The sequence below is a fragment of the Macaca nemestrina genome, chromosome 7 (genome assembly GCF_043159975.1).
Source record: "Macaca nemestrina isolate mMacNem1 chromosome 7, mMacNem.hap1, whole genome shotgun sequence".
Classification (NCBI taxonomy): Eukaryota; Metazoa; Chordata; class Mammalia; order Primates; family Cercopithecidae; genus Macaca; species Macaca nemestrina.
The window spans coordinates 51,374,231-51,518,409 of NC_092131.1; the positions used below are offsets into that span (position 1 = coordinate 51,374,231).

General features: G+C 39.3%; 1 protein-coding gene and 1 long non-coding RNA gene across 3 annotated transcripts; one reads left to right on the forward strand and one right to left on the reverse strand.

The window, feature by feature from the left end:
• Positions 1-10,184: 10,184 nt before the first annotated feature.
• LOC105473599 (transmembrane protein 260) lies at positions 10,185-77,543 on the reverse strand. 2 transcript variants are annotated; one of them, XR_982344.3, is made up of 17 exons: positions 77,070-77,543; positions 72,174-72,205; positions 71,291-71,442; positions 52,917-53,094; positions 51,237-51,350; positions 47,632-47,811; positions 44,280-44,320; positions 40,558-40,641; positions 39,278-39,392; positions 37,802-37,971; positions 34,823-34,994; positions 31,000-31,148; positions 23,098-23,274; positions 20,750-20,803; positions 19,215-19,305; positions 13,963-14,853; positions 10,185-12,498 (listed from the first exon to the last, which is right to left on the reverse strand). XR_982344.3 is itself a non-coding variant. In XM_011727454.3 (16 exons), exons 1-16 carry the CDS (start codon positions 77,227-77,229, stop codon positions 14,599-14,601), a joined length of 2,124 nt encoding a protein of 707 aa, XP_011725756.2. In that variant the 5' UTR covers positions 77,230-77,543; the 3' UTR covers positions 12,577-14,598. The 2 variants fall into 2 exon arrangements, 1 of the variants encoding a protein (XP_011725756.2); XM_011727454.3 differs by lacking the exon at positions 10,185-12,498 and having other exon boundaries at positions 12,577-14,853.
• A 19,412-nt stretch (positions 77,544-96,955) lies between these two features.
• LOC105473597 (uncharacterized) lies at positions 96,956-109,397 on the forward strand. The gene is made up of 3 exons (XR_982342.2): positions 96,956-97,080; positions 97,565-97,690; positions 109,347-109,397. It is a non-coding gene; the product is annotated as an uncharacterized lncRNA (long non-coding RNA).
• Positions 109,398-144,179: the final 34,782 nt, after the last annotated feature.

The window sequence follows — 144,179 nt, forward strand, 5'->3', positions numbered from 1 at the left end:
ATTCCAGATGAGAGGTGGAGTCTAGGAGGAGGAGGAGTGGTGACCACCAAGATTCCAGATCCACTAGGCTAGTGCCCTGCCCACGGTTGGATACTCCAGCGTGGACAGGACAGTCTGTGGTTGCTCCCTGCAGCCACCTGACAACTGGGCAGTAGTGGGAGGGAGGCTGGTGCCTTTTTCTTTAGCACGGTTGTCTGTTTGGTTTTATTATGTTGTGTCCCCACTCCCGCCTCCAACTTTTCCTTCAGCTGCAAATCAGAGTGCCTATGGATGAATGTTTGTTTACATATGTCATGCTGCTGTCCCTTCAGAACAAATGTGTGTATTTGAGGCAGGAGACTGTTTGGTTTTTAAACTAAGTGGAACTGCCAAACGCCCTCCACCCAGCTTGTGGACAGGTGCACTATTAGGAGTTTACATAAGAAAAATCTGTGCCAATTGTAACAGGTAGAGAAAGAGAGAGAGAGAGAGAGAGAGAGAGAGAGAGAGAGAGAGAGAAAACCTGAATAATCCTTTGGCAATTCTTAGTGTGACATAAGATTCACTTCCTTCTTAGCAATTCTGTGCCTCAAGCCTCATTCCTGATAATTTTAGGGTCTGCTATGTCTTTTGCTATGAGAATTAGCATCAGCAGCTTTCAAAATGACTTACCAGTTAGCCCCTCCAGAAATCTTAGGACATTATTCTTTTCTTCTCCAAATTTCCCATCTCTAAGCCTTCTAATTCTCCTTCAAATTTCCATCTGTAAAGTTAATACAATCCAATAAGAAAATAATGTGCTCTTGAGACGTTGACATGCTCAGAGCCATTTTATCCTGCCCTTAAGCCTGGAAAGTTTGAATTTTCCTTGGGATAAAAAAGTAAGAAATAATAGAATAATTCACTGTACTGTAACAATTAAATCCAGCAATTTAACATTGCGCATTGGTAAATATAATGCTTGCAACAACCAAAAGTCTCCCACGTATTGACAGAAAAAACCAAAGTTATAAATCTAAACCTCCTATTCCGAACCACATTCCTAAATGTAAATAAGCATCCAAGCATGCTGCTACATATCTTTACAGAAGCAATTACAAACAAGTCTTATCAGTTGCTGCTAAGTCACCAACGCATACAATGCTTATCTGCTATGCCCTCTACTGGATAGAGTACACAAGGCAAGTCACATTATTTCCAATTAATTTTTGGCATCATCACTCTGCATCTGCTTTAGGAATGCAAGGCGTGAAATTTATAGTAGCAGGTTTAATATTCCATCCAGCCAAAATCATTTCGCTACAAGGACTTACCTTTGGTAAAATATTTTGGTTGTTTTTTTTTTTAAGTACATAGATTGCTTCTCCTCTTCTTGCAACCCACTGTCCAAACTCTCAAGCTGTCACAAAACTAAATACGTGGCAGGAATAATTTCATGCTGAGTAAAATGTGTTTAATTTCACATCTTGTAAGAATAATTACTTAGCATAATACCACTTAAAATGTATTTTTATCTGCAAATGCTAATGAAGCTACAAAAACCTGACTCATCTTTTGAAAGAATAAGGGTATTAAGGGTGCTTCGCCTCTACTCCCTCTTCTCCGTAGTGGCTGCCTGAAGAGAGAAACCCTGACTGGAGAAATAATCCCCAACTAGATCCGCTGTCTTCAAGCTGGGTGTGAGCCCAGTGACTTTGAGGGGAATTTAATCCCACCGGTCTCTCAGGAGCCTCCCAAGGTACTGAAAACAGCTTCAGGCTCCCTGGGGCTGCCCAGTTCTCACCCAGGTCCACCTAGACAGCCACTAGGAGAAGGCTCAGACCCAGGGCCGAGAGCTACCTACCCTAACGACTGGGCTGGTGGCAGGCCTGTGGCCTTTGGCCTTAGGGCTTGTGTCTTTGATCATTGGTGCACCCAAGTCAGAAAGACCACTGTCCTATCTATTGTTTGTCTTGAGGCCTAAAGCAGTAGTTAACAAAGAATGACAAGGAGTAAGGGGGAAAAGGAGTGCCTTGCTTTAAAAACTAAAAAGAAGAAAAAAAGAAAAAACCCCAAAAACGAAAAACAAAAACCCTCTTTTATTCCTAGTTTTAGAATTACAGAAAAGTTGCAAATAGTTCAGAAAGTTCTTATCTACCCTTCATCCAAATTCACTCACCTTAACATCTTACATAATGATCAAAACCAAGAAACTGGCACATTAGTGCAATACTATTAACCACACTATAGATTTAAATTCAGATTTCACCACTATTTCTAATAGTATTTTTCGTTGGGTGTGGTGGCTCATGCCTGTAATCCCAGCACTTTGGGAGGCTGAGGCAGGCGGATCAACTGAGGTCGAGAGTTCAAGACCAGCCTGGCCAACATGGAGAAACCCTGTCTCTACTAAAAATACAAAATCAGCTGGGTGTGTTGGCACATGCCTGTAATCCCAGCTACTCAGGAGGCTGAGGCAGGAGAATCGCTTGAACTCGGGAGGCGGAGGTTGTGGTGAGCTGAGATCACACCATTACACTCCAGCCTGGGCAACAGAGTGAGACTTTGTTTAAAAATAATAATAATAATGATAATAATAATAGTATTTTTCTGTCGTAGGATTGAATCCAGGATCCCATATTGCACATAGCTGTCATGTTTCTTTAGTTTCCTTAAATTCAGGACACTCTCTTGTCTTTCCTTGTTTTTCATAACCTTAACCTTAACATATTTGAAGAGTACTGGTCAGGTATTGTGTAGATGGTCTGTCAATTTGAATTTGTGAGATGTTTTCTCATGATTAAATTAAGGCCGGGTGTGGTGGCTCATGCCTGTAATCCTAGCACTTTAGGAGGCTGAGGCGAGTGGTCAGGAGTTCGAGACCAGCCTGGCTAACATGGTGAACCCCATCTCTATAAAAAATACAAAAATAGCTGGGCATGGTTGTGGGCACCTGTACTCCCAGTTACTCCGGAGGCTGAGGTACAAGAATCACTTGAACCTGGGAGGCGGAGTTTGCAGTGAGACGAGATTGCCCCATTGCACTCCGGTATGGGGGACAGAGTAAGACTCCGTCTCAAAAACGAACAACAGAAAAACTAAATTGAGATTATATATTTTTGGCAAGAACACTACAGAAGCAATGATTCCCTTCATTGTTTTGTGGAAGCAGGGCCTGCTTTCTTAGCAGTGAAGCTAAGCAGGGGCATGGGATAAGAGCCTGAATGAGATCAACATCCCTCTAGAAATTTGAGTGGTGGCTTTAAGGAGAGTTAGGCACCAAGCTTAAGAGCAGGTGACACACTTTTATTACCTCTCGCCTCCTTTCTCTGTTACTATGAGTGGCAGTGGGAGAGGTGGGAATATTTCTTCGCCACAGATAGACAGCATGAATTTTTTTTAGTCCAATGTTGCTGTGACCAGCAGAAGGATAAAGGTAGCCAACGAAAGCCGAGAATTACTCATGTTGGTGTGAGAAAGAAGGTGGGGAGAGATGTGCCAAAATAAAAGTGTGGTCTAACGACCATTTTGGGGCCCGGTGAAGCCCTTTGTGGATTCAGCAGGGCTCCAGATAGCCCAAGAATGAGATGCAGACTTCTCAACAGGTGGGAAACTTGTTAACCTGGGTTGAGGGGGTAGTGGTAAATATTCGTAAGCAACACTTCTAACAGTGAGAAAGCAAGTTTGATTCCTTAGTTGGGTAGAATGTAGTAGTGGTGAACAAAGATCCTTGGGCAGATTTTTAGACTTGCATTTTGACTTTCTCCCCTTCTGGAATGGAAGCTCTGTCGGGGACAGGGCCCTTGGCTGGTTCCCCTCTGGAAACCTCGTATTCAGACCTGGTACATTGTAGCAGCTCAAAAAATGTTTATTGATTAAATTTTTTTTTTTTTTTTTTTTTTTTGGAGATGAAGTCTCGCTCTGTCACCCAGGGTGGAGTGCAGTAGCCCGATCTCAGCTCACTGCAAGCTCCGCCTCCCGGGTTTACGCCATTCTCCTGCCTCAGCCTCTCAAGTAGCTGGGACTACAGGCGCCTGCCACCACGCCTGGCTAGTTTTTTGTATTTTTTAGTAGAGATGGGGTTTCACCGTGTTAGCTAGGATGGTCTCGATCTCCTGACCTCGTGATCCGCCCGCCTCGGCCTCCCAAAGTGCTGGGATTATAGGCATGAGCCACTGCGCCCGGCCTGATTAAATGTATTAAACATAAGTGAATGGGCTGGGCATGGTGGCTCATGCTTGTAATCCCAGCACTTTTAGGAGGCTGAGGTGACAGGTTTGCTTGAGTCCAGGAGTTCATGACCAGCCTGGGCAACATAGCAATACCTCACCTCTATTTTTAAAAAAGTAATAAAAAAAGAAGTGAATAAATCGGGTGCTCATTTACAAGACATACTCTTGGACGCTCCACTCATCCAAGCTCAGCGATCTATGACCCTATCCCCCAGGATGGTTTTGGAGGTCCAGCAGGGCCCCCACGCTCCGGACTGCAAGCTTTCTGCCCCGTGCCAGTCCTCGAAGCGCCTGCAGAAGCTGTGCTGGTAGGAGACTGTTCTTGGAGAAGTCCCTGGGGGTAGAATGCAGGGGAAGATAGACTAAGATCAAATATATAGATGGTAAAATCTAAGTTTGGGAAGAAGAGGAGATAATGTAGATGCCTGCTTCCAGATGGGCCATGGTTTGGGGAAACCAGTAGAAAGAGGGAAGAACGGTCATGGTAATGGGGCCTTATGAAAATGAATTGTGAACACATGATTTTTACTTGTGTGTGTGCATGCGTGTGCACAGATTGAGATGTGTTTTCCTTATTAATGGGACTGATTTCATTTCTTCAACTGCTTAGTGCTTTTTGGTTACTCTCTTCTGATTCCCAGATGCTCATATAATGTAAATAATGTATTTATATTTATAATTATCATTGTAATTTAAATTGAATTATTTAAATTTTCCAGATGCATATTTAGTAAAGACGTTTTTAAACATACTAGAGAGACAAGCAAAGTACCAGGAGGCTTCGAACATTTATTTTACTGAGTAGAAAGTAGAGAAGAACTGTTTTTACTGACATACTGATGAAAACAGCTAACATTACTTGCGGTTGGTCCATACCAGGCACTGTTCAATGCACTTTATAAATATTAACCTTTTTCATTCTTATAGCTGCATCATGAGGTAGTCTATTATATTTCTATTCTACAGAAAGGAAATTAAGGCAGCCAGAGCTTTATCACTATTTTTTATTGTTTTGAGATAAGGTCTCACTATATTGCCCAGGCTAGAGTGCAGTGGCACAAACACAGCTCACTGCAGCCTCAACCTCCCAGGCTCAAGCGATCCTCTCACCTCAGCCTTCTGAGTAGCTGGGACCACAGGCACACACCACCATGCTTGGCAATTTTAAAAAATTTTTTGTAGAGATGAAGTCTCAACTATGTTGCCCAGGCTGGTCTCAAACTCCTGGTCTCAAGTGATCCTCCCATCTCGGCCTCCCAAAGTGGTGGGATTACAGGCATCAGTCACTGCGCTTGTCTTACATAGAACTTTAAAAAGTTACTCCAAGTCACAGGGCTAGGAAGTGGCAGAGCTGGGAGTGTGATCACTCTATACTATAGTGCTTCCGGTGCAATCCAGAAAAAGCCTCTGTTCCGGAAAGAACTTGGTTTCTGCTCTTTGCTCTTTTAGGGGCAAAATGAACACTCCAGACCCACATCCTTCCAAGTGCTTCTTCGAGCAAGCAATATGAACTAGAGTTGTCCCCTCTTTCTGGGAGGGAAGTCACAGTGACTTCCCACAGGAGATACACATGGCTATGGGAGCTTTAAGAGATGAGATGAAGGTGTTAAGGTGTTGACTTCATCCAGGTGCATTATAATAAAGAAGGAAAATAGAATCTCTATTGTATCCAAATTATAAGCAGGTCACATGTTTCACATGACAATATAAGCACAATTATTAAGGGATTTCATGGGATACCATAAAATAAAGTTCTAGTCTTGTACAGGTTCACACATTTTCTTGGTACAAATGAGCTCATGTACTTACCAGGTTTAGGCTCTTTAAATCAACTATTTATTTGTTCTGCAAGGGACAAGTGAAAGAGGAAAAGTTTTGTCCTAGTAAAAGCGAACCCTGTGAAATAGGTAATCTATATATCTTTATCAAATGCACAAAGTGCATGCAGCATGGTTTATGTAGTCACATCAGAAGGGGATTTTGGTTTCTTGAGGGGTACCAAACTTATTTGCCTCCAAACATGAAGGGCCAAATTACTTCTTTTTTTTTATATTGTTGTGAGACAGAGTCTTGCTCTGTCGCCCAGGCTAGAGTGCAGTGGCGCGATCTCAGCTCACTGCAGCCTCCGCCTCCCGGGTTTAAGCAATTCTTCTGCCTCAGCCTTCCTAGTAGCTGGGATTACAGGCATCCACCATCTTGCCTGGCTAATTTTTGTATTTTTAGTTGAGACGAGGTTTCATCTTGGCCAGGCTGGTCTCTAACTCCTGATCTCGTCATCCACCCGCCTCAGCCTCCCAAAGTGCTGGGATTACAGGAGTGAGCTACCACGCCCAGCAGGGCCAAATTACTTCTAATTCTGAGAGTAAATGAAGGAAATTTAGGTGAAGCAATTCAGTGGATAACAAATCTCACCAAGATCGTTATAATAACAGCTATTATTACTATTTTTACTATGGTATATATTTTCACAAATCATACATATAAACCAAGAGTCAAATTTGGGAGAAATCATTGTCACTTACACATTGAATACAGTAAGATTCATATATAGGATATCAGACACTTAGGTCTTCAAAGAGGTTTCTGCGTTGTGGACATTTAACTTTTTTTTTTTTTTTTTTTTTTTTTTGAGATGGAGTTTTGCTCTTGTTGCCCAGGCTGGAGTGCAATGGTGCGATCTCGGCTCACTGCAACCTCTGCCTCCCGGGTTCAAGCGATTCTCCTGCCTCAGTCTCCCAAGTAGCTGAGATTACAGGTGTGTGCCACAACACCTGGCTAATTTTGTATTTTTAGTAGAGATGGGGTTTCACCACATTAGCCAGGCTGGTCTTGAACTCCTGACCTCAGGTGATCCGCCTGCCTCGGCCTACCAAAGTGCTGGGATTACAGGTGTGAGCCACCACACCCGACCTGACATTTAACATTTTTTAAAAAGTGGCTGAACCAAATAGAAGAATCATGAATACCAGTGGTAGGTGGGGTCCGCTTCTGGGAGGTAAAGTCTAATTTCAGTGGAGCTGGGACATATTTCTTTCTCCAAAATATAGAAATATGATTGTGTTTTGATGTCTACTTAAGAGGGGTAACAAATATATAAACTAGTGCAACATTTTTCAAATTGAGCTTCTAGCTGCTGATTCAGCTGGAATATAATTTATGCTAATAAATTCCTGGATTTCAAAGTGACTTTTTTCTTGTCACACTAAAACCTTTTAATTTGGGTATATATTCCTAAGCCCAGAAAGGGCAGGGAAATTTTCAGTCAAAAGCCAGGGATATAACTATCCCCGTCTAAAAGGAAAGGGGAAAAAATTTACATTCTGGAGAGTTGAAGGAGAGAGGGATAGTTCAATGTATAGCTTTTCATTTCCTGCAGCATAGTTGATTTCATACACCATTTACCCCTAGACAAGTTTATGCTAATTTTAAAATGGCTGCATTGAGGACTTTAATGTGCCAGAGAGTTGATGGTGGAATATCGCTGGTTTCATGTAATTGGAACTGGAATAGGGAAATTGTACCAGGTTGAGCCAAGAAGCTGTGTCCTAGTCTCACTGCTGTTAGTACCTAGCCGTGTGACATTAATCAAGTCATTTGTTTAGTATAGATGTCAGTTTCTTCATTTACTAAACTAGATTAGTTGTGATAGTTAACACTGGATGATCCTTTACTAACCCTTTTGATGTTCTCTGTTTTTTTTTTTTTTTTTTTTTTTGGAGACAGAGTCTTGCTCTGCCCAGGCTGGAGTGCAGTGGGTGCGATCTTGGCTCACTTGCAACCTCTGCTTCCCAGGTTCAAGCAAAACTTCAGCCTCAGCCTCCTGAGTGTGCCTCAGGTTCAGATTAAAGGTGTGCACCACTACGCCCAGCTAATTTTTGGTTTTAGTAGAGATGGAGTTTTGCCATGTTGCCCAGACTGGTCTCAAACTCTTGACCTCAAGTGATCCACCTGCCGCAGCCTCTCAAAGTGCTGGGATTATAGGTGTGAGCCACGGCGCCTAGTCTGGTGTTAAGTTCTTCTAAGCCAGTGACTTTCAAATTTATTTTTTACTATGACCTACAATGAGTATATTTTATATTGACTCAGTACGCACATTTATCAATTTCTTTACATACACACATACATAAGTATGACATATATGTTATATTCACATGCATATGTGCATACACATATGAAACTGAAGGTTCCATGAAACAATACTTAAACCTTTGTTACCTCAAATGCAGTGTGGCATTTTTATTTATTTATTTTTTTGAGATAGAGTCTTGCTCTGTTGCCCAGGCTGGAGTGCAGTGGCACAATCTTGGCTCACTGCAACCTCCGCCTCTGGGTTCAAGCAATTCTCCCTGCCTCAGCCTCCTGAGTAGCTGGGATTACAGGCTTTCGCCACCATGCCCGGCTAAATTTTGTATTTTTAGTAGAGATGGGGGTTTTGCCATGTTGGCCAGGCTGGTCTTGAACTCCTGATCTCAGGTGATCCACCTGCCTCGGCCTCCCAAAGTGCTAGGATTACAGGTGTGAGCCACTGCACCCAGCCCATTGTGGTATTTTTAATTCTACTTCATTAAGAAAAAGATGGTCAGTTCCCATTCAATTGACTTCATGACCCACAGTTTGACAATCAGTTTAAATAAGCACAATCCTGCAACTGGAGGAACTGCCTCCAGGTGGATACACGTGACTGCATAGGTTAAGGGCTAAAATTCTAATCACTGAAAGAGAAACTTAACTGTGTAGACACAATCCACAAATTGAGTGAATATGCTATAATTTTAGTGGAAAATTATGACTCTCTAAGTAAAAACAAACACTAAGTACGAGTATTCTCTATCGGTGAAGTTGCTTGTTTTAAGCTCTGCATGATTGAACTCTAGTTTTTTATGCTTCTAAGAATGAACTTTTTTGAAAACTTCCTTTCACCTGTTACACTAAGGAACCCTAGTTTTTTTGATAAATAGATCATTTTCCATATATAAACAATCCTCTTTAAAGTTTTTGTAGCTTTTGCAAGAGTAATTTTTAAAAGCTCTTGAATTTTTATAATAACTTTTTTTTTTTTTTTTTTTTTGAGACAGTGTCACCAAGGCTGGAGGGCAGTGGTGCAATCACAGCCCACTTCAACCTCCACCTCCCAGGCTCAAGGGACCCTCCTGCCCTCAGCCTCTCGTGTAGCTGGAACTACAGGTGCATGCCACCTTGCCCTGCTAATTTTTGTATTTCTTTTGTAGAGACAAGGTTTCACCATGTTGCCCAGGATGGTCTCAAACTCTTGGACTCAAGCGATCCACCTGCCTCAGCCTCCGAGAGTTCTGGGATTACAGGCATAAGCCACCATTCCTGGCCCTGAATTCTTGTGTCTTAGCTGATACTCAAGGATCCAGGGTAATGGGTGATTCATTTAGGTCCATAATCCAAGGATGAGAAAACTGGGTATGATTTTCCAAGCAGTGTTCCCCTTTCAGTTTTCCTCTTTCAGTTTTAATCACACACGCTTTTATATGTGAACAACCACCACTGGTATTAAAGATACCTTCAACAGTTCAACTATCTAAGGGAATATTTCATTTAGCTGAGAGAAATATCAAGTATCTTCTTCAAAAGGTTACATTTCAAAAAATGCCCTTTCAGATAACACTTCTAAATAGAAGATGATCATGGTTTGTTATTTTGAAAACAGGACATGGTCGGGCGCAGGGGCTCACTCCTGTAATCCCAGCACTCTGGGAGGCCGAGGCAGGTGGATCACGAGGTCAGGAGATCGAGACCATCCTGGCTAACACGGTGAAACTCCGTCTCTACTAAAAATACAAAAAATTAGCCGGGTGTGGTGGCAGGCGCCTGCAGTCCCAGCTACTCGGGAGGCTGAGGCAGAAGAATGGCGTGAACCTGGGAGGCGGAGCTTACAGTGAGCCAAGATTGCGCCACTGCTCTCCAGCCTGGGCGATACAGCGAGACTCTATCTCAAAAAAAATTTTTAAAAAGGACATAATCTCCATTTATTAGCTTGCAATGTTTATTATACAATGAACTTAATGATAAAAAGATTTTATGCCATTTCCATATATTGTACTTCACCCCATACTTCTTATACGAGAATTACAACAAATCCTAAAGTTAAAGTTTTGAAATGGTTAAACCTTAGATTTGGCTTATTTCTATTTATCTTTTATTATACTTATCCTCATCTAATGGCAACTATGTACCAGAAGACTTGCAACTCTGCAGCTGCTCTGTGAGGCTGGATCACTGGGATAGGAGTAGGGTCTAATAATTGTGTCTTTGTGTCTTGACCTTTATCTTGTAACTTTCTCAACCTTGTCAACTCAACTTTTTAATATCATAGCAATGTCTGTATTGAAAATTAACCCTCACCCCTAACTTTGGATCTGCAGCAAAGAGCCAGAGAACTCCACTTTCAGGCTAATAATTGTTGGCTTCACATGTACAGTGTTGGAACTGCTACTTGTCCTTCTCATGTGGCATCACCACCCTTTTTTTTTTTTTTCCAATATGGCATGAGCTAATCTTTCTAGTACACATAATATCCATCAAATGTATGTTACATTATTGAAGAGCAATCAGAATTTTTTTTCCTGAAAAACCCCCTTTTCAGGATATCTTCCTGTTTAATTTTCTATAGCTGAGTAAGCATACTGTACTATTCCTGGGGCTATTTAAAAAATACTGTCTGTGCTGATCCAAATCAAACAGACCTTTAGAGGGTACTGACAATGATGTCTTCATTGAATATGATCACTGCTAAAGCTTTAGCTCCTTGTTTGCTCTGTAATGCTGTGCCAAGATCCTAGCCTTTAGATGTTCCCAGAATCCCTGGAAACATTAGTTATTTGTTTGTGAGTATCAGCATTAGAATGGTTTGCAATCACAACAAAATGTGAATCTCTTACTGGGCTGAAGTTGTTTTCTTTACCTAACCATAAGACTTGAAGCCAGTCAGAACAGAATTTTAAGTAATATCCTGTGATGATGCATTTATAAAACATACCAGAAGTCAGAGTAACAGGATTCTTTTTTCTTTTTTTTCAACCTTTGGTATAAAATTTTTCCCTAAATATTAAAGCATTAACATTTAAACATTCTGAGGGATATTGATGAGAACTATGATTAAAGATTCACAATATTTCACTTTTAAAACAAACTTAAAAAACTACTCTTCATATCCTAGCCTGATGACTTAAAATTACCAGCAGGGTATCATAAAAACAACCCTAACACTCAAAATGGGTTTTAAATATCATAAAGGCTAAACATTATGGTTCTACCAAGAGAAAACACTAAGAATATGAGCAGAAATAACATTTCACAATTTCTGTTTTAAGCTTTCAAAATAATACACTAGTAATTGATTCCCTTCTATTTTGGCTACATTTTGAGTAATAGAACAGAAGCATTTAACAAAATGGGTTCTTTTAAAAAAACAAAAAAAGGCAAGTCAATACCAAGAACCAAGCATACTCCCATCAGAAGGAACAGGGGGGCACAGGGAGTGCAGCCCACCCAGTGGTTAGATAACTTGAGAGCCACCATCCACTTCTCCACTTGCCCTCTGGTGCGTGCCAGCCTTGGTGCCAGGGCGGCAGGGCCCTGATGCATGTGGAGAGGCAGACAGTTTCATTGGCACCTCAGGCCGAAGTCCAGGCAGAATTTGGCCTTGTGGAGTTCCTGTCGTCTTGCCAACCCATGGCACTCCCAGGACACTGCTAGGAGAACGCTGGCCAAATCCTGCATGAGAAGTCACCTCCATCACAGTCCCCTCAGTGTTGGGGGTCAGACTACAGGAAACCGCTTTTATCAGATTTTGTGGTGTCTGTACACTAGCCAAGGAAAGTAAGAGAAAGAAAAAGAAAGCAACTTGTTTAACCTCGTCTAACAGAAAGGAAAGGATTCTCCAAAGTAGTTGATCTGGGAATGAAGCCCAACATCCCTAAATCTCAGCTCAGTTTACTAGTTTTTCATTCACCAGTGGTTTTTAGAAACTTATTATGATCCCATCTACTCTGGGCTATTATATCATTGGTTTCTCAAAGACAGAGTGGCCCAAAGCCGTTGTTGCACACACACAAAATAATCTATGTACCGTTTGACAATAATCTATACATAAAGCACATTCAGCCATACACATATCTCCATAGTACAGACACATATTTTAAAAATATTTAAAAGCAGAGATTCTCAAAAAGAGGTCTTCATTTGCCATTCTTAAGGCGACTAATAGGAAATATCACTTTCAATGAGGTTCCTCAAACACCACATGTGTATGCAGATGCAGAGATGGATATTCACATACCTGTGTATAGATGTTCAGAAACAAACATGACCATCACACATGTGTGCAATCTCTTTTCCGAACCAATAAAGACAATGCTTTCCTAAGAAATGTTTGAATTTTATTGTACTTTCTTTTTTAAAAGAAAAGAGAATATCATAATCTTACACAATTTCTTTCGAATGGATAAACTTAGACAATTTATCAACGCTTCCTTACATTTTTACACCACACTGAACTCCAACAGGTTTTTGTTTTAAGGTAAACCAGGTTTTTGGTCCTTCCCTGTGGAGAAGTTACTTTCAAGTCAGTGAAAGTTCTTGGCCCATGATTAAAAGTCTTTGCCAATTAGTACTCAACAACTTCAATTCATTTTTTTCTGGTTCAAGATGAGTAGGAGCCTAATAAGGCTGTGATAAAAGGGCAAAAGGCACTGAGAGCCAAAAGCGGATTAATGAGCTCCTCCATTTATTTGTCTTCCTAACAGCTGAACTGTTACAACTATTGACACTCTTCAAAAGGTTCCGCTCTGAACCCTGTCCAGGCACTGCAGGCTCCAATGGACATCTTCAAATCCAGAGAATGGAGGGGCAAGAGCTTCCCCTGTGTGATGCCAAAACCAACAAAGCCCCATGGATCAGGTAATGAAACTTCAGCTTTTCCCCCTTTGAGATTTATTTACTGGCAGCTGACAAGGGGCAAATTCAGCTCGAATTGTGCAGTCAAGGCCCTGTCAAGCTTTTAGAGGCACCCTTGTCTTGAAGCACCTTCATGACTGGCATTTCACTCAAAAGCCCTCGGCACTGGTCCTTAACAGCTTATGACATCACAAAGGACACTCCAGACAGATGCCTACATGGCATCCTGCAGCATTTTAAAAGAGAATTAGTGGTTTTAATTATGGTCGTAGTATGAAAGGGAACCATGCAAGCTCCACAGGAGACCTTTGATCAGACCCTTTTGCTAGTACAATGCCACGGAACTGTGACTATTCCTGGTAAGGGGCCTTTTCTTGCTGAATGACTCACCAGTGATCTTTGAATGCAGACAAGCTTCTAGCCCTCCCTCTTCATTAGTGAGCATTTCTATACAGGGGCCTATATAGTGCTTGGAGTCTAGGAGCTATACAATTGGGGGGAAAAGAAGCCCTACAGATTCTGGCCTCTACTTAGGAAGTGCTGAAGGACTCTGAGTGACTTTATTCATTAAAACAGGTTGCTATTAATTAACTGTCATAATAAAATAAAGAACTATTATTTGCATTTCTTACTATGTTCTCTTTAGTAATATGTATAAAAGATGCTTGTAACAGAAATGAATTTATTGAGCCACTTCCCCCATCCCCCCCAATCCCTGCCTTTTTTTTCCCCTTTGCATTTTGGCAGCAAGAGCCTACTAATTATTGGGCCTAGATCTCTGAGTCCAAATAGAAATAAAACATAAATATAAAATTAATTAAGAAAATGCAAAATCCTTTTTACTCACCAGTTTCTGCAGCTGAAATAAGCAAACATCAAATTAGCTTTTTTTTTTTTCAGTGATTTCCGAGAACGATCTAAGACAGTAAAATGCAAACTTTTTTCAAAATATCACCCACTTGGTGCTTAGCTTGAAGTGTAAGACTATGTAACAACTATAGCTACTTTGTAAAAAATGTACTCTCACCTAAAGCCTAACATGATTCATTCTTTTTGTTCAGGAAACAGAAAATGTCTTTGGTCTGGTATTAATATCAAAAGAATTTAACTTTAAAACTGATTCCAATAAGCATGGCCCTTAAACAGTTCATGGTCAATATTTAGTTATATGAAAATGGTTCATTCTCTTCTAGAATCTAATCCAGCGCAGTCATCTGGTAAAAGACTGCAAGTCAGAAGACTTTTCATAAAGCTTCTCACTGAAATGGTAATTTGGTAACATGGGATAAACAGAATTTTGCATAAATAGTAGATCTTAGTCACTGAACACCCCATTAAACAGTACTGCTGGACCATGTTACTTATATCTGGGAGATGACTTAGTTTTAAATTTTTTATGCAGCTTCTTTTCTTGAAGAAAAAACTTCCGGACTTCAGAATTTTGGAAGCTGAATGATGAGCAGGTTTTTCATATTTTGCTGTGTCAGACATTTTTCCTGTTTCTCAGACTTTGCAGTTCTTTTCTTAGGTGCTTTAGAGCACCTAAAATATCAGCTTGCTGTGGATCATTCCGTGCTTTCTGAGAGTACAGATGGAAATGTCTGATGGTTTCAGATAACAGCACTTCAGGGTCTGCATCTCTTGCCTGAAGACGCAGCATCCGCTCACAGGCAATGGCATAGTTCTTGTGCCAATTCACTGGGTGCTCCTTTTGCAAATAGACAATCTCCTTATAAAGCTAGAAAACAGCAGAAATGTTGGTATTCCATTGTTATTCTTTGACTTTTTTTTCAAAAACAAAAAAACCACAGAGGAATTAATAACAAGAAACAAAAAATTCAAGCAGTCTCCAGTAAAAATCTAATCATTGCTAGGCCATGCAGAAAATGCAAGAATGTTACTGTAATTATTACAGTAGCAGGAGGCAAATATGCTGCATCTAAAACTGCTTCTGAGGTTTTCGGATGTTGCAGGGGAAACCTGAGACACACTGTGTTAGGACAAAATACTCTTCCTCCAGAAAGATGTTCTGGGGAAGGGATTTAGTTTTAATCCATGGAAAGCTATTTACTCAACAGGCAGAAGAGTTGAAACTCTAAATTTAGCTGTTGGAGGAAAAAGAAACAGCTTTCTTTAGAAGACTGCCTGGAAAAAGAACTTGAAGGAATTTAAATTTTTGTCCCACATTTTTGACAGAAATTTCTCTCTACATTAAAAATAACACTAATAACAATAGCAACGATAAAACAATCCAGACAAATTCATTATCAGAGGCTGAGTGTGACAGAATTTAAGAGATATCCTTAAAGTGAGATACTGAAAAGCTTCACAGTATCCTGTAATTTACAATTTTGATAGTTAAAACTTTGCCCATAGGAATTTAGAATTTTGCTTTTCAACATCAGAGAGAGTATTAATTGTATAGAGTTAGATTTTTTGATATTGAGTTTTCTAGAGGAAAGACATCAAAAATTTAACAAATAAAACACATAAATCTGCAAAATGGAATATTACAGTTGCTTATTTGGGAATCTCACAGCTTTCTTGGAGATTGTCAAGTTAGAGCTGTATTCACAGGCGTTTAACCTGTAGACTTTCTGAGACCACAGGAAAGCAATAGTGCTTTCTCCAAGGGACAAGTGCTTTTTGAATTAGACATGACATCGTTTAGTTAAAAGAAACCCAATCATATTATCTATTTTTCCAATTCCTACTCCAGGGCAGACAAATGCATACCTATTTTAAAATACCACCCTCACGAAAAATTCCATAATCCATGTTTGATATATTGTTTCAATAGTCAATAACCCTCAGTCATCCAGCTGCCTTTTAAAGCAAATTTCCCCTTAGTTCCCTTGATTTTATACAATAGGGAAGAGGCTGGGCATGGTGGCCCATGCCTGCAATCCCTGCACTTTGGGAGGCCGAGGCCAGAGGATTGCTGGAGACCAGGAGTGGGAGACCAGCCTGGCCCACAAAGCAAGACCCCCATCTCTAATTATAAAAAATAAATAAATAGAAAAGAAAGAAAAAATGGGAAAGAATCACTATGAGTTTTCATATACATCAAGATTACTGTGAGCCTCCTACCCTTTTATCCTCTTGGTAAAATATCCAAAGTTGCTTTACCCTTTTCCTCATCATTTTTTGTCCAGTGGTTTCTCTTCCTGAGGCCTCCTCTGATAAGACACGGATATAAAGGCTGTAGCATGCTGCCCTACACAAAGTAGGCATTCAGGAGCTGTCCAGTTTTCAAAATCCTACTAAGTTTTTTTTGTTGTTGTTGTTGCTTTACACATACCAATTTTATTTTGTAAATTAAGTATAATACATATTTCTATAGAAATATAAACCTGTTAGATTCATGTTTGCTACTTTTTTATTTTTAATTTTTGCAGGTACACAGTTGGTGTATATATTTATAAGGTACATGAGATATTTTGATACAGGCCTGCCATGCATAATAATCACATCAGAGTAAATGGGGTATCCATCACCTCAAGCATTTATCCCTTCTTTGTGTTACAATCCAATTATACTCTTCTAGTTATTTTTAAATGTATCATAATGTTGTTGGCTGTAGTTACCCTGTTGTGCTATCAAATACTAGATTGTATTCATTCTGTCTAACTATATTTTTGTACCCATTAACCATCCCCACCCCACCAACCCACACTAAGGTGCTGAAGTCCAAAATAGATGCCAATACTTCTAGGAGCATTTCCCCAACTGCTCCAGAGAATGGAGGCTCATTCATGACCCACCTACTAGTCTTCAGGCAGCAGGACACCTTCAAATGATGCAATTTATTCCTATAGGAATAAATTGGCTACTCCCTGCCCTGCTCCCCCACCATGCCTAAGTTATTAAGTCACCTGAACTTAATATTCTGTATGAGCTATTGAGTAGGATAATGTAAACAGCAACAAAAATATATTCTTTACACCTAACAAGAACATTCTTGAAAAACTAGCACTAGGGGTGGTAATTAAGTAATTACCATGAAGTAATTGGCCTCATTTGTCTTGTAAACATTGTCACACATCTGGAGACTATGCAAAGGAGATACCAATAATCTGTATTCACTGAAAAAAAATAGAGCTTGCTGACCCAAAGGGACAACAAATCCACAAGCGAGCTTTAGTAGTAGCCTAACAACGCACCATGGAAGCGGTCACTGATGAGAATATAAAGTATCAGTAAGTCTCAGCTTTCTCTCAACTAAATATTACTTGTTTTTCAAAGAATTACAAGGTATTAGAGATAAACAGGATTATTATATGAACAGGATATGAAAGACGATCTTTTCAAGTTTAAAGCCCATTTTCTTTTTTAGAAAAAAAAAAAAAATAAAGGCCTGGAAAGGTTCATTGACTCACAGTTGACAATTAACGGCAGAGTGGGCCTAGAAGCTGGGCCTCCCTACTGCCAGACAGAACTCCAGCATGCTGCCTTCTATAATCGGGTATCTTGCTGTCCTCAAGTGGGGTGCCTCAGAGGGTTCCGCCTTTGCCCCCATGGCTCGCTCCTTATGGACTGCTCTCCCCTCCCTCTCTCGCCTCCTTGCCCTACCATCTGTCTGGTTAGCTCCTTCTGATCTTTCAAGATGACACTCCAATGACATCCCCTCTGGAAGCCTTCCCTTCCTTCCTCCCTCACCAGCCTACTCCCCAGCTTGCTCCGGTCCAGTGCTCTGGGTTTCCGTAGCACCTCTGCGTGCCTCTCACAGCACTCTCAAGTCTGAACTGTGACTGAGGACTTGATCTTCTGTCTCTCTCTCTAGCCTGCCACCTTTTTGACAGCAGGGATAAGACTTAACTGTCTGCAGCACACTATTTGCTATGGAGTGGGTGCTCAAGAAATGCCTTGTGAGTGAATATAAGTGAATAAACAAGGAACCAGAGATCACAATTGAGGAGTAAACGTAGTCATACTGATTGGACACCATGCTATTTTGTCTTAGCACCAAACACTTGTCCTGGCTAAGTAGAACCACAGCAGTCTAGAGATGGCAGAAATATCTCAGCTGCTCATATATACAGGTCCTACCCTCTATTTTCATTGGCCCTTGTCAGGATATTAGTTTCCTATAGAGCAGACTCTGCAAGTGTCTGAAGTGCCCAGTGCCATAAGTCACAGCAAAGCAGAGACTTGGTTACAATAGTGCCACAGCAAGCCTCCTGTATCTGCTCCCACTTCCCATCAGAGAGGACCGATGTGTGCAAGATCTTCAGTGTGGCTGTGTCTTCCGAAGGTTCATTTGGCTTCCTGGGGCCAGTTAGAAGACAGAGCCACCCTCCATGACTCTCTCTCTTCTCATGAAATCTCAACAAGCCACGGCCCTATCATTTCAAGTGGAGCCAGGGTCATGACTTTTGCAGAGAGAGTAACCAGCTAGAACTTGTTTTATATTAAGCTGTTATATTAGTTTCCTATTGCCACTATAACCAATTACCACAAACATAGTGGCTTAAAACAACATACAATCATCACCTCGCACTTCTGGAGGCGAGAAGTCATAAAACCAGCATGACTGTGCTCCTTCAGGAGGCTCTAGAGGAGAATCTGTTTCCTTACCCTTTCCTACTTCCTCCAGAGGTGGCCTGAACTCTTTTACTCCTGGCCCCTTCCTCCATCTGCAAAGTCAGCATGTAGAATCTTCAAGTCTCTCTCTCTGCCCTCTGCGTCTGCATCAGGTCTACTACTCTGACTCTGACCTGCCTGCTTCCCTTTCATGAGGACCTTTATTATTATGTTGGGCCCACCTGGATAATCTGGGATAACCCCTGTCTCAAGACCCCTAACTTAATCCTCCCACCCCTGCTTTGTTACATAGGTAACATATTCATAGGTTGTGGAGATTAGGACATAGACATCTTTTTTTGGGTGGGAGGTATTATTCTGCTTACCAGAGCCATTTGCTTTGGATATTGTGATACAATTGAGGATTTGTTCATATGTGCTGCTTTATAACGCCCAAATTAAAAGGGAAATAAAAGAATAAAAATTATAATGTGATATACCCTCTATCCATCCCGAACAATCACCATCACCTTCCCACCAAATATATCTATATCTATATATAAAAGTATAACATACGTCATATGCATGAGCGTAGAGTTGAGCTTTCACTTTTGAAGGCATGTGAGCAGTTTCTGCCAGGTTAAAGATGAAGAATGGTGTTTTCATCCTGGGGGTGGGGATAGGAACCTTCATTAAAATCATACAGTCAATTGCACATTCAGGGCTAAATCTTCCAGGCTTCTCCACTGATAAGGGATGTACAAAATTCTTTATTGTATTATTTTCAGTTCTCTCATATTCATGGACATTTGCTCTGAACCAACAACAATCCCTCCACCAACCCGCCAAGATGCTGCATTCACACTAATGACTAAATCTTCTAGGAAAAAAGCCTACACTCGTCATCACTATTATACACTGTTCATCCTCCAAATGTACATTATTGTTATGCAAGAGAAGCCAGGAAAAGGGAAACCTGCTGAGTTAGCCAACACATCCCTTAAGGTACCCATCATGAAGCTCATGCCATGTGTGCCCAGTTCTTCCAAGGTGACTAGACCCTTAGACCCCATGAACTCATCCAGGTTGTATTCAGAACACCAATTAAATCAATACCTGTGTAAATAATGACCTGCTTTCTTCTTTTATGTGATTTCTTCCCAGCTTTCCCACATTCAATCACAGTAAATTGTGCAAACATACGGTATATCCTTGATCTATATTTACAATCATTATTTTGCAGCTGTATTTCTTGACCACTATTTAAAAACCTCTTCGAACTTATGTAAGCTGTTTGTATCATAACTGTTCTCCGTGTACAGTCCCTGGCTCAGACTGGACATCAATACATTTTTGCTGAAGGAAGCACTCCCTATGTACAAGATACTCCGTCTGCATTACTTAGGACTTTTACATTAATACTTAGGCCAAAGTTTGTTAGTGTTATTATGATTAAAAAAAAAAAAATGACAGGAACCAAAAGAAGTTGCATCACTATGAAATGTTCCATATAGGACAGGATGACCTCTCTCTTCTCTGAACTACAGGAAAGTATAGGCTCCATCAGATTAATATTCTAATCTCCTTTAACATGTCTGTCTGCTCATTAGACTATGCACTTCATGAGGGTAGGAAGTGTGTCATATTCATATGTGTAGCTTCAATGCCTAGCACGGTGCCTGGCCTCCAGTAAGTATTAAATAAGTGCTTAACTAATTAACAGGCACATTACAAATGGAGGCAAGGTTGTAATGATTAATTTCTACTCAATCAATTACACTCAATTAAGGCAAGAAAGCATAGGAGAGATGAGTGTTCCAGAGGCAGACAGATGTGAACTTTGGACTCCATCAATAGCAGCAGTGTGCCCTTGGACAAGTAGCCTTTCCACATCCAGTCTGTTCTTTTATAAAACAATAACCTCAGAGGTTATTGTGGGGATGAACTGAAATATTCACGTATGATTAGCACAGTGCCTCAAAAACATAATTGCTCATAAATGTTATTTTCATTATCACTACTCACCCCTACTCTTGAAATTAAAACTGCCATAGGCTACTTCCCTGTCATATTAAAAATAGACTGCACACACAAAAATGTAGATTAGTCACCTCGCTTGCCACATTTCTTCATTGGCCACAGATTCCCAAGAAGATGGATCAAACCTGTAGTTACAAGAAAACAGTAATATTTTTCTGTCATCCACATTTTTTTTTTTTTTTGAGAAAGAATTTTGCTCTTGTTGCCCAGGCTGGAATGCAATGGTGTGATCTCGGCTCACTGCAACCTCCGCCTCCTGGGTTCAAGTGATTCTCCAGCCCTGGCCTCCCAAGTAGCTGGGATTACAGGCACCCGCCACCACATCCAGCTAATTTTTGTATTTTTAGTAGAAATAGAGTTTCACCATGTTGCCTAGGCTGGTTTCGAACTCCTGACCTTAAGTGATCACCTGCTTTGGCCTCCCAAAGTACTGGGATTACAGGCGTGAGCCACTATGCCCAGCCATCATCCACATCTTTGCAAAGGATACATCATGACTGTTTTATCATCTGACAAGGCCAATAAGATGAATCTTGAAATACTGATAGTGATCAAATTAATAAACTTGTTCTCCTAAAAAAGTTGAATTATAAGGAAGTTTGGGTTTTGGTAAATATCTTTTTAAAAATTTTTAAAAATTATACTTTAAGTTCTAGGGTACATGTGCACAATGTGCAGGTTTGCTACATATGTATACAAGTGCCATGTTGGTGTGCTGCACCCATTAACTCATCATTTACATTAAGTATATCTCCTAATGGTATCCCTCCCCCCTCCCATCACCCCACCACAGGACCCAGTGTGTGATGTTCCCCTTCCTGTGTCCAAGTGTTCTCATTGTTCAATTCCCATCTATGAGTGAAAACGTGGTGTTTGGTTTTCTGTCCTTGTGATAGCTTGCTAAGAATGATGGTTTCCAGCTTCATCCATGTCCCTACAAAGGACATGAACTTATCCTTTTTTATGGCTGCATAGTATTCCATGGTGTATATGTGCCACATTTTCTTAATCCAGTCTATCACTGATGGACATTTGGGTTGGTTCCAAGTCTCTGCTATTGTGAATAGTGCTGCAATAAACATACGTGTGCATGTCTTTATAGTAGCATGATTTAGAATCCTTTGGGTATATACCCAGTAATGGGATGGCTGGGTCAAATGGTAGTTCTAGTTCTATCTTCTTAATCTGCATAATGAGCTCCCATGCCTCAAGAGAGCAAACAGAAGATCAATGGGAAGACATTGGAAGTATCTGGGGAGCCAGCCGTTCATAAGAACTGTATGTTAGATGGCAACAGGGCAGAGGTGAAGTGTAGGTCACTCTATGGACAGAAGTAAGAGCCAAAGAGCTGTGAGACAAGGGGATCAGCCTGAAGAGAAGGGACTCCTGGCTTGGGAAATCACTGCTGGAGCTTTGATGCTGCTCAAAGAACAATGGCCAAGCCATTTGATTTTTCTTTCTCTTAATTAAAAATTTTCTTACTATGTATATATTTGATAGAATGGGGATAGTGAGCAATGTTATGTACCGGTACTAGTTGTTCAGCTGTTCTTTTTCTTATGATGGCCGTAGAGTGCTTTGATCATCCATCTCTGGCTGTTATACAACAATGTGGTCTGTATTTGTGCATACTGACTTTTCAAAAAACCTTTACAGTATTTTAAAATATAATCTTGTCTGTTGCTCTTAACCTATAAGCAATAGGTTATATAATCTTTAAATAATTCATAATTTCAAAAGTAAGTATTGGAGGCACATTTCTTTAGATAGTGACTCTGTGTATGTGTGAAAGCAAGTAAAAGAATCGCTACTCCATAGGTAGAGCAGCCTAGATAGTGACTCATTTTCTGTATAGGAAAGAGTAAACTCTATGTAGAAATGCTTAAAGGAAGGCTAGTAATGCCTCTAAAACATAACCAGGTTGATGCCAAGAAACTCTGAAAACAAAGTTACTTAAAGCTGAGTCTTCCCTCACAGAGAAGTTATCTGCCATTCCTAAAGAAAAAAAAAGTGACAAGTTTGCGCAAATGGAAACTATCATAAGCAACAGAATGCCTTTTAAAGTTCACCTGCAGTTAATGAACCTCTTCCGCTTTTAGGGCAATGCGCTATCGGATGGTGGACGATGTAGCATTCAAAGACTTGGAAGTAGAAGGTGCCATCATCTATCCTCCATCATGGTATCCACACAACCAGCACCCTCTTCCCTCCGCTCTCCCCAGTTTTGTAAATAGGAGAACGAGAAAGACACGTTCTCCTTCTGTTGTATTATGGTATTTTGTGGGTAGCAAGTAACAATATTAACAATTAATAAAAAGTAAAACAAAAAAAATTAAAAGGCATCTCAAAATGTAGTAGTTTTTTTGGGTACTCAAAACTGCTATGTTTATATGCATCAAAATGCAACTGCTGTTCATACCTTCCATATTCTTCAGTCCAGTTGTAGATATTTTTTGTAAGTTTAATCCATTCCTCAGGGTTGAATACAATCTCCAAAGGAACTAATTTGTCACAAGACCCCCATGGCCAAAGTGAGTAGTTCTTTTTCCAGGTTGGGTCGCCTTCATGAATTCCTATGCAAACAAATGTTTCTTTTCTGTTGGAAACAGAAAAATACATGATGTACTTAAAATTTAAAGTTCTAAATGTTAAGTAAATATAATTCATGAAAGATCATTTTTAGATTTTTTTCCCAATATTTATTACCTATATGATTTTGGAAAAATTACTGAACTATCTGGGTCTAGTCTTCTCATTTGTGAAACAGGTACAACAACTATCTTTCAGAGCTGTTTAAGATTAATGAGACACCTGATATAATTAAGTGTCAAAACATAATAGAGGCTGGACGTGGTGGTTCACACTTGTAATCCCAACACTTTGGGGCTGAGGTGAGGCCAGGGGTTTGAGACCAGCCTGGGCAACACAGTGAGATCCCCATCTCTATTTATTTAAAAAAATAATAATAAAGTTCTAGTTCTGGAGAAGAAGGAATAACTATAGTCTACCTTGTCTCTCCCATTGTACACAACTTTAATTCCTGGACACAGAATATGTGGAGCAGCTATCTGAGGACTCTGAAAAGTAAATGGTAGAAAGAAGATTGAGAAAAAAGACCAGAATTAGACGTTCTACCACATTAGTGATAAGTTTACCATTTTTCTCCCACCCCCCTGGGGGAAAAAAGGAAGCTCAAAACTCAGAAGTATGTTTCAAATAAGGACCAAAAAAGCTCCAAGAAAAGTCCCCACATTTTTTTGTAGCCCAAGAAGTAGAAAAGGGGACTAAGGTTTGGAGACAGTGGAGGAAATCCCCCAGGTCTTTTTCCTTCTCTCCTTTCCCAGGTGCCAGGCAACACTGTGGCATTAGTGGAGGCAGCAGCATAGTGAGAGTAGCGGTGGGTTGGCAGGCACCCAAAACTTCTCTCTAAGCAGAGACATTGTGGTTCCAAGAGTGTGGGGCAAATCTCCATTGCTTTTTGTCTCTCTCTGTCCTTCAGCCTGGCTCCAGATGCAGACACAGTAACGGGAAGGGCATAGCAGAAGAAAGAAATTAAAGCCCCAGCTTTCTGGCCAGAGAACCAAAAAGGAAGGCCCCAGCAAGTTGGAAAGTAATGGGGTGACCACAGAAAGGAGAGAGATGAAGAGAGTAATCCCATAAAGTTGTATATAAGCTCCTTGCTTATCTCTGAGCTGAGCATGCACAGGTCTGACCCTAAACAGAGTTTGTAAAATTAACCACAGGGCAGACCACCACCCAGGTTCCAGACTGGGTACCCGGTAGTGTTACCATAGGTAGCTAGTCAGGATGAGCAGGGCAGGAGACGGCTCCCCTCCGTCCCACCCCAACCCCACCAGGAATTTCAGAAAACCATCAGGTGATGGTCAGACAGTTGTCACACTGCTTCTCTAAAATAGTAACTGGTCACAGCCAGCACCAGGAAAAGGCAGTTTCCCAATAGATAGAAACACCTGAAACTGGTGATCAGCAACTTCCTGAAAAGATCTCAGGAACTGAACAAGTGGGCTCAAGCATGTGCACTAAGAGGCAAAATAGCAGAGTTTAATGGGTATATGATCTCCTAGGGCCATTCCACCAGTGAGGGAAGAACGCAAGTGAGCATGCATACAACTCCAGTAAACACACTGCACAGTCTCTCTCTCTCTCTCTTTTTTTTTTTTTTTTTTTTTTTGAGACAGAGTCTTGCTTTGTAGCCCAGGATGGAGTGTAGTGGCACGATCTTGGCTCACTGCAGCTTCCACCTCCCAGGCTCAAGCAATCATCCTGCCTCAGCCTCCAGAGTAGCTGGGATTACAGGCATGCACCACCATGCCTGGCTAATTTTTGTATTTTTAGTAAAGCCAGGGTTTTTCCATGTTGGCCAGGCTAGTCTTGAACTCCTGATCTCAGGTGATCCACTGGCCTCAGCTTCCCAAAGTGCTGGGATTGTGGGCGTGAGTCACTGTGCCTGGTCCACAGTGCACATTCTCACCTCCCAAGTGCTAGCAGGCTACTGCACAACCAGGCAGTTCAACCCCAGGGAAGAATCAGGGCAGAAGGGACGCAAGACCTTAGAAGTATGCCAACATAGTAACCCTGAGTCAAAGGTCAAATGGGGCAACTTGTCTTTCAAGTCACCTGCTTGGCCTTCTTCCAAGTGTAGTTTCCTTCCTTTCACTTCTGCTTTAGAGCTTTTAATAAATTTTACTCCTGCTCTAAAACTTGCCCTGATCTCTCCTTCTGTCTTATGCCCCTCAGTTGAATTATTTCTTCTGAGGAGGCAAGAATTGAAGTTGCTGCAGACCTCTATGGGTTTGCTGCCAGTAACTCAGACACTCGCCACCGGTAACAGTAGCAGACCCATGGGATTGATCCAAATAGCACTACAAATGCTTTGGAAACAGAACTGGTATTGGAACCACAGTTCACAGAAGGCAGGCCAGAATTTGAAAGCTGAGATTAACCTGGCCAAGGGCTTGCTAAACAAACAAACCAAAAAGTCATCATTCTCCTTGGGATTTAAATAAGACCCAAATATGAAAAAATTTTTTTACAATTCAAAATTACTCAGCATATGAAGAACCAGAAAAACCTCAACTGATAAAGGAAAAGACAATCAATAGATGTCAATTCTAAGATGACACAAATGCTAGAATTGTCAGTCAAAGACTTTAAAACAATGATTATAACCATGCAAAGAAGGGCAAATACTCTAGAAACAAAAGGAAAGATGGAGAAGCTCAATAAAAAAGTAAAATATATAAAAAGGAACCAAATAGCTTAATATAAGTTTGGTGAGATAGTATGTCAGGGAATTTGAAGAGAGAGAGAGAGAGAGAGAGAGAGAGAGAGAGAGAGAGAGAGATACAATTTAAACAAAAAAAGAAAAACATTGAAAAAATGTACAGAGTTCAGGCATCTGTGGGACAGTACCAAAAGGTCTAAATTCATTTCATCGGAGTCTCAGAAGGAGAAAAGAAAGACTGTGAAACAGGAAAAATTATTTAAAGACATAATATATGGAAAGTTCCCAAATGTTTTGAAAGATACAATCTTACAGGTTGAAGAAACTTGGTGAACTCCAAACAAGTTAACTCAAAGAAATCCATGCTAAAATATATTATAATCAAACTACTGAAAACTAAAGACAAATAAAAAGTCTTGAAAATGGCCAGAGAAAATACATTTCACCTAGGGGAACAATTATTTGAATTACCATAGATTTCTACTTAGAAGCTACTACACAGGCCAAAGAAATGTAACTTACATTTTTTTTTTTTTTTTTTGAGATAGGGTTTTGTTCTGTTGCCTAGGCTGGAGTACAGTGGCACAATCATAGCTCACTGCAGCCTCAAACTCCTGGATTCAAACAATCTTCCCACCTCAGCTGCCCAAGTAGTTGGGATCACAGGTGTGCACCACCACGGCCAGCTAATTTTTTTTTTTTTTTTTTCTTTTTTTGTAGCAACAGGGTTTCCCTATGTAGTAAAGGTTGGTCTTGAACTCCTGGGCTCAAGCAATCCTCCTGCCTCAGCCTCCCAAAGTGCTGGAATTACAGGCATGAGCCATTGTGCCCAGCCTAAAGTATTATTTTTAAAATGCTGAAGAAAATAGTATTATCAACCCAGAATTCTATTTCCACAAATATTCTTCAAAAAAGAAGGTTAAATAAAGACATTTTTAGATAAAGGAAAACTAAGAGAATTCACTGTTAATAGTCTTGGTTTAAAAGAAATGCTTAAGGAATATCCTCAGAATGAAGGGAAATCATACAAGAGGAAAATGTGGAATATCAGGATTGAAGAAAGAACAACAGATCTGGTAAGTATCTGAATAAATATTGTAGACTATTTTTTTCTCTTAAGTTCTTTAATATCTGTATGACTACTGAAATAAAAATGACCCTATCTGACATAACATATAACACAAAAAGTAAAAGACTTATATGGCAGTAAGGTTTCCACATTCTGCTTGAAGTGGTAAATTATTACTCCTACGTAGACCATGAAAAGTTAAGTGTGGATGCTGCAATCTCAACAGCAACCAACTTCAAAAAAAACTAAACAACAAAAACTTTACCAAGCAATACAGTAAAAAATCTCAATACACATTTTAAAAAGAAATACAAAAAGTCAGCCAGGCACAGTGGCTCACGCCTGTAATCCTAGCACTTTGGGAGGCCAGGGCAGGTGGATCACTTGAGGTCAGGAGTTTGAGACCAGCCTGGCCAAAATGGTGAAACCTCCGTCTCTACCAAAAATACAAAAATTACAGGCACATGCCTGTAATCCCAGCTACTTAAGAGGCTGAGGCAGGAGAATCGCTAGAACCTGGGAGGCAGAGGTTGCAGTGAGCCAAGATTGTGCCACTGTACTCCTGCCTGGGTGACAGAGTGAGACTTCGTCTCAAAAGAAAAAAAAAAAAAAAAGAAATACAAAAAGTCAATTAATCTAAAAAAATACAATAAAATAGTAGACATACATGTAAGCATATCAATATTTATATTAAATGCAAATGGTCTAAACACAGCAATTAAAGATAGAGATATCTGAGATAGTAAAACAAGACTCAAATATATACTGTCTATAAAACACCCATTTTAAATATGATATAGGTTGGTTAGAAACAAAAGGATGAAAAAGATAAACCACAAAAACATGAATTAAGTTAAAACCAATAAAAAACCCCAGAAGATTTTTTTCCTTTGGTATAGACAGAGAAAAGTGCAAATATAATGCAATGAAGAAAGGATAATCTTTGTAGCAAAGAGTATGAGGACAATTTCATATCCAAACACAAAAACAAAACTACAGAACTCATAGAACAAAACATGAGAAAATCTTTGTGACCTGGCATTAGGCAAAGAGTTCTTAGATATGATACCAAAAATATAATTCATAGAAGAAAAAAATTGGATTTGAATTTCAAAGAAATAAAAAAGTTTTGCTCTGCAAAAGACACTTGTAAAAGACAAGCAACTAACTGCGAGACAATATTTACAAACTGCATATTTGACAGAGGTTGTGTACCTAGAACATATACAGATCTTTCAAAACTCAACAATAAGAAAACAAACAACTCAATCCCAACCCTATGCAGAAAAACATACTCACACACAAATGTAGATGAACGTTTATAGCAGCTCTACGTATAAACGCCCCAAACTGGAAACAACCCAACTGTCCTTCAATGAGTAAAAGGATAAACAAACCACAGTACATCCATACAATGAAACATTACTTAGAAACAAAAAGAATGAACTATCGATACACACAGCAACTAGGATGGTTCTCAAAGGCATTACACTAAGTGAAATATACCAATATCAATAGGTTACATACATACTTTGATTCTATTTATATGACATTCAGGAAAAGGTAAAGCTATAATGATGAAGAACAGATCAGTGGTTGCCAAGGTTAGGCCTGAGGGGACAGTATGACTATACGGGAGCAGCACAAGAAAGTTCATGGAATCACGGACTGCTCTGTGTCCTGACTGCTGTGGTGGTTACACAAATGTACACATGTGTTAAAATTCATAGAACTGTATACCACACCCCCTAAAAAGTAAATACTACTGCTTGTTAAAAATAAAATAATAGGTGCTCACTAAACATTAGCTAGCTTCCTTTCAGAGGTACACATTTAGATAACTTTCATGTGATGATGGTCCATCCCTTTGAGGGGAAAAAAAATCTCTATCACATGCCTTTAAATAATGCATGTCCTTTGACTTAGTAATTTTACTTCTGATAATCGATGCTAATAATTTAAAATTCTGCCCCTCCACAAAAAAAACCTACATATACAAAGCAGTTGTTGTAGGTATAAATTTATTATAGTTAAAATTAGATACCATGTTAAATATCTCCTAATAGTTTTATTCACTTATTATTTTTAAATTACAGTACATGTATTTACAAATAGTTTGTAAAAACATAAGGAAATTGTTTTATGATAGTAAGTATAAAAAACAGGACACTTATGCTTTTACCTTTGTAAGACATATGCATTTTTTATATGTGTGTTGTTTCTGAGTGACTAGGACAATGTTTTCTTCTAGTTTTAAAAAAAAATTCTCATTCTGTAACAAACACATGCAACTTTTACAATTAAAAACTATTTAAAGAACTGATATTAATAAGTCATATTTATGCAGTGATCTTTGTTAGTCAAAAATATTAACAATAAAACTTTATGGGGCAGAATGTTCATCATCATTGTATATTATAATAGCAAAAGTCTAGAAACAGAATATCACAAAAAATCGAATATTTGTTACATTATTATGCATCTTATGAGAATATTAGCCAAAAATGACAATAATATACATGGGGAAATGCTCATGATATAATGGTAGGTTAAAAAAAATTGGACAGATAATGATATCTCAGCTATCTATAATACAGTATGTATGAGTATGTGTATTTTAAAAATAAGTCATTCATGTTAAAGATGAGTGGAATCCAACAATATTTATCAAAATACTAACAGCATCTGTCCTTGGGAGACAGATGATACTGATCATCTTTACACTTTTCTGTGTTGTTTAAGTTTCCTCAAAGAACATACGACATTTCCATCATATTGTTCTTGGAACATTTTGGACATGCAGTTTTTATTTTAAAAATGCTGAATGAATGTCCCCAAACAGAATTAATGGCTTCCTTATCCATGCTGCCAGAATACTTTGCATATGTTGTCAGTTAAATTATCTATCTGTTCAGTAAACACCTACTGAGCATTTACTATGTCTGACACTTTACAAGGCATTGATAGTATAGAACTTATCCCACCAAATTATGGCTAGTCGTATTCACATCTATGTATGTACACAACTAGATTGTGTTCTACTTGGATTTGTAACTGAACCTCATTCATCTTTCTACTGCCGGAGCCTAATACAAGTTGTAACGCAGTAGACATTCAGTAAATGCTTGTGGGATTGAATTCTTGAAAATTCACAAAAATGCCAATTTGGGGATGTTAATGGTTCCTAATATTTTATCTAGAATAGAATAATTAAATGTTACCCTCACAGCACATTTATACCCATTACTTTCGTTTACTCCCTGAGCCACATAAACTTCAGGCTCTAAACACCCAAAATACCACATTATTATGTTCTTAGCAAGGGATAATTTAACTTTGGGATTTACAAAGACATTCTGAAGTCTTCTTTATAAGAAAAAAGAAATCATGAAATAAGTGTTTCTTCTTCAAGCTCTGGACAATCTTAAGCGCTTCATGGCAGAAGAAATGTTCAACACTATACCATTGGGGGAATTATTTATTCTTGACCTAACTACAAATAATTTTATGTTCTCAAGTATAGAATTCACAATTCTCATATTTTATCTCAGCTAGCATAAACTACGTGTTTTTCTTATTTATAAAAATGTCTTATCCTTTATAAAAATCTTTAAGCTATTTTTATACAGTGATTATTTCTGAAAACATTTGCTTTACACTTAAAAGGGGGACCATAGTGTTGATCGGGGGAACTATAATTGCTTGCCATCCACCTGCAATGATTTCAAGTAGGCAGGCACATCTCCAATTTCTGTGAATTGTACTCAGATCTTATTTGCTGTTCTTGCTAATCTGTCTTTATTTTTCCTTTACCCAAAACAATAACATTTATTTCTGCCTGGCCTTATTTATGCACAGATATTCAATTTAATTACAAAGATAATCTCACCAGTGACAGGGAAATAGGTATAGAAAATTGGTCTTTTGGATGAGGCACAGCTGCTACAGAAACAATTTCAGAAAAGCTTAAGATTTTAGAAAAGCTATTACATAAAAAGAATGCTTACTGTTTATTTACTTCAAGAAAATGATAAAGATTAAATGTGATCATTCCACTAGGTAATATTCCTTCCACAGGATTCCACCGGTTCCCAGGAAAGTTGACACCTGGCAAGTGCTTTGCCATCTTGGGTAAATACCACTCATAAGTCATCATCTGCCAGAAAAGTCACACATGATGTCAGACTTTTAATATATTTCTTAAAAAGAATCAAGTTTATCAAGTAATGGCAAAAACCTAAATTACTTTTGCACCAATCTAATACATATATAATTGAAAAATATAAGCACAACTGAGAATGTGGTAATGATTACTTTTTTAGTGATGTAAACCTTGGATTTTATTATGACTATCATCAGTCACATCAGTACCTTCTTCCAATTTACCTCCCACATTTGATTCCCCAGAAGGATCTTCCCCCATTCTAATACCTAGAGCAGGAACCCCCAAACTGGGCTGCACAGCAGGGGCCAGCATTACTGCTGTGCTCTGCCTCCTGTCAGATCAGTTGCAGCATTAGATTTTTCACAGGAGCGTCAACCTATTGTGAACTGCACATGTGAGGGATCTAAGCTACACGCTCCTTATGAGAATCTAATGCCTGATGATCTGAGGTGGAACAGTTTCATCCCAAGACCATTCCCCACCCCCACCCCCAACCCCCAGTCTGTGGAAATACTGTCCTTCATGAAACCGGTCCCTGGTGTAAAAAAGGTTGGGGACCACTGACCTAGAGAACATGCATTCAACTTTAAGAACCAGTGTAAATATCACTTCCTTTGATGCCCTCCTCTGTCTCCACAGCCAGAATGGCATGCTCCTCTAGTACTTTGTACTCACTTCTATTAGAGCCTGCTCCTCACCAGACTGTGAGCTCCTAGAGAAAAGGCACTGTATTTTTTCATCTCTGTGTCTCTGCACCTAGCACATTGGCTGGCATAGAATAGTTCTCACATTTATTATTATTTTGAGACAGTCTTACTCTGTCACCAAGGCTGGAGTACAGTGATACGACCTCGGCTCACTGTAAGCTCTGCCTCCTGGGTTCAAGCGATTCTCCTACCTCAGTCTCCCGTGTAGCTGAGATTACAGGCACGTGCGACTATGCCCAACTAATTTTTGTGTTTTTGGTAGACACGGGGTTTCACCATGTTGGCCAGGCTGGTATCGAACTCCTGGCCTCAAGTGATACACCCGCGTTGGCCTCCCAAAGTTCTGGGATTACAGGCATGAGCCACCACGCCTGGCCAGTTCTCAAATTGTGTTTGCTGAAGTTGAAATGCCTTTGATGGCCAGACTAGACAACCTAGACAAAATAGCCATTATTTTATTCATTCAAAAAAACAAGTATGCTCATCTATAATGAATAAGATATAACCCCTGCCCTGGAGAAGCTCAATCATGTAATAATCTAGGCCTCAAAGTTAAAAACTCTTTTGGCATTTCAAATTATCTGAATTTATTAGCAGCCCTATATTAATTACATATCCTTACACGTTTACACATTCTTTTGATTTAAATAATTTACTTATATTAGAAAAAAATCATTTTACTTAATTCTATACTTAATACATACTTAACTCTATACTTTGATATGTATCCATTCCCTCTTTTTAAAGAAGAGACTCCCATTTATACCACCAAAGCTTTGTTATGTTTGGATATCATCATTTGAGAAATTGTGCTTATGTTTTACTTGTCTTATATATTTAACTAGCAAATGACAAAGTAATTTTAATCTAAGTCTAAACTGTAAATACTCAGAAAAATACTTACTGAATTAGGCTTTATTGCCCAATAGTTCCAGTTCTGGAGGATATTAACATTAATTACATACCCACTGTGTGCTATGGACTTTATTGTTCCTCATTTAATTCTCATAATAACCTTGCTATGTGAGAATAACTGTATCAGACACTGTTGATTGCCCACTCCACAGTGAATACCTTCTTCTTTTTCACTAATGCAATCTTGATTTTGATCAGGTAGCTCAGGCTGCAATGTTTTCAGTCTAGTCGTTCTCTTTTGCTAATGAGCAGTTTAGGTGTGAGTATATGACTCAGTATGGGTCAGTGGGGCCTGAGTGGAGGTCTGCTGAGGGACTTCTGGGGCACATGTTATTCCCAGTAAATAGAAAGAGAGAGGGAGACACCCAGAAGAAGCACCGTGCTTTGTTTTAGGTAGTGATGTTTGGAACTGGGCATCCATCCTGTGACTGGGAGGGAAAAGTCAAGAGAATGGCAGAAAAGCGGCCTCAGAAACTGACGTCCCTGAACTGCTCATATTATGTTAGACAGGTGATCCTAACATCACCTATCTCCAGACTGCTCGTCATGTGAGGCTAAAAACTCAGTAATTTCAGTCAGATATTCTGTTTCTTGCATTCAAATGCATCCTAACTTATATAATGATGACTTACATTTCATAAATAAGGAAACAGAAGCTCTGAGAGGAAAAATCATTAGCCCCAAGTCACACATCCAGGAAGTGACACAATGAGGACTTGAGTTTAGGTCTAATTCACTTCCTAATCCATGCTTCTCAACTACAGTAGCTGACATCCTAAACAGTGTTTAAAATCATAGTGTGGAACCACGTTATTAACAAATAACCTAGCTTTTGTCAGAAACTAGACTGAAGATCAAATTAATCAATCGGCATCCATGATATAAATGCAACTGCTTCTTAAAATGTAAAACTGTATATTTACGAACCTGTTCAAAGTTTTCTCCAAAAATTATAATTATTCATTAATTCAATAAAATGCATTCAGTACTATGCCTAATAATTTGTTCAACTGAATTCATCATATTATTCTTTTAAGATTAAGAATTTCTCTTTTCCTAATGACTGCTCTAAAAACACCAGAGACAGGCTTCTTCCCTTTTACGAATCTATGGCTCAAATAATAAATCTTACAGTTTAAATAGTTCTTCAATGAAAAAAAAAATGTTTTCATAGCCCTCAAAATTTTCACAAGTCCTCTTTTAATGTATTTTTGTCATAGCATTAACAAAGTTTATATAACAATTCTATAGCGTAATTATAGTTAAAAATTTCTATTTTGAGTAAAATGTTTACTTACCTACAGTATGATTTATTTCATATTCAATATAATTTATTTTAATCCCTGGACCAATGGGCAAGGTAAATTCGAATGGTTGAGTTAGCTGAACATAAAATAACAATTTCTTTTTTTGAGACTGAGTCTCGCTCTGTCACCTAGGCTGGAGTACAGTGGTGCAATCTTGGCTCACTGCAAGCTCCGCCTCCCAGGTTCACACCATTCTCCTGCCTCAGCCTCCGGAGTAGCTGGGACTACAGGCGTGTGCCACCATGCCCGGCTAATTTTTAGTATTTTTAGTAGAGATGGGGTTTCACCGCGTTAGCCAGCATGGTCTTGATCTCCTGACCTCATGATCTGTCTGCCTCGGCCTCCCAAAGTGCTGGGATTACAGGCGTGAGCCACTGCGCCCGGCCTGAATGTAAAATAACAATTGAAAAATAGATTTACAATACAACGAACACTTTTATGGTTTGTCACATGAACGAGAGACCTAAAATATTATGAATCTAACATGAAACACATTAATTCTTAAAACATTCAGTTTAAATGTTTTTAAATGAGAAGCAACTAGTGTGACTTACGCTATTAGTTAAAATAAAAAAACAAGTATGCTCATATATATTCTACCTAACATGTAAAATGTCATATATATTCTACCTAACAGTGATCATGAAAATGGTACCCACCATTTTAAAAAAGATGTTTTTTCCAAAACATGTTTTTAAATCATTGCTATGTTCAAGTATATGTTTCATATACTTACTTCCTGATCCACTAATGAAATGTCAGGCCTCAACCCCTCACAGTAATGCATGTAACGAAGAGAATTTCCTGGCAAATCTCCTCTCAGTAAGATAATTGCATCATGAGGCATAGAGGTGAGAAGGTTCTTTGCGAATTTATCGATCACATAGTTGGTCCTTTGGTCACAAATGCTAAATAAAAGGGTCCAAAAAAATTAAAATAGCAACACTTTGCTACAGTTTTAACAAGACTAGGCTTATTTTCAATGCCATTCTTTTCCCATCATACAATAAACATTCAGTGTTTCAATATATTCTAAAATAATACATATATCTGAAGAAAGAATATTATCGTCTGATAAGCAGCAGCTAATTGTGCAACTGAAAAAAAAATCAGTCTACTGCTTACTTCTGGAGTTTATAATCACCCCCACAAAGAGGGAATCAGTACACAAGAACAGGTCCTTTTTCCCCCTAAGTGCAATCCAATTTTATTTTTAGAAATTAAGATTTCTGATTCCACTTGGAATTTAAGGCAATTTTATGTTAACTCCATTTACTCAAAGGAACTTTCAGAAATGCAAAAGGAAATCTGCCCATTTCTGACTTGAATTTGTATGACATTTGTATGATTTTCTTGCATGCAGAGGTTGATCCTTTCCACTTCTCCCCTCCTGTGTTCCTCTCTGCCTTTGGAGATCAAGAAATTGCTAGGGGATGAGACCAATGAGAAGCAAGGGGAGGAAGAGTTTCCTGAGTTGTTTACTTCTCTCCAGGCATTATTTGCTATTGCCAATAACTTCATCCTTTTCAAGAATGAAGTGAACTTTCTAACTTCAAAGAAAAACTGCCATGAGTTCTAAGAGCGTTCTATGAAAAAAGAAAAAGATGACAAAACAGTAATTAGTATTAAAAAATGAGATAAGCAATGTCCTTTCTGTTGTTATCAGGTCCATTACATTTGACGGAGCTGAGAAACACAGCCTAAAGTTGAATACCTGGGTTAGTATCACAAAGCAAAGGAACACCTCTAGGAACAGAATACTATCCCTGCCTTTGTAATCGATGTAAAAATTACTGTTTCCTACCTGCTTCCCTATGTTGCAGAGTGATGAGGCACATTTTGCCATCTAGCAAAGGTGCTACGTATTCCATTCCCCTGGGGCAAATGAAAAAAATCAAAACAAGATAAAAACACCTAGCCTGTGCAAACACGTCTGGGGTCGAACCTGGACTGCCCAAATGGCCTGAGCCAGGAGATGACTGGGATAAGAAAAGGCTGGGAAACACACTGTGAGTTTGGTGCACCTGCTTGAGCTAGCGATGATGCTGTGTCCAGGACATGCAGCCCCTTCTCTCAAGGCCTCCTGCTGGCCTTCCTAACACCAGCTCTACCCCAGTATTATAAAGAACAATGTTGTGTGTTTTTCTTTAACTTTTATTTTAGGTTCAGGGGTACATGTGTGGGTGTTATTTGTTATACAGGTAAATTCGTGTCACAGGGTTTGTTGTACAGATTATTTCGTCACCCAGGTTACTAAGCCTGGTACACAATAGTTACTTTTTTCTGATCCTCTTCCTCCTCCAAGCCTCCACTCTCAAGTAGGCCCCAGAAGTAGGCCCCAGTGTCTGTTGTTCCCCATCTTTGTATCCATGAGTTCTCATCGTTTAGCTCCCACTTGTAAGTGAGAAGATGCAGTATTAGGTTTTCTGTTCCTGTGTTAATTTGCCAAGGATAATGGCCTCCAGCTCCATCCATGTTCCTAAAAAGGACATGATCTCATTCTTTTTATTGCTGCATAGTATTCCATGGTATACATGGACCACTTTTTCTTTTTCCAATCTGCCACTGATGGGCATTTAGGTTGATTCCATGTCTTTGTTACTGTGAATAGCACTGCAATAAACATTTGCATGCATGTGTCTTTATGGTAGAATGATTTCTATTCCTTTGGGTATATACCCAGTAATAAGATTGCAGGGTTGAATGGTAAGAACATTGGTTTTTAAAGTTAAGTTAAAAGAGAAAATTTAATCCTTTAAAATAATACCAGTTAAATCTCACTATAGCAAAATTCTAAGGGACTCTCTCTTCCAGTTCCATAATGTGTACTTGATATTGCTAGAAATAAACGAACTATAATCTAAGACTTAGACATCTTTATGTTAGACTGAGATTCTTATTATAATGGTTATTAAACAGATTTGGAAAAATATATGTAATAGTAATAATATATGAGTTAAGAAACTTTGGAACTTAATTTTAAAATAATTAAGGCTGGTGTAGTGGCTCACACCTGTAATTCCAGCACTTTGGGAGGCTGAAGAGGGAGGCTTGCTTGAGACCAGCCTAGGCAACATAGTGAGACCTTGTCTCTACAAAAAAAAAAAAAAAGAAGAAAGAAAAAAGGCATGCCAATGGTGGCATGTGTTCATAGTCCCAGCTACTGAGGAGGCTGAGGCAGAGGACTGCTTGAGCCCAGGAGTTCAAGGCTGTAGTAAGCTACAATCATGCCACTGTACTCCAGCCTAGGGGACAGAATAAGACCTTGTCTCAAAAAAAAAAAAAGTTAATATTTACTACTACAGAGTAAACTGGACATAAAGGGAAGCATAAAGTGAATTATTTTAGGGTATACAAAAAACCCTAAATCATTTTACTCTCCATCTAAGTGGTATTTTAGGTCATGGAATTTTACCTATACTAGGGATTCTAAAAGTATCTCTTGAGTTCTTTAGAGAAAAAGATACAAATAGTCTACATGCACCACCTAAACCCTTGCTTGCAATGGCCTGAAACCATACGTCGCCCATACTAAGATTCTGGTTCAGGAGGTTTAACAACCCTAAAAGCTAAAGAACTACTGCATTCAACCAAGCTGTCTCACTTTCAGTCCTGAAAACCAGTAGAAGTTAAAAATGAAATAAAGTGTTAGAATCTAAATATTCAGGTATCTCTGGCTTGACAGCTACTTTTCATAAAAATAATCATGTGTTACCTGTAATTAGAATATATTTGGTAAACTACAAAAAGAGTTGCAGAAAGCCATTCCAGACACTGAAGCCCATTGCTATTCAGCACTCTGTTAGTCTCAGACACAACTGCAGCCAAACCAATGCCAGCGAGGACGGCCACTACCGCATTGCTCTGCATCCAGAATCGTTCCACCTGTGAAAGAGACAAGCAATCAGTAGGTCCAGTTGACTAGTTTATGCTATCAGTCAGCTACTTATATATTTTTAAAATATACTGCCTGCATTTAGTTGTGTGTACGTATTGTCATTCAGGTTTTGTTAACTGATTTCCCCAATCCAAGCCCAGGTCATTTCATTTTTCTATTTTCAAACATTCTTCCTTCCCAGTTTGACAAGTGCATCTCCCTTTTTAGATCCACACATTCACTTCAATACTGTGGCCTTCATCTTGAACTCCAGTAATACACAGGCTGAAGGAGTTAGAGAATGCTTTTGCTTTCCTCCTGATATTTCCTTCCACAGGGAGAAGCTCCACTGTCCTGGCCTCTCTCTGACCCCTCACGTATTTCCTCCTATAGGATGTAAGGACTTATCCAACTGGGGAGTTTGGGAGCTGGGACTGGACCTGCAGCACCCTTTCTTTTCCTCTCACTTTCTCCTGGAAGTGAGCTACCCATAGCAAGCACCTGTCCAGGTCCAGAGTCTATCTCTATGGCACGAGTTGGGTGGGGGAGACATGGGAAGAGGCTAGACCTCCACAGTACTGCCTATGACTAGTGGGTAAATCTGCCTATTCTGGGATGCTGGAAGAGGAAGCCCCCTTGGCTACAGATATAAGCCACATTTTCCAATCTCAGTATTACCAGATTAAAAGTGATTCTCCCACCCGTTGTACTGTGTTACGTTGTTTCTCAATTGATTCAGAACTCAGGTGATCAAGTAGAGTATTATTTATTAGGCTTCCTAAACACACACACACACAGACCACTCAGTTTCAGCTGTCAAAAAAGAGCTATTGACATTTACAGAGATTCTATTATAAGTAGAAGAAATACTCTAATCTCAGAGACTGCTGCCACAGAAAACAGAAACACGGTTGCTCTTTTGCCTAGGCCTCGGACTTGGTAGGTAAGAAATAAGGATATATGTTGTTAAGTGCCCTCAATTATAATTCATATTTCTTTTGCTATTAAAAAAATTCCAGGAGAAATGCAGTTGTACCTATATTTGTAAGCACACACACATACAATGACTGACTTAAATCTACTTTACATTCATTTTTCTATTTAACAACTGTGTTAATGAAACAATGCATTCTTTTTATCCTAAAAAGAGGCCTTAGCTGTATTGGCTCAATAATTTAACTTTGATTTATAAAAATGTATATAAAATTTTAACTATTCCTTAAGTAATTTGCTCTTCTACAAGATTTATGAAATGCAAATTTGTACATTCTTCACAAACTTTCTGGTCAAAGGATATATCTAAGTAAAACTTACCACACCCATGAAAAGTGGTTTTGAAATATCTAAATTTGCTCTCCAAGCAAAGAACAATGAATAAATGCAAAACATCCCAGTAAAAAGCCATACTAGTGACGGATTCTGTCGGTCCCTACAAAAAATAATTAAAATGTCTAAAATATTTATATACACGAATGTCAAATATAATATCACAGGACTTTAAACTATTAGATCTATAAAAACTTTCCATTTTTAACTAGAAGCAAAGAGAGATCTCGGTTTTTAAAATCTGAGTGGAAACAACCAAAATATAGTAATAAACTCGAACTACAACTTGGGACTACACAGTAAAGGATATAAAGCTAACATTCACAGAAGAAATGCAAACTACTAATTTTGTTAAATTTCAGAAGTGATCAAATATAGGCAAAATACAAATATTTTCATGCTTGAAATAATAAAGATTTAAGAACAATAAATCTCAATGTTGGTGTGAATGCAGTCGTATGACAATAAATGTTAGTATAATCCTTCAGAAAAGTTAATTTGATAATATTTTTATTAGAAGCCTTAAAATATTAATAATCATTGACTCAGTTATTTGTCATGCAGGCATAAATCTTTAAGCAATAACCAGAAATGTAAATAAAGATTAATCCATAAAAATGTTTTGGTATTACTTATAATAGTGGAAAAAGTGGAAGCAATCTAAAGAGTTCTCAATAGAAGAACAGTTAAATTAATTCTCCTATGGTCATAGGATGTTCTATTACATAGACATTTAAATGATTTTAAGTATTTTTATAGTATGAAAAAATGTTCACAATAAAATGTTTAAGTGTCAAGTAAACAAAACTATAGATACATGTACAAATATATATTTACATACAAATACATACATTCAACAGACTAGATCATAAATGAATAAATTAATGGAGATTTACAGTGCTGCATTTTCCAGGGTTTCTTTTGTCATCAGGGATTACTTTTATCATCAGAGGAATTTAAATAATAGCTTCTTTTTAAAATCAGCAATAATAATCGGTTATGGCAGAGTAAGGAATCAAACCTGAAGTTTAGGACATCAAATGACTGCCTACTTAGACAGTAATATAATGCTCAATTTCTTGAAATCATTGATTTAGAATCAGAATAAAAGTAAGAAAACAATACATATTTATTTTAATAGATAGCTAGGAGAGTCATTTATTTGGAGTATAAAATAATACTGGCAATGTCCTACAGTGACATACTGAAAACATTAATTCAATTCATGAACATAGAAAAATAACAGGAAAAGGAATTGTATTACTTACTTTCTTGCTAAACATATATTTGCACAAACTGCAAGGGCTTGGATGTTGAATGAGAGTTCGGTCCTCATATTTGTTACTTGAGAACTGCAAAAAACAACCTAACTTATTGTTGGCAGGAAACAAATTTCATTAATTCCATGTAAAACATTCCTTGTAGGATACATTTGATTATACACTGGGCTTGGGTCAGATTTTCAAATTGTGCCTTTTAAAGTTGGAAGAAAAAGTGCAATAGAAAGAGTTAAATAGTTCCAAGATGTTTTCCAATGGTAACATTTGGTTACCAACTTACATAATTTGGAATAGAATCAGGACAAATAATTTTTCTGTATTTTTGATATTGGTATACTGCATAGAATATCCGCGACTGGTTTGATAGGAAGCTGTTTGAAATGAATTTCTGAACTTTTTTCTGTTGGCAGTGTAGACATGGCCTCTAGTGATTTTGCAACTAATAACAAAATTAATTCAAGTAGCTTTCTGGAGATCTAATATGAAGAAAATAAAGGCCATGAGAGAGAATTCCCAGCCATTCTTTTGTGGGTTATCTTTTTCCTTAAATGGTTTCCTTGTTTTCTATATCATTTGTTTTGGTTCAAAAAACATTTAAGCAATCTCAGAGAAATGTATTATTCTTTTTCCTACAAATAAACTAAATTTTTCCATTAACTCATAGGCATTTTAAGTTATTATGTGAGTTCTAAAATAGCTTCTGCTCTAGCTGTCTCCAATTTTTAAAAAAGAAATGACTCTATACATCATCTCAAATAACTTTCTTCTCCCTACCGGCAATTTTACTGGAGAAAATGTGATACCATAATTATGGAAACCATACAATGTGTATTTTACTAATGAAGACTCATCTACTATGAGAAGACGTCCTTACTCATTTTCAAATACACTTGAAAAATTGATTCCAGCATGAGGCCCAGTTCAAACCATTCTTCAAAAGGAATGAAGTCAGTCTCAAAATTAATTCTTGGAGATCTATTGCTTAAGTGTAAGCGCTAAAAGATGGTCACTGCCTAAGGTTAGATTCAATAATTTCCTTGTACAGGATTGCAATTTAGAGATATGCATGGGGAAAAAATTTAATTTGCTTGACTGGAAAAGGGTAGATGATTAGCTTCTATCATTTTGAAGGATTTTCTCATAAGTTAATTATCAGTTGCCTTTTTCAACATTCCTGCCCACCTGAAACAATTAAAGACTAGAAATTCTCATTCAGGGAGTGCTAAGATTATGCCTTCATTCTACATAACGACTTGGTCCACACAAAAGTGTGGGTGTGAGTGGTCATCACTTTTGTCAAGTCTTTTTTTCTGGGTATATGGCCTGCTATTATTTTAATGTGAAGGAGGCCGTTAAGGGTCTCAATAGATGACTTTTATGTGCAACTAATAATAGTTAGACATATGGTCTAGGATTACTCTCTAGCATTCTTTGGAGTTCATGTAGGGTTTGCTAAGGCAAAATATAACAGCTATCCTTAATACTATAACAATCTCTGGAAGGTAGATAGAAAAGAGCAGGCAGTGAGTCCTGCATGGAGCAAAGCAGAATAAAATGAAAGCTCAGAGACACTGATATGACATATGACTGTCTTTATCTTTACTTTATTTATTTATCGAGACAGGGTCTCACTCTGTTGCCCAGGCTGGAGTACAGTGGCATGTACGATGAGGACTCACTGCAGCCTCGACCTCCTGGGCTCAAGTGATCCTCTCACCTCAGCCTCCTGAGTAGCTGTGACTACAGGTGCATACCACTATGCCTGTCTAATTTTTTTTTTTTTTTTTTTTAATGTTTTGTAGGCTGGTTGTGTTAGCTCACTCCTGTAATCCCAGCACTTTGGGAGGCCAAGGCAGGTGGATCACTTGAGGCCAGGAGTTTGAGACAGCCTGGCCAACATGGCGAGACCCTGTCTCTACTAAAAATACAAAAATTAGCTGGCTGTGGTAGCACATACCTGTAATCCCAGCTACTCAGGAGGCTGAGGTGGGAGGATCGCTTGAACCCGGGAGGCGGAGGTTGCAGTGAGCAGAGATCTCACCACTGCACTCCAGCCTGGGTGACAGGGCAAGACTCCATCTCAAAAAACATTTTTTTTTTTGCAGAGACAAGGTCTCACTATGTTGCCCAGGCTGGTCTCAAACTCCTGTGCTCAAGCGATCCTCCCACTTTGGCTTCCCAAAGTGCTGGGATTACAGGCATGAGCCACTGCACCTAGTGCCATCTTTATCTTTGAAAAGAAAACTGAGCTTCTTGTTACATTCTCCCAGCGAAAATGAGAAAGCCACAAAAGTCTCACACATAAAAAGAAATATTTAAAATCAATGGTGAGAACCATCAAAAGGTTATGTGAAAGTAACTGATGGCAGGGAGATATTTCCAAGATATAATGTAAAGCAGAAAACAGCAGGCTAATGAAACAGTATGTTTACTATGATCCTACTTTTAAAAAGAAACAAAAATCCTAAAAATATTAGAAAAATGTAGTCCAAAATATTAACAGATTAATAATAGTGGTTATCTCTGCATGTTGGATTTATAGGTAGTTTTAATTTTCTTATTTTTGCTTACCTGTATTTTCTAAGTTTTCTATAAAGATTATGTACCTTTTTTGAAGTAGAAAAAAGAAGTCATTTAAACAGAAAGGAAGGAAGGATGGCTGGAAGAAAGCAAGCTAGTAAGTAAATTACACCGAAATTGTGAGAACTCATAAACTGCCTCACGTATAAAGTTGAAATATTCTCCTCACAGTTTTTTCCAAACAGCCCCAAGAGTTCCAAATTAGTAATTAGTTAGGACATCACTTCAGTGTTGTAGAAACCTATTTTCTTCCAAAATTTTGTATCAGGTTGGTATGGATATCTTTCCACTTGTCTTAATCTGTAGGTTTTAAAGCAAATATTAACCCAGTTTTCAAAGAACACCATTAAATAATATAGATAAAAATATATTTGCTTAAGCCAGCTCTAATAAGGTTGGATGTTAAAAATACGGAAGCCAAAGATAGAGCTTATGGCAAGGATAGCCTAAGGAAGTCATAGGAGACATTATATAAATTAAGCTCTAAAATACTAAAAACCAAAATAACAAGAAAACAGTGGTTCAATTGAAGGTTGAAACATTTTCGTTCTATAAATACTCTATATAGTATTCTAATATTCACCGTTGTGTTTATTGCTCATTTTAAGCTCTATCTTATTGAAGGAGGTGCTAAAAATATTTGAGAGTACAGTTGGCCCTCTGCCTCCATGGGTTCTGCCTCCGTGGATTCAACTAACCTTAAATCAAAAAACTTTGGGGAAAAAACTGTCTGCACAAACATATACAGATGTTTTTTCTTGTCATAATTCCCTAGACAATACAGCATAACAACTATTTACACAGCATTGACATTGTACTAAGTATGATAAGTAATCTAGAGATGATTTACAGTATACAAGAGGATGTACACAGGTTATATACAAATATTATGCCATTTTATATCAGGACTTGAGCACCCATGGAGTTTTACATCCTCAGGAGTTCCTGTAACCAATACCCCATGGATACCGAGGCACAACTATAAATACAAACAACTGTCAACTGTAGAGGTAAAAACTACTTCTCAGACATACTTTGTTACAAAGAGATGAACTCAGAAATCCCTAAAATCACTTAAAGGAACTAATAGAGAATTCATTTTAAAATAGTTTCAAATATTTCATACTCACAGCAATATTTCAGACATACTGGATCCTATTTCAGATTTGGCCTAAACACAAAAGACCAACGTTTATTTGCATAAGCATTAAACTGAAGCTTTATTAGGCTATTGTATTTTAACAATCTTGACTTAAAAGACATGGGTTTTCTTTTTTTTTTTTTTTTTTTTGAGACGGAGTCTCGCTCTGTCGCCCAGGCTGGAGTGCAGTGGCGCGATCTCGGCTCACTGCAAGCTCCGCCTCCCGGGTTCACGCCATTCTCCTGCCTCAGCCTCCCGAGTAGCTGGGACTACAGGCGCCCACAACCGCGCCCGGCTAATTTTTCGTATTTTTAGTAGAGACGGGGTTTCACCGTGGTCTCGATCTCCTGACCTTGTGATCCGCCCGCCTCGGCCTCCCAAAGTGCTGGGATTACAGGCGTGAGCCACCGCGCCCGGCCAAGACATGGGTTTTCTTAAAAAAATTTTTTTTATTTTAGGTTCCGGGGTACATGAGCAGGTTTGTAACATAGGTAAGTTGCATGTCAAGGGGGTTTGGTGTACAGATGATTTCATCACCCAGGTAATAAGCATAGTACCCAATAGGTAGTTTATTTTTATCCATTCCCTCCTCCTACCCTCTGCCCTCAAGTACACATGTGTTCATGTGTACTCAATGTTTAGCTCCCACTTATAAATGAGAACATGTGGTATTTGGTGTCCTGTTCCTGCATTAGTTCACTTAGGACATTAACTCATTCCTTTTTTATGGCTGTGTAGTATTCCATGGTGTATATGTACCACATTTTTAAAAATCCAGTCTACTGTTGATGGGCATTTAGGTTGATTCTATGTCTTTTCTATTGTGAATAGTGTTGTGATGAACATATGTGTGTATGTATCTTTATAGCAGAACAATTTATATTCCTTTGGATATATGGCCAATAATGGGATTGCTGGGTTGAATGGTAATTGTTTCAAGTTCTTTCAGAAATCGCCACATTGCTTTCCACAATGGCTGAACTAATTTACACTCCCACTAGCAGTGTATAAGCATTCTCTTTTCTCCAAAACCTCACCAGTATGTTTTTTGACTTTTTCATATAATAACCATTCTGACTTGTGTAAGATGGTATTTCATTGTGGTTCCAACTTTCATTTCTCTAATGATTAGTGATATTGCGCACTTTTTCATATGCTTTTTGGCTGTGTGTATGTCTAAAAGATACAGGTTTTAAATGTACAATGTATCATTTCTCTTCACTCAAAGTCTTTAGTTCAGAGTCTTATTGAATTTTTAAAGAGAAGTCAGTGAAAACTAATTTGGACATCGTTTAGGAAGAATTTTAGAAGTAATAATTGGCAGGCTGGGCACGGTGGCTCACACCTGTAATCCCAGCACTTTGGGAGGCTGAGGTGGGCGGATTACGAGGTCAGGAGCTCGAGACCAGCCTGGTCAACATGGTGAAACTCCGTCTCTACGAAAAATACAAAAACTTAGCCGGGCATGGTGGTGCACATCTATAATCCCAGCTACTCAGGAAGCTGAGGCAGGAGAATCACTTGAACCCAGGAGATGGAGGTTGCAGCGAGCCGAGATCACTGCACTGCACTCCAGCCTGAGGACAGAGTGAGACTCTGTCTCAAAAAACAAACAAAAAAAAAGCGGTGGGCGCAGTGGCTCAAGCCTGTAATCCTGGCACTTTGGGACACCGAGACGGGCGGATCACGAGGTCAGGAGATCAAAATCATCCTGGCTAATACGGTGAAACTCCGTCACTACTAAAAACTACGAAAAACTAGCCGGGGGTGGTGGCGGGCGCCTGTAGTCCCAGCTACTCCGGAGGCTGAGGCAGGAGAATGGCGTAAACCCGGGAGGCGGAGCTTGCAGTGAGCAGAGATCGCGCCACTGCACTCCAGCCTGGGTGACAGAGGGAGACTCCGTCTCAAAAAAAAAAAAAAAAAAAAAAAAAAAAAAAAAAAATTGTTAGAAATCAGTTGAACCAAAAAAAATAAATAAATAAAAAAATAAATAAATAAATAAAGGAAAAAAAAAAAGAAATCAGTTGAACTATTCCAGCAAAAATGATTTACATGTTAATAAATTAATAACCTTTTTATACTTCCATGATAGACTTTCCTTAAGCTCTTTATGAGCACTTTGATTAAAATTCATTACTACCTGTTCATCTATAATTTCACAATTATGTATGAATTATATAAATTTCAAATCTAGAATGGTCTTCAGACAATATTTTTATGGAATAACCAAAATAAGTAAAGCAGAATATAAATGTAAAGTATCAAACTCTCTAAGTCAAAATAATTAATATTTTTCCTTTTTATTATTCTATTTTATTATGAAACATCTCCTACATACAAAAAACATATATAATACATCTTTAAGGGTCAAAGAGCTTTTTAAAAATCTACAGATCCATCATTCAAGAAACAAAACCTAATCAAGATCATAAGGTATCTCACAAAGCCCTCAAAGACTTTTTCTCCCTTATCCCACAGCAGTAACTACTACCTTGAATTTGGTGTTAATTATTTCCCTATTTTTTATAAATACATAGTTCTACTACTTTTGTATGTACCCTTGAACAATAGATTGTTTAGTTTTTGCATGGTTTAGAGTTCTGTATAAGTGGTATTATATACTACATACTCTTCTGAGACTTGCCTTCTTAAGTAGGACACAAAAGGACAAACCAAGAAAGAAAAACCTGATATAACTGTCTATATGAAAATAAAAAATCTTCTGCTTATCCTTTCATTTTTCAGATTATCTTTACTGTGACTATATTTAGTGTGTTCCCTTAATATGTCTTAGGAAAAGCAAGGCCTTTTCAACTTCTTTGGAGCATACTGTTTCCATTTAGTGAACTCATATCTTATGAGGCATTTACAGATATGTCTTGAGTTTTAAAAACTAGATACTAACATAAACACTGTTCATGAAATATGTAAAAAAATAAATAATAAGAAGTGGTTTGGTCAAAGAAAATTTTTTAAATGGAGGATTTTTTTTTTCCTTCGATCTTTTCCAAATAGTTTTATTCACAGATCAGTTGCCCATAGTGACTCACTGCTAACAAGACTGAAATTCTTCAACTGTAGGTGGAAGACTTTTTAATGATTGCTATCCTAAAAAGTATATTCAGGATATACAACTACATGATGTTAAATTAAGTGATTCCAACTTTTCTCTAACATATATCAAAGGCCCTATTCCAAGGGGCAAGTTTGTTACATAAATAACCAAAATAAAAATCTGATCCACTGTCACTGATAAATATTGTTTTTTTAAATCAAGGCCCAGGTAGAACACTGAAGTTTTGCCACTTGTTTCCTTAGAAGGGCTTTAAATCTGAATTTACCAGGCTGAAGGTTCCATATTCTTCCCTGAGAAAATGTGTCAAAAATCCTTGCAGCGTTGTCTGGTCTCCCCAGGTCCACCGGGCGTGATTAAGGTAAGATGAGATGGGAAGGTGGATATAGGGCAGCAAACCAGCAGAGAAGTACAGGCTCAACTTCAACAAAGAGCCCAGGGAGAGTTCCTGCATCAGAGCACATCGGGTGGTAAAACAATGTTTATTTTAGTAGATTCATCCTGGAACTTCAAGAACATATCAAGGAAAACATCAAATATGTTTACTCAGAGCTGATCTCCCAATTTATATTAAGTCACCACAGAATACTATGTTAAACCTTCTGATTACTATGGATTACTAGAAAATTGCATCAGCCTGAACTCCTTTGCATGGCAGGTGAAAGCTGAGTGAAGCAAATAATATTAGCAAAGGCTCATGAGTATCATGTTTACTGCATCACTTACATTTAAAACCATGTCATGACAAGCAGCATTGCACGGCTAAGATAACCTGCTTGGAAGTGATTATGTGTTGTTTGGCTGATTTTGAATATGCCCAAAATACAATTCTAAGACCAATTCACTTCGTCATCATCATTAGGAGTAGACTTCAACTATATATATTATTATGATTATACGTTGACAATACTTTCAACAAGGGTTTTGAACATTTCAATGTTGGCATAAATGCAACTAGCTTTTATATAAACTCCAAGCTCATTCAAATGCTTTTTCCCCCCCTCAATTTACAATTAATTTCCCCTAATTAAAGAAAATTAGTTGTTATAAAAATGCTGCTTCATATACCTTATTTGGGAAAACATATTTCTCATTTGTAAAATACTTTACTTAAAGGACAATATTGGCAAAGTTTTACAAATATTAAATCCAAAAGAATATGAATTCTGGTATAGTCAATCAATTCCTGTATATCTGAACCAAGATTCAAATACTGCTTACTTTAGTAACTGGGAGAGGTGTTCTCTCACAAATATCGTATTTGGAAATTGCCAATGTTTTCCTTTACAAAAAAGAGAAACTCATAAGTGAGAATGAATATAAGAATCAAGGTTCACATTCACCAGAGGTAGAACAAGCAGTTGATTTACATTAGCATTTTCAAATAAACATTCGTAATTGAAAATGAAGTGTTTTATTACAGTACTGATTTCATTTGAGATTTCTATAGCAGTAATGAGATGCAAAAAAATGATGGCATGAAAGGAGTGTAAGAAATAACTAATCTAACAACATGCCTTTGCTATTCTTAAAATTAGTTTTAAAGAAAGTAAATGCTTATTTTTGCACAGTTTCTGCATATTATAAAGTTGAATTTAGATTGGTAAGATGAGTTGCTGCAGAATTTTCCTTTTGTGTGAAAAATAAACAGGGAGACAATTGCATAAGAGCTATTGCACAGTTGGGGAATAAGTGGTTCCTAATCCTAACTGCACATTAAAATCACCTGGGGAACTTCTTAAAAATACTGATGTCTGGGCCTCACCCCAGATCATTTATATCAGAATTATTTTGGGGTAGAATCAAGTTTTAGCATAAATAAATAAATATATATATACACACACACACACCCCATGTATATATGTACATATAGATACACATACACATATGTACCTACATTACTATATACATAGGTACATCTGTGTATATATACACACAAACAAACACGAACTTTTAAAAAGTTTCTCAGATAAGTAAGCAGCCAGGGTTGAAACCAACTGACTCAGGACTTTCTGCTCTGTCTCAAATCACCTCACAGTGAGATCCAACTACCCTGTTACTTCATTGGTAGGCCTTATTTTCTAGCCTCTGCTTTTTAACTAATGGGAAATAAAGAGTCACAGTTCTCACAATTTCATCACTCTCTGTAGCTTACCTCAGTACAGGGAAAACAGGCCCTTAGTCCGGGCTCCAAAATTATCAACTCTGAATCCTCCATGTTTTACAGAAACTACATGTCTCTCCTTTCAATCAATTAACGTGAAATATGTGCTGAGAATGCACCCCTCTGATGTCTGTTCAGGTTAGAAGCCTGGCTAAGATGACTGATATTAGAGGGAGATGAATCCATCCACCCCCACTGATTCACAAGAGAAATATTTGGGCCTCTTTCTTGTATTCCACAGAAAAGATTCACTGAGTTATATTCCATACCTCCATTTTTAATCAAGCGTTTATATAATAAAAGGCCATATAAAGAACTTACTATATACACTATAAAACCACTGTTAAAGACACTGCTTGTTATGCCGTTTAATAAGCTTTACATAAGGACCTACATGATTGACTTCACAAAATTCAGTGCCAACGAAAAGTTCTTTCCTGTCAACTGCTATGTTTCCCTTTTACTCATTTTATTTTATTTTTTATTTTTATTTTTATTTTTTGGAGACAGAGTCTTGCTCTGTCACCCAGGCTGGAGTGCGGTGGCACGATATCGGCTCACTGCAACCTCTGCCTCTTGGGTTCAAGCGATTCTCCTGCCTCAGCCTCCCAAGTAACTGGGACTACAGGCGCACACTGCTATGCCTGGCTACTTTTTTTTGTATTTTTAGTAGAGACAGAGTTTCACTGTGTTGCCCAGACTGGTCTCGAACTCCTGAGCTCAGGCAATCCACCTGCCTTGGCCTCCCAAAGTGCTAAGATTACAGGCGTGAACCACCGCACCCAGCCCCTTTTACTTACTTTTTAATCACATCATAAAAATTTTATAACCTCCATGTTACCCTTTTTGCTTTACTGTTAAGAAGCTAATGTGTTCAAGCACAGTAAATAAAGCTATCTAAAGCTTTGGTATAATTATTTCCCTATCTCTAGATAATAATTTTATTTGTTTTATATGTTTTCTATTGTAATTCTGATTATAGCTGGGTATAATGAACAAATAATAAAAGGATAAGTAAAGCTGAGTTTGTACACAAACAAACAATAAGGTAAAAAGACTCTAGTGCTGGCTTTGTATATAGACTACTTTAACCTCTGGGTACCTAAATCTCTCATTGCCTAATGAAGTAATTTTCCTATGTTGCTTTATATTGCCATTTTAATTAACAATCTTTTTTTTTTTCTTTCAGAGAAGAAATAACAATAAATCCTTTTTAATTCTAGGGAATCTATTTTGAGAAAACAACACTGTTACCCGAGATTTTATTATTTAGTTCACAATAGCAGTGATGTCTGTTGAGAGCTGACGCTTCAGCACCTGGAGCAAGCATATGGCACAGGGCAAGGACTCGGCACACAGTTAAATAAATGAAGTATGATGGCACACCACTCTGTGTCTTAGAATGTATAAAATGATAATTAAGAAAATTTTATATTGTTGCTTTAAGTCCTTTCAGCCTACTTTCATCGAGATGCTATTCAGAATCAGTCACAAAATTATGGAACAGGCCAGATGCCACTGCAATCAATACCGCATAATTTTTGTAAATCCTATTTTTTTCAGTCAATATTGTTAGGCCCTAGGGTTATTTATGCTTTACATGAAACCCAAGAAAAATTAAAGTCTGAAATTTTCTCATGATAAAAATGTTATATAAAACCTAAGTAAAATATTGTACATTTTTATTTTCACAAAACTCAAAAACCTACCTTCTTTTTTAAAAGTTGAAAGAGAATCCAAGGTATTATGCACAATACATAGAGTATTATTGTGTGCTGGTTACATAAGCTAAGGCCACAGCAGAAAGCACCAGTTTTAGCTATCTGAAAATAAATTTTAAAAAATTAAGAAAAAAATTCACCTAACACTCTAAGAACAATAACAAAAAGCCATTTTTATATTAAAACCAAGCATTTGTATCCTAAGTTAGGTTAAAATCAACCTCTAAGATGCAAGCAGTTATACTTTTTTTAAATAATCACTAATATTTGTTACTATTATTTTTGTTAATATTCTCCATGTTCATCAAATAATTGCAGTTTGATCTTAAATAACTGTTTTCAAACCAACTTTTAGAAAATCCTGTATGATAAACAGGTAAGTTGTAATAGTAATAGGGTATTGTGTAATGCTTATTCAATTAAATCTATAATTGAAATTCAGCAATTGTTTTTTCTCCTATTAAGCAAATGAAATATAGTCTGTTTTGTTTAGAAACCTGGTTATCTCTGGGTGGTGTTTTTCAGTTTTTTCAATATGTGTTAGTTTCATAATTGGCAAAGATTCTCTCCTTTGACCAAACTCAAGTCAGGCTCCTCTAAACTCTTCCCAATTAGGTCCTGACTTTTGAGTTTCCATGTTCATCTCTGCATTGTCCAGTTTTAGCATCAATCCTGTCTAGTCAGTTTAGCCAGAACCCTCATCCTCAATATCTGATCAAGTTCTTCATCCACTGCCATTCCTTAGGTGATGTCTGATCACCCTGGCTTGCTTTCAGCAAGAATTCAGTCACTTTACCCTGATGTTTCCTCTCAGTAATTTTCCATCCACTGACTCCCACCCTGCTCCTTGGCTATAAATTTCCACTTTTCCTATTTGGAGTTGAGCCTGATTTCTTTCCCCTACTACAAAACCCCATTGCAGTTGTCCCTATACCTGAACCTGAACAGTGTGCCTTCTTATAAAAAGTCTATTGAATATTTTAACATAATCAGACATATTTTAAGCCAAAAAAACCCCTCTAATAGCATCACAGAAAACCACATATAAACCATGATGTTCTTTTGTTTCTACACTCTTTAACAACACAAAGCTGCCTATACTAAGATGATTTGGCATTTCCCAGTGTATAGACTGTAGGTTCTTAGAAGATAGGGTTCTTTTACATGTCAAGTGATTCTGATGATAGTGTTTACCTTAAAATTCATTGTAATTTCTTCTGAACTACTTCATGGTTTACATTTGATACTTTTCTCTTAGTTAAGTAAATTACAAATTCAACATTTTTTGGCAATTAAAGAGCGAGTCAATGTATCCTAATTTAAGGGGGCCAGTCTAGAACTTGGCACTTTCTGATAACATACACAAATAAATGATGGTGAATTAACCAACAAGCCTATCTTTCCCACGGGACACACAGGGGATTTCATAATCCTCTCACTCTCCAAAAAACTTTTAAACTCTGAGGGAAGAAAAGCGCCATGTTTTATAAGGGCTATTGTGGTTCCATCCATAATAAAAAAGACTGAGATCATTTTCTCTCTCAACATGCCAGATTATCCTGACAGTAATCAGAATAGATAAATGGTATTTAAGCCAACATTAAAAAGAAATACATCTGTCTAAAAATTAAAACAAAAACTGATTTCACTTTGATCAAAATAGGTTACCTTTGATCTCTCCTTAGCAGTTGCTGCTTCCTCAAAATGTACAGTAAGAGCCATAAGCAGCCCCACAAACAGATTGTTTAAGCTAAAAACCTCTGCTGCAATGGACCACTGCCATGTTAGACGAGAAAATGAAAACACCCCCGCAGCAAGGATTCCTCCAGCAGATGAGCCAGAAAGCCTGCAAACACAGATAACATGAAATCTTCTTTCCCAACAAAAAGAACTTTATTTTCCTTTTTGTAAACTGTACCAGCAGAAATTATGACAGTCACCCTTGCTGGGTGACTGTCATATATGTTTACTCCAACACATTATATGGTTAATACATTACCTCATATAATAATTTCTTTCAACAAATTTTAATTAGGAAGTTCATATGTTAACTTATTAATGAACAAATAAACAAACCTATGGCTAGAATGAGGTTCAGTCTTCAGATGTAACTGCTAGAATTCACGCCAGTTCAGAAAACCTGAAGACACAGTAGCTAGAGAGAGAACAAACCTGTGTCATTTTCTTGCTCTATCCATGAAGAAGGATGGTCTAGTTAAGACCTAAATGTTTGATTGTAAAAATTAATGAAATGAAAAAATATTTATTCAGGAAAATGCATTCTCACTTCAGGTACAATGATTGGACCCAGGTACCTTTTCTTTTCTTTTTTTTTTTTTTTTTTTTTGAGACGGAGTCTTGCTCTGCCGCCCAGGCTGGAGTGCGGTGGCCGGATCTCAGCTCACTGCAAGCTCCGCCTCCCGGGTTCCCGCCATTCTCCTGCCTCAGCCTCCCGAGTAGCTGGGACTACAGGCGCCGCCACCACGACCGGCTAGTTTTTTGTATTTTTTTTAGTAGAGACGGGGTTTCACCGTGTTAGCCAGGATGGTCTCGATCTCCTGACCTCGTGATCCGCCCGTCTCGGCCTCCCAAAGTGCTGGGATTACAGGCTTGAGCCACCGCGCCCGGCCCCTTTTATTTTCATCTCTCAGCATATGCCAAAGAATGTCTTGATCACAATATTTGATGATTTCAATATCTTATATAGTGCAGTTCTTAGTTTGTGAGGGTTTTTTCTTTAGACAAAGTTGAAGTTAAAACTAATTTTTTTCTCTAAAGATGGGAATGTAAATTTCAGTAACAGCAGAAGAATCAGATGCTACACTTAAAAACAAATTTCTCACCCACAAATGCCAACAAAACCCATACCATTCAAAACAATCAGGAATCTGGATCTCAGTTCAGAGATTTGATTTGAGACTGGTAGTGTGGTTGAATTTACTAATGCATATCAAACCAAAACAAGTTTCTATTTCCTTATAAATCTAAAACTATGAAAATGAAAGTGATTATGAAATGCCTATTTCTAATAGTGTTAGAAAATTCAGCAAGCATTACTGCGTCTAACAATTACCATATTCTATAGCTCCAAATCATCAATTTTCAACTATATTCTTTTGTATAAAAAGTTACAGAGTAGTTCTATGGCTTTTAGTCAATCATTATTTTTAAATGATTACATAAAAATCCCAATATCGGCCGGGCACGGTGGCTCAAGCCTGTAATCCCAGCACTTTGGGAGGCCGAGGCGGGTGGATCACGAGGTCAGGAGATCGAGACCATCCTGGCTAACATGGTGAAACCCCGTCTCTACTAAAAATACAAAAAAAAAAAAACTAGCCGGGCGAGGTGGCGGGCGCCTGTAGTCCCAGCTACTCGGAGGCTGAGGCAGGAGAATGGCGTGAACCTGGGAGGCGGAGCTTGCAGTGAGCCGAGATCGCGCCACTGCACTCCAGCCTGGGTGACACAGCGCGAGACTCCATCTCAAAAAAAAAAAAAAAAAAAAAAAAAATCCCAATATCAGTAAACCTCTTTTTTCTTTGAGTTTCTGTTTGCAATTTATTTTTGTTTTCTTTCTCTTATAAAAATCAGCAGTTTCCCATTTCTTTCAGTTTCCCAGTCTTCCAGTGATCCTGATTCAACATATTATTTCTTCCTTCCAAATTACTTTCCTGTGTACTCATTCCTTTCTATTTGTATTTTTACTGCCTTACACTTAATTAAGAATTCCCTAATTTGTCTTCTGGTTTTCAATCTATTCTGCAATAATAACATCATATCAAGTTTCCTAAAACATATTCTTTATGACTACCCAGCCCAAAAACTTAAGGACTCTCCACTGCTTGAGGGATAAGTTCTAAATCAGACTGCCTGGAATCCAGGCTTCCAATAAACTAGCTCCCACTCACTCACTAATGATCAACATTATTCTCTCCACCCATTAGTCAGGCTCATCAAAACTTCCTAGTAAGACATGCCTATGCCTAGTACTATACTTTTGCTCATTCTGTACCCCTGAATCTAATGTCCTCCCTGCTCCTTTCTATTTATTTAAATCCTACTTCTTTCTCAAATGTTTCTTCAATTCCTAGGTTTCAGCCCATTCTGTACATCTATAGTATTTGTCTGTAACAATTACTTTAACACTGGTTTTGAAATGTGAATTGGAGTTAAATTTCATTTATATTGGAAGTATCTAGCCCCAAACACACAAAGGAAACTTAGTGAACAAGAGAACAAGTTAAAGTATTTCTAACATTTTTAAAGGAACTTCTATGTTTCATATGTCAATATTATTTGGGAAAGTCAGCATAAGATACAAGATTCCTTCCTCAACTTAAAACCGAAATTAGCATCCTTGGAGAAATGGCTGATACTAGAGCTGGAGTAGCTCTAGCACAAAATTAGTCTGAAACATCTTGTGCCGGAAAGTCAAGAAGTGCTCAAAGAATGATGGGGGCATGACAGAAGGACACAGGAGCCAGCTTAAAGAGGCTCCCACTGGCCAAATCTGGGATAATGTAAGCATCAAAAATAATTATAGTAATTGCTTATAAATCACTTAATACCTAAGAATCTATGAATTTAGTGATGTAAATAACAAAGTGAGAAGGACATCATTGGCCTTTCTGTAGAAAGCCAACTAATAATTGTAGAACAAATGATGGAATTAGAAACCACCATTTGGCAGCCATCTTAATAATAATCAATAAATACCAAAACTAGTGGGTAAAAATTTGGGAGTAGCAGAATATGTACAGTCTCAAGGTACCGCCCTATAAATAGATGAATTACCGAGGGAAAAATGGTAACTTTATAGTGGTGAAAACTGTCAGACACAATCTTAACCACGTGACCAAAATTAACAGCATTTGTAATAGGACAAACATCATATGCTTCCCAATCTATTCCAGTGAAAAGAATACAGCATCATTTCTACAGCATTCCTGCAGAAATGTGTTACCTGAAGCAAAGCGGAATAAAATCCTGATATAAATGAATCCTCAGGAAGAAAACTCAACATTCACTAATCTACAATGACTTTTAACACATATTCTTACACTCAGAAAGGCATCCTAGGCTGGGCGCAGTGGCTCACGCCTGTAATCCCAGCACTCTGGGAGGCTGAGGCAGGCGGATCACGAGGTCAGGAGATCAAGACATCGAGACCATCCTGGCTAACATGGTGAAACCCCGTCTCTACTAAAAATACAAAAAAATTAGCCGGGCGTGGTGGCGGGCACCTGTAGTCCCACCTACTTGGGAGGCTGAGGTGGGATTAGAATTATGAACTACATTAACTGTCTTTTCAAATATTTCATAAGGTTTTAAAAACTGAAGAATATAAGGTAAAAATTTTGACTTTAATGATGACGTTTATCTAGTTACCTTAGATTGTTACACTAAGTTAGGTACATGAGTATTTTACTGAAGACTAATCCCATATCAGCAAGGTCTATAATCTGAATTCTCTCTCTCCGTCTCTCCACTAAGGTCAAGATGGTTTTGCAATAAATAATCCATGTACTCTTTCACCTGATTTTCCTTGGCATTAGAGAAATAATTTGTGAGACCGCTGAGTCGAATAGTAGAAGACAAGGTAACTGATTATGAAATCAGTAATGGGAATCAAATCTAAAATCTCAACCTTTTTAGCATCGCATAAACTTGCTCGGAAATCAAACTAAGTCTACAGGAATTTGCCTTGTAGTCCTAATGTATGGCACACAAAAGCGTAGTGGATCTTTCAATTTGTTTGTTTCCCAACAGCAGCATATGAGGGTCTGATGTTTCCACATCCTAGTGGGCACTTACTATCTAGTTTAAATCTAGCCACGCTAGTCGGTGTGAAGTGGCATCTCACTGAAGTTTGGATTTGCATCTTCCTAATGGCTAATGCTGCTGAGCATCTTTTTCTGTGTTATTGGCCATTTGTGTATCTCCCTTAAAGAAATATCTATTCAGATCCTTTGCTCATTGCTTAAATTGGATTGTCTTTTTATTATTGAATTGTACAGTCCTTCCCAACTTCCTTTTACTATGTTTCTTTTCAGCTAACCACAGCCAGAGTCACCTGCTTGCAACCAAGAACCCTGACTGAAACACACTATCTTCTCTCTTTAGTATACTTCCCATTATTTTTTCAAGGAAAAGTGTGAAGAAATTCTGAAAATAAAATGCTCCTGTTCTCCTAGTCTTGTGCAAAACAGAAGAGAGGAAGCATGCCTCTAAGAGCAGAAAGTCATGTGTACATCCATATATAGGATATATAGAAAGTGAAATGTTTTGGAGGACCCAGTATTCATGTTTTCGTACAATAATCTATATGGGGTAAGCCTGTATGAATTTCTTTGATTTCAATAGGATTTTATAAGTTAAACTCTGAATGCTCCTTAAAATGCACATATTTCAACACACTGCCTTTAAACGTTTACTTTATGACAGTTAATATGTAGGCTATTTACTGCTTATTTAAATGTTGACCAAATTATCTACTGCATCTGACTAATCATCATCTCTTTTCATTTTGGAAGAAAAATTATCCAAATAATTTGTAAGACCCAATGACTTTGGATTTTTCCAAAGAGGACGATAGACAATTTAGACAATAGATTCTAACATTCTCTAAAAAACTTGAGATGCTTGAACTACCATTTTGTATGGGTTTATGTTGTATTTAGTCCAAGTAACACATACAAGTTTAATTGATTCTGTTTCCAAAGATAGGTTCAGCTAAGTCTTCCAAATCAGGAGGTTTTTTGTTTGTTTTTGTTTTTCCTTCACACCTTATCCAGTTATGCAGCAACGAAAACAGACTGAAGATCATGAGCCAGTTTATCAGAGCTATATATATAATAAGATTCCTCTGTTAATACAAAAAAAATTTTTAAGTTTACTTTATGCTAAGACTCAGAATCAATCAACTGTTACTTGCCATGTAACATATACAAACTAGTAGATTAAGAGGTTGAAATAACTTGAAACATCTGTTATGGAAAAATTCCACAGCTCAAGAGGGATACAATAAGGCTTTGTAGGTAGCAATTAATGCTCAGCTGAGTTTGAAGACTACAGCGACTGTGGAGATGGAGCAGCAGCGTCAGTACACATGGCTATGGATAGGTCTGCAGGAGTCTGAGCCAGGCTTTATTATGATAATAAAATAAAATATTATTTTATCCTAGAGAAGCTGGATGGAGCCATCCTTTGGGGCTTTACTAGGTCAGAGGGACAGAAGGGCAAAAGGACAGGACAAGAAGGAGAGTTAAAGTAATGAATCATGGGGCCTAGACTGAATAGAAAAGGAAGTAAAGAGACAGTGTGAGTCATCAATGAAATGAGTGAAATGAAAGCTAACGTCATACCAGGGAGTAAAAAGTGGGTTGGAGAAGGGACCATCAAATTGTTAGTGGATGGAACAGGCCAGTTATACAAGATTAGACTCTACTGTTGAAAGCAGCCAATGATGGAACAGAGTTTTAGAAAGCTATTCTCAAAATACTAAGATTTTCAATAAACTAAGTATTTGTCCTGAAAGTCTGCCAGTGGTTGGTACATGTGCACTAGTAAGTCTGCAAGCTGAGAGCAACGTAGAAATAAGGTCTGTGGCCCACTGCCATGGCTTCACAGGCATGCTACTAAGGAGCTGTGACCCCCACGTCAGGACACAGCAAGTCATGTCTGTGATTTGTGCTCACACATCAAAGGATGATGCCAGTAGTGATAAGGATGATGATTTTCTGAAGACTTTGCAAGTCTTCAGTTAATTCACTGATTCTGTAAGAAGATAGTCTCATTATATTGCTCAAGTCATATTTCCTATGCATTATCTGAGCATGCTTCATTTAACCTTAGTGAGACAAAGATAAATGACTACAAAGCAGGTTGGCATCAGGGATGATTTCATGAAGACACAATTCAGGGTAAGGGCTAGGCTCAGTATCAGCCTTACATGTCCACATCTGCAGCCTCTACCTCTCTTCTCACTGTAGCCCTCTATTGAAATTGCTCTTGCTGAGGTCCCCAGTGACAACAGGCTTTCTGGACCTCTCTGCTGTGTTGATCCCTGTTGATGACCACTCCTCTCGACACACTTTACTGAGTTGATGTCTGGGACTGCATATCCTCCTGGTTTTCCTTTTATGGTTCTGGATCTTCCTTCTGTGTGTGTGTGTGTGTGTGTGTGTTTTCTGAATGTCTCCTCTTTTTCCATTAATTTCTTTAAAGCTGGTTATTTCCCCAGATTTCATTCTCAGACAACTGCTTTTCTCACTCTACACACTCTGGGTAGCTAGAGTAACTTTATCCACTATCTTGATTTCAACTGGTAACCACAAGCTGAAAAAAAAAAACAGATCTGTTCCCAGCACTGCACTCTCCTGTACTGTTGGACTTAAATATCTCCAACCAACTATGGTACACCCCAATGCCAGTCCAACTCTGGATGCCCCATAGAACCTCAGTGTCAACATGTACAAAACTAATTTCTCATTCTCTTTTCTAAAAACGATTTCCTACTCCTGTATTCTCTGTCTTAGTGACTTTCATTATCTACCTAGTTATTTAAGTTAAGATACCTGGTAGTGATCATCAAAGCTGCTTTCCCCCTCTCTCTCTCTGTCAAAAATAACACATCCTGCCAATTTCATTTCATAATAATTTTTTTTTTTTTTTTGAGATGGAGTCTCGCTGTGTCACCCAGGCTGGAGTGCAGTGGCCCGATCTCGGCTCCCTGTAAGCTCCGCCTCCCGGGTTTACGCCATTCTCCTGCCTCAGCCTCCGAGTAGCTGGGACTACAGGCGCCCGCCACCACGCCCGGCTAGTTTTTTGTATTTTTAGTAGAGACGGGGTTTCACCATGTTAGCCAGGATGGTCTCGATCTCCTGACTTCGTGATCCACCCGCCTCGGCCTCCCAAAGTACTGGGATTACAGGCTTGAGCCACCGCGCCCGGCCCATTTCATAATAATTTTTAAAGCTCATCTAACCTCCATCCATACCACCAACATCCCATGTTAGCTATTATCATCACCTCAGACTCAAACCAATCCAACAACGTGGTAAGCCACCTCCAGGCCTATGCCCGCCACTGCCAACAGAGTAAGAGATTCAAAACATATCTGACCTCACACCTTTCTGACTCCAACCCTTTAATGACCTCTCCTTTAATGAGAAAACATAATATAAGCCCCTCATCATGACATAAAAAAACCTTTCATGATCTGGTCTTTTAACGTAACACATCAACCTTTATGTTTCAGCAACACTAAATGACTTGCAAGTCCCTATACTCAAAAGCTGTTTCTCCACTTCGGGGTTACTTTGCAAATGAGGTTCTCTATACAGGTTGAGGATCCCTATCTGAAATGCCTGGGACCAGAAGTCTTTCAAATTTTGGATTTTTTCAGATTTTGGAGTATCTGAAGAACACGTATCAGTGAAACATTTCTAATCAGAAAATCTGAAATCCAATATGCTCCAATGAACACTTCCTTTGGGCATCATGTCAGTATTCAAAAAGTTTCAGATTTTGGAACATCCTGGATTTCGGATTTTTTGATTAGGGATGCTTAACTTGTATGTGGAACATTGTTTTGCCTTCACTTTGCTAACTCCCATGTAACTATTTACAACTCAGTATAAGCATCGTCTTTGGCAAGTATTCCCTGAAACATTTTCTCTAAGACTAGGATACCTGCCCCTTCTCTAGGTTCTCATCCAATTAAACGCAATAAATAGGTATGAAATAGATTTTTCTGTATTAAAAAAATGACTCTGAGGAATATAAATTTTTAACTGTAACCTAATCAAAACACTATAAAGAAATCAGATTTGAATAACTTAAAATCCTCTATATATTACAAAGTCAAAAAATTATTTTTGGACTATTGATAATATTGGATAATCTGTCAGCATATTGATATACTTTTTAATTAAAAATATATCTCAATATATATGTATGTGTGTATATATATACACACACACACTCACATATATGTATGTCCCTAGAAAAACTATTTGATTTTTTGAAAAACTGTTTCCCATATATATATTATTTTAGACATACTTTATTTGTAGTTTTTAATGCTCTCCAAGTAGCAATGGTTTCTAATGAACTCAGTGTAACTCCAAACATTTTCAAATAATGTTGGATAAAATTACTTACGCCATTATTTGGAAAGAAATATTTTAAGACAAAAGATGTTTCGGTCTTGGGGTAAATTTTAAGAGTCATGTCCTTTATTATTATATAAACGATGTCTTGGTAACAAATGCTATTAAGGGAAAAGTTAAAGAATTCATTTTAAACTTGTTACACTGATTCTTGTTTTCTTAAATAAAATGATGTTTGTATGGACAGATTTTCCAGAAACTAAGGAATACTATTTTATCATGCTGTACTTTAATTCAAGTGTTTAAATATTCGTTCGGCAAGGATATAGAAGTAATAATTTATTTTTAAAAACTTTCTATTTTCATATTACTTTCTTCCTTGTCTATAAAATAAATATTTCAAAGAGAATAATAAAATATAGACTGGGCGTGGTGGCTCATCCCTCTAATCCCAGCACTTTGCAAGGCCAAGGCAGAGAATCGCTTGTGCTTGGGGGTTCATAACCAGCCTGGGCAACATACTGAGATTTCATCTCTACTAAAAAATTTTAAAAAATAAAAATTAGCTGGGCATGGTGGCACATGCCTGTAGTCCCAGCTATGTGGGAGGCTGAAGCGGGAGGATGGCTTGAGCCCAGGAGGTTGAAGCTGCAGTGAGCTATCATAGCACCACTGTACTCTGGCCTGGGTGACAGGCCTGACTCCAAAAAATAAAATAAGATAAAATATAGGTTCACAGTTACTCATATTGCCTTTCACACACTGATTTGTAGAGACAGTTCCTCAATTTTCTCAAACTTTTGTGAAATTTCAAACAAAACACATCAAATTTCCCATTTTATTTTATTGAGCCAAACAACAATGAACCATCCAAATCAATAAGGCACTGCATACTGGAGCTAGAAAAAAAAAGTTAAATGTGCAGAAGGCATTCTTACCTGTGCAGAAATTCAAATGAGGTTGTGATGCTACAAAAATCATAACAAATATATCTGAAGGCATATCTAGTCTCACACTTGCTAAGAGAGATTACCGAGAAGCACTTTATCATCTGTTTATTAAGAGTTTAAAAGAAACCCATTTTCCTATGAATTTACAGAATTCCTAGAGCTTCCAATTAATCCACTATCCTTTTGGATCGCTGGGGCCTTTATTATCTTATGATCGTGGCCAATCATCATCCCTGTCAATGAAGGGAACCTGTGAGGGAGTGATCAGACAAGTTAGTTGCAATCTCTTTTTGGGAATAACTCTAATCAGGAGACATACTCTATAAAAAAAATTTTCCCCTGGAAAGGCTACAACATATATTTAAAATTTTTTTGGCAGAGGTAAATTATATAAGTAGAGTAAAACATTATTCATAAATCTTTTGCATACAATACTATTAAATGAATTGGTAGTCCAAATTTCTGACTTAAGTAATCTATTAAAAATAAATGGAAGGAATGTCCAATCTGACATTATTTAAATAGGAGATTTAAATGAAATTATTAATCTGAGCTCACAAAATAAGCTATCTTGTGTAATCCATAAAGTCTAAAGTGTAGATGAACTATAAATAAAACTACACCCAAAATAAGACAGACAAACAATTGTCATCTACCCATAGAGTAAGTCTGATGATTTTTTTCAAATAAAAATGATATAATCAAAAACATGATTGTGTTTTAACTTGGCAATCCAGGATACCTATTTTCAATTTCCATTTTATTCTTTGGAACAAATATGCTTATTATTTTTAAAGAGTAACTAAGGAGTTAATAACATGCTAAAGTAGAATCTTAAAATTAGCCCATTAAAGTGAAAAGACATTTTTTTCCACTGAAATTGATTATTAATTCAACCAAAGTAAAAGCAAAAGAGAAATTCAAATGAGGTTGTGAATAAATGAGAACTCTTTTCACCAGAACTCACAGATACAAGGCTAATAGTTTAAACTATTTTCTATTTTAACGTAAGAACACTTTATGATGAATTAGATATGAGAAAAAATGTTTTCCATTCTCAATCTAATTCTCACAGAGCCCCAATAGAGCAAGGTCAAATGAGGGATGCCTTCAAATGAAATACATATTTTTATCATCTAACCTGACTTATAGAAAGATAAAAATCATATTAGGTCATATGAGGAAAAGATCACAATCTTCAAACACTACCACTATGACAATTTTAATAACACAATCCTTGTATTATAACAGATACTCACCTGTCAATATCAATAATCAAAATCAAGTTTTTACACTGTTAGAGAAGTAAACTTAATTCTAAGATCTCATAATAATGGGGGAAAGCACTGATATAGATTATTCAAAATATCAAATCCAAAAGTCACTGAAGTACATTTTGTTTTATATAAATAATTTTATACTTCATATAAAAAATATGCTTTACAGTATATTTGAAGTAGATAAATCTTCCTGATTGCTTTTTACTTAGGTTAACAATAAAACCACATAGTTTACATTCCAGGAGAGCACAGTGTTTAGTCAACAAAAAAAGACACACCAAGAGTATGATAGATAGTATGGGTAGGGCAGTCAAGTGTTTAAAATCTCACCCAGATCATGCAAATGACAGAAATTCTCCACTAGAGTAAGGATGACGTGATGCTATTAAGCATCAAATGTAAGCATCAGAATTCTCTGCTTAAAACACAACTGTCTTCTTTTTTTGGTCCACAAAATTCATGAGACCTAGATAAAATTCCTAAGAAATGTACTGATTGTGTAGCAGTTTTCTCACTGATGGAATACTATTCATCTGTTGACACAATGGATAAATCACGAGGTTACAATTTACACCATTGACACAGGTTTGCTATTGATAAGGTATATTTTTCTTTCCGCTACACAGTTTTGATTTTCATGTGTAGTCACATGTTTGTATAACCCTTAATCAAAAGGCAAATAACAGAAACCTGAAATTCTTTCCGAACACACATTTGACATGCCTCATAAAATTCATGAATGTATTTGTCTTCAGTGTTACTTGTATGCAAAGAACCCAACACGGAAGGTACACTGCACTACGTCTATACTGAGTGTACTGAGAATTCCTACTTGAAATGGAATTTGACTGGGCAGGCCACAGTGCAGCATCTGAACGTTATTGTTTAATAAAATACTATTAGTATCAATTCACAGTGACAACTAAAATAGTGCAGCTGACTACAGGGAAGAAGTATGGTAAAGGAGGATAAAAATGAACAGCAAATCTACCGCCCTTATCCTTCCACGTTCTTATCTTTCTGGGTCCAGTTCACGAAAATGATATAGAAGTTCCCTTTAGGCTCACTCACATAATCAACACCATGTATTTCTCTCTACAGTCTACCTGGAGAATGGTCAAACTAGGGAGCTAAGTTACTGAAAATCTAAGTCCTGCTAAGCCTCCTTCTTTTGGTGGCAGCTCACTCAACGGTCTTTCAACAAATATGTTCTGGGTATCTAATATGTGCCAGGTGCTCTGTGGGAAAATTATAATGAGGCCACTGAGAGAGCAGAATATAAATCTTCTCATTGTCAAGTTTACACCTAAGAACATAAATCAATAATTTAGGACATGATATAAAAGGTACATCTGAGAAGTCATCACCACTGAATCTAAAAAAATTTAAAATATTTCCATCTTTAATGAATTTGCAAATAAGTCCTTTCTTCCACATTTTAGAAAAATTTACTGTCATTCCAGATAAAATCTTACTAAGGTTAGTTCTACTTCATGAGGTTTGATCAAAAGGAGAACTGTTTTACTCAGAATTTTCAGCTATATAAATATTCACTACCAGTACTCTAAAAGGAAAAGTATAAAGTATTATTCCTGATTCAAAACCACTACATAAAATTAGAGTAAAAAATTTAAAGTCTTCAAAAAGGAAAAAAGCACAACTAAAATGCAGGGAGTAAGGTTAGGAATAGCTCCCATAAATCAAATGTAATCACACAATTTCCATTAGAATTAAGAGTTGTGCATTAGCTATTAAATGATAAAGCTATTCAAAGTTTAAAACAACTCATTTTATTATACTCCATCAACGTATTCCTGAATATGTGGAAGAAAACACTGAACTAGGCTTTATAGGAACAACCGCAATTTACTTCACGTTTTACTAAGTTTTCACAGTATGCCAGGTAACTTGCACAACAGTACAGCCTGGTTTAAAATAACTCCCCAATTACAGACTTTAGTCCATTTTGTTTAAAATGTATAAAAACATGATAAAACCTCAAGATTAGTTTGTTACTCAATCTTCAAAATGTATTTTGCATTCAGTAACAAGACTGAAATTGGTTAAAAGGATATTGCATCAGAGTATTCTCAAAGGCACCGGCCAAGGCATGTCATCACGCTAAGTCCTTTTTAACTGAAAACTTAGAAGATGCTGTGTAATTCTTACAATGTTAAGATACAAAAAGTATAGGAAGTCAATGTAAAACGTCCAAATAACTAAAGTCAACAGAATGAGGGTATTAAACTACTTTCATCAGCAATACTAACCAACTTAATAAACAATAGAGATTTAATATTAAGTAGTCTTACGCAAAGTTATGAAGTATATCTTAATATCTCAATTCATTGACTATTTTCTATTTTTATGGCTTTGAAAAGCACCAAATCTATATAAGTTATGAGCTATAACGTTATTTGTAATTTAAAGAAATATGTGCGTTTATTATTACAACCATAATAACTGATGACTAGTTCCAGTGGCAAAATCTCGGCAGGAAACAGATTTAGCAATTTAAATGTTTTATAAGTTTTTGTAATTGAGGAAACTTTTCATAATCTGACATTTGTTAAAACCACTTATTAGAAATTATGCAGCACAGTAGCTGTGGAAATATGAGCTAGCTTCACAATTATAAAGTCAGCCTATGTAGCCCTTTCCTATTGTATACAGTGGCATAAACCCCACGGCGGCCTATCAGCTAACTGGCAGGCAGGGGGCTGCTCTATTCAAAGTGAGAGATACAAGCTGCAGGGCAAAAACCTGGCAGCTCCCATCTGACCCCACAATCCCCTACTGGTGACAGCTCCAAGCTCCATGGCAAATTAGGCCTTCTCATATTACAATTGGAGAAGACAGATTCCATTAGCAGTATCTGAAATTGAGTGGAGAGCTGCACTGTTATCAGACTTGACTCATAAGCACTGCTATTAATCAGAGCTATGATAGCATTTATATATTTCAAGCTATCTGCTGCCGCTGTGATATTCTGCTACAAAGGGTTGATGGGACTTAGGAAAGTGAACAATAGAGCTTTCTGGGAAAAGCAGAGTAAATCAAGAAAGTCTATGACTTCCGCACATTCTGAAGGGATTGTGGTTTACATAAATTTTCTCCCAATTGGAGATTGAGCTCTTCCTCATCTTACACATGGGATTTAGTTGTCACTCAATGGTAACAGCTGTGAAAAGGTGAAGCGGCCCACCGCTCAGAATATTGCCTTCGCTTTTAAAGCAATTAACCCATGAACAGGAGGATACCTGGTGATATCAAAGGGATTAGGCCAGGCAGTGCATTATTAACATTTCCTTGAACTAATTCTAACTCTGACTAGCTGTCAGAAAAGACTCTACAGTCTTAAAAAAGAGTTTTTGCCCTGCTTTTTTTCCCTTCAAAATGAAGCGCTGCTATTTGAGCCTAATATGTCCCTCTACTTATAAGAAAATGCAAATGAACCAAGCTCTTAATATTCTTAAGCAGTCTAAGTCAATGCAATTTTAGTACAAGTACGAGAGAAATATATGATCAATTAACCAGGGATCAAGATAGATATTCTCCTGAATGGAAATTAACTCTCCAGTACTTTCCATTCTTCTTCAACTACAAAAACTTGGTGACTATTTGTTACTTATGCATAGTTACTTGTGAAATTAGGAAGAGCTTCACATTATTCTCTATGGCAATAATCTAAAATACTCTTTGAGCTGGAAAATCCAAATGTCCCTTAAGCAGGAGATTCTGCATTCTCTAAGGTATGGCATTTTAATTTTCTATTCTTTATTGAATGGAATCTTAGCTGAAGCTAAAAGAATAGCAGACCCAGTGCTCAGAATCAAGTCTTTGCCTTCTAAAATTTAATCGAATTTTTAGAAGCAACATAATGGTTAAAAATATATAAGGTATACAATTACAAAATCCATGAGTTAAATACTGGCACAAAACAATCTGCCAGAAGATATTTAAGGATTACTGAAAATGATTGTACATTCTTTGTAGTAAGCAAAGTTTCAATATACCTTTAATATTATTAATATTCCTATATTCTAGGTAATCTACTTGACATTAAGAGATATGATGTCTTACTGTGCAATATTAATGATGTTAGAAAGTATTTTTATGTAAGTTTCCTGAAACTACACCTTTTAGAAAAAATATTTGAAAAACTGCCTATTTAATGGTGACTTTGTATTACTTTCTTTAAAATAAGCACTGAATTTTGATTATAAAAACTAAGAGCTTTACTTTTAATTCACATGAGTGTTCAACAAATATCGTGGAATGAATTCTTCTATAGTTCCATTTGGCTGGTAATAGTTTGAAAAGGATAGGCTGACTCTCAGGCCTGTTGAGAATATATCCCCTGCACTGTAACTACCAAAATAAATGACATAACATATACCCTCCTCTGATATCATAAGCAATTTAAATCTTCCCTGAGGTAAAGAATTTTTATACAATGCTATCAACATGCTCCCTTCTCTTTTAGTGATACCGGAACATATGAAGGGTTAGAATATAGATGTTTAATGATAGTGACTTCAGTACTCCTTCTTTATTCAGTAAATAAGACCTAGTTTGATATTTCCTAGCAGATAATTTTGAAATTCAAGCATTAAATAATGTTAAATGGTGTTCATGTTAATGATTTATATTACGTATAACTTTAACATTTTATATTAATAGGATTTGTGAATTTCAAATAGAATAGGGCATTTTAAATATTATGCTATTAAATTTAAAAATCATTTACTTTAATAGCCTTAAAAAAGAAAACCCCAGTTCCCAGAAATCACTAACTATATTACAGTCTCAGAAACACAGATGTACACATTAATAAAATGAATACTATTTTTGAAATGTACTAGATTAAACTCCCCTAACATAATACATGCTTAAAAATACTCTTTAAGGGGACAATACATAAATAAATACATACGGAAACAACTGCCACAAGCTCACTATTTTTAATTCAATAAACTACAGTGACACATAGGGCTTTCAATGTGCTGTTTTACTCACATGCTTTCTACATTAAAGCAAAGCAAATATAAATGAGTTCTTGCCAACCATTAGGAAAGATTGACAAAAAATGCAGTGTTAATGACATCTTACAGCTTTTAAAAGCAAGAGAAAGATGCAAGAAAAGCAAAAATTACATAGTAATTGGAAACAACGAATAAATTGGTCTTTCAATCTAAGTCATGTTTACTGAAAAAAATGGAGCTTTTTACATCAACACATTTAAACAGAAATTTGCTTTTGAAATAAAATCTTTGTTTAAAAGGTACAGAAAGTCTTTATGTCCACCCCAAGAGCTAAATATAGTGAATGCTATGTGAACAATTACCTGAAAAAAACCTAAACCTGTTAAAAGAATTAATTTACTGCACACCAGTCAGCACTAATCCTACATGTACAGTAATGGTCTCTTAAGTGATGGGGGAAAGAAAGAATAAAACTGTTTCCTGGATCAAAACCCTTCAATATTCAACAACAAAATGGAATGATGATTTGGTTTGTAAATGAATAAAGTAGTGAAATGTCTCCTAAACAAATTCTGATAAGGGAGTCAACCTGCAAAGAAGCACATTTACTGTACGCTGGGACAGGAAAAAAGCCATCACTGTAATGGTTGTACAAAAACTGTGTCCTGCTGTTGGGTTTATATTCACAGAAGAAAGGTTTTAAAGGTTAAGTTCAGGTCATACAACAAATGAAATTGTAACAAGCCAGCTGACATTGTATAATGTCTTCTTCCACTCAATCAATAGGCTACTGTTAGTCCTATTACCATAGAGATGGCTTCTCCTTTTTGAAGGGTGTCTATTGTTTGACAAAACAGATTTGCCACTTGAACTAGGTTATTCCCAAAGGACGTGTACCTTGTCAATTATTTGTATTCAAAATAATGAAGTATTTTCATATTAAAATTATGTAAGAGATAATATTGTTAGATCCCTTTTCTGAAGGAAAGCAACTTTTCCAGGGTACATACCATATTATTAAAACCACTCAAATACCTAATTTAGTCATATAAGAGATTGAATTTAAAGCACATGTCAGCAAGTATAAAATATATCATTAGCCATGTATATTAAAAGAAAAGCGTTATAGGCTAGTGTGCTAATCTAAACCCATTATAATCAATCATAATAATTAATAAAAGCTATTTTTAAAGAAAAGTACTGTCCAGAGCTATCCGGATTCTGCAAATTTGTTTTTAAGATTTTTATTTATGATTTTTACAGTGATTCTCATGTGGAATGGCATCACCAACTAATAATGTTGAAAAACATGGAAGTTTTAGAAAATGAATCCCTTTACTTGTATATGTAACATATATGTATATGTAACATATACATATATGTTACATAAATGATCTAAAATACAGACTATCAAAATGAACATATTAGTTTTCTTTAAATGTTTTTGTTCTAAAGTATCTTGTGAAAATTAACAATGTACTCATTCAATACAGAACAAGGAAGTTCCTGTTCAACCTAGATATTTAAAAACAAAAACCACTTTTTCTCTCAGTGGAAATACTGACAGATTCTTAGCCACAAAAGACTCAGAAGGAACAATTCTAATAAAAATTATCCTAACCATTGAGAAAAAGAAAAATATTAATAGTACGAATGAATCTAAGCAGAGACATTATTTTAAATATTTCATAAAGACTAAAATAACAACAAATGTAATACAAAAATTTTGGAAAAGATCAAGTTATAATACTTGAATCTGAAAGTTTTTTCACATGCAGATTAAAAGTAAACTTCTGAGTTATACTAACTCTTATCTTTCTATAAATAATTAAGAGATTTAGAATTTAGCTAAAGGGTAGTATTAATGACTTTAACACCAATAAAAATATTGGTCTCCAAAAATGACATTTGAAATTATACCTCTTCAAATTATATTTACATACAGAAATCATTTGTTTTATAATAAGACAAGCAAAAGTTTTTAGAAGAAGTGTCTTAATTTGGTTTTTCCTTTTGCAGAAAGTGTAATTTGTATTTTTCACTATAATCCTCTTAGGTATAGGATACACGGAGTTAAGAATGAAGGAGACAGAAACATCAAAGACAATTGAGTCACCAGCATTCTAAACTAAGGACCAATGTTTTAAAAGCAGGGTAGCCTTTCCAACTAAAAAAGTCTTCTATCAGTGAAGTACTTGGGATCTAATTTGCCTACCTTTCCTACAGCCATAATGGAGCAGAGTGAAACCTTACTAAAACCACATCCCAAATTTATTTCCTTAGTTAATAACCTTATTTCAAAAAGTATACATGTTCATATTTAGAATATAATACAATTAGCCCTGGACCTGACAGGCAGCTGCCCATCAGCACTACTGTAATTAAATGATATTTACCACTTACCAAAAGATGAACCTCATATTGTTGAATTAAACCGGCCCATCTGCATCTTCATAAAATGACAAACCTCATTAGTTCTGCCTAATCAGAGAATTGTGATAATGAACTGTTGACACCTTCACTCCATTGTATGAAACAAAACCAACTGCATTTGAGGGGTCAAATGCATATGAAATTATTATAAATTAAGAAAGTGAAATCACATGTGTTAGGGAAACCAAGCAACAAAAGATGTTTTTAATGCATGTACTTGAGCCATAAGAAATCTATATCTCCAACTGCTCAAAATTAATTTTAACTAATCAACTACTTTACCTGAAAACGGTGAAAAAAAGTAACGATGCAGCTACTGCTCCAAATAAGCCACAGAGAAGATTGACGCGGTAGGCAATTGAACCAAAAGGAAACAGTGTAATTGCCAGTTTAGCCACCAGCGTGAACAAAGGATAGCCAGGAGGATGGGCAACCTACAGAAAAATTAGCAACAGTTAGAAGAAGGGTTTCATCTAGGAAAGGAAGAGTCACACAGGCCTTAATTGAAAAGCAGCCCTTTTCTCAGGCAACTATAAAGATTAGGCACCAATGATTAAATGTTTGAATAGTGGTTTTCTATTGTAATCCTCTTGTGGCAATACAAATAAATATTTTCTTTAGTGGATTTGGCAGCGTCTAACACATGGAGCGTCACCCAGAGAAAGGGTGACATATTTCATTGTCAGTTCTTAAGCAGTTTGTTCTCTGGGTTCACAGTACATTAGGGTCATTTAAAAGGCTATTGAAAAAAAGCAGGTTCTGAAATATCGTATTGGTTAGAAAGTTGAAAGACCACACTGCTATCGGATTACCACCATGCTGACAGTCGTAAGGTCTTGCCTAAAGGGATCATGCACCATAATAAAGTTTATTAAATAATAAACTTATTAAAACTGTTAACCCGATTTATTTTATTCTCCACAGCTTATACAAAATTTGGGGTGATAATAAGGCAGCTACTGTATATATAGTAAAGGCTTTGCTTTATAATTTAGTTTAATTGGATTTAAAACTTAAAGTAAATTGTCACATACTGTACTTATAAGTTACTAAAAACTGGGGTTTGAAAATAAATTAATCTACTTTACTCCATGCTTAATTAAACTTTCTTAATTCCTAAAACTGTTAATGAGAGCATTGATTAAACAATAAAACTAATACTTACTCCAAGCTCATGTGCGGCTGTGATCAGTTCCCCTGTGAAAAAATAATGTAAAACCAATAATTACTATTAGAGAATGACACTCCTCCAAAGTTTTCAAAATCCAAATGCTTGCATTGGGGTTTTGCATTAATTTGACTGGATAAAACTGTAAATCTGTAGAGATTTAACAGCATGAAATAGTCTGAGAACATTTTCTCCCTTAGGTCTTATTGAACAAACTATCTTTGGTAGTCTTTAAGAAGTGGTCAGTGGAAATATAGGTAAATTCCGGTTTTTTAAAAATGCTTTTTCTCTCTCTTGAAAGTTGTATCCACTTGCAAATATACAAAAGCACTAGTGTAACATGCTTTGTTATCCCTCAATAAATTAGCACGAAAGTCTATAAAGATGTAATCTTATGATAACATAAAATGTGCAGACATCTGAGGTTTGGACACTCCCTAAAATGTCCCACACTACCCTAAAACTGGCATTTGGATATCTTCTCCACATTAATTGCATTGGATATCTTTAAACGATTTCCAAGCGTTTATTAACTGCAGGTTATTTCGGTAAGGTCTACTGTAAGACATTTTTTCAAACCATTAAATAATATTCTTTACATAGTCCTTTATAGTTCCTCACCATTAGTGACTATTTCTAAAATTAAAATGCAGTAATGTAATGCTTATTTGTTAATCTTTTACATATTCAGAGCACAAGGACTATTTCTGACTCAACCCTGAATGAATCAATATTGATGAATGACTCATGAAAGTTACTAGTACCTATTAGGAAATATACTAATGTCCATTTCCTATCCTTTCATAGCTAGCAATACTCTGCTTCTAATTTCTGTCCCAGCTACAATTTAGACCTTTACTCTCTCTGGCCTGGACTATGGCAACAGACTTGACCAATCTTCTACTTCAATTCATGTTCATACTGAAATCACTTATAATCAACACCTGCCTTTCCCCCTGCCTACACACACACACACACACACACACACACACACACACGGCTGCATTGCATCCCTAGTCTAACATTTCTCAATGGCTGCTCTCTGCTTACTGAATGAAGTTCACATTCCTCAGCATGATGTTCAAGCTTTCCATGGTTTCAAGGTCCCTTTTCTAGGCTTATATCCATGAAACCTACGTTCTCTCCAGTCAAATCTGATTACCCACTGTTTCTCTGGAGTGGTCCTCTTTTGCACCTCTTCTCACTCATTTTCTCACCCTGGAGTATTTTCCCTAGCATTCTCTCCCTAAATCCTTCAAAGCCTAGTTCAATTGCCACCTTCTCGGTAACACCTTTCCTTAGACACCTGCTTCCCCAGTCTCCCCATCAGAATTAATCACTTCTTCCTCCTCCATAGAACCTGCTTGAGTCTATTTAGCACTTTAGATTGCCTTATATTCTGGTTGGTTTTCATTTCTCTCTCCCACTAAGTTTAAAAACATTAACCTATCCATTTCACGATCCTGCCAAGATACCAACACTTCTCCCCTCTGGCCACACACAATCAATTCAAGCCATGCACATAGAGGTCAACAAAAAGACACATCACATTGTCATCCTTGCTACTAAGACACCCCTGTCTTAGGTGAGTGACTGCATCATGGAAGTGTTATAAGGGCACCTGAAGACAGATTAAGTCAATTACTTACAGACATTTGTTAGATATTCAAGAGCACCTTAGAAACCAGCACATTTTATACCCTAAATGCTTCTTTTTAATTAGTTTATGGTCTCACAATGTCTCAAAGAACTGTTCCCTTTGTTAACTACTGTTAACAAAGGATATGACTTTACAGTTTACTCCATAACGGATTAGCTCTGAAGTCCTTAGCGCCAAACTATTTTCATCGATTTTTTTTGTTCTTGTATGTTTTTGTGACGAAGCCACCGTAAGTTCAAAATTTCAAGGTCACTATTCATTCTCCTCCATTTAAAATGTATTCAGAATTATATTTAACATTAAGAAAAACAGCCTATTTTTCTCTAACTTCTTTTTACCATGGAAAAGTCAGTGTGTTGTTATTATTTCCCGGAGTTCTGCTGCTATAAAGATAAATCTGGAAAGTGACAAACTTCCATCAATTCTTATCAAATGTTAAACTAAAATAGAAATAGAAAAGATGCCCCCATTCTAAATGTATCTTTGATAAAGATCTAAGGGGAAATACTACTCTTAAATTCATTATGATAAAGAGGAAGTGAATAGCAAAAAAAAAAAACCCTCAGAGCTTCCAGAGTCTTGGCTTTCTCTCAATCCTGTACACGAAGGGTTCCTCAGAGTTATGTCTACCTGCATCAGAATTAATCTGCTTTTTAAAAATGAAGATTCCCTGCCCATACCGCTAAACTCCCTAATCTACTAAGACCCACTGGCACTGGGGGCTCAAGTGTCCCAGGTAATTCTGAAATATGTTCCAGTTTGAGAACCACAGCTTTGTTGTCTGCAATACAAACTAATGGCAAGCCCAGAGTTGTCAGCAGATGCTTAACCTTTACAAAAACCAGCTTTATATCATACGTCTCAATATTAATTAGACTAGATTGTCACACATCACATCTGTTAAAGACAGTCTCATGTACAAACTAATTAGTGAAGGCCAGCTTCCTACCCCCTCCCCGAAAAGCACCACGAGCAACCCTGCCCATAAATGAACTATGTGTGTCAAGTGGTACAAAGAATAATTTTGGCAAGACCACACAATGTGATGAATCTATGGAGTAAAATGTAAGACTTATCAGGAAGAAGAATACATGCTTTGTATTGGTTTTGAGATGTGTTCTGTTTATTGATGAAAATATAATTCATAAACAAATATTCAAGAATAGTACATTCAATATGTAAACACAATTATCAAATATACGATTAAGCAAATTTTCCATATTGGCATATACTTGGAAAACAGTTTATTTATCATTCCCAAAAATGAACATAAAAATATTAGAAGCAACCACTATTTAACATGAAACCAAACAAATTAGAAGCACCTAAAGTTTGGTAACTCAAGGTGAATACACAACTTTATTCTTCTGGGAAAAAATAAAATACAGTATTAATAAAGGCAAGGCAATAAACATTTTAAGTAGATTTTAAATATCACTACATATGTGATGATGGCTTTAGAAAAGAATTTCTTGAAATGTTTTGACAAAAAGTAGAGGTTAAGGGGGCATATTCTAAAGTCAATATACTTGGGTTCTTTTCCTGACTACTCTGTGTGACTTTGGGCATAGCTTAGCCTTAGTTTTCTCATTTATAAAAGGAAAATAATGATCGCACCTACTTTTAAGGGTAGCTGAGGGGGTTAAAACAACCACCCATATAAAGCACTTGGAACAGTGTCTGGCGGATAGTAAGTGCTCAAGAAACTTCAGTTATTATAAATCTCATTCCCATCTTTCACACTCAACCAATCATAAGTAGCTGTCAATCTTTGTATTTTTTTACAGGTAACAGAACTACCTAACCTCTGAAAAATGCCCTCCAGCATCAAAACTCTCACAACTATAAAGTTACTTCCATTATGAAATACAAATCTTAGAAACATGGTACAGAAACTCCCTACTACACGAATGAAACACTATCCGTATTTGTGCAATAGGACCCGAAAGAAGGTAACAATCTGAAGATGGAACATCAAGGATCTTCAATGTGGTAGGCAGCCCTAAATATGATCCCCACTAATCCCCAACTCCTGGTATTCTCACCTGTGTAATCCTCTCCCCCTTGAATATGGGTTGGGTTTACTGATGAACTTCCAGGAATAAAATGGAGAAGTGGTATATCACTTACAGTATTCGGCTACAAAATGACACAGAGGTGTCAGACAGAGAGGTATCCTTCATCTTTTCCTTGACAGAAGTCAGTTAACTTATGGAGACCCACACAGCAAAGAACTAGATGGCGTTTCTCCCCAAATTGAGCCTTGAAAAGACCGCAGCCCCCAACCCACACGATGACAGCAAACTTGTTCTGAGTACGAGCAACTAGCTTAAACTGGACCCAGATTCCTGATTAACAGAAACGGGAGACGATAAACGTTTGCTGTTTAAGCTGCTCAATTTAAGGATAACTGGTCATGCAGCAAAAACTGCTGCTTCAGTCCACAGGTTCACCACCTGAAATTACAGCACCATTCTGACAAAATTCCTGGCCACGATATGGCATTATTGAATCCAAAAACAAAACACAGATCTTGTTTCTTGCCTCAAATATAAAACAATGTGATTTAACTGGCCGATGAGTCATGCTTTTCTTTTTCATAGAAACAGCCGCACCTGGCTTCCACCTTTTTAAGAGTTCTGCAAATATTCTGCATGGCTAGTTCCTTCTCAATATTCAGGTTTCGACTAAAATACCACTTCTTCAGAGGTCTTTCCTGAATAGCCATTCGGAAGGACCCACTACTTACCCCCACTCTCAATCACATTTCCCTTCTACCGTCTCCATAACTTAAACAGTTTAATATGCTGTTTATTCATTAACTTGGGTATTGTCTAACCGCACTGGAACACTCGCAATTATCTGTTCGCCACTACTGTTCTTTTGTCTGAAACATAATAAGGACTCGGTGAGTAATATCTGTGGATTAAAAAAGGATGCAAATACTTAGGACCAGGAAAAAAGATGTGGGGAAGTGGAGAGGTCATTAAGCCCCACCAGGCGAAACCAACAACAAGCCCCATCTCGAAAGCCTGAGAACCAAAGAAACGAGAACGACAGGGAGGGAAACAGAAGTGGGCTCTGAAACACACAATAGAGTCCTGTGCACAGGTGGGTGGATGGAGGCCCAGAGCTGACCAAACCCAATGCCAAGAGCGGGGGCCAGACGCAGCCCCCGCCCGTTCTAGGATCAGGGGAGAGGGACAGGAGGGACAACCCTGCGAGTACTTTACCCGAGTCTCCCCCAGGCACCGAGGGGGGCAGCGTGAGGGTGAACACTGCGGCCACGGCGGCGAACACCGCGATGCCGCCGCGGATGCCCCCGGAGCGCCGCGTCCCCACTCGGACTGCCCGCCCCCGGGCCTGGCCCCTGCCGTCGCCATGGGGACTCATGGGCCAGTGGCGACCGAGGGAGGAGGACACGGCTGGCCCAAGGACTTGGTGCGACACAGAGTTCCCCAGTCGAGAGGCGAGCGGAGCCTGTGCGGCGGCCACAGCGACTTCCGGGTCGAGCCTCCGCGGATTGGACCGCACCTTTCTCCGTCTGAGCGCAGGGAGGAGAAAATGCCAGGCCTCGCTTGAGCCAGGCCCTGGGAGTTTTCCCGCAGTGCACCACGCATTGGCGTTCACCTACTTATAATGTGATTTAAGGTTCCTAATCACCGGCAGAGCCTTCCCTTTAAAAAGCAAGCCTGGCCACGGCCCTACCGTCTCCATGCTGTTGCCCCTATTTATACTGACTTGGTTGGGTCTGACAGAGACCAAAGCAGCATCGAAAACCGCGAGCGCGGAAGGGCTGCTCCTGCCCCCTACGGTGCGGAGTGGAACTGCACAAAAGGGCCATGATCAGCCAGGATCCCCTACCTGTGCTAAAACAAAGGGTGGTGTATTTACTGTATGTGCGAAGTAAGTCAATAAATACATTAATCGCAATTATGTATTTATTACGATTTATTACGTTGCTATGATTAATTACAATAAGTCTTTGTGCTACTTATTAAGTCACTGAGTAATTTTTTGAGAGATTAGAATATGCTAGTCTTTTTTTTTTTTTTTCCATTCCATAGCATGATGAAAACGCTGTAGATGAGTCGGGAAATTTGAGTTCCTGTATTCATGCAAATAACTCATACCATGATAAAGGTGTCTCCTAGTTTAAGGAAGAGGAGTGTTTTGCTGGAGCTTTCGACACAACAAAGTGGGAAATGAAATTGAATCACAGTATTTTACAATGAGCTGTAACGCAAAAAAAGAATCGGGTTTGTTAATAGGACAACCACATAACAGTGCAATTAAGCTTTTTAAGCTTATATTTTATGTTATTAAAGCAATTATCCTGGAGTGGGAGGGGAGGAGGGCAACCCCCATAGAATGTATCTTGCAGACACACTGAAAACCAGTGACAATCTCAAATGTGTTATATGCAGTTTGATAGGGACACAGTGACTAAACTATAGAGTAACATATACGTACCTTGACGGTCATGGGACCAGCACACCTTAGTCTTTTCCAGGCACTTATACAATTTCCAACCTTTTCCAGGTACTTTCTCAGCTGTACTGTGAGTTCCTGGAGGAGAGGGGCTGTGTGGTAGAGTGCTTCTAAAATGGCTTCCCAGATAGCCCTGCCTCCTCACTCACTTTCTGTATAATCTGCTCCCTTTATGTGTGAGCTTAACCTAAGGATTGGTTTCTATCAATACAATAAGGCAAAGTGATGGATGTCAGTTTCAAGATGAGGTTATAAGAGACTAACTTTCATCTTGCTGGTCCTCCCTCTTGTCCTCTCATTTGTTCTCTCTGATGAAACCACCTACCCCATATGGTGTAAGCTGCCCTGTGGAAAGTTCCACATGGGAAGAAACTGAGAGTCGCCTCTAGTCAGCAGCTGGCAAGAAACTGAGACCCTCAGTCCAACAACCTTAGAGGAACTGAATCTAGGAAACACCATGTGAGGGAGCTAGAAGGTGGGTCCTTCCCCCACATAAGCCTTGAGATAACTATAAATCCTGTCAAGACTGGATTGCAGCCTGTGGATGACCCTGAAGCAGAGGACCTAACTAAGCCTCATCCAGACTGCTGTCCTACAGAAACTGCGAGATAATAAATGTTGTTTTAAGTCGATAAATACAGGGTAATGTCAGTTATCAGCAATAGATAACTAAGATAGGCTGTCTTCTATTTCTTTGCTGAAAGAACATACCAATGAGTAACATTGACTGAGTCAAGCATATACTTCTTTCCCTTTTTGTGGATTTCACTTTTGCTTATGAGTTTTATTTTACAATTTTTTATTTTGAAGGGGAATAATTCTTTGTCCATGTCTGGGAGGTAGAGATCAGAGCTGGAAGTACAAATTTAGGAGTTTCTCGTGTAAGGATGATATAAATGACTAACTCGATAAGGAGATAGTGTAGAAAGAACAAGGCTGAGGTCTAATGTCAGCCCATATTCTCATTTAGGGAATGGTTGGAGAAGGGAAGAGAACAGTGGAAGGGAATGAGGCATCATCAGAGGTTAAAGAAGGAAAGTCAATGAAGTACATGTGGTCAGGATGTTACAGAGAAGTAAAGGACAATGAAGAAAGGGCGTGTCTAGATTTTGTGAAGCGCAAGTGTATAAAACTTGGAGAATTATCTGTAAGCAAACTGATGTAAATAAAACTTCAGATACAGAATTAGGCACCAGATATTGGAAGACACCTGGACTAGAGAGGAACTGTGAAGCCCAAGCTTCATTCGCTTCACAGTTGTTTTCCTTTGAAGATTAAGAACTTCCAGTTCTCTGTTTGTGTCTGACTCTACCTCTTAGTAAGCATCTGACTATTCCTTCCTCTCCAGAAGTATTTTCTTTTCTGGCCTTCATTGATAGCACACTCTTTGGTTTTCCTCTTATCAATGGCCTCCCTGCCCTGGCTCTGCTTCTATCAGTCCTCTAAATGCTAGAGTATTCCTGGGCTGTTCTAGGCTTTTCTCTCTTTCTGTCTTCTTTCCTGAGATGATCATATTAAAGCTTTAAAGGGCAACTATGGGGCAATATATCTCAAAAGTATACCTCCTCTGCTTCTCTTTTTTAAGTGACTGATTATTTTAAAACACCCGACTGCCCCCGACTGCCCCCGACCTCTCCATTTCTATATCTAAATAGCCTGTCAAACCTGATAGACTTTGTCTAATTTCCATCATATTTAAAATGATACCTGGCACAAAATGGGTGCTAAACAAATATTTATGTAATAAATGAATACATGAACAATCAGAGATCATTGGTGTATCCATTAGGGATTGCATTTAGCTACTAGTGACAGATCCTGCTACAGTGTCTTAAACATTAAAACAATCATTCTCTTATGTAAAAGAAGTCAGAAGTCTGGAGGAAGTCAGTCTAACACTGGCTTGGCAACTCCCTGCTTCCACTAGGGACAAAGCTGAAGTCCTCATATCTTTCTGCACCATCCCACTCGGCTTACATTCTCAAGGTCATCTACTGGTCCAAGGTGGCTGCTAATGCTCCAGACATTACATCTGTTCTTGAGGAAGAAAAAGAAAGGATGTCACCCAGGCAGAGGTCACTCCAGCCTGGGTGACAAAGCAAGACTCTGCTTGCAGAAAAAAAAAAAAAGTCAACTGATTATGAACTTTAGTCATATCTACAAAATACCATCACAGCAACACCAAGATTTGTGTTTGATTGAAAAACAGGAATGTAGCCAAGCCAAGCTGACACATTCAAAGAACATCACAGAGGCCAGGGAACACTGAATTAGATATAGTACATCAGATTGATGGAAAGTAAATGCATAGATCCGTGGCCCTATGGTACCCTAAATTTGGCTCTGGGAGTCTTCCTGGGATTTATGGCCAGCATCTAGCTTCTATCAAAACCAAGGAGGTGGCTCCTCCTTATTGCTGAGCAGAGGGGGACATTCCCCCTACCCACCGGGCCTCTACTGCTGCCTCCCTGCTGCGAGGTGAAGGAATGCCTCATCACTGTTCCACTTATGGTTTCCACTAGCACCACATCTCCCTACCCACATAGTTATGGGGGTAGGGAGATGGCCTCCTTTTCCTTGGGCAGTGGTGAAAGTCCTGACTCTCACTAGGCTCCATCTGATACTACCCCAGAAGGGAGGGAGAGGAGGACCTCATTATTTCTGGGCAGGGGTGGAAGTCTAAGATTCCCATGTGGTCTCCACTGCTGCCATGGAGAAGAGGGATCTCATTACCACCCAACCAGAATGAAAGTTCTGGCTTCTCCCTTTGCCTTCTTTGACATGACCCTGGTGGTATGTGGAGGCACCTGGAGAGGGTAGATGTCTCGGCTGCCCACTCAGCCTTCCTCATGGTTTATTCTTTGGTTTTGGCTACAGTAGAGTGATTGTTTTCTAAATGCATCTGTCTTGCAAAAAAATACCTATTTCATCTTTCTGAAAGCAAAAGTCACCCCTCTTTGTTTTATCCTTTCTGAGCATTCAGAGTAGCTTCACAGACATTAATGCACTGAAATTCACCTAAAAATTACAACTTAGATGTCTAATTCCCCCACACCCCACTTGACACAATCAATGTCTTAATATTTCTAATATCAGTGAAATTTAAGGTTAGAAATTTTAGACTAGAAATTAGATACCTAGAATGCTATCCAGTAATCCACCTACAATAGGAAAATACAAGAGATACAAATACCCCTGTCAAATGCCTCAGAAAAGTAATTTTAAACATATAAATGTATTAGTAACCAAAGGAATTTGAAATAAAAATAAAGGAACGCCATTTCTACCTGTCATTCCAACTGTCAAAGGTATTTAATAAATATGGGGGATTGGTGATAAAGGAATTTGGTATAGTATTTTAGAGGTCAAGTTATCTATGTGTATCAAAAATTTGTAAAGATATTAATATAATTTGACCTAGAATTAATTGTAAGTAAATATTTGTATACATCTTTAACTTTACTAGTAATCAGAGAAATACAAATGAAAACCACAATGAGATACTACACACCTACTAGGTTTGCAAAAGTTAAAGTCTAGCTATATATGATGTTGGCAAGTGTGTGGAAAAACAGAAATGTTACCAGGAGTTAGAAACCACTTCCAACCACTTGGAAAACAGACATGTCTAGTGGAGTCAAAGGTGTTTGGAGTCTACCACTCAGTAATTCCACTCCAGGTTTATACCTAGAGAAGCCAGGAGACACATACAACATGTCCATAGCAGTGTTGTTCATAATAGCCCCCATACAGGAACAGCCTCAAACATCTATCGACGGCAGACTAGAGCAATAAATTCTCTCATATTCATACAATAAAATAGTATACAACAAAGAGAATGAACAAACTATAGCTAGCTACCATGGAACAATCTGGGTGGTTCTCACAAACAAAATATTGGGCAAAAGGAACAAGTTATGATAGAACACGTGGGGAATGATATTTATTTATTTATTTATTTATTTATTTATTTATTTATTTGTTTATGAGATGGAGTTTCACTCTTGTTCCCCAGGCTGGAGTGCAATGGCATGGTCTCGGCTCACTGCAACCTCCATCTCCTGGGTTTAAGTGATTCTTCTGCCTCAGCCTCCCAAGTAGCTGGGATTACAGATGTATGCCACAACACGTGGCTAATTTTGTATTTTTAGTAGAGATAGGGTTTCACCATGTTGGCCAGGTTGGTCTCAAACTCCTGACCTCAGGTGATCCACGTGCCTCAGCCTCCCAAAGTGCTGGGATAACAGGCGTGAGCCATAGTGAAACTAAACTATATTATTTAGATATACATTGTGTATATATAATATTATATATGCTATATATGCACAATTTATATCTAAACAATAGGTATACATTGAAAAAGTGTATGCTATATCATATATCTCTCTATATGTATCTCCATATGTTTAAATTACATTTAAAAATCCCCTTAATCATTGTATTTTATGTTCTAAATATAATTTTTTCTACATTAGAGAAATTAAATGTTCATAAAGTATTTCAAAAATATTTGTTGCCGTTACCTGTTATTATGTTAAAACTATCCCCCTGGTGGCATATAACAACCATTTAATATATCTGATAATTTTATGGGTCCAAAATGTATACAGGGCTCAGCTAGGAGAGTCTTCTGTTTCGTGTAGCATTGACTGGGGTCACTGGATGGTATTCAGCTGGCAGATAGGCCAGTCTGGGAAGTCCAAAATGCCTTTATTACATGCCTGATGCCTTGGTTGGGATGGCTGGAATGCTGGGCTCAGCTGAGACTTTTGATCTGAATGGTCCCATGTGGCTTCTCCAACATTGCAGTCTCAGAGTAGTTGAACTAAGTTTCCAGAGTTATAAGAAGCCTAGGCAGAAGCTGCAACGTTTTTATGTCTTAGGCTTAGAAGACACAGAATATTGCTTCTGCTGTATTCTCTAGATCAGGCACGTCAGTATAGCCAGCCCAGATTCAAGGGGAGGGGAATTCGACTTTACCTCTCAAACGTAAAGAATTTGCAGCTATCTTTAATCTATACATCCCCCAACAAGACGTGTGATACAAAAATAAAAAATATATATGGGGCAAATATTTTTTTTTCTGCCTGAAGGGGGAAAAAACCATATGTGAATCAGGATTGTGGGAAAATTCAAATAGTTAACTCAATATGCAGTTTGGAAAATAAATATTGTTTGGCTTCAACACTAAAAAGTCTTCTAACAAATATTAAGTTAATACTTTTTCAAAATCTGATGCAGCTAATATTTGAATTATTTAATTAGAGTTTTAAAAGGTTTGTGTTATTTTCAAAATCTTTTTGTTCTATTTCAAGTTCAAAGAATTAAGTTTTTACATTTAGTAAGAAAATGATAGTAAAATCTATCAGATGGAAAACAAATTATGAATACTAGGACTGTGAATGTATTCAAGTACCTAGCACAGTACCTAGAACATAGTAAGTACCGGGAATGATTTGAAGATTGACTGTAGAAGGGACAGAGAGGATCTCTCACCTTGCTAACTGCTTTCAGAAAAGATTACATCTAAACCCCCAACCCTAAGGAAAGTCTCTCCTAACCCAGACCTAAGATACAAACCAAATGACAAAGGAAATGTAAGAGGTATATAATTATAAACGGTAATTTAGAAGGTAATTATGGAACTTATAAAATATTAAGCATTTTCATAATCATTCAGGGAGCAGCCTGTATTCAAATCCTGGCTCTACTAATTATCATTGTGATCTTGAAAGTTCTTAAATTACCTGGCACCCATATGACTCATCTGAAAAATGAGAATGATGACAGTGCCATCCTCTTAAGTTTTATGTGAAGATTAAGTAAAATAACAACAACAACAACAAAAAACAGAACTTGGCCCATTGGGAGTCACAATAAATATTAACCGTTATCTAACATTTAGAAGAAATTCTATAGGATATTATTTGAAAATAGGGCAAGTAAAACTGATACTTTTCTACTTCCATTTCAAAGGTAATTAGCTAGAACTGAAAATATATGAGACAGACAAACTATCCATTCGCAACCAGGACGTGATCTGGGAAGCTTTGTGCTCCCTAGAGACTTAGCCTTGGATTAAAAACTTCAATTCCGTGGTTTGTGCAAGTCCAAACCCCATCCCAATATTTCCAGGAAATCTTGCTGCCTTGTTCTACTCATCTCTAGCTCTTCAACTATTCTGCATCAGCTCAAACTTAGTCCTTTCTTCAGTCTCCAGAGAAACCCACTGGTTCCGGCCGGGCGCAGTGGCTTACGCCTGTAACCCCAGCACTTTGGGAGGCCAAGGCGGGTGGATCACCAGGTTAGGAGATTGAGACCATCCTGGCTAACACGGTGAAACCCTGTCTCTACTAAAAATACAAAAAATTAGCCGGGCGCGGTGGCGGGCGCCTGTAGTCCCAGCTACTCGGGAGGCTGAGGCAGGAGAATGGCGTGAACCTGGGAGGCGGAGCTTGCAGTGAGCCGAGACCGCGCCACTGCACTCCAGCCTGGGTGCAACAGGGAGACTCTATCTCAAAAAAAAAAAAAAAACCCACTGGTTCCAAACAAGCTGATTTCTAAGAGAATGGAGAGAAGAGTGTTCAACCAACAACCATCTCCCCAGGTTCCTGCTCACTCTCCCCCTGATTTCTCCTTCTCCCAAACTTGCCCTTGCAAACTCTTTCTTCTCCTCTCTTCTGCACATCATGTTAGCTTACCTTAGGGTAAGCTATCTCTAAACTACCTTTGATGACCTAACATCATCAAGGTATTTAATTAGTAGACTAAAGGACCTTCCATGTAACAGGATTTATGTGCTCCGGATCACAGACGTAGTTAATGATCCAGTACATGGCTCCTGCTCTAGTACATGTTCTTCTATCTCATGTTTCCTGCATTGATGTTGTCAAGATTTGAAGAAAAATAACCAAGGGATAGACAGGTGTATAACATCTTGATGAGTTTAAAGTAGTTGATAAAATGAATAGTTTCATGCATATGCATACAAATGGCAATTCCACATATAATTAAAGTTTGCCTGCTATGGGCTAGCAGTGAGTGGTCTCTGTGCATATAGCAATGGAGTTCCTGGATGGTGCACTTTGAACATCAATAATCCAAGACCCCAATGGCCAATGTTGCTGTATGCTAATGCTCTCTCCTTCTCCCTGACGTGAAATTCTTATGATTCGAGTCATTCAGCCACACTAAACACTAAAGTTGGAAATGTCTCCAGCAGTGTCAGTTTGCTTGTGATTATCTAATCTTGGAAGTTGGAAAAAAAAAAAAAAAAGCATAATAGGTGTCAGACTGTATTTTAAGGATTTTCTGAGACTAATACTTTCCTACCCCTTTAGAAAAGAGCCACACTAAGTGTTGGGATTTAGAAGAAGGCAAATATTGGCTCAAAAATGTTTCAGGAGTCAAAAGACAAGTTAGTGTTTTCACAACCAATTGGAAGAGTGTCAAAGTTAAATTTATCTTCCTAAGGTAAGACAGATCATTTTTCATTTGCCTGGGTCTTAGGAGTGAATAAGTGAGGGAGAAGCCCTTTACTTCTCACATAACAGACCCCAGTGGGAAACTGCCTTTTCTCTGAAAAGTGGGAGTGCCAATAAGAATGGGAATGCAAATGGAGTAGGGAGAGGAAAATACTTCAGTAGGTCCGGGATCCACATACACCAAGACTTCTGGGACTGGCACCATGTATATTAGATGATGCCATAGATCCATCCCTACTGTTTGCATCTCCCCACGTGGGAAAAGTGAGATGCCGACAGTTGAGTCCTCATCTTGGGAGGATATCATGGGCAAATCCACAGTAAACCATATGCTGAAATGAAGACTGTCTGAACATGCAAGGCTTCTATCAGGCATTGAAAGGGGAATGGCAAACTGGGCAGGTAATGCCATTCCTAGTGTTTTATTTTTCCACAAACCCAATAAAAGGGCTTTGTTTCTCTGTGGTAATGCCTCCTGTTGAGTATGTTATTCTGTTGAACCATGTGGTTGGGCTCATCACATCTGGAATAAGCAGATTATAAATCAGTGGAGGTAGTCCAGGGGACCATTTTGCAAATGTTACTAAGATTCAAATATGCTACCCAAGGGACACATGAGAATTTTCTTCCCTGTGTACTTGAATAAAGACAGGTTTAATAGGTTTTAGAGACTTTATCTTGAAAAGCAATGCCTTAGACACAAGAGAAGTACATAGAGCACACGTGTTCATAGAAGTGGGGGAAGGTCGCAAGAGCAGCAGGAGTGGCAACAGGGAAGGAACAGGCAGCACGCGTGGGCTGCAGGAAACTGTCATGAGCAAGAAGATGGTTCTCTCATCAGAAAGCCACTCTTGCTAGAGCCCACCAGCATGGAGTGCCTGCCCTACCAGGAGCTATGCTCCTTTCACGACTGTAGGGTGATAGTTATGATTATGGTCTTTAGAGTTAAGACTTCGAGTTCAAATCCCATCTCCATCACTCACTGGTTGGGCAAGTTACTTCACTTACCTTATTTTCCCCCATCTATTAAGTGGAGATATCATGAGAATTAAATAAAAATAATCTAGAGTCAGAGTTTAGCACCCAGCCTGGCACAGAGTAAGCACTGAACAAATGTGGGTTATTGTTATTATTTACTTTAGAAGTATCTATTGAGTGTACTGTGTTCCAGGCTCTGGGCACTGGTAAACAGTTACAAGTATGGCATGCATTATTTCTCTCCTCCCAGAGCTCACAGACCAGCGGGAGATACAATACGCAATCTGGCAATGACAACATTGTATTAAAAAGGGGTATGATTGGGAAAATGCAGGGTGTTATGGGATCACGGTGGCTTCAAAGAAGCTGAGACTTGAAGTAGAACAGGAGTTCACCAGGTGAGGGCTGCTGGGGGAAGAAAGAAAGGGTAGCGCACATGAAGACCTAGAGTTAAAGAGGAATGGTGCACTGAAGCCAGTAGGTCTGTGGGCCTTATGTGCCGAGGACAGGGTAGGCAGTCAAGGGTGATGCCGAGGGCATGGGTTGTGAGAGGACACGTTATGCAGAGATGGTAACTCAGGTGGAGGAGACAAGGAATTTTAATTCACACCACAAGGGCACATTGGCTTTACTTTAATAAGCCAAATTTAATCTGTTTTGAATCCATGTCCCACTTTGTTGTCAGAATATTCACTCAGTCATTACTGGGGCTCCTTTCTTCTCCAGCCCCACCCCACCAGGTTCGTATGTGAGTCTTGGGAGCTTACACAGCCACAGCATTCCGGGCTTAATCTGCACAGTGGCCTATGCTGATGTGCTCATTGTCCACATCCACATGGTGTCTTGAAAGCAGGTGCAAGCAACACCAGTGCCACGTTTGAGCCTGCAGAGGTTTTCCCCCTCTGGATACCAAAGACATGGCTCTCTGTGAATAGCACCGTCCTAGTTCCCGTTAATCCACTTCACCATCTTCCATCGGTCCTTAGTCTGAAGTGTTACTAACAAGTGACTCAGGGCCTCTATCTGATTGAAAACCTTTCAGAAACTCATCTCTTAACTCTGGAAATCTCTCTCAGCCCTCTAGTTTGTCTACTTCTGTCACTCTTAAACACCCAGCTCTTGACCCCTTCCTCTCCTTCTCTGGGACAAGCTAACATCCATGAGCCCAAAGGTCACAAATAAAATCTGGGACAGGCGTTATCTTCTTCCTGGTAACCTCTCCTTTCAGTTCTCTAACACAGACTCCAAGAAAACACAAAAATCTGACTACTTTCTTGAGATGGGGGAAGGAAAAATATCTAGAGCAGCAAAAATGACACTCAAAACAAAACTCATCTTGTCACATGTTATTCTAGAACCTTTATCCAGAAACACATTAGGGAACATTTAAAGGGTCTATGATTTGCATTTCAGAAAGTTCACAGTGGCTACAGAGTGGAGAGGAAGAGGTGGGTAACAGTAGAGGCAGGGAAAGTGATTAGAAATAACCATCCCAGCAATCTAGGTAAGAGTTGACTTTGGTCCTATCCAGGGTAACGTTAATGGAAATGAAGAAAAACAAAATTAAACACAGTATAATATTCATATTTAAATACAGATCCTTGCTTTTCCAGGCAATTTTCTGATTTACTAACATTTTTTAATCTGCCACTTCCTTCTGGGCTCATTTTTCTTTTTTTCTGAAATATGTCTTTTAGTAGTTTCTGAATCTCTGTATATCTGAACTTGTTTCTTCTTTATATTGATTTTGATTTTGAATGATTTAGCTGGGTATAGAATTTTAGATTCATTATTTTTCCCCTCAGTACTTTTCTCTTTTCTTCTTCTTTTTTTTAGACAGAGTCTTGTTCTGTCACCCAGACTGGAGTATAGTGGTACCATCTTGGCTCACTGCAACTTCTGCCTTCTGGGTTCAAGTGATTCTCCTGCCTTAGCCTCCCGAGTAGCTGAGATTACAGGTACCCACTACCACACCCAGCTAATTTTTGTGTTTTTAGTAGGGGCAGGGTTTCACCATGTTGGCCAGGGTGGTCTCGAACTCCTGACCTCAGGTGATCCACCCGCCTCAGCCTCCCAAAGTGTTGGGATTACAGGCGTAAGCCACCGTGCCCAGCCCCTTAGTGCTTTTTCTTCATTCCATTTTCTTTTCCCCATGGAATCTATTGATGAGAAATCTGTTATCAATCAAATTGTCATTCCCTTAGCTATTTTGCCGTGTCACTGTGTCAGCTTTTAGGATTTTTTTTCACTTTGTCTTTATTGTTTTAAAATTTTTCTGTAATGTATCTGAGCATAGATCTTTTTTAATTTATTCTGTTTGGTACTCATTTGTTCTTTTCAACTTGAAGATTCGAATCTTCTTTTAGTTTTAGAAAATTGTCAGCCATTATCTTTTCAAAGATTGTTTCTCTATCATACTATCTTTCCTTCTCTTCTGGAACTCTGGGCATTTCCTTGTTTCTACATCTGTTGTGTATTCCCTATTTCTTATCTCTCTGAGCTACGTTTTGAGAGACTTAGCTCTTTCTTTCAGTATGCTTATATTCTCTTCAGTTATAAACCAGCTAGCCTATCTAATGAATCTTTAGTGGTATAATAATCAACTGTATTTTTCACTTTCATGATTTCCAGTTTCTTCTTGTTCTTCACTTTTCTAATTCTTACTTCATAACTGAATTATACGTTGTGCATATGAAATTGAACATTCTTTCTTATAACTTCCAATTTTTGTTGTATTATTGCTATTTTCTTCTTAATGTCTTAAGGATTGCTCTATTGCATTTACTTCCTCAGGTGTGAATTTTCCCATTAGTTAGATCTGTTGATTCTATTTTATGCCATTAGACCTTCTTTGGCCTTAAGATTATTGCTTGCGTGCATATTTTCTACTGTATTTTTTCCCACATTTACTCTGAGGCTATATAATGGTTGCTCCTACTTCAACACTAAAGGATGCACAAGTAGGTCTTAACAGCTCAGCCTGGGGTTCTCATCATAAGTAATATTGCATGGCAGGTCCCAAGTCCTGACCTCATTTTGTGACTCATCCTCTGTCCCTGGAAATTTCATTTCCTCCCTCCATCCTTCCCTTCCTTCTCTCCTTCCTTTTTGTCCTTTCTTACTTTTTATTATAAAAATGTTCAAACATACATAGAACTAGTGTGAATAGTATAATAAGCCTCTGGTACCTATTACCCAGCTTTAACACTTATCAGTATATGCCTAATCTTGTTTCATTTATACCTCTCTCCTACTTTCTACCTCACTGGATTATTTTAAAGAAAATCCCAGACATCATATCATTTTATCCATGAATGTTTCAGTATCTATGTCTCAGAAGTATTGTCTTCTTTAAAAACACATAACCATAATGCTATTATGACATGCAAAAATTAGTAATTTTTTTTTTTTTTTTTGAGACGGAGTTTCACTCTTGTCACCCAGGCTGGAGTGCAGTGGTGTGATCTCGGCTCACTGCAACCTCTGCCTCCCAGGTTCAAGCAATTCCCCTGCCTCAGCCTCCTGAGTAGCTGGGATTACAGGTGCCCACCACAATGCCCGGTTAATTTTTTGTATTTTTAGTGGAGACGGGGTTTTACTATGTTGGGCAGGCTGGTCTTGAACTCCAGACCTCGTGATCTGCCCACCTCCCAAAGTGCTGGGATTACAGGCATGAGCCACCACGCCTAGCCAAATTAGTAATTTTTTAATATTACTAAGCTGTTGGTGTTAAATGTCCCTGATTATTTCATAAATATTTTTGTAGCAGTTTTGCTTGCATTAAAGTTCACATAAGCTGCCATTGGCAGGGTGTGGTGCCTCACACCTGTAATCCCAGAACTTCGAGAGGTCAAGGTAGGAGGATCACTTGAGTCCAGGAGTTCAAGACCAACCTGGGCACCATAAGGAGACCCTGTCTCTACAAAAAAAAATTTTCAAAATTAGCCAGGCATGGTGGCACAAGCCCATGGTCCCAGCTACTTGGGAAGCTGAGATGGGAGGATTGCTTGAGTCTGGTAGGTTGAGGCTGCAGTGAGTCATGATCACACCACTGTACTCCAGCCTTCGTGACAGAGCGAGATCCTGTTGGGAAAAAAAAAGATGCAGACATTGCCTTTGGCTCATATGTCTCGTAAGTCTTCTTTAATCTATAACATTTCTTCCTCCAGAATACAAGGATGAGAGAATATACAGGACAAGAGAAGAAACTACATTGTTTATCCTGGATAATTTCCCACATTCTGGTTTTCGTTGATTGCGTCCATGTGCTATCACTTAACATTTATGGATCTATTGCTTCAATAATGTTCTGTAAGAAAACACCACAAAACCTCAACGACATACAACAATAAGGGTTTATTGCTGCTCATGCATCTGGGGAAATTGGCAAGGTGACTTTGCTGATCTTGGCTAAACTTGCTTGCCTGTCTGAGGGTCAGTTGGCTAGCTCCCAGCTGGGATAGGATGACCTTGGCTGGGAGGACTGGGGTGACTGAATTCTCTTCTATGTATCTCTCATCTTCCATTAAATTAGCACAACCATGTCCTTCTCATGGTGATGACAGAAGCCAGAACACAAAGATTGCTAGGGTTAAAGACACAGGGGTCAGCAAGGCCTCACATGAGGGACATGAGGGATCTCTGGTTTTTTTGTGTGTTTTTTTTTTTTTGCTGTTTCTTTTTTTTTTTTTTTTCTTTGAGACAGAGTCTTGCTCTGTCACCCAGGCTGGAGTCCAGTGGTGCCATCTTGGCTCACTGCAACCTCCGCCTCCCTGGTTCAAGCGATTTTCAAGCGTTATTCCTGCCTCCGCCTCCCAAGTAGCTGGGACTATGGGCACGTGCCACCATGCCCGCCTAGTTTTTGCATTTTTTTTTTTTTTTTTTTTTTGAGACGGAGTCTTGCTCTGTCACCCAGGCTGGAGTGCAGTGGCCGGTTCTCAGCTCACTGCAAGCTCCGCCTCCCGGGTTCACGCCATTCTCCTGCCTCAGCCTCCGGATTTGCATTTTTAGTAGAGACAGGGTTTCACCATATTGGCCAGGCTGGTCTGAAACTCCTGAACTTGTGATCTGCCCGCCTCAGTCTCCCAAAGTGCTGGGATTACAGGCATGAGCTAGTGAGCCCATCCCCTAGGATCTCTTAGAAGATGGCTGAAACAGAAAGAACCCAAGTCCTGAGGGAAATGGGTGACTGGAGAACGTAGTAAGCTGGAGTCTCAGAGAACACTGGTGAATCCACCAATAATTGGACCGTAGGATAAAAGAATAGTCACAGCATATAAAGCAATAATCCAGATTCTGTCCTAAATAAAAAATGGATCAGAATCAGGATGAACGCATGGCAGACTTTCTGTAGATTAATATTTATTGCACTCCTACTAATGCTAAGTACTTTATCAAACACATTATATAAATTATAGTATAGTGGATGAGACCATGAATACTGAGCCTGCCTGGCTCTGAGACCTATCTCCACCAGTGAAATGAGTTAATAGACCCACAATGCTTAGAAAAATGCCTGCCGCAAAGTTAGCACTCAAAAATCTTAGCTGTTACACATTATCTCATTTTATATTCCCAGTAACCCTGTAAGATAGAAAAATATTGACTGGGTACAGTGGCTCACGCCTGTAATCCCAGCACTTTGGGAGGCCGAGGCAGGTGGATCACCTGAGGTCAGGAGTTTGAGACCAGCCTGGCCAACATCATGAAACTCCATCTCTACTAAAAATACAAAACTATCCAGGTGTGGTGGCGAGTACCTGTAATCCCAGCTACTTGAGAGACTGAGGCAGGAGAATCACTTGAACCTGGGAGGCAGAGGTTGTGGTGAGCCGAGATCACGCTACTGCACTCCAGCCTGGGCAACAAGAGAAAACTTCGTCTCAAAAAAAAAAAAAAAAAAAAATTGTATTCCCATTTACAGATGAGAAAAGGGAACCATAGACAGGTTAGCTGACATAGCCAAGTCACATAGCCAATGAGCAGCAAAGCAGGAATCCAAACCCAGCAATTTCATCTCAGGGCCCACGTACCAATTATGATAGGATGCTATCTCATCTATACCACTTGATTTGATATGAGTCCTGGAGTTAGTTTTTTAAGTGTCCTTGTCTCGGGCTAGGATTGGCTCCAGAGCCTGAGTGTGTGCATAAGAGGGGTGGTGGGGGTGGGATTGGGGTAGGAGGAACTGGATTTATCCCCATAACTGGCTTCAGATATAGGAATTAGTGAGCTACCTGGGCAGAACCCAAGCAGTCAGACAGCACAGGACTCCCAGTGGAGGAGGGCCCAAGGACACAGGAGGAGCAGAGGTGTGTGGTCAAGGCTGCAGGTGCAAAGCAGCGTGTCCTGAAATCAGTCAGGATGGAGCAAGGAGGGTGATGGTAGAGATGAGTTGAATTTGAGAGATTCTTCTTTAGGTATTTCTTTAAATAGAGTGAGAAGAGAGCCATGCCAATGAAAGACCAACTGTAGCCAGTTTTCTAACGTAGTATTTCTTTTCTTTCTTTCTTTTCTTTTATTTCTTTCTTTTTTTTTTTTTTTTTTGAGATAGAGTCTCGTTCTGTCTTTCAGGCTGGAGTGCAGTGGTATCTCCCAAGATACCTCTTTGTGTCCCAGTTGTGCAAGAGACAACTTCAACTGAAGAGCATTGCCCACCACCTGAAAAGGAAGCTGGAACACTGTCAACTCTGAATCTAACTTGATGTTCACAGGAATAGAGGATCATCAAATACCACACAGGTGGTACTTGACATCTATGGGGGTCCCTATAACCCATCTAGAGGCAAAGGAAGCTTGGCATCCTGGGCCATCTCAGGTGGCTCTCTGGGCTGTGGTCCCTCCAGAGCCAATCTGTTCAAGTTGGCCCACAAAGCTTCCCCCTGAGCTGGGCCTCTGTCTGTCCAGGCAGACCCAGTCACATACTTTTGGGAAAGCAGTCTTGGGCAACCTTCCCTGGTCAGAAGGAGAATGTGAGACCCAGAGGTGGTAGTCACTGAACCCTGAGCAGGAGTCTTAGACATCCAGGGAGACAGACAGTCCCAGCTCTAAGGACCTTGTTGTAGCCTTTTCGGAGAAATTCTGATTAATGTACTGGAGGAGGAAGTTGTTTGGGATTTGAAGCTGTTTAAAGGTCGAGGAGCAAAAGGACGTTAGGTCACCAGAGGCATAAAAGGAACTGAAGGCCCACAGTGCCAAGAGAAAATCTCTATGACCTGCCCGCTCCTAGGGAAGAAGGAAGATGGAAGATAGGAATGAAGATGTTCTAATAGAGGGATGAAGGAGGAGGTGCTGATCAAATGTGCTAGAATCACAGTGATGAACACAGGGCAGTTCTCCAGCATAGGCAGCCACCACGGGGATCCTGCACTGTGCTCTTACCACCACCCCGGGCACTCAAGATCAAGTGCGGGCGCTTCTGCCAGGGGTTTGAGACGAGGGCAGCAGATCCTCAAGCTAAGCCTTCTAATTCTAGAGAACGTATTGATATTGATGAAGGTCTGCCACTCAGATAGTGATTAGGTTTGTTTGTTTGTTTTTGTTTTTTAAAGATGGTGGGGATGAACAAAAATGGGAGACACATCCATCCTGGCTTGCAGACACCTTTCTGTCTTCGAAGGAGTTAATTCTGCCCAAGTAACCTCACCACACATTCATGTGCTGGGCCCACAGTGATGCTTATAAGTAAAGTGAAAGAGTTATTGCCTGAAAATGTAGCTCATGGGTGGAAGTGACATAGTATTTCTCACCACTGCACTGGAACTGAGTAGAACAACTTCAAATACAAAATATAAACTCACTCAAAATATTGTCATGTGTGAATGTTGAAGTTGTCTTCAGTTCCACCTTAATCAAACTGGCGAACATAATCCAGTCTTACTAAGATAATTAAAGGGACACTTCTGTAATTAGATAGAGAGGTGTCTTTTTTTGGGGGGGGGGTGTTTTGTTTTTTTCTAGGCATTTCATCATCCACCTTCCCAACGATCTAAAGAAAAAAACATGCAAATCTCATGGCACTAGAGCATACTCTAGTGGTGGTGAAGAAAAGCAAACACTTTCAAACTGCTAACTGTATCCACTGCTGGGAAGTCCTAGGTAAACACTTCTTGTTTGGGCAAAAGGTTAGGTAGGCTTGCCTCATAAAACAGCAAAGAAAATGGATGGAGCATTGTGTGACAGCTCCACGCCATATAATTCTCCCTTAAGAATAAGGCAAGTTCTGTTTTATCCAATGCTCAAAGCCAAGGGCAAGCAAACAAGAATTATTAAAAATCTTAAAACAATCTAAAATAACATCCTACACCGTGAGGTTTTAGGGAAGCTTTTGGGGTTGTTTTTTTTCCCCTTCTTCTTCTTAAATCCGAGCCACATTTAGACTTTCCCCTTAGAGATTCTGTTTAAAGAAAGGAGAGGGAGCAGATAATAGATATAATACCTAAAGCAAACTCCCTTCAGCCATGACAGTGTTATTACAAACTTGAGTGAATGTCATTATTTCAGATAAATAAAAACAATGGACCAGAACCAATTTTACATAAGAAAATATTGTTCAATTTGTTGCAAGCCATAGTGAAGGCTCCCCTGGTCTATCAAGTGATGGTTAATATAAATAAGAACATCTGTCCTTGTTAAAGATAGCACTCATAAAAGCAAACTTACACATTTAACCAAGTAACCTCATTGCCATATGCTGTGTGTGTCTCCAAACCAAGGGAAATATATTCCCACGGTTTTAAATGTAAATTATACTCTTACATTCAAACTAATATGAACTAAAAGGAAGAAAAATCCACCACCACCACACACATAAAAAATTTTAAAAAACTTTTTTTAAAGCCAGAAGCTTTGTGTTCTATTGTGTTTAGACTTAAAATATGGAACTATTTAGAAAGAATTAAAAAGATTATGTTTATTTGATTTCAAGTTATCTCAGCAAGAAACATATTTTTCACACCTCTTTGGAAGAACAGCAGGTCAAATGACGCATTTGTGAGTGACTGTTTGAAATATTTCAGCCACGCCGCAGGGTCCACCTGACCTGGGCACCATAGATTGAGGGAACAAAGGCTTATGTTTTAAAAGTTCCTTTAAGAGTCTTTCTGGGGGAGGGTAAGGGGACGCGGGAAGCTGTCACAGCCTCGTGTTTTATTTTTATCCTATGACACTAATCAGTTTAATTATATTTCTAACCCATGACTCGGGATCGTAATTAATTTTCCTAAATGCAAACATTATATTGCATAATTCTGCAACTTCGCAAGAATCAACACAGTTTGTTTTAAAGTCACCCACATCCTTTGAACTCCAGAGTTTCCCAGTCTGTGCACATTCTTTCCTCCCTTTGAGCAGGTTTTGTTTCTGGTTATGTTCAATAGCAAAGGTGGGTCTTTATTCTTAATGATAAAACAAGTTGCAGAACAGTTTCGTTAAAGAGATCCAGGATCTGAAGAACCTATTCCCTTCATTACTTGACTAAATGAAAATCATACACTGACGTAAGGTTAAATGGGGCTGCGATTTCCTTATTAAACGGAACAATTAATATTACAAGTATTTGAAGATCATGATCGAGAAGACTTCACTGAACATTTCCGAGAGTAATTATTGCAAACAGAGACAACACAAACCCTATTTAGGGTGTAACTCAATATGAGGGCTTGTGAGTCAAATGTTGAGCCCTTTAGAACTACAAATCTTTCTTTGTGGCCTTATTAAAGAAATTCTCCCATCTCCATTTAAAGGGATAGATTGCCAAGGCCTAAATAAAACGCCAGAACCTAAAATGAAAATGCTTCTGACCTCGCTGTCACACCTGATACTTCCAATACAGATTTCCTCCGAGTGCCGCTTTCTTCACCTCCTTTGCCCCAGGCCTTCATAATCCAGAGAGAGAAAAATGAATTTCATTCCCAAATGCTAGAATTGCTGGTGCAGAACGTAACTAAATATCAGCAGCTGTGCCAGGGCACCTGGGGCCATATAAGGAAGCCTTACAAAAGACTTAGTTATGAACAAGATCCCAGTTCTCTGCTCATCTTGGTTTTCTGTACTTTAAGAAGGGCAGGGAGAATTGTAACTATGCCCTTAAAAAAACTGTGTGTGTTGGGGGAGGGGCGGTGAGTTCTAGTTCTCAAAAAAAAAAAAAAAAAAAAGGATAAAACAGATGTTCCTACGGCAACGAAATGGGACCAAAGTAATGCTGCTATGGCTCATGACCATGACTTCTCAAACGCTAATGTACAAATGCATCACGCGGAGATGGCTGAAGATGCAGATTCTGAATCAGCAGGTCTGGGCGGGGCCTGAGCGTCCGTATTTCTAATAAGTTCTAACGTGATGTTGGTGCAGCTGGTCTAAGGGTCACATTTTAAATAAGGGGTTAGAGCAATTCACTGCCTTTCGTGTAATTAGCCCCCTGCCCTATATTACTTACTATTCCAAAGTAGTTTCATTTAATACTTGTCACTTCAGTCAATCACTGAAGTCAGGATTTTCCTGAAGACCAGCACTGTGTACTCTATCTCTGCTATATCCCTTAGCACCTAGCATAGCACCATTATAAGGATGAGAAAAAGGAAGTACCAAGTAACAGAGACAGACCCTTTCTGGAGGTTTGGGCAGCAAAACTGTGAGGAAGGAGGCAGGTTCAACAGCAATTATGCAATCTTGGTGGAAAAGGTGTCATAGAGCCTCTCTTTACAATTCTTCACAGATATCTTTAACAAAGAGCGTTTGAGAAGATAGTCTGTGGTCTCTTTTTATCTCTCTTTCAGTGTTTGGAATGATGGTGTTGTCCTTCTAGAAGAGGAAACAGATTAGCAGAAAAAGATTGGGTTTGGGGACTGGCAAATGGAATGGACTGTGACCTTGACTCAGTCTTAAGATGATCATAGCCACTTGTAAGTTGATTTTAAGGATTATAAAGGATCTGTATAAAGCACCCAACACAACGGCTGGGGATAATAGTTGCTCAATAAATGTAGGTGCAATCAATTCTCCTTTGTCAGGGCTTGCTGTAACCCAGGTGTTTTCAACCTTGGCAACTGCACATCAGAAACAGCTGGGGGACCCTTAAAAATTCCTGATGCCCCCAGGCCATACCCTACACCAATTACATTATAAATCTCTCAGAGGGTGAATGGGGACACTCTTAAAGCCCCCAGGTGGTTCTAACAGCCAGTAGCTGAAGTTGAGACCACTGACCTAAGTGTAGTTAAGGAGCAGTCACTTCTTTGGGGCCTAGGAACAGGCACCAGCTAATTAGCCTCCCCTAGGGGTGGCAGGGGGAGAGGGAGGATGGTGAGAAGCTTCCCATCCTCATGCACACTCCCAAGGCGTGTCTTCACTCTTCTCGCCCTGCAGGGGACAGCAATCTGCTAGCAATCAGTGCTAATCAGTTTGCTCCTAGTTACAGAGCTATCCTGGGGTTGTCAGGACAGTGCCATCCCTCCGGATATTTGAGCATAGATTATTTTGCGTTATTCATGATTTGTGTTTATCTACCTTCTCATTAACCCAGAATGATTTCTTTATTATTACCACCCACATTTTCCAGGGGTTCACCAACCTGTGAAATAGAATGGGGTCACATGAATAAAACAGCCACTGGAAACATTCATCCGATATTCAGCTCCTGGAGAGCTCACCCCACAAGTGTGTCTGTTTCCTGGGGTGTGCCTTGTGTGTTCTTGAACAAATCCAGCCAGCTGCCATGCTGATTCTATAACACTGTATCCATGAGATCAAACTACCTCATAAGATGGTGAACAATTAATAAAATAACATGCATAAAGTACACTAGCTTAGTGCTGGGAGCAAGGTTATGTTTTTAATAAATATTAGGGTTTTACAATTAATAGGTGGCACCTGCTGGGCTTGACCATCGCTGACAGGCACTGCCTTTGTCAGACACTACGACCCCTTCCTGATGCTATTTCTTCTCATCATATTGCTTCTGCACAGGGCTCCTGTCATTGTCCGGAGACCATGCTGTGGAATCTGCACAAGAATTTGTGGCAAAGGCGGGCAGAGTCCCAACCTTTTGTAAGACTTGTTACAGAGGCCCCCAGCAGTACGACTGGGGCCCTGAAGTTTCAAGGAGCTTTTACATTCTTCCTTTTTACCGTCTCACCCTAGGCTGAGTGCCCACCCTGTACTCAGAATCATTCTGCCCATTATTCCTGAAATGTTGCTGCCAGATTATGCTCACTGGCTTGACTCCCCACTCCCTCCTAGGAGATACTTGGTGGGCTGCTGCACTAGGTCATTAGACATTGCTGGATGTAGCTGAGTCTCTGCAAGGAGCACAACTTGGGCCCAGGCTGGGGCATTGATACGCTTTCCTACAGCGAAGGAGCAGGGCCTTTGAGAGGTACTGGCTTGCACTTGCCACCCACACCTTCATCCACTACCAATTGATGAACAATTTCTGTCATTTGGAAGGTGATGGGTGCCAGATCCAGTTATGCCCTCATTAAATTCTGTTTGAGGAGAAACATGATTTACAGGAAGAAATAATTAAACACATTTAGCATTGCATTTAAATAAAGGCTATAAAGAGATAGAGTATAACAGCTACAGAAATCGCAGAAGAAACAGATATTGGGAGTCAGCTTGGCACGGATCGGTCAGAAGAAACTTTCCAGATGAGACAGATCTAAGAAAACATTTGAAATAAGAGCTGTGGTGTCCCAAGGGAGGGGAAAGGGTGGGAATGTCAGATCAGGGTGCAGGCAAAATAGAGTACATTGTCTGGAGAGAATTTAAAAACAAAACCAACTAAAAGTCAGTTCACTTTTTATTATCACCATACACCAGAAATTCTAGACAATAAAAGACCATTCTGGTAGTAATCATTTATTGTTTTAGTAATTCTTAGCAAACACAATGAGTTGGGTGATTTAGATATACAATTAGAGAAATCAGTAAGCTATTTGACCTCCCCATTGCTCCTATCAAATAAATTAAGAATGTATTTTTAATTTCCTACCTCAAGCCATTGCTAAGAATCTGGTACTTTCTGGAAAGCCCTTTTGGAAGTCCTTTCTGAAACATACAGTGTTTGGTAAAGACCAGGTCATTTATTCCAATTTAAAATGAAAACAGGAAGTCAGAGAGAGGATTATGGTCATAAACAATATTTGGGGAATGGGCAGTGGGTCTGGAATCTTAGAATTCTACTTCAGTCATTATTTTTATGGCCCCCCTATATGAAACCGCTGTCCCAACCAAAAGCAGGCAGCCCATGGTTTTGTGGATGGCCAGGCTGTAGACTCTCATGAGAGCAGGAAGTCTTTTCTTTACTCTGTTAGCTGATACAGCTGTGGGGGCCAAGAGAGAGTTTTCCCTTTGGCGTCTGAAAGTTTGTGGAAAAATCAACTCACAAAAGGCAGATTAATTAGAGAAAACCCATGCAAATTTCTTTAATGTGTATACACAGGAGCCTTCAGAATGAAGAATCAAGGATAATAGAGGAACTGTCCATTTTTATGCTTAGGTTCAACAAAGTCTGGACAATTGTGTAGAAATATGATTGGGTAGAAAGGGTAACATCTAATGCTAGCTATAGACTGAGCTGGGAAGCCCAGCAAAGCCTATTTAGATTCTTCTTGGCCTCTCTGAGCATGCATTTCCTCCTTCTCTGGAATGGCGGTCTAATGACCTAAACAAGGTAAGTCAGATCATTTCTTTATGGCCAGTTTTTACATAGAAAGGCAGAGAGAAAGTTAGAGTAAGGCTTTTTTAGGTTTTATACCTGGCGTTGAGGAAAGGTGGTTCTGGTTTCTATGACCTGCCTTGAGGGAGAATGGAACTACGGAATAAGAGAGCAGGAGAAGGTCAGAGAAAAATGTTTGCTTCTGAGGCTGCTTCTAAGTTTTTTACTTTGGCATATTGTTTTCTGAGCCTCAACATACCCAAAGCACCTGAATATACTTGGCAAGAGGAGATGGTCAATATACATTTGTTGTGTCAGGGAAAAAAATCAATAGTTCAAGTGATTCAAATACAGGTTAAAGGCTTTATTCAACTGATGGGAATCTAGATCTGAAGACCCAGAAACTCCCCAAGATGAAGCAGTATTGGGAGTTTCAAAGATTGAGAAGAGTGGGGGCCTGTCCTTGTGGTCTGGTGGAGGTTGCAATTTTCTGTATCTCTAACTGCTGTCCAATCTGCCTTTGGAACAGCTGGAGATTGCTCTGGGTTTTTTATGCCTCCTGCTTGGGAGCACTGGGGCAGTCTCATCCCAGTAACTGTCAGAACTGTTCTTTCAAGAGCTGTTTTTATAAGCATGTGGGTTGTCTGTTAGTCAGGGTTCACGGAAGGGGAGGTAGCAAAAAAAAAGTAGGGGGCGGGGCAGGGGTGAGAAAAGAAAAAGGAAAAAGGAGACAAGGGTTGAAGCCAGAAAAAACGAGATCTATTTTAATCCTTTTACAGTGAATGAATGAATGAATGAGCCCCTTGCCTTTCCCCTGTTGAGCCATGAACTGGGAACCTAGAAGGTTGCTAGAAATATTTAAGGCACACTAATTTTTTTGGATTCATACATGTAAAATCTGCTGCTGCTAAATGCCCCCTCAAGAGCTCTGGCCTCACACAGGAGACTTGCTACTGCTTTAGTTTCCAAAGCCTCTGTGTTAGCAGTTGTGGCAAATTAAAGTCAGATTCACCACAGGCATTTTAACATCTCTTGAATGATGAGATCAGGACTTGGGGTCCTCACTGCACACTTCAAATGGATAGCTAAGAGGGAGGAAATCAGCCAAGTTCTACCAAGTGTTAAATGTGGTCTAATGCTGTGCTTGTATGCAACTTTGATGTGTTCTGGGGGCCCAGCCTGCACTTCTGCTCTGGACCCATTGTCTTGGAAATGTGTGTCCTGTTCATAAGAGATGCTGAGAAAGATGAAGTAAATGGATTAGGGTGAGGCCAGTACTCCAGAGAAAAGCACCTTAAAGGCAGTGATGGTGCTATGTCAGCATTGTCACCTTTAATAGGAAAGGTGCTTCATGCAGTTTTCGAAGGTATTCAGTTTATAATTAGGACTGTGCAGAGGGAATTGGGGAGGAGAAGGAAGTAAGGTAAAATGCTATTGTACTTACTGAGAGAACTTAAAACCATACCATTCTTTCCTTTTTCAAAATACTTGTTGAGCTGAATGAATCTTGATCGCTTGTCAATCTTCCATTCAGTGGTGCGGGAGTTGGCTTGCACCAGTGTGGCTCGTGTGTGCCAAGTGTGGGCATCCCACTTCTAATTCATTAATATTTGATTGGCAGTTCTAAGTCAGCCATGGTGGGAGTATTTGTGGACATTGACAAATGCTACAAATCAGGCTCCCCATCCCAGGAGCTGATTTTTACCAGCATACCTCTTCCCCAATTCATCTTTCATGAATCCGCTTGCTACCTATTTTCTCATAAAGCTTCAACTGACAACTCCAACCCAACAGTGATTTCCTGCTTGACATGAGCTGAGAGCACTTATGCCAGCTATTCCACTTATTTGACACTTAAGCAATTTACTGTGGCTTTGGTTAATGACTTAGTGTTATCTTCTTAACAGACCACCATTTCATGTTTAATGATTCTTCATGTAAAGTGTAAGCTCCATGAGGGCAGGGGCCATGTATTATGCATCTATGTATAGACTCCCATGGGGTTTGACAGAATGAAAACAAATGGCAGGTGCTCAAAATGATATGTGCTAAAGAAATGAGTTATTGCAGGGGTCCTCAACTCCCTGACCATGGACCTGTACTGGTCCTCGGCCTGTTAGGAACTGGGCCGCACAGAGGGACGTGAGCAGCGGGTGAGGGAGCATTACTGCCTGAGCTCCACCTTGGGGTCAGATCAACAGTGGCATTAGATTCTCATAAGAGCATGAATCCTGTTGTGAACTGCTCATGCGAGGGATCTAGGCTATGTGATCCTTAGGAGAATCTAACTAATGCCTATGATCTGATGCTGACCAGTTTCATCCCAAAACCATCACCCCGACCCCTCAGCCTATGAAAATATTGTCTTCCACTAAACTGGTCCCTGGTGCCGAAAAGGCTGGAGACTGCTGAGTTATTGGGTAATTAATATATTAGGTGCTGGAAAACCTGGGCAATTGAATGGAAAGTGAGATATGTTTTGAAATAAGTAAAACTGTATTTTTGGAAAACAATTAAAATTAACCATATAGCCATAGGTAATGCCACTTCCACCTTGTTGATCACTGAACCGGCTTATGGTTTTTGGAGGTTTTGGCATGCCTTTTGTGCTAGTGCCAGCATTGCTTACTTGTGAAATCTGAAAATCGGTGCACGGTTTGCTCATGGCAAATGTCCTTCAACACTGCAGCTGGTCATAGGCAAAGACAATAAAGCAAAGAATGCCACAAGGTACCGTCTTTTTTACTGTCTTTTTAATCTGCTGTCTTGCTAATCAATTTGTAAATGGCCATCAAATCTTTTCTCAGCTACTAATTGAAAAACTGATATAAATCATAATCTGTTTTCCCTACCTAACTTCACATATAGTGATGGTTTCTACTGAACGTTTTTGGGGTCAAGATGTATCTTAATACCAAGAACTAAACTCCATACATAATGTACCAGTAATGGATACATGTGTTTTTAAATATTTGTTTTAATACTAATGTCAGATTATTTAGGCCCAATCCATTCTGTTGATTGGACCTAGTATAAGTGGAAGGATAAAGATTTCTATCCCTACATTAACACATTTTATGGGTTGCAAAGCCACTTTTTTGCCACTAAAACATAAGGTCATTAACTAATGGAATCCTCACTTTCTGAGGGTTTCATTTGGCTTAAAAAAAAAAACAGTTTTAGAAAAATTAATCTGCAGAATAGGCTTGTAAAAGTACTGGGTAAATAAGTCATCTGAATTTTATAAAATGTTGCTCTCAAACCAATATCTGCTCCTCAAAACATTCATGTTAAATGGGATAGAAGTAAATGTTGAGAAGCACTCTGCTCAAAGCTATTTACATAAATGTGCTGTCACAGATTATAGTTAAGCAACTTGAGGCAATTTCCCCCCCACCCAAAAAGACTAAAAGAAAAGACTTTTGGATCTCTTCATATCCTTCCTCCCCCACCAATAACTACAATTCCTTGTGGTCATTAGTAGTTATAATACTATGTGATTTGTTGTTACTGATTTCATCGTTCAGTTAATTTTTCCTTCTATCATGTGAGTCTTCTCTGTCTGTTTTTACATCAGTAAATGACAATCTTGTGGATTAAAAAAAAATCAGGAAAACAATATAATTAGGACCCCGTTTTTAAAAGTAAGACCGTTCCCTCTCCTCTCTGCCCAGATCCTGCCAACCTCCTGCCTGACACCAAAGTTTTCTCCCTTTTTTCTCCTCATTTCCAGTATTTTGTTGTATTCTACTAATTTCTTGTTTCTCCAGAATGGCCCATTTACTCTTCCTTTGGGGCAAAATCAGATGAAGCGAGAGCTGGAGAACCAGGCCTGAGCAGAGTGACCTCACCCATTTCCTCACCTGTCCCTCTCTCTGCTGCTCAGACTCTTGGCAGGTGATTCATGACTCACAGTCCTGGACAAACAGACAGAGTTTATCTCCCAAAGAAAATCCGGAACCAGCTGTCTCTTTGCTTTGGTGTATTTCCTCTGAACTGTGCCAGGATGAACATATTGCAAACTCTTTCCATCCTAAGTGGGAAAAGGCTACTGTAGGGGCATTACCAGAGCTGAAGCCAAAAGGCCACAAGTTTTAGGTGACCCCAGAAACTATTTATCCAGGCAGGAACTTAGTAAACACTGGGTTTTACTTTTCAAGAAAAAGGAAACTCCCCCTCTCCCTCCTCGAGACGCGGTCTCCTCTGTCGCCCAGGCTGGAGTGCAGTGGCGCGATCTCTGCTCACTGCAAGCTCCGCCTCCCGGGTTCACGTCGTTCTCCTGCCTCAGCCTCCGGAGTAACTGGGACTACAGGCGCCGCCACCACGCCCGGCTAATTTTTTGTATTTTTAGTAGAGACGGGGTTTCACCGTGTTAGCCAAGATGGTCTCCACCTGCTGACCTCGTGATCCGCCCGCTTTGGCCTCCCAAAGTGCTGGGATTACAGGCGTGAGCCACTGCGCCCGACGAAAAAGGAAACTTTTAAAAATGCTATTTTCCCCCATTAAATCATGAAGATAAAGAGGCTTCCTATGATTTGTCCAAGGAACGTGGTATTGTTGCTTCTCTTTGAATTGTTAAGCAGCACAAGTTTTCTCTTTTCTGCCCGGAAAGCATCTTTTCTCAGTCCTTTGCTCTCCAGCCTCACTGCCCGGAGCATGTTCTTTCTTCTGTTCCTATGGGGCCATCTGTATCTCGTCTTGTATTAAAAGCCACCCTGCATGTAGCCACCTGAGGGGTCTTTCCAAAACAGAAATTTTGTTTTTTCACTTCTCAAAACTTTTCAACATTTAAGTCCTAGCTCCTTAAAATGGCAATCAAGGGCTTGGTCCCTTAATAAAGTGAGAAGCAACTGCACTGATGCCCCAGCTGAACATAAACTAGGCTCACAGCGCAAGGATCAGACAAGTTCCCTCCATGACCGTGTCTGAAGCAAACACAGACAAGGATACTCTGCAACCACGGAAGTGACTACAACCCTCCCCGTCTCCCAGCTAACACAAAAGACTTTACTATTGATGATGCTAGCCCCACTTTAATTATTCTATCTCCTCAATCAAATTATTCAATACCCAATTACTGAATTGCCTCTGTTCTTCATGGCACTCAATCCAGAATGGGCCTGCACTTTTTTAAACCTTAGAACCACTCAGCAAAAGCACAAGCCCTATAATAAGCCCTTCCCAACTCCGTATTACTGGGCTGCTCCACAAACTTTCTGCCATTCATTCTCTCTTGCTACAACAAGCTAAATACTTTTACCTTTTCAGCCTAGAAGTGGATGATTGGCAGTTTTGGTCTATTGGCTTTAATAAAATGTCTTCCCTCCACAGTGCATGCTCTAGTCATGCCAAGACCATGTAAGTTTTCCAGACATACATGTTTTGGACCTGCAGAAGTACCTTTGGTTTGTAGGACATTTTCTTCCTTTTTCTGCATAGAAAAATTTTATTTTTCAAAACCCAATTCACGTTTTAACTCACATGTGAATACATCCAAGAATCTACTCAGAGAATTGGATCAAGTTTCCATTGTCTCGTGTTAACTCTGAGCTGGAGCCTATAGCATAGAGGCTCAATGCGTATGGACATGGAAATCAGAGAAGACCTAATTCCTCCTGCCTTTGACAATGTACAACCTTGAGAAGCTCACTTATTACACATATCTGGCAGAACTGGCAAATGCTACTTCCCCCCATCGATTCTACTCAATCATTACTACCCATTGACACTTAATGAAGCAACTGCACACATATCACGATCCTGGGACAGAGAGAAACACATCTTTTTCTTATCGGAAGCTTAATAGGACGATGCCTAAGACTGCTAAATAAACCATGTTTATTTCTTTTGCTTCTTTGCTTCTCTAGTTTATAAACTAGGACTTACCAACTTGATTTATTCTGGAGCATAGTGGTGAAATATTTAGATAAATTGGCTCTTAAGAGAGAGAGGCAGTGGAAGATTGTCTGAGGATTAGGTCCAGCTCTCAAGCCTCAGACTCTGTCCTGACCACAGAGAGCTCTCCATCTGGAAATCTGTGATAATACTATCTTCCTCTAAGGGTTCATGGGATGAGACAGATGAAATTTCTCAATCAGTGGTTATCAGCTGGCGATGTATACTAGAATCACCTGAAGAGTCTTAAAAACATACCCATGCCTGGGTCTCACCCTTCTAAATTCTGGAGTGAGGCCTAGGCACTGGCAATTTTTTAAAATTCCATAGATGATTCTAAAGCAACATCAAGAGTGAACACTGCTGATCTAGATAAAGGCAGAAAAGTTGCCATAAAAACATAAAGCATTTCCCAGTGCTAGGGAATGGGTAATAGAAGAAGCATGGAAATCTGTTTCCAATAAATGATGATTGACAAATAATCAAATTTTATGAAGACCCTAAAGCACACCTTCAAAACGGTTGGACTTTCTCAAACAAAAAGGAAGTAAATGATGGATAGATTCACTGTGAAATTCAGGCTGTAGAAATTTAAAACATTGACAAATTTGGAAATGTATACTGTTGCACAGATCAGGGAATATTGAAATGAAATGGGGCCAGAAGCTAATTATATGGAAATATTTCTATTTGCACATTTCTCCAGAAGGCAAAGTAGAGACTGCAACCAATATATCTATACAAGTGACAAGAATATTAAGTTTTCTGTCATTCCCTTAGTACACTACCTTTCTCAGCATGTATTCTGTCCTAGTTCTTGCAAAGGTGAGAATAATATCAAACTCATTAATTGTCTACATTTTAGATATGATGTGACTTTAGTGGATGGTGTTAATTAAACTACAAAACAACTCCTCTTGCTGTGGTGTGCATTCCAAGTTAGAGCAATTAATTCACTCACTTAAACTGATCAAGATTTAATTACCATCACTCTGTGCAATTACTCCATAATTAAAGTAATTTGGTTCATTCCACTTGCTGACAGTGTCATTGAACAGCCATTCACAGAAGCAAAAGAAGTGATAATTAACTTAAAGAATAGCTCAGGGCAGTTTTACCCAGACAAGTTCACTGTTAGTTATTCCTAAAATACCTAGAATGAGGTAAAGCGCGGAGAGAAAATCCTGGGAGAATTTTAAAAAAATAATAATAATAAACAACACCTTGGGGGGGGGGGAGTTGCCTCCCCAAAATAAGGTCCCTAAAAGCTTATGAATTTCTTAGCAGTTTAAATGGTCGTGGTTGCCATCATTATAACCTAACCATAAATTAGTGTCATGGGCAAAACAAACAGAACTTGAAAAAAATTAAGCACTTAAATATTGGTTAGGGCTAATTACTGTGGGGGATTAGCGCTTACTTGGGGGTTGGTAGGTGTGGTACAAATATACTGGTACAAAAGGAACACTCAGAATCTTTGGAGAAGAACCGAATAGGTGTTTAAGAATTGCAAAACCCAAGTTTGGAAAAAGCGTTGGGAAACTGCGTGCACGCACACACACAAACACACACATGCACATGGGCCACACTCATGATGGCCATGGAAATGAGCAGTTGCCTGTGTTTACCTGTAGAATTATAGAATTTACCAGTACAGTAGTTAACTGACTAGTTGCCCAACCAGCAAAATATAGAAAGATTAGCTTAGGAATTATGGAATTCTTTTTTTAATTTTCCTTTTTTTTTTTTTCTTTTTTTTTGAGATGGGTCTGTTACCCAGGCTGGAGTACAGTGGCACAATCATGGTTCATTGCAGCCTCAAACTCCTGGGCTCAAGTGAGTCTCCCACCTCAGCCTCCAGAGTGGCTGGAACTATAATCCCACACCACCACACCAGGCTAATTTTAAAAAATCTTTTTGTAGAGATGAGGTCTCTTCACAGTGCCCAGGCTGGTCTCGAACTCCTGGGTTCAAGCCATCCTCCTTTCCTGGCCTCCCGAAGTGCTGGAATTATAGGAGTGAGCCACCGTGCCTGGCAGAGTTCTGGAATTCTGATAGAGCACTAATGAGGAAATGCTAGAGCAGATAATAGGCTATGGATAGGAGTGGGTGGAGAAGATTTGCCTAGGATCACAGGTCTAGAGAGTGAGAGAGCCGAGGCTGAACCTCTCATCTCCCCAAATGGTGCACTCAGAGGCAAATTGTATTGAACTGAAGAGACTGAATTACACGGGGTTTTGGGGGACAGGACCAGATAGAACTTAAAGTGGCCTTCATACTAAAGGGCCAAGCACAGCTTATGGCAGCTCTGCTGGGACTTGGGAATAGTCCTGACAGTCCTGTTTCTAAGGGAGCTACTCACAGAGGTAACAACCTTCCATTATACTCAGAGGAAAACAATAGCTTTTGAAGGGTGGTCCTGTAGCACCTACCTGCTGAGCATGCATGATACCTGGGGCAGCTTCTCCTGGTGAACCCTATGCATGGAGTTGGGGAGATGGTAAGAGATGTCATATCCTCTGCCATTTTCTGAACATTATTTAGATGTAACTTGGAAATTTCCACCTTTAGCAATGTGTCTTATGGAGCCTGTTAAAGATGCCAAGATTGAGGCCTCCTTTCAGGTGCAATTGACTTGGGTCCACACTGGCAGAATTGCCTTGGGAACAGAGCTCTTCCAGGGAAGCCCTGCCCACATCTGCATCATCATATTCATAAGAAAACCAGATGGCCCAAACATCTTCCTTCAAATACTGACAACAAGGAAGCACAGGGATTTGCTCAAGATCACAGGTCTAGCTTATGCCAGAGCTGGATCTGAAATTCCCATCTCAAGTTGGCCTAGATAAACCATAGAGATTTTACTGGGCAATTACTTATATTAACTATGGTATGAATGGCTCTCGATTAATCAAAGCATTGTATATTTCCCCATTCATGGTATTTCCATGTATACTTAGAAATTAACAATGCATTGCTCAGCCCTTACTCTTTTTTCTTTCCAGATCTCATTTGAAAATATTAGAAGGGGCATGATGATAACATATTGTTCAAGGGATAAGACATTTTCCCTCAGAAGATTTATTACTCACAAATTAGTAAGTCATCTATATATCATTAAAAGTATTTCCCAAATATAATGAAAGATTGTAATAATAATAATATATATAATGATAAAAAACATTTGTGAATAGTATAATCTCATAATGATCAGGATGATAGAATTTCATAGCTAGATGTGATTGTAGGAATCAGCCTAACAACATAATTCATATATAAGGAAGGACGTGGATGCCTAGGGAGGTCATGTGACTTGCCAAAGGCCAGGTGGCTAATGAATGGCAGAGCTAGACCCAAGTCTCCTCATTCTCATCCAGGAAGCAGTGTAGAAGGTCGCAACCTTTCTTAGCATGGATAGTTCAATAGAACATAAGACTTTCTGAGTTTTCCAAGGAAATCCACCTAGGCTTCTGCAGGTAAGGGGTGTTACAGTGTTAAGGGCAGAGGCTCTGGAGACAGACCACCTGCTCTAGATCCCAGGCCCACCATTTACTGATCTCTCTGTACTTCAATTTTGCCACATGTAAAAAGGGGATAATGACAGTACCTCCTTGTAGAGTTATTGTTGGCTTAAATGAGTCAATTCAAGGAGAGGACTTAGAAGAGTGCCTCGCCCATATAACTCAATGGCTATTACTATTCTTACCACACCTTAGCCACGAGAGGCTCTCTCAGCAGTTGTGTCCATCCTCTGTTGTGTTCAGCCTGTTGTTGGACCTCTAGCTCAATCCAATGTGGCTGTTTTCTAGCCCAGACACCTGAGCTTCTGAAGGGTCTAATACTTCTGGGTTGGAATGCACTATAGTAGGAAGACGGGCCAGACAGAATCCTGCCATCTTGAATTGGCTTACTCATAAAATCACTAACCCAGATCTGCAGACCTAGTCAAAACCTCAGTCAGTTTTTTCCATTCTTACTGGAAAACTATTGTTGCTGTCTCTCCAGTCTTCTCGCCACCAATCTTATTTGCATCCTGTAGCTAATGAATTCTCTCCATGGAATCCTGGTGGACTTTCCACCACAATTTACTCGAGTTTCAACTACCCTTTTCTGTTTGGTACAAACGCAAAATTCTCATTTAAATAAGTTGTTTTCATGTTTTGAAAGTACATGCATGTCTGTGTGAGTGTGTATGTGCACACCAATGTAATACAGTGCACAAGTGGCACCGTGTGCAAGAACGCTGAAGTAAGAATTTGAGAACTTATTTCTGATCCTGATTTATTCCCAAGTGGCTGTGTAACCTCGAGCAAGTCACTGGCCTCTCTGGTCCTTAGTTGAGTCAATTCTAAAATGAGGAGTTTGGATGAAAAGGCTTCTATATTAGGGTTCTCCAGAGAAACAGAACCTTGTTCTATATTCAGACCCTATTCTGAACCTTATTCACAGCCTATTCAAACCCTGTGTGTGTGAATGTGTGTGTATACATAGCTTATATATGGAGTTAGTTCATGCCATTATGGAGGCAGGGTGAGTCAGCAAGTTGGAGACCCAGGAGAGCTGACGTTGTAGTTCCAGTTCAAAGGCCAGGAGGCTCAAAACTCAGGAAGAGCCAATATTTTTAGTTCAAAGGCAGAAAAAAGCCAATTTCTCAGTTCAAAGGTGTTCAGGCAGGAAAAATTATCTCTTACTCAGGGGAAGGTCGGCCTTTTTGTCTATTCTGGCCTGTTTGGGTGAGGCCCACCCACATTGGAGAAGGCAACCTGCTTTACTCAGTCTACTGATTTAAATGTTAATCTCATCCAAAAACACCCTCATAGAAACACCCCGAATAATGTCTGACCAAATATCTGGGTATCCTGTGATCCTGTGGTCTAGTCAAGTTGGCACATAAAATTAACCATCACACCCTCTAGGATCCCTTCCAATTTAAACCCTTATGATATAAAATCCTACTTAACACTAGTGTACAGACAAAAATCTCTTCTGTAAGTGGAAGCAGTCCTGTCTCCATAGCTATTCCCTATGTGCAGGAAGCCTAACAACTGCTGTAAGAGAGGTGCATGTAAAGTGTAGTAGAATAGAAAAGAAGAAGCCCATTGTTCTGACTGTGGCTCTCTTCACCAAATGTGTACTCAGCTTAAAGGTAGGAAATATTTTCTTTGTCTTATAGTAGGCACTAAATATTAACTGCTTGTTAAACTGAAAGATATAAAAGGAGGGAGAATTTGATAGGCTGGGAAAAACAAACATTTCAAAATATTGAGAGTGATATGAAATTAATCAGGTCAGCAGGTTGAGAAGTTATACTGGGGAAAAAGTTAGAAAGTCTGGCTAGTAATGACCAGTCCAAATTGAGATACAGGCACACCTCAGAAATAACTGTGAGTTTGGATCAAAACTGCCACAGTAAAGCAAATATTGCAATAAAGCAAGTCGCACAAATTTTTCGTTTCCTAATGCATATAAAAGTTATTTTTATACTATACTGCAGTATGGTAAGTATGCAATAGCATTATGTCTGAAAATGTACATGATTTTAAAATATTGCTACAAGAAACTAACAATCATCTGAACCTTCAGCAAGTCATAGTCTTTTTGCCGTTTGTGGGTCTTGCTTTGATGTTGATGGCTGATGCCTGATTGGGGTGGTGGTTGCTGAAGGTAGGGTGGCTATGGCAATTTCTCAAAATAAGACAACAATGAAGTTAGATACATCGATTGACTCTTCCTTTCATGAAAAATTTCTCTGTGGCATGTAATACTGTTTGATAGCATTTTACCCACAGCAGAACTTCTTTCAAAATTGGAGTCAATCCTCTCAAACCCTGCTGCAGCTTTATGTTGATACAATTAAGTTGATGTAATACTCTAAATCCTTTGTTGTCATTCTGACAATGCTCACAGCACCTTCACCAGGAGTAGATTTCATGTAAAGAAACCACTTTCTTTGTTCATCCATAACAAGAAACTACTCATTCATTCAAGTTTGATCATGAGATTGCAGCAATTCAGTCACATCTTCAGGCTCTACTTCTAATTCTCTGGCTATTTCTACCATATCTGCAGTTACTTCCCTCACTGAGGTCTGGAATCCCTCAAAGTCTCCATGAGGGTTGGAATAAAATTCTTCCAAATGCCTGTTAATGTTGGTATTTTGACCTTCTGCCATGAATCATGAATGTTCTTAATGGCATCTAGAATGGTGAATCCTTCCCAGAAGGCTTTCAATTTACTTTGCCCAGATCCATCAGTGGAATCAGTATAATGGCAACTATAGCCTTACAAAAATTTCTTTTTTTTTTTTTTTTTTTTTTTTTGAGATGGAGTGTTGCTCTGTCACCTGGGCTGGAGTGCAGTGGCACGATCTTGGCTCACGGCAAGCTCCACCTCCAGGGTTCATGCCATTCCCCTGCCTCAGCCTCCCAAGTAGCTGGGACTACAGGCACCCACCACCACGCCTGACTAATTTTTTTGTATTTTTAGTAGAGATGGGGTTTCACCATGTTAGCCAGGATGGTCTTGATCTCCTGATCTTGTGATCCGCCCGCCTCGGCCTCCCAAAGTGCTAGGATTACAGGCGTGAGCCACCATGCCCGGCCATGTATTTCTTAAATAATAAGATCTGAAAGTTAAAATTAGTCCTTGATTTATGGGCTACAGAATGGATGTTGTGTTAGCAGGCATGAACACAACATTCATCCCCTTGAACATCTCCATTAGAGCTCTTGGGTGACCAAGTGCAATGTCATCAATAAGCAGTAATATTCTGAAAGGAATTTTTTTTCTTTGCAGCAGGTCTTAACAATGGGCCTAAAATGTTCAATAAACCATGCTGTAAACAGATGTGCTGCCATCCAGGCTGTTGCCCCATTTATAGAGTACAAAAAGAATAGAGTTAGCATAATTCTTTTTTTTTTTTAACATTTAAATTGAATTTTATTATTTAAAACAGTAAAATATTTTATGACTACAACAATGCCCTGCCAGACTTCATTTCAGCATCAAATGTGCTTTGTAAGGAGTCTTACGAAGCTAGGGGGAAAGAAAGACATTTTAATTTCCTATTCCCCAAATGCTGTTTACAAAAAGTTCCGAAGTGTGTTTTCTTTACAAATGAATTCTTGTTCTCTGAAGTGTCTCTTCGAACATCTCTAACATCACAAAGAAATCCTTGGAACCAGGATACCCAGGAAGTCCTTCATAACAACAAATAAAATACAGCCTGTTGACTTGATGCTGGTCTTTCAGTGTGCTAAGGGTGGTCTTCCTAACATCCCTATTTTTGTGCTAAAATGGGTCAAGCTGAGGGAATTTCCCAAGTTCACACACCAAGCCTATGCGATACTTGGAAATTCCACCCAGGCTCGCAACCCTGTGCCCAGCATCCATGCAGGGTGCCATGAGTAAAGTCTCTTGGCCATTTCTATACCAATCAGGAGGGTGACAGCTCTCTGGGGGCACCACAAATGCAAGGAAGGAAAGCAGCTTATCAAATTCCCTCTATTTAGTAATTAAACACACTCATAGGTGAAAAATACAAACCCTAACTTCCTGCCAGACATCAGCCCCCTGAAGAGTTGAGAAGGAAGAGTTAGCATAATTCTTAAGGACCCTAGGATTTTCAGAATGGTAAATAAGCATTGGTTTCGGCTTAAAGTCACCAGGTACATTAGCCCCTAACAAGAGAGTTAACTTTGAAGCCAGGCATTGACTTCTCTCTAGACAGGAAAGTTCTCAAAAGTGTCTTCCTCCAACAGAAGGATGTTTCATTTACATTACAAATCAGTTCTTTAGTGTATCCACTTTCATTGATGATCTTAGCTAGATCTTCCTGGATAATGCTGCAGCTTCTATGTCAGCACTTGTTTCACCTTGCACTTTGATATTATGTTTCTTTAAACCTCATGAACCAACCTCTGCTAGCTTCCAACTTTTGTTCTGCAGCTTCCTCACTTTTTTTTTTTTTTTTTTGAGACATAGTCTTGCTCTGTTGCCCAGCCTGGAGTGCCATGGCACCATCTCGGCTCACTGCAACCTCTGCCTCTGAAGTTCAAGCTATTCTCCTGCCTCAGCGCCCCCAGTAGCTGGGATTACAGGCATGTGCCACCATGCCAGGCTAATTTTTGTATTTTTAGTAGAGACAGGGTCTCACCATGTTGGCCAGGCTGGTCTCGAACTCCTGACCTCAGGTGATCCACCCACCTTGGCCTACCAAAGTGCTGGGATTACAGGTATGAGCCACCATGCCTGGACTTCCTCACCTCTTGCAGCCTTCATAGAATTGAAGAGAGTTAGGACCTTGCTCTGAATTAGGCTTTGGCTTAAGGGAATGTTGTGGCTGGTTTGATCGTCTCTCCAGACCACTAAAACTTTCTCCATACCAACAATAAGGCTGTTTCACTTTCCTATCATTCGAGTCACTGGAGTGGCACTTTATTTTATTTTATATCTTTTTTGAGACAGAATCTCATATACTCTGTCACCCAGGCTGGAGTGCAGTGGCTCAGTTCACTGTGGCTCACTGCAGCCTCCACCTCCTGGGTTCAAGTGATTCTCATGCCTCAACCTCCTGAGTAGCTGGGATTATAGGTGTGTGCCACCATGCCCAGCTAATTTTTTGTATTTTTAGTAGAGATGGGGGTTTCACCATGTTGGTCAGGCTGGTCTCGAAATCCTGACCTCAAGTGATCTGCCCACCTCAGCCTACCAAAATTCTGGGATTACAGGCGTGAGCCACTGTGCCTAGCCTGGAGTAGCACTTTTAATTGCCTTCAAGAACTTCTCCTTTGCATTTACCACTTGGCTAACAATTTGGTGCGAGAAGCCTAGCTTTCAGCTTATCTTGGCTTTTAACATGCCTTCCTCACTAAGCTTAATCATTTCTAACTTTTCATTTAAGAGATGTGTAACTCTTTCTTTCACGTAAACACTTAGAGGCCTTTATAGGATTAATTGGCCTAATTTCAATATTCCTGTGTCCCCAGGATAGGGAGGCCTGAGGAGAGGGAGAGAGACAGGGGAATGGCCAGTGAGTGGAGGAGTCAGAACATACACAACATGTATTGGTTAAGCTTCCAACTTACATGGGCGCAGTTCCCGGTGCCCCCAGACAATTACAATAGTAACATCAAAGATCAGTGATCACAGATCATTTTTACAGATTTAATAACAATGAAGGAGTTTAAAGTATTACAAGAATTGCCAAAATGTGACACAGACATGAAGCGAGCACATGCTGTTGGAAAAATGGTGCTAATAGATTTGCGTGACACAGGGTTGCCACAAACCTTCCCTTTGGAAAAAAATCTAGTATCTATGAAGTGCAGTAAAGCAAAGCACAATGAAATGAAATCTGCCTGTATTCTGTAAGTATAAAATACACACTGGAACAGAGACTTAATATTTAAAAACAATGCAAAATACCTCAATAATGTAAAAACACTGATTATGTATCAAAACAAAATTATATTGGACGTACTGGGTTAAATATAACCTTAAAATTAATTGTATCTGTTTTTTACTTTTTAAATGTGGCTACTGGTAAATATAAAACTATATATGTGGCTCAAATTGGATTTCTATTGAAAAGTGCTATTATAGAACTTTGACAGAAGTCTCTAATGAAGTGGAAGATGGTAAAACTTGTTAATGAGAAGATAGAGAAATCCTGAAAGGGAATGATGTGGTTACTTGAGTACATATATATACATTTTAGGAAAAAGTTTTTAAGAGTTACTAAAAGTACAGGTGTGCAGAATGTCTTTCTGTTAAATACTCATTAAGAGTTCATGTCCACTCAAGGATGCCAAAAAAGAGCCTATGAAGAACATATAGAATTAATATATCTTGTTAATGGACTGTGAGGCATTGTGCTTGGCACACTGAGGTTCAAAAACTTTATCCATCTCTTTACATCTCACTGGCTGGAATTAGGTCATTAATCACAGCAAAGGATAATAGGATTATCCCAAGGACCCAGGGTAAAGAGTTCATCTTTCTTGAAATCAAGTCATCTCACCCATATACCTGAATGCAATTTGAGTTTTTAAGCAGGCAATAAAGGTGACAATTGCTGTATGTAACAATCAGTGTGTCACGGTGTCCAGGTTAAAAGGTAAGTATACTTCACTTCACAGGATTCAACCTTATAGATCCCTTAAGTTCACAGAAATATCATTCAGAAAAAAGAGGCACTGGACTCATCCACATTTGATCATCATCTTCCCAAAAGCTTCTACCACGAACATGAATTTTAGTCTTGCTAGCATAGGATTCCAACAATAGACATTTCTTGCTTTTATTTTAAATGATTTCTTTTTGTCTTTTTTTTTTTTTTTTTTTTTTGAGACAGGGTCTCACTCTGTCACCCAGCCTGGAGTGCAGTGGCACAATCATGACTCACTGTAGCCTCAGCCTCCCAGGTTCATGCAATCTTCCTACCTCAGTCCCCCTGAGGAGCTGGGACTATAGGCATGCACCACCATGCCCAGCTAATTTATTGTTTGTAGAGATGGGGTTTTGCTATGGTGCCCAGGCTGATCTCAAACACCTGGACTCAAGCGATTCACCTCCTTGGCCTCCCAAAGTGCTGGGATTACAGGCATGAGCCACTGCTCCCAGTCCAATATGCATTTCATTTAGACTTGGATAAGGACAAAAATTGGTTTCAGATTGAAAAAGATACACATAAACATGATCCTCTCTCTGTCTCTTTCTCTCTCTCAATGCTACAAATTGGGTATACCTTAGCACTTATTTTTTTATTGCAGGGGGAAATGAGAGTGAGGAAGCTCAAGGCTCTTCCAAAATATAGGATTTTCTTGGATGGTGTATACTTATGTCTACATTTGTAAGGGCCTATGATAAACCACCACAAAGTTATGTCTTCCTCTGGTAACTAACTCAATTATGTCATCCCCTTGAGCATGGACCAAAGTACAGATTTATATCATTAAGCATTTGTCCTAGGTATATATTAGTCTATCTTTCTAACTCTTTTAGGAGGGCATTTTAGAAAAATAGAAAAGAGAGGATCCCACTGAATTGCTTCTTGAAGCTTTCTTGCACAAGAATGAGACACATTTAGTAATAGGTGGATGTGGACATAATTTATATGAACCTTGCACATTTAATACCATTAATTCTTCAAAACTAATAATATTAATTCATTCAAAAATGAGATTAAACCTGGGCACCCCTTGCAGCCATAATCCGTGACTGATGGCTCCGTGACGTTGGCAGCCCAGCACCACCAGCAGAGGCATCAGTGCATGTGTGGCAAATTGCGATGGGAAGCCACCCGGGAGCTCCTGTCTTGAGTTAAAGCATCGTGGGGGAAGACAAAAAGATTGCTTGTCTCTCTGCTCACCTTGAATGTTATATTTTAGCAGCCAAATCAATGATTTATATTTAATGCCAACAGGGCAGAGTTACACAATCATTTTTCTAAACAGCATTTAATGTAAATCAGCAGGTATAAAGAACCCAGCCAGGCTCACAAAATGATGGTCGCTGCAGATGAGTTTATTTCTGACCATATAAATCAGGTATGGGCATTGTTAAATGTAGCCGACCAAGAATAGTGTTATATGTTGCATGGTATCACTCTGAGGGACACCCACTTGTCCCTTGTTTCCTTCTCTTGCTCCGTTTGCAATGTATTAACACTCCTACCTACCTTCCTCTTGTCTTTTCTCCACTTTTGTTTTGTTTTTTTGAGATGGAGTTTTGCTCTGTCCCCCAGGCTGGAGTGCAATGGCGTGATCTCAGCTCACTGCAACCTCCACCTTCTAGCTTCAAGCAATTATCCTGCCTCAGCCTCCCAAGTATCTGGGATTACAGGCGCATGCCAGCACATCTGGCTAATTTTTGTATATTTAGTAGAGATGGGTTTCACCATGTTGACCAGGTGGGTCTCAAACTCCTGACCTTAAGTTATCCACTAGCCTCGGCCTCCCAAAGTGCTGGGATTACAGGTGTAAGCCACTGCGCCCAGCCCTTTTCTCTACTTTTATACACTCTATAAACATTTACTGGGTGCCCACTATGAGTGAGGGATCTACTGGAATTGGGCCCAGGAAGACTACTAGAAAATGGCAGTGTTTCCCATGGAGGTGTTTTCCGGTGGAGAGGTCGTGGTACATGGAAAACAGCGGGCAGACAAACCGGAGTCAGGTAGCTCCAGTGTCTAGCTCCAGCTGGAATTAGAACTAGCTGCCTGCCCTTGACACATGATTCAGCTTCTCTGAGCCTCGCTTTTCTCTTCCATAAAATGAAGATATCTACCTAAATGCTTATAACATTGTGGTAAGAATGAACTGAAAATACTCGTACAACAATTAGTGCAATGCCTGGCAAATGGTTATTAGTTAATAAATAATAGCAAATGCTGTTTTTATTATTATATAAAATACTGAGCAAAGTACATGTTGTGAATTAGACACCCAATAAATATTTACTCCCTTCTTAGGAAGTGGTGAAAGTGGGAGACATTGGTTTTGGCACATTCTCTCTTCTGTGCCCCTTTTCCTCCCTGGTGAGGCTTCTTCACCCTATGCTTCCATGTCTTCTGTATAAGGCACCTATTATCAGGGACATAAATCTAAACTTTCTCCAGGCTGAAAAAATGTGAGTAAATAACTGACACGTGAAGTGAAATTCTAAAAGTAGATATGTAGCCAGCAGTCTGTGGATAGCGAAGCCTTCTGCTTTTATTAGGTGCCAGGCACTAGAGATATCAAAAAACCTCTGTTCTCTGACTCTAATTACTGGCGGGGTTGTGATATAGAAAAATAAGCAAAACCAAAACAGACTTTTGGGGTTCAATATTCTGTAGCAGGCATTTACTAAAGCATTTTTGCAAACAGACAGTTTTCTTTTTTTTTTTTTTTTTTTTTTTTGAGACGGAGTCTCGCTCTGTCGCCCAGGCTGGAGTGTAGTTGGAAAAATAAAAATAAATATATTTTAAAATATATAAGTATATTACATTTACAATAATGGTAATATTCGCATATGTTGTATATGCACATAACATGGATTTTCTCATTACATCCTTTAAAAATTCTACATAGTTAACTTGTTTGCATTTTACAATGTTCAGATGAGAAAACTGAGGCCTGAGAGGCTAAATAACGAATTGCTTATGCTGGGATTGATAGCTCCTTTGAAATGAATACAAAGATGGTATTCTTTACCCTACAGTGTTATGGAATCCTTTCTCACAAAGTTGGGCCTCAATAAACTAAGTTTATTGAAGTTAAATGTAATTTTTATTTTATTATGGGTTTATAGATGGACTTTTTCTTTACACTTACTTTTATCAATAAAGCAAATCACACAAATAAATCTGTTGGGCACAGCTGATGACTCTGGGCTACCTCTGGTGTACACAGACTTCACCACTAGCATAGCTGGGTGAATGGACGTGTGCACAACCAGGACACAAGAGCCTGGGCAGCTTACTCGTCTGCCCCACTGTTTGTTCTGCCCACAGGTGTCTGCTCAAGGCCTCAAATCTGAAATGCACGCAGAAAACAGCACCATTGAAGCAGGTTTTTGCTTTCATATTTTTAATTAAGTAAATAAGTTACTAAGCACTTAATTAACTAGTTAATTAACTAATTAAATTCTCTAGGATCTTGTACCTTTTTTGACATACTATTTATTATTGATTAGGACCTAGACTGTAGGAAGTTACATGTAATTTGTCTTTTAGAAGACTAGATTCTTTTTAATTATGTTACCTATTTTGGTGTCTTGAATGAGAGAAATAAAAGACTCTACCTTATTTGGGTTGCTCATAGCTCAAGGGATTGTGGCTGGCAATGTCTCCTGAGCTGAAGGCCCCATTCTACAATAGCCTTCGGGATGCTTGGTAGGACTTAGTGAGGAACACAAGGGTCTACCTTTCAGGGGGTTACTAGCCTCCAATAATCTTTCCCTCATGGACAACATACCTCATTGCAACGTGTGGTTTTCCATTAATACATTCATTCAATCTCTCGCTCTTTCCTTGAGGTAGCACCTAGGGGCAAGTGAAGTAAAGAGCAGCTTCCATAAAGGCACCGGAGTAGGAAGGTGCCAGGTTTGTTTGGAGTATGGGAAATAGTTGGAAGGGGAATCAATGAGAAGGCATAGCCGAAGGTTAAAATGAAATGATAGATTGGAGCTTAATTACATGTCTTGATTATCACGCTAAGATATCTTGATATCAGGTAGCAGCAGGGAGCCGTTGGAGGTGTTTAAGACAAAAGGTCATCAATGAGCTCTGAGTCTTGGATCACATAGGCAGCAGAGTGGAGGATGGGGGGAATCCAGGGGGTAAGGGGGCAGAAAGATCCACTGGAACTCGAGTCTGATAGATCACCTTAGACACAACAAAAACCTGGATTAGAGATCACACAATGTTCATTGTTAGAAACAAACTCACCCGTCCAAACCTAAAGAATGGACTTAGAGACCTGGAGAACAGCCAAAGTGAGACTTTTAATGATGCTCTTGCGAGATCAGATGGGCGGCACACCCAGCACAGTTTCAACAAGCAATTTATCCCCTAGTGCGCAGGTCTCTCACAGGTTCCGGTTTCTCATAGGCTGAATACTGTGGGGTCACAAACTTCTGGATGTCGCCTATTGGTTGTTGGGTTGGGGCTTTAGGTGTTTTCTTTAGGGGTTGCCTTGCTACAACCTCATCAGGTCAGGGGATTTTAAAGTCTTTGACTTACGACCTACGTAGTTGGGCAGGCTGATAAGAACAGACAAAGTGAGCTATTTTGCAGGCTAGTAAACTTTTATCTTAAGACTAAACTTCTTTGGTTCGGGTGAGGGTAACTAAGGGTAGGGGGACCCAGCAAGCAGGCATCGGTTATCAAAGCAGGGGCCTAATATATTCTGTTTTTTCTGTAGTTTGCTGACCTAAGCCGATTTAAGGCACTTTTTCTTGGAAATGGACCACTACATACATTATTTCCTTCATTCATGAAGAGGAAAGGACACATATTCAAAAGAGGTTTTGGCGGTGGAATGATTCAGGTGGGGGTAGAGAGACAGTCCACCGATTACTGCATATAGATTAAGGATTAAGAAGAAGGCTCAAGGATAGCCCAGAGTTTCTAGGCCAGATGTGACCATCAGATTTCATCTCAAATGCCAAGAGGATTCTGGGGTGGAGAACTGGCTGGGTGATCTTGCTGCAGGCACGGCAAGAGCAGTGGCAGCACGCTGGCCAGGTATTTATCAGCCCATCCATGGAGCAGCCCTTTGTTTTTCAATCAAATTTATGTTAGTGTCTAATAATAATTTGATTGGTCACCATCAGCGTGATTGCTGAAGACCGGAAGATGTGTAATAAGATAATACACATCAGCTGCAAAGCTGATCTAAACCAACACACATCAGCTGTAGAGCTGGCCTAAAATGTAAGCACCATGAGATACTAAAAAGCACCACAAGATACTAGAAATACTAACAAAAAAAGAAAAATTATGGAGAGCCACAACTAAACATTTTTGGACAATGTACATGTAGGAGGGCTAGGAGACAAGCCCAAATTCTTCCAAATATGTTTGAAAAATTGACTATAAAACTCTCTTAAAAAGTATAGACCCATGCTGATGTTTTGTTTCCTCACCTTGTGGGTGAGGAAGGGAATGCCGCCCTGTGGTTCTGGAGAGAGCTGAATACATGACGCTGGACACTGGGCAGATGAGATTGACAGCAGTTATTAGTCCCATATTCTCACACTCAAATACTTAGTAAGGAGAATGCTGTATGCCAGCCAGGGTCATGCAGGGGTTGCACTCAGGGGCAAGGTGAACCAGCAGAGGCTGTGGAAGGCTGGTGTAGTAGTAACAAGATGGGGAGATGACTCCTGGTTCTCACGGGAGGATGTAATTGGCTTGTTTGGATAATTCTGCAGGCTGGCAGGGAAATGGCTCATTAGGTTGAGAACCACGTGAGCAGTGGCTACTCTGGCTGTCAGGGGAACTAGCTGGGTAGGGAGCCATTCCTACTATTTTGGGGAGAGAGCAGAAGAAACTGCATTTCAGTTTTGGGAGTCCCCATGAATCTCAATGATGTCGAGATAGCACAGGACATTTTAATATGTTAGCCACTGGCTACATGTGGCTGTTAAACTCATGAAATGTGGCTAGTCTGAACTGAGATATGCTGCAAATATGAAATATACATCAGATTTTAAAGACCTACTAGGAAAAAAAGAATGTGAAAAATTTCACTACTTTTTAATCAGTTACTTGTTGGAATGATATTTTAGGTATAGTTTTCAGTTAAGGAAAAGATATTATTGAAATTATTTTTACCTATATATTTTTGTTTAAAAAACATGACTATAGGAAGATTTAAAATTACATATGTGGCTCATATTTATGGTTCGCATTATGTTTTTATTGGATAACAATGGCATTAACCTTCCTCTAGAAAACTGAGAAATTCAAAATATTCAGCAACAGTTGGTTAAAATCTTTTTAAAAATATTTTTATTTTTATTATTTTTTTTTTTGGAAAAAAAAAAACAGTCTCGCTTTGTTGCCAGGCTGGAGTGCAGCGGCGCGATCTCAGCTCATTGCAACCTCTGCCTCCCAGGTTCAAGTGATTCTCCTGCCTCAGCCTCCTGAGTAGCTGGGACTACAGGCATGCACCACCATGCCCAGCTTATTTTTGTATTTTTAGTAGAGACGGGGTTTCACCATGTTGGCCAGGATGGTCTCTATCTCTTCACCTCATGATCCACCTGCCTCAGCCTCCCAAAGTGCTGGGATTACAGGCGTGAGCCACCACACCCAGCCGGTTAAAATCTTTGTAGCATGAAAACCTCTACTTACCTGACCAAGAGAGCTCATTTTAGCAACTTATTCTACTTATCACTCCTCAAACAGGCGCCTCACAAACAGGTGGGGTATTTTTCTGGTCCTGGCTGAGTCTCAGCCTTCATTTACTACATTCCAAATTGGCTTAACCAAAGTTCAGAAAAAGAGATTTCACCATTAAGTTTTTGAACTGCATTATGGCAAAGCACCAGAAGGGGCCTCAGGTAGGACAGGAATCCCGGCAGGAATCTCATCCCTTTCTTCTGTGATGTGCATGGCAGAAGATGCTCTAAATCTTACACAGGATATATCTCTAAGCCCCTATACCTTGACTATGCTGTCCAAAAATATCAGCAGGCTTCAAATAACATGAATTAACAGGTTAAAGAAATGAACAACAAATGATTATTTTGTCTACTAAACTGAAGGCCAAATGCATATAACACTAAACAAATTGGAATTAGCACAATTTTACATACTCAGAAAAAAACTGACTAAAAAAGGAGTGGCCGGGCGGTGGGAAGTTCAGTGTTTGGAGGCAAAAACTGGGCATCCAAAGAATGTTTCTGTTTTCTCATCGAAATGCTCTATTAGATGCTAATTTTGCCATGTGCTGGTGTGATAACCACTCAGGAATCAAATGCAGTCACGGGATTTGGTTTCACTATAAACAAAGCAACAGCTTGCTCTCCAAGTGTTAGAAACACTGAGCATGCATTAGCCGTAAGCAGAGAAATCTCCTAAAGTCAGAGCAGCGGGACACAGTTTTTAGAAACTATTTACAGACCATCCTAACTAGGTAAGGGTCTATAAAGCTGAACTCAGCCAGTTGGCTTCCACTGCAGTATGGCCTCAACACCTTGCCCAGAAGACAGTCCCACCTCAAGATAAGTTTGGGTCTGCTCTTTAAGTTTCCCCCCAAAGAGACTCATTTTATTCTGAATAATAATAATTATATATTATTAATAATAATCTCCAATTATTACTGTGAGCCAAGCACTGGGCTAGGAATTATACATATACCAACTAGGCTTTATGGCAAAGCTTCAGAGTTGGCAAAGACTAGATACACATTTTGCACATGAGGAAAATGAAGTTCTGAGACATCATTAGCTTATCATCAGAAATGACTCTGGCTGCAAATAACAGAATACCTGACAATTGGTGGCTTAAGGAAGTTGGCATTTATTTGACTCATGCAACAAGAGCTCATGAGGACGCCATCTAGGGTTGCTCTATTGGATCAAAGATCCCAGGGTCCCAGGCTCCTTGTGTCTTTCCACTCTGTCCTTCAGAGTATGTTGGGTTTTGTCCTTGTATTCATCATTGCCATATGGCTGCTACATCTCTACCAGGAAGAAGCAAAGACAGAGAGGCAAAGAAACCTGACAGCTTAGGCTGCTTCTCTTAATTAAACTTCCCTGCAATCCCATCCAGCATCTCATTGTCCAGAACCTGTCTCATGGCTACTTGTTTGCAGGAAAGGCCAGGAAACAGTATTTTTATCTGGACAAAGAACCCAAAGCAGGATTATTTTAGCAAGGAGCAAAGGGAGAACGATTAGGCAAGTAACTATAAGATCTATCACTTTGGGATGGTTTCATCGTAAATGCTTTGCAGCCTCCAAAGGACCTTATCTTATTAATCATATTCCCAGTGACTAGCACATAGTAGCCACCCAAGGCACCATGTTGAAATCCCACCAAATAGAGAAGTTTGAGTATCCTCCTATGTAAGTACCTGCCTTATAATTTCCCCTGGATGACGGCAAATGCCGCACAATTGGCTGCGGTTCAGTTGAACACCATTAAAGTCTCTGCTTAGGGATATTGAAAAAAAAAAAGGCAGGGATGCTAAGCCTTACTGCTTTGCTAAGTGGTTTTTAAAAGGTTTGGAGACCATTTACATGAAAAGATTTCTCCAACAGCTAGACACAGAAAACAATTCTGAGACTACTCTTGTCTCTCCCTCTATCTAAGCTTTCACTAATATGTTCTTAGCCCGTAAGACCTGCCTCAAATCCTTTGCCTTTAAGCAGCAAGTTATTGGCACTAAGCTTCATATTTTTGCTAAACTCACATTTTCTCCTTAGGAGACATGGATGCTACTAGACATGGGATATTTTCGTAACTGGAAAACAAATGAGTGATTGTGCTTGAGCCTGTCTGTATACACACGTGGAGGAAAAGTTTTTTGAGGACAGCAGCTGATGAGGTAACTGCAAATTGCAGAGCTAAGGAAGGAGCCAGAGAAGTCATCATTAACATGACTTTCTTCCAGGATAGCATCAGAATCCCTCATAAGGAAACCCTTGTGGAGTGAGATTTTCTAGGGAAGTCCCAATTTTAAATACTCTGTCCCATTGCAGCCCAAATGTTTGGTGATGTGTCGTGAACTGTCACGTGTGAAATACTTGCCTTTAGCTATAAGCTTCTGGCAATCATTTTCTATCACAATGGTTTAAACTTCCTTGGATTAAACTTCTGTGAGAGATTCTTAGTTTGACCATTCCCTCTTCTCTGTTTTTTCCTGTTGCTTTTCTATTATTATAATAAGTTTCCAGGGTGAAACTCACATTTCTAGGCCAAGGCACTTGTGTAGTTCAGCCTACAGGGCTTGATGTGCTCATGAGGCCAGTTTTTAAAACTGGGAAGCTGTTTGGAATTGCTAATGATTAACAAACACACACATGAAGTCCATTTTATCTGAAATAATTGCACCTGATTATAGATATACTCATCAAATGGATGTAGCAATAGCTTTACACTAAAATAAAATAAGCAAAAATTTGAAAAAGAATTGTCTTACTTTTTAAGTGTTTAAACCTTGTAGATACTTTTGACTTTTATCATATAAATAGCGAACATTTAATTCAACACTATAGGCTGCTTGGCTATTCACTAGGAATATCACAGCCATTATAGTAATATAATACTTGTACTAATGTATGCCCACTGGCCAACTATATTCATTTTTGTGTTTGCTTCTGACCTCATCCAAATGATGCTATTTTAAATTGAAAGATGCCCACTGTTTTCATTCATTCCTGCTACTATAACAAAATACCTTAGACAGAGGAATTTATAAATAATAGAAATCTCACAGTTCTGGAGGCTAGAAAGTCCAAAATCAAGGTGCCAGCAGAGTCAATGTCAGCTAAGGGCTCACTCCCTGCTTCCAAAATGGCACCTTCTTACTATGTTCTCAGACATTCTCAGGTTGAAAGAGATGGAACAGCCAGGCAACTTTTTGATGCCTCTTTTATAAGGGCATTTTCCCATTCACAAGGGCACTTTGGGATGGTCTCATCCCAAAACCCATGCTTACATCTTATGAATTAATCACTTCCCCAAAGGTCCCGCCTCTTAATACTATTCCCTTGGGAATTAAGTTTCAATATGAATTTTGGAGGGACAACACCGTTCACCTGTCTTGTCTTCATATAGGGCACTGGAAATGCCATTTGACTTATTTTGCGTTAAGCTAATACAATTTTGGTTTTGTTTTTATTTTGTTTCTTTCCCTTCCCCCCTTCCCAAAAGCTCTAGCATGTGGGAACTTTAACTAAAATCCATATTTTAAAAGATACTACAGTGAGTGTGGCTTTTTTTTTTCCCCCCCCAAGGGTCCGCTGAAAATTGCAACAGACAAGACTGAAAAGGACAGGTAATCAGTGCTTTGTCTCATCTTCTGGCTTCTCAGTTCCAAATTTTTAGTCCAACACACACCAGTTTGGGGTGTTTTTTTTTAAGTCGGCACATGGCTGATGGTTTCTGGAAACTCTGTCTAGTCAGAACCACACTATCTCAACACACCCTCATCCATAACCCTGGGGTGGGCTCAAATGTGACTAGGCTGTGTGAAATGTTTTCATTTCCTGTTGACTGGTTGTGTACTTCCCTTGTGTTAATCCCTTGTTAATGGACACTTTCTTTGAGCCAGCTGAGATCGGAGTTGTGTTGTCTTTGTGATTCTAGCAGATTTTATTACTTGGATATCTTTGTTTTCATTATTTTGAGATTTTGGGATTTTGTCTGTTTCATTGATATTGATTCTCTCAGTTAGAGATGGCCCAGCCTCCCACTGTTTCTGTTTGTGTTTGATCTACAAACAGTGGGAGGGAATCCTCAGGCTGCAAATGTTTTGGTTCTATGCTTCAACTGGGAAAGGCATGGTAAGAGCCATTAGCAGCTTTCTCAACTGAAAACAGATGACTGTGGTTTTAAACCTAGGTGGGGGACTTGTATTTTGTCATGTAAATGACCTCAGGCCATTGTTCTGGGACATTCATTTTTACAGGGCAATGTGGAATTTTGAAGAGCCCTGACAATCACTTTCTGAGAAATCCAAAGAAGAATACAATTCCTTCTTTTGGTTATTAACTGTGCCGCTTTCTAGCTGTGTGACTTTGGGCAAGCCATTTTGCCCCTCTGAGTCTCAGTTTCCTTATCTCTAAAATGAAGATACTAGACCAGATGATCTTCAATCTCATTGACTAATCCAGGAGAAGAAAGCAACATTTCCTTAGCTGCTACTATACACTCAGGTATTTAACTATTTTATTTCAATGATGTATAGTTATTTGACTTAGTGACAACCTAAGTACTATCATCCCATTGTGCAGGTGAAAGAACTGAGTTAAAACATAAGTCTATGTTCTCACTATCTCCATCAATATTGAGATATAGTTTACGATATAACTGCTTCATATGCGAAAATGTACCTTCTCCCCTCATTGAGTTTATGAGCACCTAGAAAGGAAAGGCCACATCTGCCAGACACCTACCCCAGGCTTGGTCTTAAATAAGTGCTTGTTGAATTAGGTCACTTAGTAATTTATTGTATGTTAGGATAAGATGCCCTTTTGGCAATGCCCCATGCAAATAGATGATGACCCTGTAAATACACTAGCGTGTGGTTGCATCCAGGCACCAGGCCGACTTCAGATGGCAATTACAAGAACTCTGACAGGCTTCTATGTGTCTATTGTCTTGTCATCTAACTAACTGCCACAAAGATGCTTCTTTTCGCTCAGTATCCCTCTTCAGGTAATGCACCTTTTCACTTACGTATCTGTTAAGAAAGGTTAAAAACGGACTAAAAAAAGAAGTAAATTTTTTAAAATGCTTAAGTATCAGCAGTCAAGAGATTTAAAAACTGAAACATGGTGAAAATATTTTCTAATTGCGTAAAGAACTAATCTAAATTGGCTAGAAGTTTTATAATAGAAGGCTGCTATTTCAGAAGGAAGCGTGCTTTTGAGCATCCCCCTTTATTATCAAGTGGCAGCCTGGGCTGGACAGCCCTGTCTTTGCAGAGAACCTGAACCTTTTTACTCAGGTAGAGGAACTGATGGTCAGGTCCAGGCTAAGAAAGATGACTTAATAACTTCGATCCCTTTCCAACTGATACTCTTTACATTTTTGTTCACTATGTAGGAATGGCTGAAGGCTTAAGAAGGGAAGGCTGGCGAACACCAGCTCCTGGTGACAATTCAGTTTTGGCCCCCAACTTCTCCTTTTGGCCCAGCAAAACAAAATTCCTGTGATTAAGTGTGCCTGTGCTTCTTAGAAGACAATTTAGCAGTTGGTTCATTGCCCTTGGGGGCATGTTTACTTAAAGCTTCATACTTGGCGGGGTGCAGTGGCTCACGCCTGTAATCCCAGCACTTTGGAAGGCTGAGGCGGGCAGATCACAAGGTTAAGAGATCGAGACCATCCTGGCCAACACGGTGAAACCCCATCTCTACTAAAACTATAAAAATTAGCTGGGCATGGTGGCACATGCCTTTAGTCCCAGCTATTCGGGAGACTGAGGCAGGAGAATCGCTTGAACCTGGGAGGCAGAGGTTGCAGTGAGCCGAGATTGTGCCGCTGCACTCCAACCTGGCGACAAAGCGAGCCTTTGTCTCAAAAAACAAAACAAAACAAAAAGCTTCATACTTAAAGCGTTTAATTAAGAATTCCTTCCAACCTGTTGCATATCTTTACCTGAAAAGGGGGTCTAGTTTTCTCCATCTCCTTGCAGTTCTAGAGACACTTTAGCAAGGTCTTGAGCAGCTGCTTTGCTGAGCCACCCTTTAATGCAGCTCAGGGCAGGATGATGTGGTTTGGCACTCTTCTGCCCCCACCCACCCTTCCCTGGACTGACTTGTCTGGTTGCTTGAAGACTCTCCCATCAGAATTTCTCAGATGATGGTGTCCTAGAAGTCATTCTCAATCCTGAGGACACATCAGAATCCCTTGAGGAATTAAAAAAGTCCTCAATACCCAGGCTGTGTGCCCCAGGCTAATAACATATCAGAATCTCTGGGGAGGTAGGACCAAGTAGGCATCGGTCTGAAAGCTTCCCCAGGTGATTCCAATGTGCAGCTAAGTTTGAGAACCATGGCTTTGGAAGGCCTCTGTTAAATTACAAGGCTGTTACCTGGAATTTGCAATATATTTATCTGTTACCACTTGTTGAAAATTATGGCTAATCCATCTGTTTTTCTGCAGAGGTCTGAAGAAATACATTTTTTCCTTTGTAAAAAGAAGGGTAGACTATTTATTAGATGGTGCTGGGAAAACTGGCCAGCCACATGTAGGAGAATGAAACGATCCCTATCTCTGCCCTTATAAAAAAAAATTAATTCAAGATAAGTCAAAGACTTAAATCTAAGACCGGAAACCATGAAAATTCTAGAAAATAACCTTGGAAAAACCCTTCTGGACATTGGCCTAGGCAAATAATTCATGACTAAAGCCCCAAAAGCAAATGCAATAAAAACAAAAATAAATAAATGGTACCTGATTAAACTAAAAGTTTCTGCACAGCAAAAGAAATAATCATCAGAGTAAACAAACAACCCACAGAATGGGGAAAAAAATTTGCAAACTATGCATTTGACAAAGGACTAGTATCCAGAATCTACAAGGAACTCAAATCAGCAAGAAAAAAAGACAAATATGCTGGGTGTGGCTCACACCTGTAATCCCAGCATTTTGGGAGGCTGAGAAAGGTAAATCACCTCAGGTCAGGAGTTCGAGACCAGCCATGGGCAACATGGTGAAACCCTGCCTCTTCTAAAAATACAAGAATTAGCCAGACATGGTGGTACGCTCCTGTAATCCCAGCTACTCGGCAGGCTGAGGCAGGAGAATCACTTGTACCTGGGAGGCGAAGGTTGCAGTGAGCCAAGATGGCACCATTGCACTCCAGCCTGGGCAACAAGAGCGAAACCAAAAATAAAGGAAAGAAAGAAAGAAATGAAAGAAAAGAAAGAAAAGAAAGAGAGAAAGGGAGAAAGAGAGAAAGGAAAGAAAGGAAAGGAAAGAAAGGAAAGAGAAAAAGGAACCAAATAATTTCGTCAAAAAGTGGGCAAATGACATGAATAGACATTTCTCAAAAGAAGATATGCAAATGGCCAAAAAACATGTAAAAATGCACAATATCACTAATGATCAGGGAAATGCAAACTCAAAACAATGAGATACCACCTTACTTCTACAAGAATGACCATTATTTAAAAGTCAAAAAGCAATAGATGTTGGTGTGGATGTGGTGAAAAGGGATGGTGCATACATTGCTGGTGGGAATATAAATTAGTACAGCCTCTATGGAAAGCAACATAGAGATTCCTTAAAGAAGTAAAAGTAGATCTACCATTCAGTCAAGCAATACCATTATTAGGTATCAACCCAGAAGAAAAGAAGTCATTACATGAAGACACATGCACATGTCTGTTTATTGAGCATAATTCATAATTGCAAAGATATGGAACCAACCTAAGTGCCCATCAACTAATGAGTGGATAAAGAAAATATGGTATCTATTCACCGTGGAACACTACTTGGTCACAAAAAGGAACAAAACAATGTCTTTTGCAGCAACTTAGATGGAGCTGGAGGTCATTATTCTGAGTGAAGTAACTCATGAATGGAAAACCAAATACTGTATGTTCTCATTTATAAGTAGGAGCTAAGCTGTGGGTATGCAAAGGCATACAGAGTGATAAAATGGACTTTGGAGAGTTAGAAGGGAGAGGGTAAGAGGAGATGTGGGACAAAAAACTACATATTGGGTATAACATATACTACTTGCATGCATTAGAATTTTAGAATTCACCACTATATAATTGAACCATGTAACCAAAAACCACTTGTGCCCCAAAAGCTGTTGAAATAATATGTGTATAACGTATATAAATAACATAACACATACGTATCTATGAAACATAATGTATTTGGTTTTCCATTCCTGAGTTACTTCACTTAGAATAATGGCCTCCAGTTCCACCTAAGTTGCATATATATATATATATATATATATATATATATATATATATATATATCTCACACACACACACACATATTCTTTTTTTAAAGACGCATACAAAGGAGTGTTAGAAACCAGGGTGGAGGCAGCCACTTCGAACCTTGAAGTTGTAGTGATGTCTGCTCTCTGCTCACTGGGGCTATGAAGATGAATGTGTGGCTGACTCTGCCCTATAGAAGTAACTATGGAAAAGCTGCCTCGTGGAGGACAAGGACAGAAACAGGAGATTGGGACAAGGGGCAGAAGAGGGCTCTGAGTCATAGTTTCCATCTAGAACCCTCATTGGAGAGCAGAGCCCTCAGCATGGTCCATATCATCCCAACTTCCCCACAAGGAACCCAACTCTTCCTTTGATGGAAGAAGCTTCCCATTGTCCTATTTGAAGGCCTTTCCATTCCTCTGCCCTGCCCTCACCTGTCTGCATCACATTCTCCTCCAAAATATTAACTTGGTCTTTCACTTATTAAACTTTCATTGAACATCTATAATATGCTAGGCTGTCTACTAGGTCCTATAGTGGTGATTTCCTTACTATAATGTGCATTAGAATTAGCTGCAAAATATGTTTATAAAAGTGTATTTCTACCCCAGTTTCTTATTAAAAATGAAGACTTCTAGCACTCACTCTCGTACATTTGATTCAGTAGAGCTGGGTGTGGGTGGGAATTTGTGTTTTTAAACATGGCCCCCGTATGATTCTGATGCAGGTGGTCTGAGAACTCCAATCTGAGATGCTGTTCCAGGGGGTACATATAGAGAAGAGTCAGATGGAGTCCTTGACCTCAAGAAGAAAGACAACAACACGTTGTGAAAAAGAGCGGCAGGAGCCATAGTGCACGATCAAAGTGTGTGGTGCTCCAGCCTGGGAGCCAGTAGGAACTTGTCTAGCCCGTGCTTCATTCACCACTCCTGTACTCTCTCATCTTCACTAGAAAGGTGCCAAATAGACCAGTCACAGCCTTAACAGAGGGGTACCCTAATACCAGAGTAAGATCCATAGCACATGACTTGTTCCCCAACTGGGAACTTTGGTGCTTGGTTTCTTCTGCCATATCCCTTCTTGTCTATCTGGAGAATTCCATCAACTGTATAACATTTAATTAAACATGTCACCTTCTGGGCAAAGTCTTTCTTGATCCCTCTAAAGCCCAGTTGGTGTATCCCTTGGGCTCTCACGACAGTGTGTGCTTGCCTCTATTTGCCTGTCTCATGTTGTGTGTCTCACTGTGGCTCCTAGATCAGGCAGTGCCTGTCAATCTCAGTTTCACCAGTGCTTCACCAGGGGCAGACATATGGCAGATGCTCAATCAGTCTTTATTGAATGGATTCCTAAAGGCAAGAAGAGGCAGCCAGTGAACTTCTTCACATGATAGGAACATCCTGAACAGTAAGAGTGAGATGAAAAGACACTTCCCCTTCTCTAGCATACCATGCATGATTTCCCCCACACTCCAAGAATGGTGGGGAACAATGGGATATGAGCATCCTGCTGTGAGGACCTCTGCATCCAGCAAGCCAATGCATGCCCTTTCTCCAGAGCTCACAGTCCCAAAGACATCCGGAGCAAAGGCAGAGCAAAGAATGCATGTATAACAAATGGAAATAGCTCAGATAGTGCTTCCTGCATACAAGGCCCTATGCTAAGCACTTACACTAGCAACTGACACACTGTCCCCACTTAATGATGAGGGAACTGAGGTACAGAGTGCTCAGTTAACTTACCCAACAGTGTAAGTAGCAGGACTGCGATTCAAACTCAGGCAGTCTGGCTCCAGAGTCCATGTTCTGAACCATTGTGCTCTAGTGGTTCTCTACAAATACTGGAAAGTATTCATTTTATGGCAGAAGAAGTGGGGGAGAAGGTCATCATCATGCAAGACTCACTGATTTCATTGTATTAGGTTTTTGTATCACTCAAAATCATTTAATCCTATTTGCCAACCCATTACAGCCGTGACTCATCATAGTCTTTAGGTACTTAATGCTACCCCCAAATCTATATTAATTCACTAAGTTTGGACTTTTAGAATTCAACATTTTTGCTTACCTCTTCAACTGCTGCATGGGAAAGCAAATTGACCATGCAGAATCCTTTCCAGTACTTTGTGTGATTTTATAAAATAAATTATTTTAGTTATTTAAGCTTAAATAATTTTCAGTGGTAATTGCTTAATGCTGTCCACCGAGCTTGCTTTTTCCTACTCCTTTCATTGCTTCAAGGTACTCATTGAAGAGGATTTAAAATTATTGCTTAGAACGCTCTTTCCCTTAACCAAGAGTAAAGGGCATTATATATCCAACAGACTAACTCACCTTTTCCACTTAACTTTTCAGAAAAGTTCCCCCATGCTTAACATCTGCAAGCTGCAGAATAAAGGGAGAAGCTTAGATATTGATGATTTCTTTGGGAATCAATGCAAGGGAGCTCAGGGGAAACTGGCAGAGGCACAACACAGCAGGAGAAAGCCTTAGGAAAGTCAGAAAAGAGATGCTCTTCCTAAATTAGCCATGGCTGGCAGTGGAATAGGGACAGGGGCAATGGAAAATACCTGGATGGGTGGCCTAGTGCCAGAGCCTGCAGCAGACAGCTGCTCCCACACACTGCCCAAACCGCGGGCATTCTCTTGCATCAACAACCAAAAATCAGAGATGGGAGCCTTTGCATTTGTCAGGAATCGTGCACTAACTCTGATGAATTTCTTCTGTGATGAGTTAGGGAAGGAAGGAAGAAAGGAGAAAGAGGGAGGAAGAAAGGAGAAAGAGGGAGGAAGAAAGGAAGGGAGAATACCCAACATAGAAAAAACAAACACTGGCCGGGCGCGGTGGCTCAAGCCTGTAATCCCAGCACTTTGGGAGGCCGAGATGGGCGGATCACGAGGTCAGGAGATCGAGACCATCCTGGCTAACACAGTGAAACCCCGTCTCTACTAAAAAATACAAAACACTAGCCAGGCGAGGTGGCGGGCGCCTGTAGTCCCAGCTACTTGGGAGGCTGAGGCAGGAGAATGGTGTGAACCCGGGAGGCGGAGCTTTCAGTGAGCTGAGATCCGGCCACTGCACTCCAGCCTGGGCGACAGAGCAAGACTCTGTCTCAAAAAAAAAAAAAAAAGAAAAGAAAAAACAAACACCAGCACTCAAAGGTGGCAGAAAGAAGTGGCAATCTGCCTAGATTCTACATTTAATCACTTGACTTCTATACTTTTTCAACAAAGAGATGGCGATTTGTATTACTTTGTTTTCATTTTTAGGGTTGAAAAATAAGAGATCATTGATTTCTCATCTAGAAAATTTCTGGGAATAGAGTGGTAGGACACAGATCATTTGGGACTCCCCTACAAAGCACAGTAAGATAAAACTTGCCTCCTTGAAACAGATAAAACATCTCTTGGCTGGTGGGAAGATGGTGGTGGTGACAGGAGCATAAGTACTTTACAAACAAAATTCTAGTGCAGAAATTACAGGCTGAATCTCTCCAAGGGTCCATCCACCCCAACACGTATGTAGTCTCATAATATCTTCAAGGGAACTTGGAAGGTAAGTATAAAAGTTGCCATCTCTAAAATTGTTCTCATAGATTAGGAATGCTTCCCAGGGACAAGAATGCTATTTACCTCCAATATTCTTTTTTTTTTTATTTTTAGTAAAAAAAAAGTCCTAATTTTTAGCTAGACAGGTCATCTAGTCAAAAGAATATGCTCTTCAGTCTCCCCTGCAGTTAGGCATAGCCAAATGATTGCTGTCTGGCCAATGATATATAAAAAGACACGTTGTGTGCAACTTTTGGGAAGTGCCCTCAAAGGGAGAGATGCACTCTTCTCTTCTTCTTCCTTCTGCCTGGAAGGTGGACATGATGCCTGGGACCTGAACAGCCACCGTGGAATACAACGCAAATGATGACAGGGCAGCGAGCTAGCGTATCTAGTCCCTGAGGAACACGGAGCACTGTATCAGTCCTGGATTGCCTTCCCTTGACTTCTTTTATTTTTTTTAAATAAATGTTATAGTGCATATTTGAGATTTACAACATGATGTTATGGCCTTGACTACTATTATGTGTGAAAGGAAAACTACTTCCATCTCATTTAAGCCTTTGTTTGTTTGTTTAGGCCATGCTACTACATGAAGCCAAAGCTAATCTTCACAGATACAGCTCCTTTTTACAGCTCATTACAGTTCTCTTAAGTTACTACAATTTTTTAAGGTGAGAAAACCTACGACAGATTTTCTCAGAGACCTAAAACTTAGAAACTTGTTGATATACTGAGATACAGCTAATAGCCCCCCTTTTGTACAAAAACCTATAAAACAACAACAACAAAACATACTTAAATTGAATGGCCAAAGAAATAAGGCATAAAAAAATGAGAAAAAGCCTAAATAAAAGAAGTTTCCTGAGGGAGGAAAATGATTTGACAGTTTTAAATTCTTTCTCATCTCAGATATTCTCTAAAACACAAACCCAGACTGACTTTCTGACGCTTGATAATAAACATGGCACATTAACTCACCTTCAGGTTCTCAGCAATCCCTAGTGCTGACACTAATTCTATTATTTCATGACTTAAAAAACCAATGCAAGGCAGCAGCCATTTCCTATTTCACTAAGTGAATTGAAGCCCTCAGCTGGTGCATATCACACTGTAAGACGTGTGAAAAACTGATACCCACAACATAAATCACCATTCCTTTTTCTCCTGAGACCAGGAACATGATCCAATATCTATATAAGGGCTGTCAGAAACATACCGTTCAGTGCTAGAAAAATAATCTAACACCACCTCCCAGACACAAAATGTTATTCTTCAAAACATTTTTTAAAAGCACTGTACACCTTTCTTCAAGCGGCTAACTAAAAGCAGTTAACTAATTAACTGGCTACTCCCTAACAGTGGACTCTTCAAAAAAATCCAACACAATTTTCAACACTGTTGACATTTCTTTGGAAAGATGATTTGTGTATAGGATATAATTTTCCAGCAAAGAGTCTTGGGGTCGGTCAACAGGATCTGTGAAATCTGGTTTACTCCTCTATAAGGCAAAAGGCTTTTCATTCTGATCATGAGTAAGTAGTTCTAGGGCTGGAAATAACAAGGGTGCTTTGGATGACTTATGCCATTTTGTGAGAATAAAAGTAGACTTGGGCTTAGATCCGGCAGGAAGTTAAAAAAAAATAACAGTTAAAATGTTTGGTTTTAAATTTGTGCTTATCTATCTTTTTCTAGATCAGTCATGGTGAATATATGGCACTTTATTCACTCCGCTTCCCTTGAACACCCCTGGAAAACATTGTTCATCTGGACTCCTGCTTACTGAGTCCAGATGTAATTTCAGGATACTTCTCAATAGAGCATGCTAATGAGTTACTACCAACCGATTGGCTTTGACATGTAAATTATTATTAGTTAGCTCTGCTGCAATGCTTGAAAGTTTGGTGAAAGTTATTTTATCCAATGCAATTGGGCGGTGAGTCAAGGCCTTACTGTTGCAAATGACTCTGCTGAAGCTCCAGTCATCACACTGGCTTAAAACAGGGCCACATTACCTCATGCATGATTTCCGCTTTCAGTCTCTTTCAAGTGGAGTAAAAACCTGAAGACACCTGTAAAGCAAGCTAAGTTCGGAATCCTTTCGAAGTGTTTTATGATTTTCCCACGAGCTTTAACTTCACTTTGTCCATACCTAGTATATCTGCAATATTTTTTTAGGGCTCACCTTTATCAGGTTTTACGAAGGTATTCAACTTGGTTTTCATAAAAACGATTCTTTATCTTTGTGAGCTCATATTTCATCAGCTTATGTAATATCTAATAAAATTGCATAATTAAAATAACCAGGTGTGAACAGGTTTGGGGACTGTATTAGTCCATTCTCACACTGCTAATAAAGATACACCCAAGACTGGGTAATTCATAAAGGAAAGAGGTTTAATTGACTCACAGCTCAGCATGGCTCAGGAGGTCTCAGGAGATTGTAAGGGGAAGCAAACATGTCCTTCTTCACACAGTGGCAGCAAGGAGAAGTGCAGAGTGAAGCAGGGGGTGGGGGAGAGGGGAAAAGCCCCTTATAAAACCATCATATCTCATGAGAACTCACTGACTATCACGAGAACAGCATGAGGGTGACTGCCCCCATGATTCAGTTACCTCCCACTTGGTCCCTCCCACGACACATGGACATTATGGGAACTACAGTTCAAGTTGAGATTTAGGTGGGAACATAGCCAAACCATATCAGAAACCATCCTAACTGAATCTCAGAAGGCATACAGCCAACCAAGGGGAGCAGAACGAATGAGTGTAGGCACTGATGCTGAGCTTTCAGCTTGCCTGACGCTCAGTCAGAAATGTTCTACAGCTGGAAGGGAGTGTGGGCGGATCCTCTGAGTCAGTTAAATGGAGGTCAGCTGGAGATGCCACTGCCGGACAGAAGCTGCTAATTCTCACTACAGATAATACTATGAGTCATGAATGTGATGACATCATGAATGTAAGAATAAGCTTCATTGCTTTTTTTTGCTTTTTGTAAAATTGTGGTAAAATATGTTTAATATAAAAGTTACAATTTTAACCCTTTCTGAGTGTGTGACCCAGTGGCATTAAGTAAAGTCACATTGCTGTGTCACCATCACCACTATCCATCTCTAGAACTTTCTCATCATCCCAAACGGATATTCTATCCCCCTTAAATGCTAACTCCCCATCCCCTCCTCCCACCAGCCCCTGGCAACCACCATCTACTTTTTCTCTCTACAAATTTGGTGATCCTAGGAACCTCATACAAGTGCAACATATATTTGCCCTTTTGTGTCTGACTTATTTCACTAAGCATTGTGGCTTCAAGGTTCTTCATGCTGTCTCACTGGTTTTAGAAGGCTTTCCCTAGACACTTTCCTCCTCAGACCATACTATCATAGCCCTGAGTCTGCCATACACTCACGTGGAGGCCATTTTGAGGTTGCCTTTCTTCCTTTAGCCTCTTGGAAAGTGGCAATCATCCCCCCCAAGTGTGAGTGCCAGTGCCTTTCATGGAGCTGAAAGCCTTTCATGGTGGGCGTTTCATGAAGACCACCCCACAGGTCCCCAGACATAGTTTCTGGGCCTCATTTCGTCCTTCCCAAGGTTCTAGGATTTTCCAATGCCTATTAAATCTTCTGTAACAATCCATTCAAATACACAGGTTTGGCTATTCAAATTACTTTTTCCAAAAGTACTTTAAAATGCATTAAGTTATTAATTGCCTGCTGGCACTTTAATCAAATGGGAAAATTGACATAGCCAGAGGCATGTATTTTTGTGGAAAGAAAATTTATTTAAGAAGAAACAGCAGCTCTTACTGCTTAATTTAAACTGAGAAAACTGTGGAAAATCAACTGCTATGGAAAATTAATAAAACATTTCCAGCTGCAAACAGTGACTAATTGTACAAGATGAAGACTGCCTGGAATTAATAACTTGCAGTCTTCTGTGTGAAGAACCCCCCACCACTTCAATTTACTGGGAGATTAAATTACTTCTAAGTTTGCCATATTAAAACAGAACATGAATAAAATGTTAGTGAACGCACATCTATTATTTACTGTCTGTGATATGGATATAATTATTTCCAAACAACTACAATGTGACGTGACCAGTAATATTTAAATGACTCTTTTAGCAAGAGCATCTACTGCAACATTTTTTTGCATGAAGAAGAAAAACCTTCTTTTACTTCTAAAGTAATAAAACGATGCATAGCGGAGTTCTCCAGATGGTGTGCCCCTGTCCCCAGTGGACTGAAATGTGCTCAGTGTCCCAGCTCACACTTTTTCTTCTCTGAATCAAGTATTGCTTCAGGGAAGCATGTGCAGAAGGAAATATTAACTACTCCTTCATGAGCCTTGACCTTAAATGGAAGCTGATCCCACTGCCCACGGGAAACCAAGGCAGATGCTTAAAGGCTTCTCCTGGTGCCTGGTATGACCATGAGCACATGTGCCTAACAGGAGATACCTCAATGGGAGGCAGAAGGGAGGGCTATTCCTCTTTCCCAAGGAAATAGGATTCATACACAGGGGACACACATCATCACAAGCCCCCTCAGCCTTATGAGTATACCTCTAAGTTTGCTCAAGACATTGCATTGTCTTGTATGCCCTGGTTTCCTTGGCAATAATATGAAGATTCAATAACATAAACAAATCGTGTTACTTTTCTGTCTTTGCTGCCAAGATGGGATTATTCTCTTGTCCCAGAAAGCCACCAGGAAGGCCTGTCCATTTTCCTAGTGCGCTCAAACTCTCTGAGACCCTGAGAAGCAAGAGGTTATAAGAGGACATCCTTCAAGAAGGAAAGGTCTTTTCAAGAGTGAGACATAAGAAAAAGAAATTCAGAAACTAAGAGCTCTGTTTGCTCACGGTGGTGGGATGTTTTAGGTTTGTTTAGTTTTTGTTTGTTTGTAAAATTTTAAGAATTAGAAAATAACTCCAGAAATCAAGAGGAAATGAGCTATTTTGACTGATGTGTTTGTAGAGGAGAGATATAAAAGATGGAGATTTTCTCAGCAGAGAGGCACTGCCTCCTTCGGCTGTTTATCCTTTAATGCACACACAGAGGGTACATTCAGCCTCTTGCTATTTGATATTGCTGGCAGGAAGGTCCAAGTATTGGCCTGGAGAGAATAAAAGGCATATTGTTTAAAAATGCAGAGGCTTAACCTGAAGCATAACTGGTTTGGGGCTTACCACAGAAGTTATCTGGACATATCATTTGATTTCCAGGTTTTAAATGTAATTCTAAACAAGATCTGGCCACACAGCCTTCCACTGTATGACACAGAGCGACTTTATCTGCCACCAGATGCCATTCAGGCTTAATGCTGTAGAAGTGAATTGTATAAATTGGGGCATTCTTTGAGGCCCTAAAGCATTAGTGCCTCTCCGAGGAGGAAAGATGAAGCCTGCTACCTCCTCCCCGTCACTCAGGGAAGAAACCTGCTAGCTTGTTCCTCTCTGTTTGGATTCATTTTGGTTTTCCTTTTTTAGAAACACTTAAGGCTTGCTTTAGCGAGCCGAGCCTTATCCACAGGTCACATGGGCAGCTGCAGATACCGTTGGATTTGAGGAGTCATTGGGAAGATTCCTTGACCTGGAAAGCCTCTCCTTCCTGCTGCAAATGCAAGACATCCTCGCAAAGTGAGACACTGTGTGTCTTATGTCTCATCTTGCAAGAAGGCTCACAGTGCAAATACATAAGAGGAAATGAAGTGATTCGGGCTTTGCTAGAGATGGTATCAAGCAGGATTTGAACCAATGATCAGTAGACCCTGAAGGGAAAGGGACAGTGGAAAAGGGCACTTGAAGGGAGAATGGGGAGATAGATCCCAAGGCCAGAGTGCCTTGGTCTAGACCAGCCCACACTGGTGAACCGACCTGTCCTCTCCCCTTCACACATCATTTCATGTGTGGAGTTTGTCCTAGCCTTGAATTGAAAGTGGACATTTTAAAAAATGCATCTTTCCTCCAAAGAGTGTCTACTACACAGTGTCTCTCTCTGAACCCCCTTCAGTCAGACCCTCTTATTCCTGTTGCTCCCTCAGAACTGCCTTTGTCAAGGTCATCATGACCTTGTTGCCAAATCCAGTGGTCAACTCCAGGTGCTCCTGTTATGTGCCTGACGCGAACATCTGATCCCAAACATTTGATCTTTCTTTCCTTCTTGAAATGCTTTCTGTACTGGCTACCAGGAGGCTGCACTCTTCTGTTTCCTACCTCCTGACCACTCCTTAGTCTAGGTTTTTTTTGTTCTGTTTTGGTTTTTTTTTTTTTTGAGACAGAGTCTCACTCTGTCACCCAGGCTGGAGTGCAGTGGTGCGATCTGGGCTTACTGCAAGCTCCGCTTCCCGGGTTCACGCCATTCTCCTTTCTCAGCCTCCTGAGTAGTAGCTGGGACTACAGGTGCCCACCACCTCACCCGGTTAATTTTTTGTATTTTTCGTAGAGACGGGGTTTCACCATGTTAGCCAGGATGGTCTCAATCTCCTGACCTCGTGATCCGCCCACCTCAGCCTCCCAAAGTGCTGGGATTACAGGTGTGAGCCACTGCTCCTGTCCTTTCCTTAGTCTACTTTTAACCACCTCATGTACAATATGTTATTTGCTTTTCATCCCTTTCTCCACAATGATAATGCAACCCTATAAAGGTAGAGAGTTCTGTGTCTTGTTCATGCAAACCTCATACATGATAAGCACTTATTAAATATTCATGCAATGTTGGAGGAATAAAGTGGCTTAGAACACTCAGTTTAAAGCAATGTAGGAATGCTTTTTACAAGGTATGTGAAATTAATACAGTGGAATTGTATCTTGCATAGAGATTAGACTCTAAAGTTAGCTTTTAAGGAGTAACTCTCATACAGTCAAAAATCAGGCTTAAAAATCTCTTGAAAGGGGCCTCGCTGAATTCCAATTTACCAATTTCTGAATAAGCCCAACCTAGACAATCTCGCCTCCAGAATTGGAATAGGAATTGCTGTTTCTTCAGTTGAGTACCAGATGATGTTGTTGGCTTGAATTAAGAGCCATGATGTACAAAACTATCTACTTAAAACACCTGCCTCTCACACTTGGTGTGGCAGCACTCACACACTCTGGCCATCACAGGAAAGTAGGTTCCCTGCTTCAGTCTCCTGGTCACACGTACTGCAGGGCTTGTGTGCCATGAGTCACATGGTAAGAGAAAATACCTGGCCTTCTCAAACTCAAATTTCTCTCTGAGCTCTTGGAGTTGAATTCACCTGTGTTCAATGGCACATATAGACAACTCCACTGTGTGAAGATTTGCCAGTGTCTCTTAACTGTGGCTGGACACTAGAATCATCTATGGAACCATAAAAAATATACAAGACCCCACTCCAGACTTACTCTATCAGAATCCCTAGGGATAAAGGCCAAATCTCTGTTTATTTCTTAAAGTTTGATAACAGAGTTTGATGCACAGGGGGAATCGAGAGTCACTGCTAGGGTATTTGATTGTGTTTTCATGATCACAAGTGGACTTGACATCATTTGATTTTAATGATTTCTTGGTCTGTCTCATGTCAGAGGGCATTCTTGTTTTAGAAAACACAGTTCAAATTATTGCTCTTTATTACTATGGGGTCCAGGTAGTGTATTTCTAGGCAAAATTAGAAAATAAGCATCTCCTACCTGTTAGGGTCCTTGTCCATGATGTCGCCTCGTTCCTACCCCATCAGTGCTTGAACACTGCCCATGGGCAGGGAAAGTCCCCTAAACCGAAGCATACTTCAGAAGTGTTCTCTTGGGCCAAACACTATGGATATTTCCTTCCCCCTCGTCTCCTCCAATTTCAACTTACCTTTTTCCATTCTCATTTAGCATTTAGAAATTAGTCTCATAAGCCAACCCCATTATGGGCTAAATTGTGCCCCTCTGCAAGCTCATAGGTTGAAGCCCTAACTTGCAGTACCTTAGAATGAGACTGGATCTGGAGGTAGCACCTTTAAAGACGTGATTGAGTTAAAATGAGGCCGTTAGGGTGGGCCCTGTTATGATATGTCTGGTGTCCTTATGAAAGGAAACTTGGACACGCAAAGAGACACCAGGAATGCATGTGCACAGAAAAAGACCTTGTGAGGTCACAGCAAGAAGGCAGCTACCTGTAAGCCAAGGAGAGAGACCACAGAAGAAACCAAACCAGCTGACACCTTGATCTTGGACTTCTAGCCTCCAGAACTGTCAGAAAATAAATTTCTGTCGTTTAAGCCACTCAGCCTGTGGCATTCTGTTATGGTATCCCTAGCAACCTAGTACACCTGTCAAGATGTTAACTACTGATAACTCAAGTCTTAAGTACACCCTGTTCGACTTATGATTTTTTTGACTTTCTAATGGTTTGAAAGCCAAACTCATTCAGTGGGAGCTCTAAGTTCCCACACAATCCTTCTGCTTTTCACTTCAATATAGTATTTAATAAATTGCATAAGATGTTCAACACTTTAGTATAAAATAGGCTTTCTGTCAGATGATTCTGTCCATCTGTGAGTTAAAGTAATTATTCTGAGCACTTTTAAGGTAGGCTGGGCTAAGCTAGGATGTTTAGTAAGTTAAGTGTATTAAATGCATTTTCCACTTCTGATATTTTCAACTTAGGATGATTTATTGGTATTTAACCCTATTGTAAGTTGAGCATCTGTATTTGTCTCTATAAATTCTATTAAGAGGAAAAAATATCAGACAGAGACTTTGGCCTCAAGAAGCTTGCCGTGCATTGCCCCTGCAGGGGTACTTGCATTTTTATGGATGATTCTGGTTATTCTCCACTTGTCTTTCTAGCACTTCCCTCCATCCTACTCTGTCCTGCTCAGTGCCCCCAGAGGCTGACTCCAGTGGACTGAATCACCTGGGGTCTCTTGTCCTCTAACTTTGAGTTTGGTTTGGCCAATGAAAAGCACTAGTGAGAAATTGGAGGCAGATGAGAGAATTAGGTTATTTTTTTCAGCCCCTCTCCAAGAAGGGTCAGGTTTTGTCAAGGGTTGGGTTCCTCCCTGGCTACAGCTTTCTCTAGGTTCTGTTATTTCTATTCCCCCTCCTTGTCCCTCCAGGCCTGTAGGTGGTCATGGCTTCCTGCTACTCCTGGCCCTCAGGTACTCTCTCCTCTTGTTGATTTTCTTAATCCTGTCCACACCTCTATAAATAATC

Coding starts and splice junctions, on each gene's coding strand:
- LOC105473599 (XM_011727454.3), bottom strand. CDS start 77,229: ATGAGTCCCCATGGCGACGGCAGGGGCCAGGCCCGGGGGCGGGCAGTC. Junction 31,149..34,822: donor TTTCATTAGTGGATCAGGAA/GTAAGTATATGA, acceptor CTTTTCTGGCAG/ATGATGACTTATGAGTGGTA. Junction 23,275..30,999: donor TTTCTTGAAGTAAATAAACA/GTAAGCATTCTT, acceptor TGTTTCCAACAG/AAAAGAAACATTTGTTTGCA.